Raw genomic sequence first — 134,763 nt, 5'->3', positions numbered from 1 at the left:
ATGCTAGTAAAGTAATGCTCAAAATTCTCCAAGCCAGGCTTCAGCAATACGTGAACCTCGAACTTCCTGATGTTCAAGCTGGTTTTAGAAAAGGCAGAGGAACCAGAGATCAAATTGCCAACATCCGCTGGCTCATGGAAAAAGCAAGAGAGTTCCAGAAAAACATCTATTTCTGCTTTATTGACTATGCCAAAGCCTTTGACTGTGTGGATCACAATAAACTGTGGAAAATTCTGAAAGAGATGGGAATACCAGACCACATGACCTGCCTCTTGAGAAATCTGTATGCAGGTCAGGAAGCAACAGTTAGAACTGGACATGGAACAACAGACTGGTTCCAAATAGGAAAAGGAGTACGTCAAGGCTGTATATTGTCACCCTGCTTGTTTAACTTATATGCAGAGTACATCATGAGAAACGCTGGACTGGAAGAAACACAAGCTGGAATCAAGATTGCTGGGAGAAATATCAATAACCTCAGATATACAGATGACACCACCCTTATGGCAGAAAGTGAAGAGGAGCTAAAAAGCCTCTTGATGAAAGTGAAAGAGGAGAGTGAAAAAGTTGGCTTAAAGCTCAACATTCAGAAAACGAAGATCATGGCATCCGGTCCCATCACTTCATGGGAAATAGATGGGGAAACAGTGTCAGACTTTATTTTGGGGGGGCTCCAAAATCACTGCAGATGGTGATTGCAGCCATGAAATTAAAAGACGCTTACTCCTTCGAAGAAAAGTTATGACCAACCTAGATAGCAAATTGAAAAGCAGAGACATTACTTTGCCGACTAAGCTGTGTCTAGTCAAGGCTGTGGTTTTTCCTGTGGTCATGTATGGATGTGAGAGTTGGACTGTGAAGAAGGCTGAGCGCCGAAGAATTGATGCTTTTGAACTGTGGTGTTAGAGAAGACTCTTGAGAGTCCCTTGGACTGCAAGGAGATCCAACCAGTCCATTCTGAAGGAGATCAGCCCTGGGATTTCTTTGGAAGGACTGATGCTAAAGCTGAAACTCCAGTACTTTGGCCACCTCATGCGAAGAGTTGACTCATTGGAAAAGACTTTGATGCTGGGAGGGATTGGGGGCAGGAGGAGAAGGGGACAACAGAGGATGAGATGGCTGGATGGCATCACTGACTTGATGGACGCGAGTCTGAGTGAACTCTGGGAGTTGGTGATGGTCAGGGAGGCCTGGCGGGCTGTGATTCATGGGGTCGCAAAGAGTCCGAGACGACTGAGCGACTGAACTGAGCTGAATGAGAAGCAAGGCCAAGATGCACAGTTTAGGCTTCACTGACAAGTAACAACCTCTGAAGGTTTTTAAGCAGGAGATGTCTGACATGAAAACAACAAGAGGTATCTTTACCGCCTGACTTGTACTAAAGTCATAGTGTTTCTGCTGTGTATAATATCCCCATTTCACAAACTGGGAATTTGAGGCTTAAAGAGATTAGAAATTCACCCAAGGAAACCCAAATATAGTAGATCTGAGATTGGAACCTATATCTGTCTTGTTGTAAAACCCATTTTGCCCCCCAACTTGGAAACGGTTCTAGCATGGTATCGGGAAAAAAATAGAAATTAAAGGGAAGGACTTAGTTGCTGAGCAGGGAGGAGGAGGAAGTGAGGGAAGAGTTGCCGTTCTTTGTTTTGAGTGGGCAGAGAAATCTGCCAGTTAGAGGAGGAGCTGACTGGGCAGGAGATGGGGGTCATGGGGCTGACTTGGCGGGTAGGGCATGCACTGGGAAGGGGCAGGTAGAAAAATACTGATACCCTACCTGGGAAGGGCAGAGTTCATTCTGAAAAATACGCAGGTAGAAATAACAAGTACATTGTCCAAAAGCTCCATGCATTCATTCTTGCTGTCTACAACATTAGCTAAGCCTCTACTCTGGAGATAGCAAGATAATCTGTTACAGAGCTCACAGTCTGAAGGCGAAGACACAGTGCTGAGAATATAACACTCAGGATGGGCAGCTTTGGGACATAGAGCAGGGGACCTGATCTAGTCCAGGACCAGGGAAGAATGAGGCCAGAGGTTTCAACTCAGACTCTGGTTAGCCTGAGAGGAAAAGATTGCTCCAGGAGAGGGCACAGCATGTGCAAAGCCCAGACATTAAGAAAGAACTCCAGGAGGCCATTTACACCTGGGATGAAGAAGAATGTGGCTCATGGGTGAAGCATCTGGAGAGGGGAATACCAAGACTTTCCAGCACTGCTAAAATCTAGGGACTGGAGGGACTTCCCTGGTGGTCCAAAGGTTAGAACTCGGAGCTTCCACTGCAGGGGGCACAGGTTCGATCCCTGGTCAGGGAACTAAGATCCCACTTGCCGCTTGATTCTATGGGATACTGAAGCACTGGGTGCACGTTGGTCATCTCTTCATCTTCAAAATAAATTCTCACTCTAGCTGCAGAGTGAAAAACCCAGTGAGCCCCAGTGAAAAACTTAGTGGAACTAAGTTGTTCATCACCTACAAGACAGTGTCCTAAGACCTGTGCAAGACCCTCATGGATCTGGTCCCTGCCTGCCAGCCTTACTCTTTCAGTCTCCAGCCAACATAGACTCTACCAGTATTAAACCACTGTGGTTTCCGGAAGATGCAATGATGTTTTGAGTGTCTGTATCTTTGCACTTGCAGTTTCCTCTGCTCAGTTGGTCTTTTCCCCTTTCTTCAGGCCCCCAAGTCAGTTTTAGGGTTTCTTCCTCAAAAATACTACTGGGTCACCAATCTCACTGCAGCATAATGGTCTGTTCACTTCTCCGCCCTCCCCATCCACCACCAAAGGCTCTACAAGCTCGCAAACAGGACCACACCTTCCTCTCACATTTGTATTCCCAGTCTGCAGCACAGTGCATGGAATGAATGAATGGATGGATGGAGGGATGGATGAATAAACAGCAGAGGTTGAGTGGAGATAAACATGTGGCTGCCTTTCTGGGCAATGTAATATTTGGAGTTCAGGAAGTGGGTGAGATCTCAGAAGAGACTAGAACTAGCAGAACAGAACTATATATATATATGAGCTTCTTTTAAAAAATGATAAAACAGACTCTGATTATGTCTTTGCAAAAATGTATGCCTATGGACCAGATTTGGAAGGGAACACTTTTAAATAATTTAAGTAATTATGCTGAAATGAAGCAACTGTGGATGACAAAAACAAAACAAAACTTCAACATTTGTTACACTTGTCTCTTCGATTAAAAACCCCTCTCTGCCGACAGACTCAGACATTTGAGAGAAGGCTCTCCAATATCATTCCATGCAGAGGAAAAATCTGCACCAGAGGCAGTAATAGGTAGAATATGTGTTTAATAGCAAAAAGAAATCGGAACAAGAAATCGGAACAAGAGGTGCAAGGTACACCCTGGTGTGAAAAGCTGTTGAACTGTAGCAAAACTTGCTAATTACAAATTAGCCACATCGATCGCTTTGGAATGCACAAATTAATCACCAAAACGTCCCTCTTTTCAGTTGGGGGTTGGTTTGCGGTTATTTTTTTAGTCGTCGGAAACGATGTCTCCTTTTGGTTTCTGTGAGTTGTCGTGCTGCCCCCTGCCGGTCATAAGTGGACACTGCCCTGGCACTGCCTGAACCCTGGAAGCCCATTGCAGGCACTTCCTCTGAGCCCACTTTTATGAGTTTCTCTTAGTGGGAGAGATGAAAACAACCAGTGACAACCAAAATGGGTCACTGAAATTCTGTTCCTACCTGCTCCATTTATCTTGGAAGTTCTCATCTTAGAATTTCCTCTGTTCTAGTTGTGACTGCAGAAGGCAATGGCACCCCACTCCAGTACTCTTGCCTGGAAAATCCCATGGATGGAGGAGCCTGGTAGGCTGCAGTCCATGGGGTCGCTAGGAGTCGGGCACGACTGAGCGACTTCACTTTCACTTTTCACTTTCATGCATTGGAGAAGGAAATGGCAACCCACTCCAGTGTTCTTGCCTGGAGAATCCCAGGGACGAGGGAGCCTGGTGGGCTGCTGTCCCTGGGGTCGCACAGAGTCGGACACAACTGAGGCGACTCAGCAGCAGCAGCAGCAGCAGCAGCAGTTGTGACTGCAAGGAGATCAAACCAGTCAATCCTAAAGGATATCAGTCCTGAATGTTCATTAGAAGGACTGGTGCTGAAGCTGAAGCTCCAGTACTTTGGCCACCTGATGGAAAGAGCTGACTCATTAGAAAAAGACCCTGATGCTGGGAAAGATTGAAGGCAGGGGAAGGGGGTGACAGAGGATGAGATGGTTGGATGGCATCACCGACTCAATGGACATGAGTTTGAGCAAGCTCTGGGAGATGGTGAAGGACAGGGAAGCCTGGCGTGTTGCAGTTCATGGTGTTGCAGAGAGTCGGACATGACTGAGCAACTGAACAACAACAGCTGTGAGCCAAGGCTGCATACACTCCTCTCGGCTTGGAGGGTGACCTCTGATATTGAGCCTACCACTAGGACCCCAAGTCCTGTCCCTTCCTTTCCTCAGTCTCCTGACTTTGTGTCTATCACCCTAGCTGGTTCAAACACTACCATCCTTCCTGATGGACTGACCAATCATCTTACCCCTTCCAAGTCACTATCTACACTGCAGCCAGAATGGACTCTCTGAAATACAAATTGAATCAGGTGGTCACAGGGCAGGTACTTAGTTTGCTCCAAATGGCTCTCTTGGCTGGCCCCTGCCAGCAACTCTGGCCTCAGCTCTTTCAACTTTTCTATCTTTTCTCTTCTGGATGACTTGCAGCTTCCTGAATGACCCTTCAATTCTCTTACCTCCGAGGTTTTGGCATACTGCCCCTTTGGGCTGGAATGCCTCCTCTCCCTGCCTTCCCTGCCATCACCTGCCTCTTGTCTGTCTTCCAAATCTCAGCTCAGGGCCATCTCCACCAGGGAGCCTCCTATGAAGCTCTGGTCCCTCCAGTGGGTTCTGATAGCACCCTTGCAACTCCATCACTCCTATTTTTTCATAAGACCATTTATGAGCCATCTATTGATACTTGTCCTTTTCCCCTTTAGGCCAGAGTTCCTGATGTCTGTGTGGATGAAAAACATTGTCTGCCTTACCAGTAAACAAAGGATATTGCAGCCATCAAACCAGCACAATACAGTGCCCCAAAGGGTGAGCCCTGAGGGACTCAGGATGGAGACAAAGGGGCTGCTCACTGCCAAACCCTCAGTGACTGCAGTCATCCCCAACTTCAGGCACCTTGAGGGGATTTAGGAAGGAGATAAGCAGGATACTGACCCCAGAGAACTGAGGTGCAATTCAAAGGAATGATTTCAGTGAGCCCAGATTCTTGCATCTTCCCATTCATAGAAAAGCACTAAGTTCCTTAATGGGAGATATCTGGTTTTCTTTAATTAACAGGAATCTTTTTGATGTTCTAAACACCTGGTCTTTGCTGAAAAAACTCCTGTATATCCTGGCTGCCTGCTTGCCTCTTCGGAGCTGAGTCCTGTCCTCTGCCTCTAGATCAAATAGCAAGTTTTTAAAATGGACAAAATGTTTAGTTGCTCAGTTGAATCCAACTCTTTACAATCCCATGGACTGTAGCCTGCCAGGCTCCTCTGTCCACGGAATTCTCCAGGCAAGAAGACTGGAATGGGTTGCCATTTCCTTCTCCAGGTGATCTTCCCCACCCAGGGATTGAACCCAGGTCTCCTGCATTGCAGGCAGTTTGTTTACTGTCTGAGCCACCAGGGAAGCCTTAAAATTGAGAAAAGGGCCAACAATTCTTCTCTAACATTAGCAGTGCTCACATTTTAATACACAAGAGAATTGCTCGGAGACCTGTTTAAAATGTAAGCTCCAGTGACCCAGAGATAGTCAACTCCTTAGGTCTGGGAAGGGCTCAGAAATATGCATTTTAAATAAGCAGCTGCAGGTATATTCTTAGGCTGGTCATCTGTGCAGCAGACTTTGAGAGAGAGACAATGCTTACTGAGTAATTGAGCCGTGGAGATTCTGGGATCTTCCCACCCCAGTATCCTAGATTACAGGAATCAGGATATGAGTTGCTGTGGTCAGGAGAGAACTTGGGACTCTTCCCCCAGGGCACTCCCTGGGGTCTTAAGCTGCCTGAGGCTGTGAAATGCCAGTAAAGCCCATTGGTGTGGTCAAGGTCTTGGGCGGGTAGCACTTCTTAGCACCACACTGTAAACAAATTAAAAATAAAAACCCAGATAAGCAAATGGACTCTGATCCTCAGAGCTCTCTGTAGGATGCCAGAGTCAAGTTCAAGGAGGCTGGCCCTTCTCTATCCCTTCTGTTTCAGTTTCCATGTGACTCTTTCATTAGAATACGTTCTGTTCATTAAGGACAGGAAGTCAATTCCATTTTGGCCTGAGCTAAATTGCAAGTGATGTCTCCAAAGGGTGGAAATTTCCCCACTGTTTCTACCCCTGCAAGAAAGACGTATTAGCAATTTTAATACTGGGAAGTTCCTCTGATATTGGTTTTAATTATATGTTTGAAAAATAAATATTCTAACATAGGAGACTCTTCCTCTTCTCTCTTAACTTTTCCCATCTCAAAAAATTTATTTGCCCCTCTGATGTCTTTTTGCTTTTTAATCTTTTTTTATTTTTGCAAACTAAGTTTTAATTAGACAAGTCACCTGCACTTCCTTACACCTCATTGTCCCTTTTCCCCGCTCAGTTCTTTTGCTAATCTCCTCCCCTAGACTTGCACCTTACCAGCTACAGAGAATATTCTTGTCACTGTCACCCACAATCTCCATCCATACAACAGACAAGTATTACATGAATTCATCCTCCCATGAAATGTGAAAATACTGTATTTAAGACTCTGACAGGGGGACTTCCCTGGTGGCCCAGCGACTGGGGCTCTGTACTGCCAGTCCAGAGGGCCTGGGTTCATTCCCTGGTTAGGGAACTGGATCCCACATGCCGCAACTAAAGACCCCACCTGCCACAGCTAAGATCAAAGGTCCCATGTGGCGCAGCTAGGACCTGACACAGCCAAATGAGTAAATATTTATTTTTTAAAAAATTGTAAACTTTAAAAAAAAAAAAAAAGACTAGCTGGCAGGATCTGAGCACTAATTTGAGGCCAGAAAATGTCTAAGGCTTTGTGTATGTTATTTCATTTGGTCCCCACAATAACCAGACATGGTAGATATTACGACTATGCCCATTTTATGGATGGGGAAATTAAGAGTTTCCATACGGAGGGGACAGTCAGCTGTGTCCAATATTGCTGTAGAGAATGGGCAAGGTGAAGATGGAGACTCAACCATTGAATTTGGAGAGATGGGGACTGTGGGTGACATTGACAAGAACATTTTCAGTAACTGGTGGGGTGAGAGTCTGGGGGAGGAGATTAGAGAAAGCACTGGGGGGAAAGAGGGATGATGGGGTGTAAGGAAGTGCAGGCAGCAGGTACACGTCTCTATGAGAGTTTTGCTATGTAGCAGAGCAAAGAGTAGCATCTGGGGAACCTTCTACCCTGTTGGTAGGAATGTAAATTGGTGCGGCCACTATAGAAAACAGTATGGAGGTTCCTCAAAAAACTAAAAATAGGGTTGCCATATGATCCAGCAAGCCCACTCTCGGGATTATATATCCAGAGAAAACCATAATTCAAAACGACACATGGATTCCTTTATTCATAGCAACATGATTTACAATAGACAAAGCATGGAAACAGCCTAAATGTCCATTAACAGATGAATGGATAAAGAAGAGGTGGTACGTGCGTACAATATACCATATGATATATTCAGTGGCAGGACTGACGTTAAAGCTGATGTTAGACTGACGTTGGAAGCTCCAGTTCTTCGGCCACCTGATGCGAAAAGCTGACTCATTGGAAAAGACTCTGTGGTACAAACGTACATATATGTGCACATACACGTACATGTAAGTCGCTTCTGACGCTTTGCGACGACCCCCTGGACTGTAGCCCGCCAGGCTCCTCTGTCCATGGGATTCTCCAGGCAAGAATACTGGAGTGGGTTGCCATGCCCTCCTCCAGGGCATCTTCCTGACCCAGGAAGGTCAGGAAGTGTCTTACATCTCCTGCATTGGTAGGTGGGTTCTTTACCATGAGCTACCTGGAAAGCCTATATATATATATATATACACACGCACACACACACACACACACATATAATTTAATCAATTTGCTGTATAGCAGAAATTAACAGAACATTGTAAATCAATTACACTTCAATACAATAAATTTTTAAAAAATGGAGTGGGATTTGGATGGCCAAGAAAGGGATTTTAAATATGGGACCTATGAGGGCATGTGTGCTGAAGGGAATTATCTAGTAGGGAGGGAAACTTTAGGACAGGGAGAGAGAAGGGAATTGAGGAGCAAAGTCCTTGCAATTCATCCATTTTCGTGGACAGGCAGCCGCGTAAGTGAAAACAGATGTAGGTCAGTGGGTGGCAGCGGCGGCGGGCAGAGGCTTCTCTTTTCTCAGTTAGGTGCGTGAGGTCACTACCCAAGTGCAAGAGGTTTGTTTGGATTAGAAGGTATGACACTGAACTTTTGGACTGTGGGGGTTCAAGAGAATTTAGGAAACACTGCGGGTGGTGCTAAGATCCCACTCAGATTTACAATTGTTAATGTAAAAGAGGCCACTCCACCTGGTTGCCTGTTTTAACCAGTTACATTCAGCTGCCTGGTTGCAGACACAGGGCAGGTGAAGAGCCTGATTTTGCCAGATTGGGATTTGCCAGGCCAATACCACCAAAGAGGTCGAGGGGTCAGGGTGTTGAGGGTGTATGCAAAGTACCAGATAAAGTGGGGGGCTTGCAGTCTAAGCCAGGCAAGAAAGAAAGGGGGACGGGAAGTGTGTTTGTGGGGGACAGAATTCAGTTTGGAAAGATAAGAAAGTTCTGGAGATGGATGGTGATGATGTTTGCACAAAGACATGAATGTCCTTAATGCTACTGAACTGTACATTTTAAATGGTTAAAAATGATAAATTTTATGTTATGGATATGTTACCACAATAAAATTTTTTTTAAAATGTTGAATATCCCTGGAAGTCCAGCGGTTAGGACTTGGCACTTTCACTGCCGTGGCCAGGGTTCCACTCCTGCTTGAAAAACTAAGATTCTGCAAGCTGTGTGGTGCAGCAAAAAAAAGTACTACCTTGATCAGTCAGTTCAGTTCAGTGGCTCACTTGTGTCTGATTCTTTGTGACCACATGGACTACAGCACGCCAGGCTTCCCTGTCCATTACCAGTTCCCAGAGCTTGCTCAAACTCATGTCCATCGAGTGGGTGATGCCATCCAACCATCTCATCCTCTGTCATCCCCTTCTCCTCCCACCTTCAATTTTTCCCAGCATCAGGGTCTTTTCCAATGAGTCAGTTCTTTGCATCAGGTGGCCAAAGTGCCGGAGCTTCAGCTTCAGCATCAGTCCTTTCAATGAATATTCAGGACTGATTCCTTTAGGATTGACTATCTTGATACCTAGCCCCATCCCAGATAAGTTAGAATCTCTGGGCTAGGGCCTCTAGACATGAGTATTTTAATAGACTGTGGAATTGTTGAGTTAGTTATGTTTTCGTTCACTCATTCATTCCAAAACACATTGTATACACATCATGATTGACCCTGGGGGTGCGCTGATTAATTTAAATGGATAAGGTTCCTGCTCTCATGGAGCTTACAATCCAGGAGGGGAAAGGCAGACTACCCAGTCAACAAAGAAATGTGTAACAATTTCAGAAGTGTGTTTCAACCATCCAAGTGAGCTTGAACTAGGATGATGTGTTGGAGACACACAGAAGGGCTGTGGGTATGGACAGACCTAAGATCTTCAGTCAGGGAGAAGCCTCAAGTGGCAGCAACCAATCATGGAGACACGTGACTGCATCTCACTGACGGATTGTGAGAGCTGTGTGAGAGCCGGGAGTGAAGACCAACTCCCAGAGTTCACTCAAACTCAGGTCCATCGAGTGGGTGATGCCATCCAACCGTCTCATCCTCTGTCGTCCCCTTCTCCTCCCACCTTCAATCCTTCCCAGCATCAGGGTCTTTTCCAATGAGTCAGTTCTTCGTATCAGGTGGCCAAAGTACTGGAGTTTCAGCTTCAGCATCAGTCCTTCCAATGAACACCCAGGACTGATTTCCCTTAGGGTGGTTGGATCTCTTTTCAGTCCAAGGGACTCTCAAGAGTCTTCTCCAACACCACAGTTCAAAAGCATCGGTTCTTCAGCACTCAACTTTCTTTATAGTCCAACTCTCACATCCATACATGACTACTGGAAAAACCATAGCTTTGACTAGATGGATCTTTGTTAGCAAAGTAATGTCTCTGCTTTTTAATATGCTGTCTAGGTTGGTCATAACTTTTCTTTCAAGGAGCAAGCGTCTTTTCATTTCATGGCTGCAGTCACCATCTACAGTGATTTTGGAGCCCCCCCCAAATAAAGTCTGTCACTGTTTCCACTGTTTCCCTATCTATTTGCCATGGAGTGATGGGACCAGATGCCATGATCTTAGTTTTCTGAATGTTGAGTTTTAAGCCAACTCAATGGCACCCCATTCCGGTACTCTTGCCTGGAAAATCCCATGGATGGAGGAGTCTGGTAGGCTGCAGTCCACGGGGTCGCGAAGAGTCGGACATGACTGAGCGACTTCACTTTCACTTTTCACTTTCATGCATTGGAGAAGGAAATGGCAACCCACTCCAGTGTTCTTGCCTAGAGAATCCCAGGGACGGGGGAGCCTGGTGGGCTGCCGTCTATGGGGTCGCACAGAGTCGGACACGACTGAAGCGACTCAGCAGCAGCAGCACTCTCTCCTCTTTCACTTTCTGCCATAAGGGTGGTGTCATCTGCATATCTGAGGTTATTGATATTTCTCCCAGCAATCTTGATTCCAGCTTGTGCTTCTTCCACCCCAGCGTTCCTCATGATGTACTCTGCATAGAAGTTAAATAAGCAGGGTGACAGTATACAGCCTTGACGTACTCCCTTTCCTATTTGGAACCAGTCTGTTGTTCCATGTCCAGTTCTAACTGTTGCTTCCTGACCTGCATACGGATTTCTCAGGAGGCTGGTCAGGTGGTCTGGGTAGTCCCATCTCTTTAACAGCGACTTTCACTCACCACTATATGGTGAGAGAGGTGCTTCTAGCACAGTCTTTCTCCAATAGGTGCTATCACCTGTTGGCAACAATTTCCTCCTTGAGGAAAAAAAATAGGGAAAATAGGGGCTTCCCCGGTGGTCCAGTGGCTGGAACTCTGCTCTTCCACGGCAAGGACTGCCGATTCAATCCCTGGTTGGGGGACTAAGATCCTCCATGCCACACGGCAAAGAAAAAAATTAAAAATATATTTTAAAAATGAGGAAAATAATACCTCACCAAACAGTTGTCATGAAAACGAAACAAAATAAGATAATGCGTCATCAAAGTGATGCAAAATGTTTCTGAGTCATAAACTTTTAGACACACAGCTAGTTATCCCTGTGTGCATTTTAGCGATCTCATATGGATGCACTTCCTGTCATTATAAAAAACATATCGAGCCTTATCTCTTAGCTATTTTTTCCTGAGTGGACACACCTATACTCCCAACCCTCAGATGATCTCAACACATGTTGTAGATGGTCACCATTATTTTTCCTATAAAGTCTTAAGGTCCCTCCAGAGAGAAAACGTTCACAGCCACTCTGTGACCAGGCAGATTGCACCCCTTGCGGGTGGACAAGTGTCTCATTCCAACACAAGGCGATCGCTGCCACAGCCGGGAGCTTGGGCACATTTAAACACATTCAGAGTTTTCACGTTTTACTTAAAAGAGTTGTTGTTTAGTCGCTCAGTCATGTCCAGCTCTTCTAAGATGCCATGGACTGTAGCCCGCCAATGTCCTGTGTCCATGAGATTTTCCAGGCAAGAATCCTGGAGTGGGTTGCCATTTCCTTCTCCAGGGGATCTTCCCCACCCAGGGATCGAACCTGAGTCTCCTGCATTGCAGGCGGATTCCTTACCACTGAGCCACCAGGGAAGCCCTATGTGAAAGCATTCATCATGGTTTTGATTAGCAAGTGGAATGAGTTGCTCATGGTGTCAGCCCTACTTGTCATCATCAACCACAGGGCAGTTAGTGAGGGAAAGAACCGAGAGGCTTCTGTTGCCACAAAGGCAACATTTCGAGGGTGATTCTTCCATAGGCTGGAAAATTGGGCGACTCCCCGTGGTCACCACTAGAGGTCACTCTAGGGAAGCGCTACCTTGAGGTTGCAGAACTCACCGCAAAGGAATGCTGGCGTTTGGCTCCAAAAATGGATTCGACCTCGCTTCTGTTGGGACTCGCTGCTCCCGAGTGCCAGGAAATGCCGTTTGCCAGGTCCCAACGATGAAACGTGGAGGAAATATCCAGTTGCACCCTTTGCAATGGAAACCCCAATTCCCTGGAACTCGAACAGAAATCAAGAAGGAACAAGACTACCCACCCCCTCGCTCTCCCTAACCCCTAAATCTTTAACCACACGTTTCAATTCTTTGTGGTTACCGGAGAACACAAGTCATATTTCCCGGTTTACTGAATAAACCACAACGCTGCGTTTCCCCTGCCTTCTCCTGTGAAACATGTTTCGTCTCTGCTAGCCTAATCTTTTGGTTTTATGACCAAAGTGCAGAGTGTTATGGAATTTATTCTCGCTTTCTCAAACTTTTTCAGATTCCGATAGCTCAGCAGCCAGGTTTCTGGTGTCCTCCCATCTGGCAAGGATCCTCAGTGTCTGAACATTTTGTCTTTGGAGCCTCGATGAAATAATGTGTGGAGTGTGTTTAAAGCAGAGCCTAGTCCTCAGTAAGCTCTTAAGAAAAGTGAGCTTGTGATAATTATTACTGTTATTACGGGACTTGGACTATGACATTAAGATAATTGTCAAGACTAAGGGAAATAAGACTGGTTGCAGGAACTCAATGGCATCTCAAGGCCCCTCCCAAGGTGGCCCGACAACTTACACCAGATTGTCTCTGGGAACAATCCTCCTTGGGCAGTTTGGTTATAGACGCCATTTATTGCCTGTGTTTTATATGACCATATAGCTGAGGGTTTAATTGGCAGCTAGCAGAATGTCAACCGCATTACTCCTTTAACCCTTGTTGTTGTTGTTCAGTTGCTAAGTTGCATCCGTCTCCTTGCAATCCCATGGAGTGCAGCATTCCAGGCTCCTCTGTCCTCCACTCTCTTCTGGAGTTTACTCAAATTCATGTCCATTGAGTCAGTGGTGCTAACCATCTCATCCTCTGTCACCCCCTTCTCCTTTTGCCTTCAATCTTTTCCAACATCAGAGTCTTTTCCAGTGAGTTGACTCTTTGCATTAGGTGGCCGAAGTATTGAAGCTTCAGCTTTAGCAACAGTCCTTCCAATGAATATTCAGGGTTGATTTCCTTTAGGATTGACTGGTTTGATCTCCTTGCAGTCCAAGGGATTCTCAAGAGTCTTCTCCAGCACTGCAATTCAAAAACATCAATTCTTCAGTGTTCAGCCTTCTTTATGGTCCAACTCTCACATCTGTACATGACTACTGGAAAAACTATAGCTTTGACTATACAGACCTTTGTCGGCAAAGTTGATGAACCCTTTTTGTTAATAGCAATACAGTTAGAAAGAGAACGAACTTGTCCTGAGTTCCAACTATGTTTCAGGGCTCTGTGTTAGGCACTTGGCCCAATTTATCTCATCTAACTAAACTTCAGGGTCCTCAGTCATAATAATGGAAGGATATTGTGAGAAATAGTAGGTAATGTATCTTTACTTGCTTGCTTTCCTTATTTTTAATAGATTTTTTTGATGTGGACCATTTTACAAGTCTTTATTGAATGTGCTACAACATAGTTTCTGTTTTATGTTTCGGTTTTTTTGGCTGTAAGGGGTGTGGGATCTCTCAGCACTGCCCTCCCCCCGCCCCCCCAAGCCAGGATTGAACCCACGTCCCTAGTATTGAAAGACAGAGCCTTAACCTCTGGACCACCAGCGAAGTCTCTCTTTTTTTTTTTTTAATTATCTCTATTTTTGGCTGTGCAACTTTCAGGATCTTAGTTCCCCCACCAGATTTTAACCCTGGGCCCTTAGCAGTGAAAGCCCCAAGTCTTAACCATTGGACCGCCAGGGAATTCTCAAGTCTACTTGTTTTCTCCCTAAAGCTTGTTTTATTTGAAAACAGGATAGGATGGCTTATACCTCAATTATAATGCTTTTTACTTTTCAAACTCTTCCTCTTCCTCCTCCTTTGTCTACTTCTTTTTTGTCTATCTGAGTTTTTCATGAGACTTTACCCAGTCACAAAACTCCGGGAAGTTTACTCAGGCTATCTCTGTTTTTCTGCTTCTGAGTTCCAAAATAATAAGGCAGCTTGTTTCACAGTCTTGCCAGAAACCTTTTTAGGTCTAGGAATCAAACTCCGTCCTTCAGTCTTCGACTCGGCTCAAGAAATCAAATCTCCACCCTCTCCCAAATTAACGTGAGCATTTGAGCTTTAGGAAAATTAAATCTCTGCAAGCATCATCATGAGTTCAGAGCAATATAAATACCAGGGCTGCCTACAGACCAGAAGGGAGTGTCATCTTCACTCGCTCTGAGATTTAGGAATGTCAGATGGGCAAAATCTTCTGCTTTATATAGCTGAGCTTATAGACATGCCAGCTTGAGATGAACGAGGCAAGCAGCTCCAAAGGTTTGAAGGATGCATGGGAAGAGAAGAGTGGAGTAAAAGATGCTGTCAGAGGTCTTTCTTGATATTCTGAACCGAGAAAGTTCTGGCCTGGATTGGAGGCCGAGAAAAGAGAGCCCACAGTCACAGGAGTAAATGAGGGGTTAGAAATTGAATGTAAACGGAAGATGAAAGAACTTGGATGGGCTTTCATTTAATATTTTTAAAAAATATTTATTTATTTGGCTGCGCTGGGTCTTAATTGTGGCACTTGGGATCTTCATTGCATTATGCAGGATCTTTAGTTGCAGCAGCTGCTGCTGCTGCTAAGTAGCTTCAGTTGTGTCCAACTCTGTGTGCCCCCATAGACAGCAGCCCACCAGGCTCCCCCTCCAGAAGCCTGGCAAGAACACTGGAGTGGGTTGCCATTTCCTTCTCCAATGCATGAAAGTGAAAAGTGAAAGTGAAGTCACTCAGTCTTGTCCAACTCTTCACAACCCCATGGACTGCAGCCTACCAGGCTCCTCTGTCCATGGGATTTTCCAGGCAAGAGTACTGGAGTGGGTTGCCATTGCCTTCTCCTTAGTTGCAGCAAGTGGGATCTATTTCCCTGATCAAGGATAGAACCTGGACCCCCTGCACTGGAAATGTGGAGTCTCAGCCACTGGACCACCAGGGAAGTCCCTCAGTTAGTATTAAAGGGACAAAGGCTAATGAATGTTTCAAGTACACGGAAGATGATCACCACTATTTTCCTTAATGACTGAATGCTGGATAAATTCCAGCTTGGTGAATTCAGATTAGATCCAAGTGAAAACTTTCTGACATAAAAAGTACTGGAATGTGTTACCGAGGTCACAAAATCTTTCAGTTTGGTGATTCAGTACCCTTTTGATTGACAGATTGGCGGTAAGTGGGTGACCTCTCTTGGCGCCATATTTATGCACGGTTACCGTGTTAACAGTAGGGTAACAAATAGCCCTGTTTATCTACTAAACAGGTGCGTCTTGGGACTTGAGCAGGTTTAAATTTCCCCAGTGGATCCTGGATAAATATATGTGTATTTTACAGAATAGAAACTGGACTCCAGGAGGCCAGTGGGGAGAATGCAGGAAGGGACCCTTGGCTTCTGATCATTGTCTCCTCTAACCTGTCCTCCGGCCTCTCCAGCAGCTGAAGGCAAAACTATGTGACCCAGAGTATCCCTGTCCGAGAGGAGAGCAGAGGCCCTAAACCCTCAGGGAATGTTGGCAATGCGGGCTTGGCACACGCGGAATGTGGGGAATGAGTCCACAGTCCAGAGTTCAGATCTTACAGTTTGGCTTTGCCCTGCCCTGACAGCGTCTGCCTCACATGAGGGGCTCTGCTTGGGTAGCTGTGAATCCTGCTTCTGAATCATATTGCTTTTCTGAGCCCGTGGGTCTTATTATAGCTAAGAAGACTTCAACCAGTCTGGCTCAGGCTGCAGAGAATTAAATATGCTTTCAAAATACTCCCTCCACTTGGGGTCCAACAAGAACACACAGGCAGCTGTCTTTACTACATCAATGTCTTCTGCCCTTTAAAACTCATTTCCCTCTGAAGCTGATTTAAAAAAAAAAAAAGGAAGTATAGTCGATTTACGATGTTCTGTTAGTTTCAGGTGTAGAACAAAATAATTCATTTATATATACATATTTTTTGGATTCTTTTCCCTTATATATTATTACAAGATATTGAGTACAGTTCCTTGTGCTATACAGCAGGTCCTTGTTAGTTACCTTTTTGTTTTTGGCATGTGAGATCTTAGTTCCCTGACCAGGGATCGAACCTATTTCTCATTGGAAGTGTGGAGTCTTAAGCACTGGTCTGCCAGGGAAGTTGTATTTTATTTTTAGTAGTAGGTATCTGTTAATTCCAAACTCCTAATTTATCTCTTTCCCCTTTGGCAACCATAACTTTGATTTCTAAGTCTGTGAGTCTATTTCAAACAAATTTTTTCAATATTGAAAATTTCTGGGAAGATTCTCAGGAAACTAGCATATTAGTTGGCTCACAGAGGGGAACTGTGAGATGACGGATGGGAGGAAGACCTATTTTTTATCCTTGTTTCTTTTGAATTATTCATGTGCATGAATAGGTATATCCCAAAATAAATATGATAATTTTTTAAACATAAGGTTTATAAAACTCTGTGTGGAATTTCACTTAACTCCTTTTTTATTTTCTTTTAAAAAAATTATTTATTTTTAATTGAAGGATAATTGCTTTACAATATTATGCTGGTTTCTGCCATAATGCATGGATCAGCCATAGGTATACGTACATACATCCCCTCCCTCTCACATCTCACCCCTTCCCACTCCTCTAGATTGTTCCAGAGCCCCAGGTTGAGTTTCCTGAGTCATACAGAAATTCAAAACTATAGAACACTTCACAAATTTGCGTGTCATCCTTGCACAGGGGCCGTGCTAATATTCTCTGCATCGTTCCAATTTTAGTATGTGTGCTGCCAAAGCACACCGCTTAACTCCTTTTCTTCCGAATCAGATTTTTCCCTCCGTCTTACTCAGCTCCCCATTTCACAAGGACTGCATCTGCCTTTGACTAAGCACTCACTGTGGCCTAGGCGTTGGGCTCAGCATCTTCTGTTCATTATCTCACTTTCTCATTTAACAAGCCAGGAAATCCCCTGGTGGCTCAGTAGTTGGGGTTCCTTTCTCTCACTGCCAAGGGCCCAGGTTCAATCCCTGGTGGGGGAACTAAAATCGCACAAGCTGCGTGGCATGACCAACCAACCAAACAAAAGCACAAGTCAGTGAGAAGTTTCTCTAGTTACCCAAATTCTACAGGTGAAGAAACGGAGGCTTCGAGAGAGAGGTCTCATAGCTGCTAAGTATCAGGTCTGCTATTCAAACAAGGGTTTAATTGGCCCCAGTAAGAATCTGCCTGGAATGTGGGAGACACGGGGTTCAATCCCTGGGTCAGGAAGATCCCCTGGGGAAGGGAATGGCAACCCACTCCAGGATTCTTGCCTGGAGAATCCCATGGACAGAGGAGCCTGGCGGGCTACAGTTTACGGGGTCCCAAAGAGTCGGACACAACTGAGTGGCTAACATTTTCACTTGTTTTTTAAAGAGTGCTTTATTGTTCTTCTTAAAATCTTTCTGCATTTATTTATGGCTGTGCTGGGTCTTCACTGTTGGCACAGGCTTTCTCTGGTTGCAGCAAGGGGGCTCCTCGTGGCGGTGGCTCCTGCGGCGGAGCACAGGCTCTCGTGCCCGGGCTTCAGTAGTTCCGGCTCGTGTGCTTAGCTGCCCCTTGGCGTATGGAATCTTCCGCGATCAGGGATCGAACTCACATCCGCTGCACGGGCAGGGGGATTCTTAGCCACTGGACCACCAGGGAAGCCCTGGGCCCCACTTGTCACCCTCACAGCCTGCTGCCTCCGTAGCTGAAAGAACACTTATGTGTCAGCTGCCAAACTTATTAGGAACTTTCTCACAAACTCCTTTGTCAAAAAAGCCCTTAAAAGCCACAAAAGAGATGAAACAGATTTAATGCACATTCTTCGGCCAAAGGAAAGCTGGGTTCTCAGTACATGTGTCTTTTCGTGTTGGGGGCACTGATTATTACGCAGAATGACTGACTCATGGGCTTATCAAAGTCTGAAGCCTCTGATCCCCCGCAAGCAAATCCTGAGCCAGGACCCTCTCAGTGGGACACATCTCAGGCAGCATTCAAATGGAAAAGGGGACACTTCTGGTTTGAGTTTGAAGACGCCACCAGTACGTGCACCAGCCCTATATCTGGCTGAAGCTGGAAAGCTCGCGGGCTCAGAGCAAAGCTGTGAGAATCTTAAAGGCCCCGTGAAAGAAGAAGTCCCCGCATAACTGCTAGTTTCTATGGACACAGAAGAAAAGAAGGGATTGCAATGAAAAATAGCTAAGCAGCCAGCAATTCGAGATGAGGCTGCAGAAGGCCAGGTGGACTAACAGCTGATAGTATATCACACACTCTCATGAAGCCCCTATAACCCAAAGATAGCAAAGAAGTTTTATAAAGAGCCATCAATTGTTCCAAGTTTTTGTGTTGAAATCAAGGCAAGGATCTGGTCATCACCCTTAAATAAACTTGCCTTGCTTCATGTAGCTTATTCACACCGTTAGGGAGAGGATTTATAAAATACTTTATATAGTTTTGCAGCATAAAAGCATCTTCACAGGGAATTCCCTGGTGGTCCAGTGGTTAAGACTGTGCTTGCACTGCAGATATTCAATCCTTTGGTCGGGAACTAAGATTCCGAAAGTCAGATACTGCAAGCCACGCATCTTCACGTGCTTTATCTCATCTAACCCAGGATCTTCATGTGCGTCATCTCATTTGATCAAGAGTGAGTGGGTCCTTGTCCACCTCCAGTCCAAGTAATTCTCTCTCCACCTCGACCCCCCAAGCAACCACCTTTGGTGGGCTGCCTTTGAATAACAGACCCTGGGAAACAGCAGCAAGGAAGATTCTTGGTCTGAAGGTTCTGTCCAAAGTCGAGTGTTTTGGGACATATGTTGTTGTTTAGTCACTAAGTTGTGTCCAACTCTTTTGCAACTCCATGGACTGTGGCCCACCAGGCTCCTCTGTCCATGGGATTTCCCAGGCAAGGATACTAGAGTGGGTTGCCATTTCCTTTTCCAGGGGGTCTTCCCAACTCAGGGATCGAACCCTAGTCTCCTGAGGCTCCTGCATTGGCAGGCAGATTCTTTACCACTGAGCCACCAGAGAAGCCTGTGGGACATATATTTGATTTTAAATAATGAAGGTTACAATGATTCGGTATCAGCACCAACACAACATTTAAGGGAGATTCTCCCACCTTCCTTCTCAAAGTTTGTATTCGTGATGCTCTTGAAATTAACCATTTGCAAATGGGAGCAACCCCTGGAGTGAGCCATGTGGAAGCAAAGGGGATGAAGACAGCCTGAGCCCTGGGAAGCTCACCTCCTCAGTGCTCACCCATGGCCCTGACAGATCCTAGCATGATGCTACCCTACAGATTATGCAGGACTGATTGCCACCATCCCAGTGTTGCAACCCTGGGAGTCTGACTCCCAAGTAATAATCAAGACTTCTAGACAAAATCGGAGCTAGAGATGTTCTGTGGCTAAAGGCGTCTTCCCATGAGACATGGAAGCTTCTCTTAGAGCAGTGTTGTTTTTTTTTTTAATTTATGTTTATTTTTGGCTGCACTGGGTCTTCATGGCTGCGCCCAGACTTTCTTTAGTTGCGACAAGTGGGGCTGCTCTCTAGCTGCGGTGAATGAACGGGCTTCTCGTCGCAGTGGCCTCTCTCGTTGCTGGGCACAGGTTCTAGAGTTTGGGCTCAGTAGTTTGTGGCGCACGGGCTTAGTTGTCCTGCAGCATGTGGGATCTTCCCAGACCAGAGATCAAACTGGTGTCCCCAGCATTGGCAGGCAGAGTCTTAATCACTGGACCACCCGGGAAGTCCTAGAGCAATGTTTTAAACTTTAATTTTTTTTTTTTTTACAAAAAATTTCCCCCAGGAGGGAAAAAGTAAACTAAATTTCTCCTTCATGAAGGAAATTAAATGCTAAGAAATAAGATTGTGTAGGGTAGAGTTGAGTTTTGGAAGACCACAAACTCTTACAAAATCTTGTTTTTTTCATCTTCCAAGAACTGATTTTTTTCCCCCTTTAGGAGCAATACTTCTTTCAGTGAGAATTCATTTGGTAAGGGAAATTCAAATGTTTATCTTTCAGGAACATAATTTCTCCCCCTAGACGACCTCTTAAACATCATTCTTAACTTGGGAATTAAGAGTTTTATCAAGCAATTGATATTACAATGCCAAATAGAAAAATAGAAAACTGTGTGTTTTTTCTTACTGAGTTTTTTTCTCTTTCCCCCCCAAATCAGGTAAATTTGGTCTTTATCAGTTTTTCAGTTTCTAAATCTTCAACTACACATGAATAACTTGAGCCAAATTGTTCTTCTGCAACTATGGAATAGCCTGGATTCGCCTGGCTGTTTATCGAGGATAAAGAAAACAAAGACAGCTACATATTGTACCTTCAAGTTAAGCCAGGATTTTCCCTTCCAGTCTAGAAGCTGAAAGGGCACGTTTGAATCGACTGGGATCCGGAGGGTGGGGGGGTGCAGGCCCCAGGAATCTGCTCCCCCACAACGTGTCCCCTCCCCTCGTAAACTGGGCTTAAGCTCTCAGACTGTGGGCAGCATGTATTGAATGACAAGCTTGGGACTTATTTTCAGTCCTCAACCCACAGCCCATTTATTACCTGAAGTGAAGTGAAGTTGCTCAGTCATGTCTGATTCTTTGCGACCCCATGGACTGTAGCCTACCAGGCTCCTCCGTCCATGGGATTTTCCAGGCAATAGTACTGGAGTGGATTGCCATTTCCTTCTCCAGCAGATCTTCCAGACCCAGGGATCGAACCCACATCTCCCGCATTGCAGACAGACGCTTTACCGTTGGAGCCACCAGGGAAGTCCATTTATTACGTGATCCTAAGCAAAACCACTTGGCCTGGTTGTCCTACTTTTTGGCCTTCTAGGCTACGGATATGATAAGATGTTAATCAGCTCTGTAGCCCATTTCACAGGGATGTCCTAGGTCATCAGTTAAAAAACGCTCTGTTGTTGTTGTTCTGTCGCTAAGTCATGTCCAACCCTTTGTGACCCCCTGGACTGCAGCAACCACGCTGCCTTGTCCTTCACTATCTCCCAGGAGTTTGCTCAAATTCATGTCCGTTGAGTCAGAGATGCTATCTAACCATCATATCCTCTGACGCTCTCTTCTTTTGTCTTCAATCCTTCCCAGCATCAGGATCTTTTCCAATGAATCGGCTCTTCGCATCAGGTGACCAAAGTATTAGAGCTTCAGCTTCAGCATCAGTCCTACCAATGAATATTCAGGGTTGATTTCCTTTAGGGATGGACTGCTTTGATCTCCTTGCTCTCCAAGGGACTCTCAAGAGTCTTCTCCAGCACCACAATTCAAAAACTTCAATTCTTTAGCACTCAGCCTTCTTTATGGTCCAACTCTCACCCAAAGGAAAGGTGGCAAGTGAATTCAAGGGTTTATTATCAGAACAGCAAACAGACCTGAGCTTCAGTCCAATAAAAACATTCAGGCAATACTAAAGTTCGTTTGGTTCTGAACAGCGCAGTCACCACACCCATGATAAAATCAAAACAAAACCAAGGTAACAACCTGTGACCTGCTCAGGCTTGGGGCTGTTTTCTCCTGAGCCCTGGAGTGCCTCCCCGGGGGCACCTGCTTTCTGAACTGACATTGATCATGCAGTCCTTACTGCGCCAGGGGGCCCCTGAGGCTGGCCCCCTCAGGTGGGCAAGGTGGGCTGAGGGGTGCGACACCACTGACCTGACAAAGGATTGTCCAGAGCTCAGCAGAGACACCCGAAGGGGTGGTCCCAGGTGTTTCCCGCAGGCAAATCCACCCTGCTCCTTCTTTTTTTGCTTTTAGTATTTTATTTGGTGATTTGTTTTGGCTGTACTGGGTCTTAGTGATGGTGCGTGGTATGAGGCTTCTTAGTTGTGGCATGCAGATTCCCAGTTGTGGCATGTAGGATCTAGTTCTCTGACCAGGGATCGAACTGCACTGGGAGTGAGGAGTCTTAACTACGGGACCACCAGGAAAGTCCCTGTTCTGATCTTTCTCTAAGGCTGGTGGGTCTTGAGAGTCCCATAGCTAATTTGCTTCCATCTACACATCCTGACCCTGGAAGTGGGACAAGCTCCCTGGGGAGAAATGTCCATCACGGTGAGTGGATGAGCCTTGCTCCTAAGGGGCTGACAGGTGGTTCGAGCCTGAGCTGAAGGGCTGGGAAAGACCTCAGTGGCACTTGATCCCTAAATGACTAATTTTTTGGAAAAAAAGGATATTCTGTTTTCAGATATTGACAGCACCTCCAGACACTAACCAGTCACCTCCTAAGTTTCTGCCCCTGATCCAAAAGGACCATAGATAAAAAGAGGCAGGTGGATGGGTTCAAATCCATCTCTCCTCTTAGAAAATGAAGTAGCATAAACCTTGTTCGGGAAGGAGCTTACAGAGGACTCTGAAACTGGTAATAGTTTTTCCTCTGGAGGCATTTTCTGTCATTCTCAGGCCAACCGCTTACTTCTTGGGTCACCTGGAAGTGATCAGATTGTAGGGTCAGGCAGGTGTCAATTGCGTTAAGACCCTCAAGACTGATATCATCCCCTGGTGGTCCAGTGACTAAGACTCTGTGTTCCCAATGCAGGGGGACTGGGTTTGATCCCTGGTCAGGGAACTAGATCCCACATGCTGCAACTAAGATCCAGGATGGCCAAATAAATATTTTTTAATACATATTTAAAAAGACTGATATCATTTAAGCCAAACTGACCATTTGGCTCAAGGTATTTATTCACTACAGGCTGTATAGTGAAGCGTTTAAGAGCCTGGTTTCTGTACCACATGACCCAGCAATCTCACTCATAGGTGGCTATCTACCAAAGAAATACACATCCACACAAAAACACACATCCACACAAAAACACACATCCACACAAAAACACACATCCACACGTGTTCATAGCAACACTATTCATAATAGACAAAGAGTGGAAAGAGTTCAAATGGCCACCAGCTGATGAATGGGTAAACAAAATGTGGTCTATCCATATGCTGGAAAATTACTCTATAATGAAAAGGAATGGAGTGCTGGTATATATCGCACCATGGATGAACCTCAGAAACATCGTGCTGAGTGGAATAAACCAGTCACAATAGATCGCCGACTGGGACTCCCCTGGTGGTCCAGTGGTTAAGAATCCACCTGCCAGGGGACAGGGGTTCAATCCTCGGTCTGGAAAGAGTCCACATGCTGTGGAGCAACTAAGCCCCTGTGCCTCAACTACTGAAGCCCACAAGCCCTAAAGCCTGTGCTGTAGAGAGTAGGGGCTGCTAGAGAGTAGCCCCTGGTGGCCGCTACAGGAGAAAACCTGAGCACAGCAATGAAGACCTCGTGGAACCTAAAATAGACTAAATACATTTTAAAAAGGTCCCAGGCTGTATAATTCCAATTACATGAAATGTCCAGGATAAACAAAGCCTTAAAGACAGGGAGTAGATTAGGTTTACTGAGACTGGGGGAGGAGGTTGGGGACAAATGGAATTGAGTGTTAGGGGCGATGGTGTGTCTTTTTGGGGTGCTGAAAATTTTCTCGAATTGGTGTGGTGGTGCGGCACAACTCTGAACATACTAAAAGCCACTGAATGACACTCATGAATGAGTGAATTGTGTATGACATATGAATTATATCTCAATAAAGCTGTTTGAAAAAAAAAAAAAAACTTGGCCTCTAGAGCCAGACCGCCTGGCTTGAATCCTGCTTGGTCACTTATTAGCCCTGTGATCTGGTGGTAAGCTACTTGGACCCTCTGGGCCTGACTTTTCTGACCTCTGAAATGGGAATGATAGTATTTCTATCTTCATAGGGTTATTATGAGTTATATAGAGCAGACAGTGCATAGTACATAGTAAACCCTACACAAGGGTTAACAATATTAACCTTGGGTTAACCTAAAGGTTAACTATTATGATATTATTATCAGTCACATGTTGTCTCCCAGGACATCCCCTAGCTGGTTATGAGACTCAAGTCTCTGTCAGAGAGTGCTTAGAAAGCATGAAGTCAGAAGCAGGTGCATATTCTTGTGGATACTTCATCAGACCTTGGAAAGCCCTTCATTCGCTCATTTGTCAAAGTCATGAATATTTGCCAGGCACTGTTCTAAGTGCTGGGAAAGCAGAAGTGACCAAAATAGATTCAATTTCCTGTTCCGATGAGGCTTGTAGCCTCATGGAGGAGTCAGACAACGAACAAATAAACAAGAAAATATAGAAGATAGAGATCAGTACTCAAAAAAAATTTTTAAGGACCTTCTCTGATGTTCCAGTGGTTAAGACTGCATTTCCAACGCAGGGGGTGAGGGTTGGATCCCTGGCCCAGGAACTAAGATCTCACATGCCTCAAAGCATGGCCAAAAAGTAAAAGTAAATAAATCATTTGAGAATTTTTTTTTTTTTAATCGAAAAACTAGTGGGATCTTGACTAGGGGCATGTCAGATGGGGAGTCAGAATCATCCACCCAAGCTGCTCCCAGATTCCTGACTCATATTAACAGAAACTGTCTGAGATAATAGATGCTTACTGTTTTTGAAATACCAAGTTTAGGGGAATTCCCTGGAGCTCCAGTGGTTCGGACTCTGTGTTTTCACTGCCGAGGGCCTGGGTTCAGTCCTTGGTCAGGAAACTAAAATCCCACAAGCTGCACAGCAGCGTGACAAAAAAAAAAAAAAAAAAACCCACCAAACTTGCAGGCAATTTGTTACACAGCAATAGATAAGTAATACATCATAGCGAGGACTTGACATTTCAGTCTAAGTATGATGGGAAGCCATGCAAGGATTTCAAGCAGGAAAGTGATGTGATGTGTGTCATGCTATGAAAAGATCCCTCGGGCCACTGTGCAGATTGGATTGGTGGGGTGGGGGGGCTGCTGGAGAAGATAACGGGGTCCTGATTAGGGTTGTTGCAGTAGTACAGCAGGTTTAGACAGTGGCCTGGACTGGAGTGGTAGAGCTGGAATGAGAGAAGCGGGTGAATTAGGATGGTAGTTTGGAGTTAGAGCCCGTAGAGTTTGCCGATAGTCGAATACAGAAAGTGAGGGAAGGGATGAGAGATGACAGGTTTTAGCTGGAGCAGCTGGGTATTGCTAGTGCCACTTACTGTACAGGGGATGTGTAAGAAAGGAGTGGGTAAAGGAAAGAGGCCATGAACTTGGCTTTCGATGCTTTAAATCTGAGATGCCTGTGGGGCTGCCCTGGTGGTCCCGAGGCTAGGGGTTCACCTTCCAATGTAGGGGGTGTGGGTTCAATCCCTGGTTGGAGACCTAAGATCCCACATGCCTTGCAGTCAAAAAAACAGATCGTAAACAACAGAAGCAATACTGTAACGCATTCAATTAAGACTTGGAAAATGGTCCGCATCAAAAATCTTAAAAAAAGTAATAAATTTGAGATGTCTTTTAGACATCCAAGTGGAGCTGTCAAGTAAGTGAATCTGGGGAAAAGAGGAGAGATTAAGCCTGATATAAGTGTGGGACTCACCAGCATATACATGGTATTTAGGACGGCAAAACTGAATTTGACCACGTGCTGTGACTTACGTGAGACTCGAACAGAGAAAAGAGGAGGTCCTTCCTACTCTGATATCTGGGGTGCTGATCAGAGGAGGAGCTAGTAAGGGGGATTGAGAAGGAGTAACCAGTGATGTGGGAGGTGAACCAGAGTGACCCAGAGGCCAACAGAAACATGTATTCTTCCGAGAAGGGCGGAGCGCACCAAGAGTAGCTGTTTATGTTTCAGGAAGCACGTCTGTTATCCTCCGCAGTCCTAACTGCTCACTGACAAACAGCACTCCCCTGCAGGATGTTTTACTGTTTCTGTAAAGTGCTCCATCCTGTTTGATTAACGTGCCCCGCTCTGTAGCTAAGCCAGTGTTCTCCTGCACTGGGAGGAAGCTGGTTGCCTCCTCCCGTTGGCATATCCCAGAGTAGAGGACCCCTGTGACAGCTATGTAAATGTTGTTCAGGAACAGCAGGGATTTCCTTGGTCTTTTTAGATCTAGACAACATTAACTTGAACCCTGTTCAAAAGAATTCTCTGCAGAATCTTGTGTTCTCATGAGCTTTTCTGGTTCTCAGCTGAACTGGTTTCCTTCAAGGATTCTCCCACAATTCTATTGGTGGAGTTCCGTTGTCCATACCCTGCCCCTTAATTTTCACTAAGCCAATCACTCACACAGGTATCTTTATGAGTACATCTCTCTCGAAGGATTTCACAGATGCAGGGGTTTAATTGTAGATATACCAGCAACTGTATTGTATTTATTCACTGGCCGCCTCCCACAGCTTGCTGGATCTTAGTTCCCTGATCAGGGACTGAACCTGTGCTCTTGGCAATAAGACCATGGAGTCTAACCAATGGCTCCCAGGGAATTCCTGAAACACAGGCAGTTTTAAATCCACACCAGGGTATATTTTTTCCCTAAAAGTGTTCTGCTGTTTCCACACTTCAGGTTGCAACCTCCCTTCACATTGCTCAGCCTTCCTCTCTGCTCCTTCCTTTTTTTCTCATCCAGCTCCAATTTGGGGGTTCCTTTTTTCAGGCAGAGCATTTGGGCTCATTCTCTTACTGCTTTGGTGCTTGCTGACCTAGGCCTTTTCGATCTCATCTTTCTTGAAAATATTTATCAAATATGTTCCTAGACAAAGACAGTTTCCTTCCTTTTCAGGACTTTTGGTACCACTTTAAGGACACGAAGGTACATGTAAACAGTCACCAATCTGATTATCTATGAGGGATTATAGAGCAGTAAAGTGCTGTCCATCCTCTCGCAGAGCTTAAAAGCTAGTTAATGACATGATGTTTGTACCTAAGGTGCTAAGAAACAGTGCAAGAAGGAGCCCAGAATGCCAGATGGAGAAGTGGGAGTTGGGGTTTGGAGATAAAGAGCTGACAACAGTTCCTGGGGTTGAGGCGAGGCATAAGGATGCTGGCTGCCTCGTCACTTGGCACCTGGACCAGATCCTATGGCTTCCTGTCTCCACTGGCTCCTCTTTCATCTACACATTCATCTTTCTTCCTTCCAAACCCGACTGTCTCATTTCCCTATTTATAAGCATGGGGTGGGGGAGGGAGCGTTCTCCTTTTGCTTCAGGTAATAATAACTGATGGATCCCCAGAAAAACACCTCTGACCTCCTCTAGCAGGATTCTCTGCTGCAGCCCCTCCATGAAGTGCACCAAACTCTCTGACTACAACAGGCAGAGCACGTGCGTGCTAAGTCGCTTCGGTTGACTCTTTGTGATCCTATGGACCTTAGCCCATCAGGCTCCTCTGTCCACTGAATTCTCCAGGCAAGAATGCTCCCACTCACTGATAAGCGGTGAAATGTGGCTTTCATGATGGGAGATTAAAACGGCTGCTTTGGCGGCACTCAGAAGATCTGGCTGTCAGTGAGCTGGTGTTATTTCTGGAAAGGAAACAACACAGAAGCCTCTCCTATCTGGAATCCCAAAGATCGTAAGAGGACACAATGACGGTGTTTCACCTGAGGCTACACAGGATTTCTCAACCTTGGTGCCACTGACATTTTGGACCAGAGAACTCATTGTTGTGGAGGTTGTCCTGGGCCTGTGGCTTATTCAGCAACAATTCTTTGCCTCTACATATCAGATGCCAATAGTAGTCCTCAATCTGATGACCAAAAATGTCTCCAGCTGTTGCTAAATGACCCTGGGGAAAACCTTACCCAGCTGAGAGAGGAGATTGTTTTATACATAAGAAAGTGAAAAGTGTTAGTCGCTCAGTCGTGTCTGACTCTTTGTGACCCCATGGACTGTAGCCTGCCAGGCTCCTCTGTCCATGGGATTCTCCAGGCAAGAATACTGGAGTGGGTTGACATTCCCTTTGCCAGGGGATCTTCCTGACCCAGAGACTGAACCTGTGTCCCCTGCATTGCGGGAAGATTCTTTACTGAGCCACCACCTCTCAATATCTGCATTGATATATGCATATATAAAGATATATATATATAGCTATTTATGTATATTTATCTATAGATACATATATATCCTGGACATGAATTTGAGCAAACTCTGGGAGATAGTGAAGGACAGGGAAGCCTGACATGCTGTAGTCCATGGGCTCACAAAGAGCTGGACACAATTTAGTGACTGAACACATATATCCATATATGTATATATATATTTAATATTAAATATACCTCAATAAGAATATGTGCCTATATATGTATTTCTTACTGAGGTATAATTTAAATGCATGAAAACATACAGATTTTAAGCATATAGTTTGATGAGTTTTGACAAATAGATAAACCTACGTAAGTCTCACTCTAATCAATGTATACAACACTTGCTTCATCCTTCCAAATTTTCCTCATGTCTCTTTTTAAAAACTACTCATTTGGCTGCGCCAAGTCTTAGTAGTGGCACATGAGATCTTCAGTTGCAGCATGTGGGATCTAATTGCCTGACCAGGGATTGAACACAGTCCTCTGCATTGGGAGTGCAAAGTTTTAGCCGCTGGACCATCAGAGAAGTCCCCCTCAGGCCCCTTTGATGTCAGTCTTCACCTACACCCCAATCCCCGTCTGAGTTCATATATTGGAATCATATGGTGTGTAACCTCCTCTGACTTCCTGCCTTTAGAATAATGTCCGTGAAATTCACTCATATCGTGATGTGTATCGGTGATCTGTTTATTTTATTGCTGTGGGGTGCTCCCTTGCGTGGATATACCACCACTGTTTGTCCATCCTTTTGTTGATGCACATTTGAGTTGTTTCCCATTGGAGGTTATCATGAACCAAGTCTTTATGGAGATATTCACATCATCCAGAGATTTAAATTTCAGAAAGAGTGGGAGCTCCCTGGTGGTCCAATGGTTAGGACTCAGCCCTTTGGCCAAAAAACAAAGATTTTGGAAATGGAATGTAGCCAGATGCTTGCATTTTGTTGTAAAGTTGTGCCCTTGTTTCAGGACTGCTCTTCAGGAGAGCAAATGAGTGTTGCCTCATTCTCAGCATCACTTACAACAAAGTTCCCCCAGAAGACCCTTCAAGAGAATCAAAGGGTTCGAGAGAAGGCCTTGATCAGTGAGACATGACTACCACTTTCTCCTAAAAATATCACTTACAGCTTAGAGACAAACGGCTCCTGCCAGCTGAGGGAGGAACATATGAACTGCCCACTCAAGAACCAACATCCCAGACCATTTCAGCTGCCTCACCTCCCAGTTATCCTCAGGCCCGATTCCAAATGCCAGGCCCTGTCATCAGCGCCTCTTTCACAGCCTCTGGGCCATTTCCTCCACTTCCATCCCCTCCAAACCTTCCTCCTGTGTTAGCTGAAGCCCTTGTTTTTTTTGTGAAGAAAATCTCCAACAGCCTCAGCATCTTCATCTCCGGCTCCCCCTCCTTCACCTAAGAGTGACTTTCCCATGAAGAGGCCACTTCTCCTGAAGCTCTTGAGTGGAGGGAGAATTCTCCCAAATCCAAGTTGGGAAGGGAAGCAGCAGCATAGTTTTCTAGGCTTTCATGGCTCCTTCCAGACCATTCTGCTTCTTTCATCCTGAAAACTCCCTTTTTTGAGGTGCATGCCCCATGGTGGTCCTCTGGGACCCCACCTTTCACACTTGGCTCCGAGTTCTACTATAAGCCTGAGTGGACACCCCATCCAGGAGCTTAGTTGCTAAGTTGTTGTTTTGTTAAGTTGAGAAATCCTTGACATATGACATTGTGTAAGCTTAAAGGGTGAGTTTTCCTGGTGGCTCCGTGGTGAAGAACCCATCTGCAACGCAGGAGATGTGAGTTTGACCCCTGGGTTAGGAAGATCCCCTGGGGAAGGAAATGACAACCCACTTCAGTATTCTTCCCTGGGAAATCCCATGGACAGAGGAGCCTGGCAGGCTGCAGTTCATGGGGGTGCAAGAGAGTAGGACATGGCTTAGTGACTAAACAAGTTTAAAGGGTAGCACATTTTTTTAACTTTTGACCGCACTGTGCCAGATGTGGAATCCTAGTTCCCAGGCCAGGAATTAAACTGACGCCTCCTGTGTTGGAAGCACAGAGTCTTAACCCCTGGACTACCAGGGAAGTCCAAGGGTAGAAGATGTTGATTTAATACATTTTTACATATTGCAATGATGATCACCATAGTAGTGTTAGCAAATACCTCTAACGCATCTCTTAATTATCATTTCTGTTTTTGTGTGGAGGACATTTAAGACCTAGTCTTTTAGGCAATTCCCTGGTGGTCCACTAGTTAGGACTCTGCACTCCAGGATACCACTAGCCAAACGGGTGCAGCAAAAAAAAGACTTAGTCCCCGGTGGCTCAGCTAGTAAAGAATCCGCCTGCAATGTGGGAGACCTGGGTTCGATCCCTGGGCTGGGAAGATGCCTTGGAGAAGGGAATGGCAACCCACTCTAGTATTCTGACCTGGAGAATTCCATGGACCGTATAGTCTATGGAGTCTCAAAGAGTCGGACACAACTGAGCGACTTTCACTTAGCAATTTGAAATATGTAACACAGTATTGCTGACTATGATCATGATGTGTTTTCCATCTCTAGAACTTAACTTTCTTGTAGTTGCAAGCTGGCTACTAAGTTTCCTGCCTCTTATGTGATAAGAATCCCTAACAACCAGGTTATTTCAGCCCCTGACTCCCATGCCACCCCCTGGACCTTGTCATCATTTGAATGAACAAAGAAACAAGAAAACAAATATATTCAGGAGTTGAGAAATATCAAGCCCCTGCTTATACTACAAGGCCCCACTCGTATCCACCCCACTCTGCTAACAGATTCAAGGAGTTGGTGTTGGCCATCAGATCCTGCAAGGGAATCAACTATGTTAAAACACACACACACACACACATTGTTCAGAATAACTTTTAACTAAGTTCAGAGAGTTGTAAGTGTTATCCAGAGAATTCACAGGTAGGGGCTGAATTATATTTCCAAAGTCCAGACCAACATCATCCAGAGTCCTGTTGTATATACAGTAATACTTACAGATGAGTGCGTGCGTGCACACTAAGTCGTTTCAGTCGTGTCTGACTCTCTGTGACCCCATGGACCTGTGGCCCACCAGGCTCCTCTGTCCATGGGATTCTCCAGGCAGGAATACTGGAGTGGGTTGCCAGGCGCTATTGCAAAATGCATTTAATTAGGTGTTTGCTCAAATACATGTTTTCATTGAAGCTTTCTGTGGTCTCCGCATCTCAAACAAACCCAATCCTCAGCATTCTCCATGCACCTCCCCAGCTATTTTTCTGTATATCATTTACCACCATCTGACACACTATTTTATTTACTTTTTTTTTTTTTTTAATCTGTCAGCAGATCCCCTCAGACCTCCAAACTACAGTGGGGCTCCTAGAGAGGAAGGATTTTTATCTACTTGTTCATTGCTGTATCTGCCACCCCCCCAACCCACCCCCATACACAAAGGTTTGGAATTATTTTCTAAAGTAGTACTATCATAAAAAGAGATAATCAAGAGTTGATTCTTTTATGGTTCTTTATCACCTGCTGTCAGATTGCCCAGCACAGATATTATAACAACGTTCAGTTCAGTTCAGTCGCTCAGTCGTGTCCGACTCTTTGCGACCCCATGAATCGCAGCACGCTAGGCCTCCCTGTCCATCACCATCTCCCGGAGTTCACTCAGACTCACATCCATCGAGTCAGTGATGCCATCCAGCCATCTCATCCTGGGTCGTCCCTTTCTCCTCCTGTCCCCAATTCCTCCCAGCATCAGAGTCTTTTCCAATGAGTCAACTCTTTGCATGAGGTGGCCAAAGTACTGGAGTTTCAGCTTCAGCATCATTCCTTCCAAAGAAATCCCAGGGTTGATCTCCTTCAGAATGGACTGGTTGGATCTCCTTGCAGTCCAAGGGACCCTCAAGAGTCTTCTCCAACACCACAGTTCAAAAGCATCAATTCTTCGGTGCTCAGCCTTCTTCACAGTCCAACTCTCACATCCATACATGACCACTAGAAAAACCATAGCCTTGATTAGACGGACCTTAGTCTGCAAAGTAATGTCTCTGCTTTTGAATATACTATCTAGGTTGGTCATAACTTTCCTTCCAAGGAGTAAGCGTCTTTTAATTTCATGGCTGCAGTCACCATCTGCAGTGATTTTGGAGGCCCCAAAAATAAAGTCTGACACTGTTTCCACTGTTTCCCCATTTATTTCCCATGAAGTGATGGGACCAGATGCCATGATCTTCGTTTTCTGAATGTTGAGCTTTAAGCCAACTTTTTCACTCTCCTCTTTCACTTTCATCAAGAGGCTTTTTAGATCCTCTTCACTTTCTGCCATAAGGGTGGTGTCATCTGCATATCTGAGGTTATTGATATTTCTCCCGGCAATCTTGATTCCAGCTTGTGTTTCTTCCAGTCCAGCGTTTCTCATGATGTACTCTGCATATAAGTTAAATAAGCAGGGTGACAATATACAGCCTTGACGTACTCCTTTCCCTATTTGGAACCAGTCTGTTGTTCCATGTCCAGTTCTAACTGTTGCTTCCTGACCTGCATACAGATTTCTCAAGAGGCAGGTCAGGTGGTCTGGTATTCCCATTTCTTTCCACAGTTTATTGTGATCCACACAGTCAAAGGCTTTGGCATAGTCAATAAAGCAGAAATAGATGTTTTTCTGGAACTCTCTTGCTTTTTCCATGATCCAGCGGATATTGGCAATTTGATCTCTGGTTCCTCTGCCTTTTTTAAAACCAGCTTGAACATCTGGAAGTTCACGGTTCACATATTGCTGAAGCCTGGCTTGGAGAATTTTGAGCATCACTTTACTAGCATGTGAGATGAGTGCAATTGTGCGGTAGTTTGAGCATTCTTCGGCATTGCCTTTCTTTGGGATTGGAATGAAAACTGACCTTTTCCAGTCCTGTGGCCACTGCTGAGTTTTCCAAACTTGCTGGCATATTGAGTGCAGCACTTTCACAGCATCATCTTTCAGGATTTGAAACAGCTCAACTGGAATTCCATCACCTCCACTAGCTTTGTTTGTAGTGATGCTTTCTAAGGCCCACTTGACTTCACATTCCAAGATGTCTGGCTCTAGATTAGTGATCACATCATCATGACTGAAACGTCGGGCAAGGTCGGACAGGTTGAGGCATGCCCGGGCATGTTGAGGCATGCCCCGGAAAAGTGCCGCAGACAAGTCCCGGAGGCGGGCCGACAACCAAGCCGTCCAATCAGGTGCCGACACGGAGCCCTTGGACACCAATCACCACTGAGCCCGCGCTTTCTTCCTTACATGGGAGCCCGGCCCTGGCTATAAAACCTTTCCCCACCCCTCATACCTCGCAGACTCCCTTCGCTTCCTTGCTCACCTGCCCCCAGGAGTTCTGCCCGAGAGCGACTGCCCAATAAAGGCCCTGATCAACGGTCCATAGGGGTGGCTCTTTCTTCCCGTGGCGTTTCTTACAATGATTATCTGGGTCGTGAAGATCTTTTTTGTACAGTTCTTCCGTGTATTCTTGCCACCTCTTCTTAATATCTTCTGCTTCTGTTAGGTCCAGACCATTTCTGTCCTTTATCGAGCCCATCTTTGCATGAAATGTTCCCTTGGTATCTCTAATTTTCTTGAAGAGACCTCTAGTCTTTCCCGTTCTGTTGTTTTCCTCTATTTATTTGCATTGATCGCTGAAGAAGGCCTTCTTATCTCTTCTTGCTATTCTTTGGAACTCTGCATTCAGATGCTTATATCTTTCCTTTTCTCCTTTGCTTTTCGCCTCTCTTCTTTTCACAGCTATTTGTAAGCCCTCCCCAGACAGCCACTTTGCTTTTTTGCATTTCTTTTCCATGGGGATGGTCTTGTCCCCTGTCTCCTGTACAATGTCATGAACCTCATTCCATAGTTCATCAGGCACTCTATCTATCAGATCTAGGCCCTTAAATCTATTTCTCACTTCCACTGTATAATCATAAGGGATTTGATTTAGGTCATACCTGAATGGTCTAGCGGTTTTCCCTACTTTCTTCAATTTAACTCTGAATTTGGCAATAAGGAGTTCATGATCTGAGCCACAGTCAGCTCCCAGTCTTGTTTTTGTTGACTGTATAGAGCTTCTCCATCTTTGGCTGCAAAGAATATAATCAATCTGATTTCGGTGTTGACCATCTGGTGATGTCCATGTGTAGAGTCTTCTCTTGTGTTGTTGGAAGAGGGTGTTTGCTATGACCAGTGCATTTTCTTGGCAAAACTCTATTAGTCTTTGCCCTGCTTCATTCCGCATTCCAAGGCCATGTAGATTGCAATAAAAGATTAATGTTTAAACTTACCAGTTTCACTACAGTTTCAGCATTATTAAATTTTATTATTTTATTTAACAGAACAGATGAGAAACGGCTCCTCCAGGTTTGTTTTAATTTAATGTTCTTTGGTTATTAGTGAGATTGAAACTTTCTGCCAAAGTAACAATTCCTGCAACATGGATGGACCTAGTGAAGTAAGGCAAAGACAAATACCTATGACACCGCTTATATAAGGAATCTTAAAAAAGGGTACAAACGAATTTATCTATGAAACAGAAATAGAGTTACAGATGTAGAAAACAAATTTATGGCTACCAGGGGAAAAGCGGTGGGGGAGGTGGGTGGGGGAGGGGGGGTGGGGTGGGGATGGTGGAGGGGGGGTGGGGTGGGGATGGTGGAGGTGGGGGTGGGGTGGGGATGGTGGAGGTGGGGGTGGAGGTGGGGGTGGGGTGGGGATGGTGGAGGTGGGGGTGGAGGTGGGGGTGGGGTGGGGATGGTGGAGGTGGGGGTGGAGGTGGGGGTGGGGTGGGGATGGTGGAGGTGGGGGTGGAGATGGTGGAGGTGGGGGTGGAGGTGGGGGTGGGGTGGGGATGGTGGAGGTGGGGGTGGAGGTGGGGGTGGAGGTGGGGGTGGAGGTGGGGGTGGGGTGGGGGTGGGGTGGGGGTGGTGGAGGTGGGGGTGGGGTGGGGGTGGTGGAGGTGGGGGTGGGGTGGGGGTGGTGGAGGTGGGGGTGGGGTGGTGGGGTGGGGTGGGGGTGAGTGGAGGGGGGTTTGGTGGGGGGAGGCAAACTGGGAGGTTAGGACTGACATATATACACTACTGTAGATAAAAGAGATAACTCACAAGGACCTACTCTATAGCACAGGGAACTCTGCTCAATACCCTGTAATGGCCTATATGGGAAAAGAATATAAAAAAGAGTGGGTATATGTATATGTGTAACTGATTTACTTTGCTGTACTCCTGAAACTGATACAACATTGCAAATCAACTATATTCCAATAAAAATTTTAAAAGTCCTAATATGGGAAGTGCGTTCGCGGCCCCGCGGATCTGTCTCTTGCTTCAACAGTGCTTGGACGGAACAGACCCAGGGACGCCCCTTGCTCCAGCCTCCGACCACCCTCTAACCTTTTTTCCAGTCGCAGCCTCCGGAGTTAGCCACTCAGCTGTCCGCGATCACCGGGACCAGCCACCATTTTTAAACTCATTATTACCGACCAATCACGAGCTCCCAGATTCGTCAGAATTATTCTACCGAGGGGGAGGCCGCCTTCAACCGCCTGGGTAACATGTCTGGGCCTCCTACACCTACCTCTCTCTGGGCTTCTATTTCGACCGCGACGATGTGGCCCTGGAGGGTGTGGGTCACTTTTTACCGCATTGGCCAAGGAGAAGCGCGAGGGCGTGGAGCGTCTCTTGAAACTGCAGAACCAGCGTGGCGGCTGCGCCCTCTTCCTGGACGTGCGGAAGCCATCTCAAGATGAGTGGGGTAAAACCCAGGACGCCATGGAAGCCGCCCTCCTCTTAGAGAAGAACCTGAATCAAGCCCTGTTGGATCTGCATGGCCTGCTTCTGCCCGCGGAGACCCCTACATCTGTGACTTCCTGGAGAACCACTTCCTAGATGAGGAAGTGAAACTCATCAAGAAGCTGGGAGACCACCTGACCAACCTCCGCAGGCTGGCTGGTCCCCAGGCTGGGTTGGGCGAGTATCTCTTCTAAAGGCTTACAGAAGCTTACTAGGAGCTTCTGGAGACCAGTGGCCATTGAAGAACCCACCTAACATCAGGGCTGCCTGAAGCCCCTCTCTGCAGCCACTAGACAGCTTTTTAACACCCTGGAGCCCTCTCTCAAGCCTTGGACCAAATGGAAACGATAAAGCTTTTTGCAGCATTAAAAAAAAAAAAGTCATAACATGTAGTTTCTTATGTAAACTGTCCACATCCTTTGATCATTTGGTCCATCCTTTCAAAGAGCTTGGGTGGTCTGAAACTTTGGCTGCAGCAAAAACCAATACTTAGCCATTTGCAGAATGTGGATCCTGAAACTGTGGTTTCTGGCAAGGGACTCATTCCAATCGTGGTATTTAGCTCAGACAAGTTAAATCTTAAACAATTTCACCCTGTCACCTTTAAACACCTGATTAGGCTGAAAGGATGGCACAAGATGAAGGATGCTCCCGTATAAGCTGGGAGGAGTGCGCTGCCGTGTGGCTGGGATTCGGCGTGTCACTCCTTGTTCAAAACCTTGAATCAGCCCTGCTGAGTTACTCACATTTCCTGACTCACCTCTCGTATCTCCATCTAGATGAAGCGAAGTCATAAATAAATAGAGGAATGTTTTCTGGCTTATGGTTTGTTCAGTACTTTGCTCTAAATTACCCCTTTGGAGGCAACTGGAGCTGAGCAAATACTTTGTCATAACCGACACCATATGCGAGACTTCTCTGGCAGTCCAGTGGTTAAGACTTCACCTTCCAATGCACGGGATGCAGTTCAGTCCTTCGTTGGGGAGCTAGGATCACACATGCCTTCTGGCCAAAAAAACCAAAACATGAAACAGAAGCAACTATAACAAATTCAATAAAGATTTAAAAAATATAATTGACAGTCATATGAAATCCAGGGTGTAGAAACCTTCTTTCTCCCCAGACCTTCAACTGATCACTTTTTCCTAGTCTACCTGTAAAGATCTCTTAAGTTCTCTACTTTTTGCTGCCCAGCTGCCACCACCTTAGCAAGGGGCTGCTCAGGTTAGTCCCATGCCTCCTCTCTCGGCCTCTCAAAGACACCCTTGCTTCCTTATGATCCATTCTCTACTCAGCAGCCAAACTGAGGATTTTAAAAATGCCAGGCAGATCGTGGACACTCTTTCACTTAAAACCCTCCAACCGGGACTTCCCTGGTGGCACAGTAGATAAGAATCCACCTGCCAATGCAGGGGACACAGGTTCAACTCTTCATCTGGGAAGAATCCGCACACCTCAGAGCACTAAGCCTGTGCACTACAACCACCGAGTGTGTGTTCTCGGGCCCTTGGGTCACAACTACTGAGCCCTCGCACCGAGAGCCTGTGCTCCGCAACAAGAGAAGGCACTGTAATGAGAAGTCCGCATGCCACAGTGAAGAAGTAGCCCTCGCTCACTGCAACGAGAGAAAGCCCACTAAGACTCAGCACAGCCAAAAATAAATTTTAAAATTCTAAAAATCCATAAAACACTCCAATGGCTTTTTGATCTCTCAGAATAAAGCTCAGATTTGTTGTGTGATGTTCATAAAACCTAACAGAAGAGAGAAATAAGTATGGGCAGAGGCGACTGGGGTACAATGTGGAACAGGGCAGGATGATTGTGTTACATTTGCTAACCTTCCAAATGAAACAGAGCAGGACCCTATGGTCCTTGCCCCTCATGTCCTCTGCCTGCCTTTTGTCTGCGGAACACTTTAGTCGAATAAGTTTGTCAGAGAAGTGAGAACATGTAGAAACAAAGGAAAACAGTCAGAGGAGGCCAAATAATGATAGTCTAGTCATTAAGCATAGTCAAGGACCTTTAGTTCCTGCTCGAGGGCTACAGATAATATTCTGAGCCATATCCTGAGTTGTCTTATAGATGCTGAAACCCTCACCAGGTGGAGAAGTTAACTACACGATGACCAGACTGTAACCGTGGAATAAGCTGTCACAGTTCTGAGAATTGGCTTCAAAGAAATGGAAACAAGCTGACTCTGAAACCGAAGGTTAACTGCACATAAAACAACCAAGATGACGCTGGTCAGACCACCGACGACCAATGTGAAGACGACTGTCAGAGGTGACTGTGTGGTTTCTGCATGTAGCCCCCTCCTTTAGCCTACAGAAGCTTTCGCTCCCTGCTTGTCAGGGTGGGGGAGTTAGCCTTTGGACAGACCTCTGCTCTCCCCAGACCACCTGACCTGCCTCTCGAGAAACCTGTATGTAGGTCAGGAAGTAGGACATGGAACAACAGACTGGTTCCAAATAGGAAAAGGAGTACATCAAGGCTGCATATTGTCACCCAGCTTATTTAACTTATATGCAGAGTACATCATGAGAAACGCTGGGCTAGAAGAAACACAAGCTGGAACCAAGATTGCTGGGAGAAATATCAATAACCTCAGATATGCTGATGACACCACCCTTATGGCAGAAAGCAAAGAAAAACTAAAGAGCCTCTTGATGAAAGTGAAAGAGGAGAGTGAAAAAGTTGGCTTAAAGCTCAACATTCAGAAAACGAAGATCATGACATCTGGTCCCATCACTCCATGGCAAATAGATGGGGAAACAGTGGAAAAAGTGGCTGACTTTACTTTTCTGGGCTCCAAAATCACTGCAGATGGTGACTGCAGCCATGAAATTAAAAGACGCTTACTCCTTGGAAGAAAAGTTATGACCAACCTAGACAGCATATTGAAAAGCAGAGACATTACTTTGCCAACAAAGGTCCATCTCATCAAGGCTATGGTTTTTCGAGTGGTCATGTATGGATGTGAGAGTTGGAGTATAAAGAAAGCTGAGCCCCGAAGAACTGATGCTTTTGAACTGTGGTGTTGGAGAAGACTCTTGAGAGTCCCTTGGACTGCAAGGAGATCCAACCATTCCATCCTAAAGATCAGTCCTGGGTGTTCATTGGAAGGACTGATGTTGACACTGTAACTCCAATACTTTGGCCGCCTGATGCGAAGAGCTGACTCATTTGAAAAGACTCTGATGCTGGGAAAGATTGAGGGCAGGAGGAGAAGGGGATGACAGAGGATGAGATGGCTGGATGGCATCACCAACTCGATGGACATGAGTTTGAGTGAACTCCGGGAGTTGATGATGGACAGGGAGGCCTAGCATGCTGCGGTTCATGGGGTCGCAAAGAGTTGGACACGACTGAGCGACTGAACTGAACTGAACTGCTCTCCCCACCACTTGCCCGTATCTGAAATAAGCAAATTTTCCTTTCCAGCAACCTGGCTGATTTATTGGCTTTTGAGTGGCGAGCAGCTGAACCCTACATCTTTCGGGTAACACCAATGCAGCTATATAAGCTTATGCAAGGGGGTGGGGGTGGGGGCTTCCCTGGTGGCTCAGTGGTAAAGAATCCGCCTGACAATCCAGGAGATGCAGATTCACTCTCTGGGTCAGGAAGATCCCCTGGAGAAGGAAATGGCAACTCACTCAAGTATTCTTACCGAGAAATCCCATGAACAGCAAAGCCTGGCAAGTTACAGTCCACAGGGTGGCAAAGAGTTGGACATGACTTAGTGAGTGAACAACAAAGCCTTCTGGGATGAGGTAAAAAGAAGTAAGATAACAGACAATGGACTAGGTCAGCTCAGCAAACTGGGTACCAGGCTCCAGGTAAGGTGCTGTGGAGACTGCCAGGATAACCAAGCCGCCTTCAAGGAGCCTGAAGTCCTACAAAAATTATTCTGCGCAAAGCATACTTTTGTAAAGGCAGCAATGCAATGAGGGTACAAAAGCACAATGCTATAGAGAGAGTTTCAATGACTAAAAGTCTGGGAAGGCTTTTGGGCAGGTAGTATTTGAGGTAGACTTTTAGGATGGGTGTGTATTTGAACACTGGCTTTATTGGTAGGAAGGAATCTGCAAAGCACAAGAATCCTCTTGGGCAAAGGAGCAGAGGTGGGAGAGTCCCAAAGGCATCTAGGGGATAGTGGTAAATCTGTGGCTGTAGGAATAGCTCAGCTTGTGGGAGTTAAGCCTGGAAATGTATGTCTGAGTCAATTTATGAGGGGCTTTGAACGTCAGGCAGAGAGATTTGGACTTTTTCTATTTGCAGAGATAAACTGCAGATTTTTGTTTGCAGGAAAGTGACACAATTCCATCAGTTCTATTTAAGATTCAAGTCTACCAGTTCTAGACACAGATAAAACAGTTCAAACATACAAGGGTAGGCACCGAAATGGCACCTTCTTGTCCAGCTGCAAAGAAAGAGAGATTTAAATTACACAATTAAATTCATTAATAGGGAAAGGGGGCTCTTACTTCCCAGGGCCAGCCATGACTGTCCTTCAATTTTATAAACAGACACAAAACCAAAAAACAAAACCCTAACTCTCCAGACTTAGATCTCTGGGAAAAGAGAAGTAAATACTGACACAGCTTGCTTTGTTTTCCCAAGAGAGGTCTCCCAGGCGATGTCTCTATCTAGAAAAAAAAAATTTTTTTTTCAAACTTGTTTTTCCCCTTAGAGTTCAGTTAAGCTGAGGAGAAAACTGCAGGATTGCCTTAGATTCTCCAGCTTTGATTGGAACAGTACTGGTCCCCAGGGACTCCCTCCAAGGTCTCTGAGAGTCGAGGTGTCTCTAAGGCATTTGTTCCCAGCAACAAGGAGGGTAGTTATAAGTCGGAGACACAGGCGCTCTGCTCTGCAAAGGGCTTATTTTAAAAAGAAAGGCGGGGGGCGGAAGGCCCTGTCGATCTTTCCAGGATAATTCCGTGGGAAAATGAATCGAGCTGAAAGCCGTGCCCTCGTCCCTGACTGAGACCTCTGGCTCAGAAACCGCCGGAGAACGACGCTCAAGGATGGACAGCGGTTGTGAGCTCTCCCGCCGGCAGCATTTGGCACTCAATTCCGCCAGGCTCCCAGAGGGGCGGTTGTGGCTACAGCCTCGCGCTCCACTCTGCCAATAAGAAGCTGGAAATCCTCCCCGTCTCGGATTTTGGCCAATCGGCGCCCAGGACTTTAGCGAGCGAGCTAGCGGTCTCCATTGTCGGAGAAGGAGGCAAACCCCTTTGGAGTTGCCAGTAACGGACATGGCCGCGGCCCCTGGAGGAGGGGACGTGAAGTGAGGAGGGGGCAGGGAGGGGAGAGGACGCGGGCGAGGAAGACCGGTCCCCGGGCCCCGGTAAGTACGAGAAGGCCCGTGGCCCGAAGCAAGGGGAGCACAGGGGCGTGGGGCCAGGCCTTCCGCCTCGGGATTCCTGGCCGAGGGGAGGGGAGTCTGGGGTCTGCACCCAGGGAATGGCCTCGAGGGAATCCCTTTCGGTCAAGGAGTCCAGGAACTGGCTTTTGCCTCCAGCTCTTGGCCATTTCCTTTCTCTCAGGGGCTCACACTTGCCCCTCGGCCCTGGCTTGGCCCCTTGGGGGTCCCGCGTCAAAAATCGAAGCCTCCCGCCAACAAAAGACTCCCTGCCCCGGGAGTGACCGTGCCTGGGCCCTTGCCCGGACGGCCTCCCGCGCAGGCGTCCAGTTTATTCATAGGGTCTCTGGGAGTGCCCCACCTCCGGCCCTCAGTTCGGACGGTTGTCTCCCCTGCGCGCGCTCTCAAATGCCGCCGGGGCCTTGTGCTGATCACGACCCCGGTGTCCAGGTGGACGGAACCGGAGGTTGCTTCTCCGCGCAGAGCGGCGGACGTTGCAGTTTGGAGCGTGCCCGGCCTCCCCCTCCCCGCCCCTTTCTACCTTTCCCGAAGGTTTCAAGACTCCTTGGAAGCAGCAGGAGTCACTGCCACCCTTTAAACTGCTGCCTCTGCTGTGCTCTGGCTCCTCAGCGCCTCACCGCTGAAGCCTGTATTTAGAGTCCCTCGTGTGCAGCGACGTGAGGCCCTGCCCGGTGCCAGATACGAGGGAAACCCTGCTCTTTCATTGGTGTGTAACCACCGGCTGCACTTCGGAGTGCTCATTGATATGGTCACGTGCTGCTTCATCCCACCCTCTGTGTGTGTGTGGCTCTTGGAGAGGTGGGGAAAGGTAGGGAGTGCTGTGTTGAATCCTATTTTCCTTCTTGGTGTGTGATTTTGTACACCAGGACGATGCTAGTTTTCTCATGCTTTATCCAAGACTCTTCAGTTAAGCCTGGGTACTCTTAGAAGATGAAGGCAAGAGGGAGTTTTAACGTTTTATTTTACAGATATGGGGACTAACTATTGTTGTTTTTCTTTTGCCACCCCATGGACGGTATAGACCGCCAGGCTCCTCTGTCCATGTGATTTCCCAGGCAAGAATACTGGAGTGGGTTTTCATTTCCTTCTCCAGGGCATGTTCCCCACCCAGGGATCGAACCCATGTGTCTTGGAATTGGCAGACGGATTCTTTACCAATGAGCCACCTGGGAGGCCTGGGACTAACTGTTGAGAGAAGCAAAGGGCCAGGGCCAGGGTCACCAAGGTCATCAAATCCAGATTCTTGAGCTCTTTACCCATTAGAGCATGTCCTTTCCTAGGTGTGATCCGAGAAAACCAAGTTTCCTATTTTTTCTCAGCCTCTTGTAGGGGTGGTTGTGAGCCTTAAATAAGGTGGTCTGTATGTATAGAATCCCTTGCATGGGATCTTTGTGTGTGTGTTAGTCGCTCAGTCATGTCGGACTCTTTGTGACCCCATGGGCTGTAGCCCACCAGGCTTCTCTATCCATGGGATTTTTCCAGTCTAGAGTATCAGAGTGGTTTGCCATTCCCTTCTCCAGGGGATCGTCCCACTCCAGGAATGGAACCTAGGTATCCTGCATTGCAGGCAGATTCTTTACCATCTGAGCCGCCAGGGAATCCCTTTGCATGGGGTCTAGCATTTACTTAATATATTTTGCATTTATTAATTTTAAGTAACCAACAAGTAGTTCACTGGCTGATTCATAGTTATTGTGGTCTCTCTTTGTGGGTGTAAATTAGTGATTCTCAGGGGAGGTGGGGGTGGGGCGAGTGGAGTCAGGGCAAGGTAGCACTTTCTTGGTTTCAGGGAACTCGGCAGTGTAATTAGAGGTGTTATTAAGAGAGTGTGATTGTGTATAAGAGCAGTGTGGAAACAGAAAAAAGTCAAGAAGCAGTGAAGAAGAAATATTATGGTGGTATGTCTTTATGGTGATCTGGGCAAAAGAAGAGCCAGCGTGTTCCAGCGAGGTAGTTTTAAATAAGGAAAAAGGGCACCAGGTTCATTATCTAAAAAGTTAGGTAAAAGAAAAAAAAAAAAGAAAAAGGTAAAACTGATCCATGGAATAGAAAAAAAAATCACTATGAAGATCAGAAGACACTAGAATGTAGACTGTCATTAAGTGTGAAACTGGGGCTAGATGTTCACGTAAAATCCACATACCCTGGAAGGCTTATTTCAGCCGCAACTTCCTTTCTCACTGATTTTTGTCAGAACGACAAGTAGGGAAACTGGCTAAGACCATGGAGAAGTGCCTTGCCCAGGGAGGTGGAGTACAAACCATCCCGTTGATAACCAGCTGCCAAAGAAGTGCGAGTTAACTGCCCTTGAACCGCCTCCACCCCCTCCTTGTTTGTGGTGACCCGACCGGGAGAGCCAGGGCTGGGCGGTGAGATGGGAGCAAACAGAAAGCCCTTCACATTTCTATTTTGAGAAGTTGCTAGGGAGGACCAGCTCCAAGGGTTGAGAATCAGCCTTTTGGAAAGCTTAACTCCTGCGGAACTCATGAGAAAGGCAGGTTGAAATCCTTTGGTTCCTCCCACTGGTCCTTCCCTAATGTTGAGCTTGGGAAACAATTTCTGTATAGAGAGGGAAGCATGCTATTGTAAACATGAGCTACCCAGCGGTCCGCACTGTTTTAGCACCAGGGACCGATTTCATGGAACACAGTTTTTCCGTGGATTATGGGGGGATGGTTTGGGGATGATTCAAGTGCATTATGTTTATTGTGCACTTTATTTTTATTATTATTACATCAGCTGCACCTCAGATCATTGAGCATTAGACCCTGGAGGTTGGAGACCATGACCTACAACCCAAGGCGCGACTGAACCTCACTCAACTCAAGTTTGAGTTCTGATAATAACCTTTCCCAAATCCACTCACTCCTGGTGTTTAATTGTGAATGTTCCCAGTCTTAGTTGGCACATCTCCTGCTCATCAGTGGGTGCTAATCTTTTTAATCTGATTATTGTGTCAGCATTGTTGTTTTTATTTACTCATTTATTTTGACTGCACTGGGTCTCTGTTGCTGTTTGAGGGCTTTCTCTAGTTGTGGCAAGCAGGGGCTGCTCTCTAATTGCTGTGTGAGGGCTTCTCATTGCAGTGGCTTCTCTTGTTGCAGAGTGTGGGCTCTTGAGCACTCAGGCTTCAGTAGTTGCAGTCGTTGTGACACATGGGCCTAGTTCCCCAGAGGCATGTGGAATCTTCCTGGACCAGGGATCGAACCCGTGTCCCCTGCGTTGGCAGATGGATTCTCAACCACTGGACCACCAGGGAAGTCCTGTTTTTTTGTTTTTTGTTTTAATCCATACATCATAATTTATTTCATTTTTTCCAAAAGTTGCTAAGTGCTTTTTTTCTCCAAATGAGATTTTTAATTAAAAAATTTTATTATTGGAGTATAATAGCTTTACAGTGCTGTGTAAATTTCTGCTGTGTGTCAGCCTTGTTTTCATGAGAGCATCTTTTTCTACCTAAAAGATAGGCTGCTTTAAAAACATTCTTTGAACCCCCATTTCTGAGCAGGCCCAGATTTGTTTACAGTACACAGGTGAACTAAAGGCTAAGCCGCAGCAGGAATGTTTTTCTTCCGAACGGACTGGCCAGCCAGAATGTGTGGTTTGGTGACCAGCTTAATAATAAGCTTTGCCTGCGGCTGCCGAGCCAGTAGTAAACAGGATCACATGGCATGGCAAGTAGGTTAAGGGCCAGATTAGACCTGAGCTGATGCCTGCATCCAGAGGCCTGAAGTGATGCGGAATGAGGGGTCCCCTAGGGAAGGAGACCCTTTCAGGGCTCACAGTGGCCTTTGGGAAACTAGAAATATTATAATTAAGAATATGAATACTATAGTGTGAATAGTATATGAATGGTGTGAATATGAATAGTATAATTATATAATATGAACTTAGTTTTCTTAATGTCAGTATCTTTTTTTTTTTTTAAGCCTTTATGGAATTTGACCATAAACATCCCTAAAGTCGTCATGGAATGCACTGCTTGTAAGCCAGAACCAATTTAAAAATCAGAAGTTGCTGACTTTTTAAATATATTGTGGTAAAATATACATAACACAACACTTGCCATTTTAACCAGTTCGGTGGGTTCAATACATTCATATTGTTATACAGCCATCACCACCATCTATCTCCAGAGCTGTTTTGTTTTCCCAGACGGAAACTCTGTCCCTGTTAAACACTTACCCCCACCATTGCCCGCTCCTTAGTCCCCGGAAACCACCATTCTACTCTCTGTCTGTAGGAGTTTGACTCCTCTAGGAACCTCGTGTCAGAAGAAACATACGGTATTTGCCCTTTTGTGACTGGCTTATTTCACTTTGGGCTTCCTTGGTGGCTCAGATGGTAATGAATCTGCCTGCAATGTGGGAGACCTGGTTCATTCCCTGGGTTGGGAAGATCCCTTGGAGAAGGGAATGGCAACCCACTCCAGTACTCTTGCCTGAAGAATTCCACAGCCAGAGTGGATCCTGGTGGGCTACTGTCCACAGAGTCAGAGTGGGACATGACTAAGCGACTTTCACTCTATTTCAAATAGTGTAGGCCTGTAAAGTCTTTGATGTTGCAGCACGTGTCAGAATGTTCTTCCTTTTTAAGATGGACTAATAGTCCATTGTATGCATCAGACACATTTTGTATATCCATTCATCTGTTGATGGACGCTTGGGTTGCTTCCACTTTTGCTGTTGTGAATAACGCTGCTGAGTGTACACATATCTGTTTGGATCCCTGGTATCACATCTCGTGGGTATATACCCAGAAGTGAAAGGTTGCTGTGGTTTTTTTTTTTTTAAGATACATGTGGTGCATTCACATGGTACATTCAAAAGGCACAAAAGCATATACAGTGAAAATTCTTCCTCCCACTTCTGTCATCAGTTACTCAGTTCCAATTTATTAATATCTTTTGTAGGTTGTGCTTTTGGTACTGACTCCAAGAAATCCAACCCAAAGTTAACAAAGGTTTTCCTCTTATTATTTCTTCTTTTTACTTTGCCATTTAGCTCTATGAGCCATTACTGGTTAATTCTTATATATGGTGCAAGCTATATTTACAAACTTTTGAGTTTTTTTTTTTTAATATCTGATTATTTAGTTGTTCCAGCATGATTTGTTGAAAAGACTGTGTTTTCTCCAGCAAATTGCCTTTGTACCTTTCTCAAAAATCAATCGACCATAATTGTCTGGATCTATTTCTAGACCCTATTACCAGGCCAATACCACACTGCATTGATTAGTGTAGCTTTACAGAACCTTGAACTCCAGTGGTGAAAATATTCCAGCTTTGTTCCCTTGGGGTAGTCTAATCTGATGGTCTCTTACTGTGAGTGGAGTTGAGCATCTTTTCATAGGTAGATGCTCCTGGATTTCTTGATTTCATAGTCTCTTGGAATTAGAAGAGACCATAGAAGGTCATCTCTTTCTTATTTGCTGCCTGATAGATTTATTAGCTCCATAATTTCCCACCGTTGCTTGGATCCCTCTGGTGATGGGGAGCCCATTGCCTCTCGGGTAGCCTCTTCCATTTTTTAAATGCAGTTTTAACTATGTAATGAAATTGCTCGAGAGTTCCCTGGTGGCCCAGTGGTTAGGATTCTAGGCTTTCACTGTCGTGGCCTGGATTCAGTCCCTGGTCAGGGAACTGAGAATCCCACAAGCCTTGTGGCCAAAAAACAAAAACGAAGGAAAGATATTGTCATATTGCGTCTCAGTCAGCCTCCCTGTAGCCTCCTTACCCTAGCCTGGGCCCTGTCGTTGGAGCCTCCCAGAGTAAGCCTGGCCCTTCTGTCCCCTGGCAGCCACCGTGCCCTTCTAGCCCTGCTCAGACCTGACATGTTTTTGGTATGTGTCCTAGCTAAGGGTGGTTAGCCCTTAGCTCAGCTCCTGGTTCAGCTGGTTCAGCTCCTGGTTAGCCCTGGTTCAAATCCTTCCACTATTTCTCATGTCATAGATTCTCCAGCCTGGCTGTTTCTGTTGGGAGACCTTCCACTTTTGTCAGTGTCCTTCGCAGTGTATGATGCACAAATGAACAAATTAGTTCAGGTGTGCTCTGAAATGTACAAGCAGGAGAGTTACTTTTCTCTTTTGGGGTACTTAGCATGTCTGTTGTTACTGTTGTTCCGTCTCCTAAGTCATGTCCGACTCTTTGCAACCCCATGAACTGCAGCACACCAAGCTTCCCTGTCTGTCACTAGCTCCCAGAGTTTGCTCAAACTCATGTCTATTGAGTCGGCGACACCAACCAACCATCTCATCCTCTGTTGCCTCTTTCTCCTCTTGCCCTCAGTCTTTCCCAACATCAGGGTCTTTTCCACTGAGTCGGCTCTTCTCATCGGGTGGCCAAATTATTGGAGCTTCAGCTTTATCATCAGTCCTTCCAATGAGTAGTCAGAGTTGATTTCTTTTAAGATTGACTAGTTTGATCTCCTTGCTGTCCAAGGTACTCTCAAGAGTCTTCTCCAGCACCACAGTTTGAAAGCATCAGTTCTTTGACCTAAATATGAATGAACTCTGGGTGGCCATGCCATTTATTTTGAAACCGCTTCCCAGGTGGTGCTAGTGGTAAAGAACCTGCCTGCTGGTACAGCAGGTTCAGTCCCTGTGCTGGGAAGATCCCCTGGAGGAGGGCACGGCAACCCACTCCAGTATTCTTGCCTGGAGAATCCCATCTTCCCAGGGAGAGGCCTGGCGGGCTGTGGTCCATGGGGTCACAAAGAGTCAGACGCGACTGAAACAACTTAGCATGCGAGCCATTTATAGTAGTTTTATATGGTAGTTTAAAATTTTTTTTAATTAATTTATTTTTAATTGAAGGATAATTGCTTTACAGTGTTTTCCACAGTAGTGTTTTTTAAATTTATTTTTAACTGAAGGATAATTGCTTTAGAATGTTTTATACAGTAGTTTTTGAACCTAAGGACCGGAATTAATATTGAATCTCTTACAGTTGAGTTGAATCTATTACATTTGGCCCATCATTTCTGCCTGTTGATATCTTCTTGGAGCTTGGCTTTGATCTCCTTTCCAGACTTGTGCTACCCAAGAATTTGATTAGCATGCCGTCTGTTCCCTCACCCAAGTCACTGATAAAACTACTGACTAGGATGCCACCAAGGACAGAACTCTGAGACTTGTGATTAAAAACCTCCCTCCCTCCCGCACACTTTGGACACTGCTGTTTAGCTGAAGTCCACCAAATTGTGTTTTTGATGTGTTGGGTGTGCCTAGAATGCCACCATAGCTAACAGAGAGGTGTGGACAGCCAGCTCCTCAGCTAGTCCTCAACCTGAACGTTGGGTACCCACTTAAGCTCTCCTTTTAAAAAAGAAAAAGGTTTGTTTACTTTTGGCTGCGCTGGTCTTGGCTGCTGTGTGCGGGCTTTTTGTTTTCTTCTCTAGTCGTGGTGCCTGGGCGTCTCACTACAGTGGCTTCTCCTGTTGTGGAGCACGGGCTCTGGACGCACTTAGTTGCCCTGAGACCTGCGGGATCTTCCCGGAGCAGGGATTGAACCCATGTCCCCTGCGTTGTCAGGAGGAATCTTATCCACTGGACCACCAGGAAAGCCCCCATCCCTTACTTAGCTCCTTTTGATGCTGGTTCTGAGCCTGGCAACAGGAAGCATCCACCACTTCATTTTCATCGCCTTCTTTGTTGAGACACTCATCGCAGCGAACCAGGGTGATTGTCATTTTCTTCTAACTCTTCTGCCTGTAATTTCTCTCCCTTTCTCCTCTGATCCATTCTCTACCCTCTTACAATCCCGAGACCTACTCAGAGACCTCCAGTGACTCCTCAGGGTGCCTTTGTTGCAAGAGTTTCTGATTTCCCTGTCCTGTGTGGTCCTTCCTTTATTTCTTCACTCTGACCTACTCAGGCCTTCTCCTCTAACCAAATAGGTCAGCTCACTGTCTTTCAAAAAGGCTTCGGCATTTCTTCCTCGGTGCCTTGGTTGGACTCGTGACCCTTGCTTAGGTAAGTCTTCCTCCTACACACCTGTTGGCAATTCTCATTTAGTGTTTCAAGGCCAACTTGAATTTTAGTTATCTTTTTTTCAGAATAGCCCAAACCACTGTATTTTAAATCCCTGTAGGGAAGGGACCTCATCTTACAGTTCTTTGAAAACAGGACCATTCGTTAGACTTACCAAGTATCTGCCATTGTAACACACTGTCGGCCCTGGATAAATGCTTCATTATCCTTCTCTTTTAGATCGGCCACATCTGGCATGTGCCAGGCATTTTAAAGATCGGCTATACCTCAGATTCCACTGTACATTCTGAGAATCAGCTCTATGGAAGCAAGTCTATTTTCATACAATAAAACATACCTGTTTATCAGGTTGGCAAAAAAGTAAGATGTTGCGAAAAACCCAAACAAATATTTTTGCCAACCCCTTAAGTATATAGTTCAAAGAATTTTGACAAATGTATACATCCCATAACCACCACTCACAGTCACAATATTAAACAAAAGATCTCTGTGTCGTTTGTGATCATTCCCTCTCCCTGACCCCAGGCAACTCCTGATCTGCTTGCTGCCATGATTGATTAGTTTTGCCTGTTCTGAAGTTTATGTGGGCTTCCCAGGTGGCTCAGTGGTGAAGAATTCACATGCAGTGTAGGAGAGACAGATCCAATCCCTCGGGCTAGAAGATCCCCTGGAGAAGAAAATGGCAACCCCACGGACAGAGGAGCCTTGTGGGCTACAGTCCGTAGAGTCGCAAAGAATCAGACATTACTTAATGACTAAACAACAACAATAACTTTTATGTAAATTGGATCATACAGTAGGCACTCTTTTGTGAGTGGCTTCTCTTGCTCACCAGATGTTTTTGGTATTCAGCCGCATTGTTGTGTGTATCAGTTGCATGTATGTATTTGATGCTGGGTAGAATTCCATTATGTGCGTTAACCATAACACGTTCATGCATTCACCTGTGAGTGGTAGTTGTTCATTCGCTGGGTCACGTCTGACTCTTTGCGACCCCATGGACTGCAGCACACCAGGCTTCCCTGTCCGTCACCATCTCCCGGGACCTGCTCAGACTTGTCCATGGAGTTGGTGATGCCATCCGACCATCCTGTCCTCTGTCATCCCCTAATTCTCCTGCCTCCAACCTTTCCCAGGATCAGGGTCTTTTCTAATGTGTTGGCTGGCCAAAGGTGGCCAAAGTATTAGAGCTTCAGCTTCAGTATCAATCCTTCCAGTGAATATTCAGGATTGATTTCCTTTAGGATTGACTGGTTTGACCTCCTTGCAGTCCAAGGGACTCTCAAGAATCTTCTGCAGCACCACAGTTTGAAAGCATCCATTCTTCGGTGCTCAGCCTCCTTAATGGTCCAACTCTCACATCCATACATGACCACTGGAAAAACCATAGCTTTGACTTTATGGGCCTTTGTCGGCAAAGTAATGTCTCTGCTTTTTAATATGCTGTCTAGGTTTGTCATAGCTTTTCTTCCAAGGAGCAAGCATCTTTTAATTTCATGGCTGCAGTCATCGTCAGCAGTGATTTTGGAGCCCAAGAAAATAAAGTCTTTCACTGTTTCCATTGTTTCCCCATCTATATGCCATGAAGTGATGGGACTGGATGCCATGATCTTAGTTTTTTCAATGTTGAGTGGATATTTGCACACCTGTGAGTGGACATTTTGCATTATTCCAATTTGGGGCTACTTTGAATGAAATTGCTATGAATATTTTTGAGGGTGTATATTTTGATTACTTGGTCATTTAATAAGTGTTTATAGTTGTCCCTTGAACTGCATGAGTCCATTTATATATATATTTCTTTCACTGAATACGAACCAGAATGCTACATAATCCATGGTTGGTTGAATCCATAAAGGCAGGACCGTAAATTGGAGGGCTGACTGTAAAGTTACACGTGGACTTTCCACCACACTCCGAGGATGAGGTGGTGGTGTCAGAGGTTGGTGCCTCTAACCCCCGCCTTTTTCATCAGTCACCTCTACTTTATCAGAGGCTGCCAAAATGTTTTCCTAAGTGGTTATACCATGTGATAGTCCCACCAGTAATTTTCAAGTTTGTGTCCTCACCAATAGTACGTACTGTCAGTATTTTTCATTTTAGTCATTTTTATGGATGTGTGTTGGGCTTCCCAAGTGGTGCTAGTGGTAAAGAACCTGCCTGCCAGTGCAGGAGACATCAGAGACGTGGGTTCGATCCCTGGGCCAGGACAATCCCCTGGAAGAGGGCACTGCAGTCCACTCCAGTATTCTTGCCTGGAGAACCCCATGGACGGAGGAGCCTGGCGGGCTAGTCCATAGGGTCGCAGAGTTGGACGTGAGTGAAGAGACTTAGCACACATCCACGTATGTGTGTGTGTCAATATTAATACTGTGAAATAGGTATCATCACTCCCATTCATTGAACAAGGACACTGAGGCTCAGAGAGGCAGGTGATTCGCCAAGGTCATTTGGCACTTGGCACATGATGGAGCCAGGATTTGAACCCACCGGTGTTTGGCTTTGAAGCCTGTGGGTTTTTTCACCATGGGCGGGGAGTAGACCTGGCCCTTTAAGGACACAGCTACTGGTTTCGAATTAGGCAGTTAGGGCCGGCTCTCTCCCAGAATCCCATGTATGGAGTGATGGGAACACAGAGACTCACAGAAGAATGTCGTGCTCCTGGCTGCCCTTTCGGAGCTGCTGTGGTTCCAGCTGGCCGCACAGTCGTCTCACCCTGGTAGTGTTGGCGGGGAAGTTGAGCAGAATCTCCGCCTGGCTCCTGATGCCTCTCTCTGTGTGGTGACTGCCTCTTCCAGCCCCCGCTGGGACGGCTGTCATGGGGACCTTGAGCTGTCCTTGTAAACAGGGCCTGGGTGCCCGAGTCAGAGCGGCCTCTGGGAGACGTGCACTCAGCCTCCCCGGATCCCATGTCAGCTGGCTGCCTGTGACCTCTGGGACTGTGAGAGCCCTGCTTGGCAGAGCAGAGGGACGGGCAGACTCAGCCATGCAGGCCCGTGAGGGATCAGATGGGAACGTGGGTCGGATTTAGTGCCTGCAGCGCGTGGGCCTCCTGCCTGGAGTCCTCTGGACACAGCTTTTTTTTTTTTTTAATTGTTTCTAGACAGTTCTCCTGGGCTTGTGAGCAGCTCCGCTTAACAAGGCTGTGCTGTCTGCCCCAAGAGAACTGTTAGAGAGCGGGTTACTTTGCTCTCTCCGCAGCTAATTGGCCTTCCCAGGTGGTGCTAGTGGTAAATAACCCGCCTGCCAGTACAGGAGACATAAGAGACGTGGGTTCGATCCCTGAGTGGGGAAAATCCTCTGGAGGAGGTCACGGCAACCCACTCCAGTATTCTTGCCTGGAGAATCCCATGGACAGAGGAGCCTGTCGGGCTGCAGTCCGTAGGGTCGCAGAGTTGGACACGACTGAAGCAACTTAGCCTGCACGCACGCATGCATGTACTCTTTACCCAAACACTCATCTGAAATTATAAAGTGTGAATGGGTGAGGGTCAGGGATTATATGGGGAGGGAGGAGGAGGTGAGACTAATCTTCATTTTCCACATTATTGTTGCCTTGGACCCTTCAGCCTGGGGCGCCTGCCCAGGTGAGCACTGCCCCATTGACCAGCTGCAAGAGAGGCCCGCGGCCCTGGGCGTGCACACGTTTGCATACGGTGTGTGTTTCCCACAAGGTGGAGCAAGCAAGTCTCTACCCCGATCATCTCTGCCGCTCTCTCCACCATTTGCCTGATTATTCCAGTTGTATCTAGATTCCAGTTTACCTTCACTTTTTTGGGGGAGGGGCTGCACCGTGTGACACGCAGGATTCCTAGTTCCCTGACCAGAGATCGAACCCACACCATCCGCAGTGGACACGTAAACACTGGACCACCAGGCAAGTCCCATACCTTCTCTTTTAAAGAGACGAGGAGGGGCTTCTCTGGTGGTTCAGTGGTTAAGACTCTGCACTTCCACTGCGGGAGGTGTGGGTCCCATCCTTGGTTGGGGAACTGAGATCTCGCATGCCATGCAGTGCTGCCAAAAATAAAGAGCTAATGAGCCACGGCTTTTCCTGCTCGCTGAAAGGAACAAAGCGTACATGCCTCCAAAAATGAGGGTTAAAAGAGGGGAAGCTTGCAGCCCTCCAGCATCCCTTCTGTAGCCGTCTCCCTCCTGACTTCACAAAGCTGCCAGCTGCCAGGACAGGCTGGGGCCCAGCGGTCAGGGCACCGTCTCCTCCACGTCCTGCTCGACTGTTGAGGTGATCCTCTTGTGTTTCACAGAAGCGGCCCCATGGGACCTCTTTCTTCTTTTTTTCCCCCAGATGTCACGGTGACTGTGACAGAGTCACTGGGGTTCGTACATGTTGCAGAGGAACCTTCCTTTCGGGGGTGGCCACCTTCCTCTGGGCATGCCTGCAGTACTCTGGGCCCATGGACCTGAAAGAGAAGCACGAGGTAGGCTGTGATGGTTGCCCTCCTGGGGACTGTGTGTTTCTGTTGGACTTTCTGACCTGTGTTTGCCTGGGAGGTCCTCGTGAGGGGGCTTGACACTGAAAGTGAGAGGTGGGGTGTGTGGTTCTGGGGCTCGGAGCACGTGATCTGATCCTTCGATGAGGCTATTGACGGCCGGAATGCACAGACTCCGGGAGCTGGGACTCAAGGGCAGAGGGTGGACCAGTGAACGTGGCCGCGTGGAGCCGGTTCCCGATCGGGGTTGGGTCCCAGCCAGTTTCCACTCCTCGCCCAGGGCTGTGTAATTTCACTTGTTTGCTGTCTGCCCCAACCTGCCGAGCCGTGTTGAGTATTGTCCGGCGCCCTCTCTCTGGTTAGGGAAGAGCTCCCCAGTCAGACTCCAGGCACAGCTGCTGAATCAGCTGGGGGTGAGCCCCCCGGCGGTCCAGGCGGCACGCCCCCACCCGCAGCCTGACTCGGGCACCCCCAGCCTCCACATACACCATCTTTACGCAGAGCTAGATTTGTCGTCGATCTGAGCACCCCTCTCCTGGGACGAAGATTGCCCTACATCTCTGCCTGGACGCCTGTCACACATTCCTACAGGTCCCCCTGTCTCTGACCTCCTGTCTCCACTGGGTGGGTAGGGAAAGCTACCCCAAACGCAGAGTTGACCTTTTTTTTTGTTGCTCCTGCTTAAAAGTCATTGTGTCGCCTGCCAAAATCTTTACTATGGGGTCCACAGCCCTCCACACGCCCACTTCTGCCCATTGGCCCAGCATCCCACACCTCCCCTGCCTTGGTGTTTACCACTGATAATTCTTTTTCTGGGGGGGTGGTGTGCTGTGCAGCCTCTGGGATCTTAGTTCCCTGAACAGGGATCAGATCTGTGCCCCCTGCTGTGGAAACACAGAGACCTAACCACTGGACTGCCAAGGAAGTCCCACCACTGGTAATTCTGAGTGCTTTAGAGTTTGGGTACACACTTCGTGTTTAGGCTGTTACCTAATCCCCTCCCCCTCCTTCTCCTGCCAGGCTTCTACTTTTCTTTCATTCAAGATCTGGTTTAAGCATGACCTTCTCCAGATACTTCCTCATCCCCCCAGAGTCCCTTCTTCCAGCATTCACAGCCCCTCCACCGTCGTACTTGCTATGCCGTGTTGACACCATCTGTCTGTCCCGCTTTATCTCAGCGTCCCTGGCTCCTAGCATAGAGCCTGGCATGTAGCAAGGGCTTAGTAAATGTTGATTGACTTGAACTTACGATAGTGATCTTCCTGCCAAAGAGACCTTGGGAGGTCTAGGGAAGGAGCCATGGGTCCACACACTGGAACCTGGCTGACTGAGGACATGTTCAGCTCCAGGAATCACGTGCCTCTGGATGGGTTGTGGACCAGGCTCGTGGACCTGAACTTAAGGCCTCCTGCTCACAGAGGCCTCTGGCTGCTGTGCAGGTGTCCATCCTAGCCGGGATGGGCATGCAGGCAAAGCTCCACTTGTCCCACCCCCAGCCTGGGGGCAGGGCTGCTGTGTACAGTTGCAAGGGCCGTGCACTGCTCAATTCCAGGGAGCGCCCTCCCTCCAAAGGTTATGATGTGGTGATGAGGTGGCCTGCCTGGGTGAGGTTGAATGTCCCCAAAACAGAGGACAGTATCTTTCTCTGGTTCCAGCCTGTGGCTGAAACATTCATTACTATTGAATCAGGGAAATAGATTTCTGTGGTCCAGGGGCTGGCTTCTCTCTCAAGCCCAAAGAACACTTGTGAACCCAGGCTGGATGCCTTTTGTTGGGGAGGGTTTTCCTTTATCCTCTTGTTTTTCTTTCTGGATAGATGTTCTCCTGATCTAGAAAGCACCATCACCACCATCATCAATTGTATTCATGGAATGCTCCCTGTGGGTTGGTAGAGCTCTAGGCCCCAGGGCGGGGGTGGGGGGGTGGGGGGGTGGGGGGGGTGGGGGGGTGGGGAGGGGGGGGGATGGCCTTTGGCTTACAGACTATTGGAGGAATTTAAGGGTAAGCAGCTAAGTAATAGATCTGATGACGTTTCTACCTGAGGTACCTTGTGAGTTGTATAAATGTGGGCTTCTAAAGTGGATCTCTGGGGCCTCCAGTGGGAGTGGGTGAGCTGACATGCTGGGAGTTGTTGGTGAGGTTGTCTGTCGCTGCCTGGCAACCGTTTGGCTGTTGCCGGTTGATCCTTTGCATCTCGCCCCCCTCCTCTTTGTGACCTACCTGTCCTCAGTGTCCTCGGGAGGCACCCCTCTCCCGTCTCCAGCCCGTGGTGGATGTGCCATTGGCAGTGACAGTCTGGGTCTCTCCTTCCCAGATGCAGAAGTTCCCCTTTCACTTGCTGCAGTGGACAGTGTTGGAAAGGGGGGACCAGACACTGGAAGGCTGTGCTGGGGGCTGTGGAGCACCTGGGTTGGACTCTATGGGCTGTTGCACAGGAGAGACAGTGCTTGCTTAGTTGTGGTTCCCCCAGAGCAGTGTCTTCGTAGAAAGCTAAAGGGGAGTGTGCCCTGGGAGCCGGGGCTGGGGGTCAGGAGTCTCCTGGGCACTTTGCTGAAGCTGCTGCCCGACATTGGAGTGACTGCCTCTGAAGCCGACCCCTCCTCCCCCTTCCTCCTCCGGGTGACTTCCTGCCCTTAACCTCCGGATAGCCCAGGCCCTTCCTTTCCTATCCCCGCTCAGCTCTGGGTTTGGCGGGCCTGGGGTGGGCCCCCCCACCCCACCCCACCCCACCCCACCCCACCCCACCCCCCCGCCCCAGTGAACTGTGCTAGAGAAGGGGGAGGGGAGAGGCTGGCTGCAGAGGAGATGGCGTTGTCTAGGAAGCAGGGCCCTGGAGAGGCTGTCTCAGGTCCAGCCCGCGCTCAGGTTTTGGACCTGTTAGGCCGTTTCCTCTCCGCTGAGGTGTTCCTGCCCCAGCCTCAGGGTGGCCTGGAGGGAGGCAGAGAACTCTCCTGTCCGCTCTCAGGATCTTTTGCCCCCATGTCATCCAGGGGGTCCGTTCTGACAGCTTCCTGTGTGTCAAACTCGGGGTCCTGGAGTGATGCCCAGGCCCTGAATGGGGCCCCAGGAGGTCCCCAGCCCCCCTTTTCTTGCGGGGATGAGGCCGGTGTCCTGTCCCAGCAGCACCTGGGCAGGAGTATCCGCGTGGAGTCGGTGGACGGCTGCTGGCTGAGCTCTGCACTGGCACCGATGAGTGGCTCTTGGAGGGCCCCCACCTGGTGGGAGGGAGTTTGGCCCGTTGTTGGGATCCCCAGAGGCTTCCTTTCAGGGGCTCTTCCCTCTCCCTCTCTGGTCCCCTGGTTTCTGCCCTCCTGGAAGTCAGTGCTCCGGTTTTCTCGATTGTCAGCCCTCTCCCCTCCTCTAGGATGTGCTGCTATTAATAACTCTCAAGTCCCCGCTCCCCTCCTTCCCGCAGCTCTAACAGAGGAGAGGGCTGCGGTTGGCGTGGCTCCATGCTGGAGTGTCAGGGATCCGGGGGACTCCCCCGGTAGGGCCCCTCACCTCGCCCAGTGACAGGGGCCCCAGGAAAGGGATTGGGGCGGTGAGAGGCCAGGTCCTCCTTGATGCGGGCAGCTGCCCTCGGGGCTGCGGGCCTACAGCAGCCATTTCCTGCCCAGCCTCTCCTCCGGTGGGCGCCTCCCGACCCCCAGGCTCCCCGCGGTGCCTCCCCTGCTGAACGGGCCAGCCCCTGACATCTGGCAGAGTCCCTGCCGGTCCCCCCTCTCCCTGCTCCCTCCCCCCCGCCCTCCAGCACCGGCAGCCCGGCCTCCGCCTCCGCCTCCTCCCTCCCTCGATCTGCAGCAAGACTGGGAACAGGCTGAATTAATCAGCAGATTGAAGCTCCACTCTGCTGCTGCCGCCGCTGCACCGGCTCCTCGCTCACACGCGCTCCAGCCCTCTCCCCTGTTCTCCCCTGCCCTCCCTCACCCTCTCCGTTTCCCGTCTGCTTCTCGCCCTCCCCGGGGGCGGTGTTGGCAGCCCGGTAGCTGACTCGCTTGTGGCCCAGGCGCTGCCCCATGCTCTTTAAGCGGGCAGAGCTGTGGACGGCCCCGCAGGGCAAAGGCGGCAAAGTGAGTATGCCGGCTGGGCTTGACAGCCCCGTCCCGCCCGCCCAGCTTCCCCGCTTTGTGTTGGAGGCTTTGGGTTAACGGTGGGGTCGAAGGTGGAGGCTGGACCTGCATTAGAGGGAGCGAGGACCGTGGAAGGAGCCTGGGAGTGGGAACCATGAAGCCGGGGTGTGGAGCCGCCCATCCAGCCCCTGAGTCACCCACCGTCACCCAGAGCGGGACAGGAGCCCGTGTTTCCCCGTGGGGCACCCTCTCACGGCATGCCGGGACCCGGGTCACCGTGTACACGGCTTGGATGCCAGCCCGTCCTTGGGGCCCTGAAGGAGGCGTCTCTCGCTGGACCACATGGGTCTTGAGACAGGAGCCACCAGGGCTGAGAGGGGGAAAGGGTTTCTTCCTGGATCTTGTCCGCAGGAGGTGAGGAAGAAGATGGGCGAAAGTATGAGGAAGAGGAGGAGGGGCCCCTGCTTAAGGTTTTGAGTAGCTTGTCAGTGAAGTCGATTCCGGTCTGTCTGGCCCAGCTCAGATGAGGTTCGTGGTGATGCTTGTCATATGTCCTGGAGGACAGTGGCCTAATCTCTGCTCCGGTGATTCCAACATCGTGGAGTCCAGCTTTGGGTCCCCTGCCCGCTGCACCAGCCATGAAGGCCGTGACCCAGGGGACCTGGCAGAGGGTCAGCTGGTTCTGATTAGCGGTTTTGTGCTGTGGCCAAGGCCAGTTCATCATCGGTCCACCTGAGCCTAGGGGACCTTGAGTCCACTTTTTCCCGAAACAGGTCAAACAGGAAGGAAGACGGCTGCTTTGCTGAGGGAACCTCAGAGGAGTCCTGACCGGGGGTGCTTCTGGGCCACCGGAGAAGCCTGACACGGTGGCACAGGGCAGCCCAGGTGTACTGGCTCTTGAAGCCTCATTAGACTGACCCAGATGCTTAGCTCTGGGCCCTGGGGAGCGGATTCGGTTCTGGAGCAGGTTCCTTGCGGTTCTGGTTGGACCCATCACTACCTGCTGCTCCCTGAATCCCTGGGCCTGACCCGTGTCCTCCTTTGGTGATGAGACGGAGAGGGAGTGAGGGGTGTGATGGCAGCCCTCCTGAGCCCGCCCCTGCTGGGGCCTCAGGAGTGGAGGCCTGGAGGCCGAGCAGCTCAAAGAGTGGGACATGGTTGCTTCTGCCCAGAAAACCTCAGTGTCGGGGAAGAAGCAGGGCCGCCCCTCCGCTCTGGCGTGCCTCCTGGAGGTGCCTGGGGGCAGGGAGGAGGAGCCTCTGAGCACCCCCCCCCGCCCCCCCCTGGACAGGCTCTCCGCTTGGCCTTGGTGGACAGAGAGGAGGAGACCTTGGATAGAGTGCGTGTGGCCTGGGTTCTTACCTCTCACACCAGCCCCAGCCTTGCACCAAACCCGCTGTGGGTGCCCAGCCTCACTCAGTGCTTTTGAGAAGGGCCGCCGTGAGCCTTTTCTTTGACCAATTTCCTCCGCTTCATTTCTCACACCTCGTGGGTGGAAAGCCTCGGGAAAAGCAGAGAAGCAGTGGTTTTCCCCACGCCCGGGCTCTCCTGCTGGAGAGGGGGTTGTCATCATGCCTCGGATGCAGCCACAACAGTTGGATCTGCGGGCCACGGAGGGCCGACTGGAGGGCGGTGTCGGGCCCTGGGGCCTCTGTGCGGGCAGGCGCTTTCCTCAGGAGGCATATAATTACAGTGGCTCATTTTCCCCCTGCTGTGTTGCCTTTAATCGCCAGTCTGGAGTGGGTGCTCCAGACCAGACACAACATGCGGGGGGCTGACTCATGGGGGCTCCGTGCTCACCTGCCACTGCCCGGGGAGCTTCTGCCACCCTCTGGCCCCTCCTCCTACCCCTGGAGGGGAGCAGATTGCAGGTTCCAAGAACCTGGAGCAGAGAAGGAGCTAAACGATCGCTGGGTCGGGGGCTCAGGGGGTTTGGGGTGCCTGAAATAAGACAGCGGGTACAGACCAGCCACAGGGCAGGCGGAGGGCAGTTGCCGAGTGTCCACAGTCTAAAGGTCCGGCCAGAGGAAGGCAGCACCCCGGCTGCTCCCTTAGCCTTCCTGAGCCTGGCACCCGTTCCGGCCCAAGCAGCTCTCCAGGTGACTCCACAGCCCCATGAGCTTTGTCAGCCCTTGCTTTCTCCTGCCCTTTGGCGCACAGCCTGTCCACCTCTGCCAGCCAGCCCTCCCCTGCCCGCAAGAGGTGTACTCACTTTAGTTTCTGGAGACCTGGCCCAGGCAAGTCCACCCTGGGAACTCGCACTCCCTGCTGGGGAAGGGAGTTCAGAGGGTTGAGCCCAGAGGAGGACGGGGCAGGGGAATGACAGGCGGGCCTCCCAGACTCTCTTCTTCCAGGGTTTTCCGGGGATGAGAGGGGCAGCCATCCCCCTCTGGGGCCAGCCCCTTAGCCCTGGACAGGCCCCTGGTCACCCTTTGCTTTTTTCTCTCTCCTTCTTGCCCCTGGAGGCTTTCTTCCCTCCAGCCAGGAGTCTAGGCAGAGGTGCTGGCCTTACCTGGCACTCCTTTGTTCTGGACCATGGGCTCTCGGCCCGGATCCCTGCCAGAGGGAGGTGTTTACCCTTTAGGGGGTGCCAGCTCCCTGCCTGGAGGCCCATTTCTTCCTGAGCTGAAATAACCAGTTCTTCCCTCTTGGAAGAGGCAGGTCTCATCTCATAATCCCCCAGAGCCTCTGTGGAGAGCAGGATGCGGGGGGGTTCAAGCGAAGGAGCTGGGAGGTCTTTGGGTGGTACCCGCTCTGGGGCCCGTTCTCACCCCTCAGGCTGAGAGAGAGCTGGCGACAGGCCCGCGGTGCCCGGTCTGCAGCCAGGGGATGCCACCCCAGGCCATCAACCCCTAGTGGTAGAGATGTGTATCTGGTGAGGGGCTAGGCTGCCATGGCGTGGAGGGAATATGGAGACCCGCAGGGAGGAGGAAATCCAGGAACGTTAGTGGACAAAGTCAGGGCAGGACCCCGAGGGTAGGAGCAGAGAGGCAGGGCTGTGAACCCAGGCAGCCCCACTGGCTTAGTGACGCTTGGCCGGGACCCATTGGATAAACCCAGACCCTTTCTTGGCGCCCCAGGGCTAGGCTTCCCCTCTCCTTGCTCAGAACTTTCCCTGGTGAAAGCCCTCATTGGTGCTCTTCAGGTTGCCCTGGGAAAGACTCACTGCTCCCCCAGGCCCTGTCTTTCCTGGGGGCCTTCTTTTCCCCTGGACCCCCAGCTGGGGATCTGTGCCTCAGATCCACCCAGGGTGGGCCTCACCTCCAGAAGTGTTGATGGGTAGGTCTGGCATGGGGGACCTGGACCTGCACATTTGTAAAAGCTCCAGGCAGTTCTGCCATAGGTCCTGGGTTGGGCTTCCCAGGTGGTACTAGTGGTAAAGAACCCGCCTGCCAACGCAGGAGACGCAAGAGATGCGGGTTCTATCCCTGCTCCGGGAAGATCCCCAGGAATAGGAAATGGTAACCCACTCCAGTGTTCTTGCCTGGAGAATCCCATGGACGGAGGAGCCCGGCGGGCTGCAGTCCCTCGGGTCACAGAGTCAGACACAGCTGAGTGGCTGAACACTTGACAACGCTGATTAAGGTGTCCTTGATACCAGTGAAGCTACATGCACGTTCGTTCACTCATTCACTCACCAAGTATTCATTGAGCTGCTGCCCTGTGCTGGTGGGAGAGCACAGACATGGAAGAATTCACCACCTGCTTTCAAGGAACTGGCTGGCTGGCTGGTGGGGGAGCCAGACAAGTAAGCCTATGCTGCCGGTGCCCTGCGGTGCTGCCTGTGAGCCAGGTCACCCTGCGGTGCCGTTGGAATACAAGCCTCCCCCAGTATGTGCAGCCCTGGGTTTTGGGAAAATTTCCCAGAGTGGGTGGTGGTTGAGCCGAGTCTCAGAGAAGTAAGAGTTGTCTGGGGCAGGGAGTGTGTTCTTGGCTAGGAAAATACAGGAAGATGCTGGCACATGAGCTCACGGAGCTGGGTGTGTGGCAGGAACAGCAGGAGAGGAGGCTGGAGAAGATCCCAGACCATGCTCAGGAGTCTGGGCTGGATTTTAAAGGGAAACAGGGTCAGTTGATCAGATGCGCGTTCCCTGGCTGGGATGGAAGGTAGGGACTGGGAGGTGGGAAGGGGAGGCAAGGGTTGAGGGGAGGGGCTGAAATGCCTGGGTGAGGGTAACTTGCAGGAGGGCTACTGGCCCTGGTGGGGAGAGCTGGGCGGTAGTTTCGGGGTTTTGCACGTGTCGACTCACAGATACCTATGAAAGAGCTGTGGATCAGTCAGAAACGGGTCAGAATTTAGGACGGTGGTCAGGCTAGCGGTCAGATTTAGGCGTTGGAAGCTTATTGCTGGCAGGCGAATCCCTGTGGCTGATGTTGCCCTGGAAACGTTCACAGTGTTGTGGACATGTCATAGGAGGGACTGCGGGGTAGGCGGACAGGACAGAGGAGGCGAGAAGCCCAGGAGAGGGGGTCTCGCTGGCAGAGGTCCGTGCCTCGTTCCACCCACCCTCAGCGAGTGGGAGCGCGGGGCATGGTCAGTACAGGCCCTTTCCTGGAAGCAGCCTGGGAGCAACCTTGCTCTGAGCCTGCATTCTTCTCGCCGTCAGTGTTACAGTAGCTTCCCTTTAATGAACTGACGGTAACAGAAGTTGGTGGGGTTTTTCTTCTTCATGGTTTTACTAAGGAGAACTTTAAGCTAGTACCTCTAGGTTAGTTCTCTTCTCCCCCCTTAGAAAGCGAAAGTTGCTCTTTGCGACCCCACGAACTGTTCAGTCCATGGAATTCTCCAGTTGAGAATACCAGAGTGGGTAGCCTTTCCCTTCTCCAGGGGGTCTTCCCGACCCAGGGATCGAACCCAGGTCTCCTGCATTGCAGGCGGATTCTTTACCGGCTGAGCCACCAGGGAAGCCCCTCACGCTTAAACAATCCACATTTTCCAGCCGGAGAACTGGGAAAGATGGCCACAGTGCAGTAAGGGGAGCTGGGCGGTGAGCACGGCCCAAGTGGTACTGGGGTGCTGATGGCGGTGGGTTGGGAGTTGAGTGAAAGGAGAGTTAGAAGATGCTGAGCCTAGAAAGGTGTGTTTCTGGCCTTGTTTTATTTTACTTTTTGACTGTGCCAGGTGGCCTGCGGGATCTTAGTTCCCTGACCAGGGGTCAAACCTGTGCCATCTGCATTGGGAGCGTGGTGTCCTAACCTCTGGACCATCAGGGAAGTCCCTCTAGTTTTGTGTTAAACTGGGCTTTTGAATGATCAGGGGACTGTGTACCTGTACATCTTTTAGCTCGGTGGGGAACATGCTCATGACCCCTACCGCTTGCCAGGGGCTAGTGAAGGGGAGGGAGGGCGAGGCCTTGGGAGGAGGGATGAAGGTTCTGGGGAGGCGGGAGGGGAGGGGGCCTGGGCCTCCCGTGGGATGCCGAGCGCCACCCCCTCTCCCCTCTAGGGCGAGCCGCCCTTGGCCCTGGGCCTGTCCACCTGGAAGGCCCTCAGCATTCTGAAGGAACAGCTGGAGGCAGTGCTGGACAGACACCTGAAGGAGCGGAAGAAATGTCTCACGTGGAAGGTGACGCGTCCTCCTGGGAGCCCAGAGCCTAGCTGGTGTCCTGGTCCATGCACTGGTGGGAAAAGAATTTCCAGACATGAGGCAGAATGAGAGGAGAAGAAAGTTTTCTAGAGTGGGAGACGCTGTTAGCATAGCAGGCCGGCTCGAGGGAGAGCCGAACCCTTTCAGAGGCTGGCAGCCAATTTTTATAGCCTCAAGACAGAGAAAATTCCTACTGGAATGATGGCATTAGGTGATGGGATGCCATAGGGCTGATAATAGGGTGGGTATTTGACCTAATATGGAGTCAGGGGACTGGCCAGTTTAGATCCGGAGGCTCATGGCAACAGTTGCTATGGGGCTTGGTCAGTTCCAGAGATTTTCATCCTGTGACCCTGGTCCAGGGCTCCACACCCGTGGCCGTGGTATAGGGCTCCACAGTTTGGGATGGCGGAAAAGCTTGAGAGGCCCATTCTCAGGGCCGGGACTCACCTTGTCCTCCTGGGCAGCATGACCCAACCGAGGCATCCCTAAAAATCAGAAAGGAGTCAGGGTTCCTTTCAGAGTGATGTCCTGACCCCCAGCTGGGACTGAAGCAAGGTGATGGAGGCAGCCACAGGGGGCGGGATAGGCTGGGCTGGGGAGGAAGGCAGTCAGATCCTAGCAGGTCAGAGGGTCCCGGCCCCTTCCTGCCCCCTCACTTGTCCCCCGGCTCCTCCCCCAGGAGATGTGGAGAAGCAGCTTCTTGCACCACGGGAACCGCTGCTCCTGTTTCCACTGGCCGGGTGCCTCGCTCATGCTCCTGGCCGTGCTCTTGCTGCTCGCTTGCTGCGGGGGCCAGCCGGCCGGCAGGTACACAGCCCACAGCCCTGGTGGGGGTGGGGGTGGGGGGGTTCTTCCTGTCTCTCGCAGCACAGCATCTGGGCTTGTCTGTCTCCTGTCCCCCGTACCCACCTGGGGAGACAGGGAACTGCCCCCCGCAGTCAGAGCCTGGGTCAAGTGGGAATCTGCTCGCCAGCTGCTGTCAGAAGCAGAAGGGAGTGGGGAGGGCAGCATGGGGCCCTGGGTTGGCTGGGCTGCAGAGCACCCCCACCCCGTGCCGGCCAGGACCCCCAGGACACCCTCCCCTCTCACTGCCAGCCGCGGGGTGGAGCTGGGGAACGCCTGCGCGCTCTTCCTCCTGCTGCTCCTCAACCTCATCCTCACTGGGCGGCAAGACCGGCTGAAGCGTCGGGAGGTAGAACGGAGACTACGGGGCGTCATTGGCCAAATCCAAGGTGAGGCCGGGCTGGGCGCAGACCTGCAGAGGGGCCAGTGTTGGAATGAGGGGCGCGGGTTGATGCAGGACTTCCGGGGAAGCGAGGAGAACAGACCCGGATCCCGAGGTGCGTGTTGGATCTGGCTGGTGTGTGTGGAGCTCCGGGTGAGGCTGTGTCCCACTTTCCACCTTCATCAGATGCCCTCAGGGATGGCAAGGAGGTCAAGTGGCCAGATGCCATGTACCCAGACCTTCACATGCCGTTCGCACCATCCTGGTCTCTGCACTGGGCCTATAGAGATGGACATCTTGTCAACCTGCCGGTTAGCCTGCTGGTGGAAGGAGACATCATAGCTCTGAGGCCGGGCCAGGAATCCTTTGCTTCCCTGCGGGGCATCAAGGTAGCTGGGGGCTCCTCTCCTTCCCTGGAAATTCTGTGGGAACATCCACCAGCAGTGGGGGGAGGGTCCTGGGGCTTAATCCTGACGCTTGCTGCCCAGCTCGCGGGTTTCCTGGCAAGCGCTCTAGGAAAAAACAGAGAAAGCCTGGAACATCTTTCTCTTCGTCATGTTCTTCCTTCTCTGTGATCCTCAAGTTGCTAGGAAACCCGTCCCCCAGGCTCTTCCCACCCTACCCCAGGTGACTCCTTGCTCACTGATGGTTCTTAACCTGGTGAGAGGTCTCTGCATCGCTGGAATAGTCGAGGAAGAGTGGCTTCCCCGGGACCCATTGATTACCCTCCCCCTGCTCCCCCATCTGCGGCAGGACGACGAGCACATCGTCTTGGAGCCGGGAGACCTGTTCCCCCCTTTCTCGCCGCCCCCGTCCCCCCGGGGAGAAGTGAAGAAAGGGCCGCAGAACCCCCAGCAGCACCGGCTCTTCCGTGTCCTTGAGACCCCCGTGATCGACAACATCAGGTGGGGGCGCTGCGCTGTCCCCCAACCTCTCCCCCCAGAGCCTCCCCACTGTGAGCCGTGAGCCAGCTATGGCGACAGGAAGGAGCTTGGTTCGTACCTGGGCCCCTTAGAGCAAGCATCTGCAGGGCCTTCACTTTAGCTTCTTGTGAGGATTCTTTTTTTTTTCCAGTTTGTTTGGCTATGTCAGGTCTTAGTTGTGGCTTGCAGGCCCAGTAGGTGCGACACGTGGGTTTAGTTTCTCCACGGCATGTGGGATCTTAGTTCCCCGTCCAGGGATCGAACCCACGTCCTCTGCACTGCAGGGTGGATTGTTAAGGAAGTCCCTTTCGTGAGAATTCTTCAACTGGATGATTGACCCCCTCTCAGTCTGGACTCTGAAGGGACAGCTTCAGAGGTGGCCATGGGCCACAGTGGCCAGGAGGCCATTCTCCCAGGGCCAGGGCCTGGGAGGGGAGCAGGGAGCTGCAGGACCCAAGGCTCGCCCGAGTGTAGGACCATCTCTTTCTGCAGGTGGTGCCTGGACATGGCCCTGTCCCGCCCGGTGACCGCTCTGGACAACGAGAGGTTCACGGTGCAGTCGGTGATGCTGCGCTACGCGGTGCCCGTGGTCCTGGTGTGTGCGGCCGGGCCATGGCAGAGGCAGCAGGGGGCCGGGGGCTGGGGGACCCTGGGAGCCAGACTCAGGCAAGCCTGTGAGCAAAGACAGGAGGGTCCAGGCGTGAGCTGGCTAGTGCCGGGGGTGGGGGAGTGTGAGTGGGCAGAAAGTGGGGTGCCTTAGAGCCTGGGTCCCCCCTGGGGTGAGGCATTAAGGCAGCATCTCTTCTGTCCCCAACAGGCCAGCTTCCTCATCACCAATGCCCTGCGCTTCATGCTGAATGCCCCGGGTGTCACCACCTGGCAATATACCCTCCTCCAGCTGCAGGTAAGACCACCCTCTCCTCTCTTTCCACAGAGACTGGGTCCCCTCGAGGTGCCTTGACTGCCCCTCCCACCCCCAGCCCAGGGGTCTCCCAGACTTCCGCTTCGGAGCGCCTGCTTTCCTTTCCCCCTTCCCACCCGCTGCCCCGAGCGGTCCCTGTTACTCAGGGGAGGGCCCCAGGAGCCTCATTGGGGCTCGCTCTTTCCCAGGTGAATGGCGTCCTGCCCATCCTCCCCCTGCTCTTCCCGGTCCTCTGGGTCCTGGCAACCGCCTGTGGAGAAGCCCGCGTCCTGGCCCAGATGAGCAAGGCCTCCCCCAGCTCCCTGGTCAGTTGTTCCGGGGCCTCAGGGAGGGGGTGTGGGACAGTGCAGAAAGAGCCAAAGACAGGAACAGAAAGGCAGAGTGGGCTGTGCCCCCAGCAAAGAGGGTGGAAGTGCGGCTGCCCCACCTCCCGCCCTGAGCCCAGCACACGGCCCGCCCTGGGCAGCTCTCTGAGGGCTCTGCCTCTCTAGCCAGCAGGATCTCCAGACCAGGCCCCGGGGACGGCCAGGCCTCCATCCACCCTTGCTCTCAGCAGACAGGGGTTCCGGGGCTGCCTGGTGTCCTTCACCAAGAGGTGCGAGACCCCCACCCGCCGGCTCCGAGGCCTGCAGGATGGTGGCAGTTTCCTCTCCAAGTCTCACTCCCTCTTCTCTGTGCAGCTGGCCAAGTTCTCAGAGGATACTCTCAGCAGCTATACGGAAGCCGTGTCCCCTCAGGTACCCTCGTCCGGATGGATGCTGGCCCTGTACCCCCAGCCCAGCTCCCCCAGGCCCCTTCTGGAGCCCCTGGGTACCCCTGCATTATGGCCTTGAGCCTCCCTCTCAGAGCCCCTCTAGCCTCCCCGTCCCATATGGGTAATGTGTCACTGCTGGGGGGCACACACTCCCCCCAGACCATTTCCTCTCGGTCCCCAAGGCCATCTCCAGGGAAATGTGGCCGAGCGCCTTGTCTCTGCCCCCAGGAGATGCTGCGCTGCATTTGGGGCCACTTCCTGCGGGTGATCCAGGGGACGTCGCCCACACTGAGCCACAGCTCCAGCCTGCTGCACAGCCTGGGCTCCGTCACGGTGAGGGCAGCCCCGCGGGAGGACCCCGCCTCGGCAGGCGGCCCTCCGGAGTGCCCTGGCAGCCTGGGGAACGCTACCTCCCTTCCCGGTCGCCATCTCCCCCTGCAGGTCCTGTGCTGTGTGGACAAACAGGGGATCCTGTCGTGGCCCAACCCTAGCCCGGAGACCGTGCTGTTCTTCAGCGGGAAGGTGGAGCCCCCGCACAGCAGCCACGAGGACCTCACGGACGACCTGTCCACCCGCTCCTTCTGCCATCCCGAGGTGGAGGAGGAGGTGCGGCCTGGGCCGGGCTGGCAGCCTCTGGGGGGACAAGGCGAGGCGGGAGGAGAAGGAGGGCTCAGGCCTCAGTAGCTGCTGTCGAGACGGACCCCTGGGGGCCGTGACGGGCCCCCGGGGGCCCATAACGGCCCAGCCTCCTAGCCCGAGGCGACATCAGGAGTGGGGTCCAAGGCCTGTGCTCATTGTTCTCCTCAGCCCCACGAACGCGATGCCCTCCTGGCCGGCTCCCTGAACGTCCCCCTGCACCTTTCCAATGAGCAGGAGCGCAGCGGCAACTGGCCAGGCGACGGTCCCAAGGCGCCCGAGCCCCACCCTCACCACTGGGCACACAGCCGCAGCAAACACCTGTCTGGCTCCAGCGTGAGCTTCAGCAGGGACACTGAAGGCGGCGAAAATGACGACCCCGGCAAGGTGAGAGGGGACTGGGGAGTGGCCACCTCATCGGTCGTGGGGCACCCTGGCCTCTTCTGCTGGGGCCGCTATAGAGGTGCCGCCCAGCCTGGTGCAGGTGGAGCCCGGGGCTCAGACATCCTGGTCCCTGTTCTCAGCTCCGGAGGCCTCGTGCCTGGTTCTCCCGCAGAGTAGGCCCCTCCCCCTTTTCCGGCTTTGGTCAATGGTGGTAATTGGTTGGGGCAAGACCCTGCTGATCGCAGCCTTCAAGAGACAGAGAGCCAATAGCTCCCTCTAAAGGTATTTCCCCTGGCTGAGCGAGGCTTGGCCGTTTCTTGCCCAGTCTCGACAGCCTCCTCTGAGCTGGTGACAGTGTTGCTGGGCACGGATTCTAGAAGCCCCCGGAGCCAGGAAGGGTGCAGAGGGGTGTGGGGAGGGCCGGGACAGCGTAAGCTGGAGCGTGCCCTGCCGGGAGGGGGTACCTTCTCTCGGGGGCACTGCCTGCACCACCCCCCCAACTTCAGTCTAAGCTCCCCCCCTTCCCCTTCTCCTGTCCTCCAGACCCAGCACAGGCCGGAGGGGGAGCCCTACGAAGCCGAGGACTTCGTGTGTGACTACCACCTGGAGATGCTCAGCCTGTCCCAGGACCAGCAGAACCCCTCCTGCATCCAGTTCGATGACTCCAACTGGCAGCTGCACCTCACCTCGCTCAAGCCGCTGGGCCTCAATGTGCTGCTGAACCTGTGCGACGCCAGCGTCACTGAGCGGCTCTGCCGGTTCTCAGACCACCTGTGCAACGTCGCCCTGCAGGAGAGCCGCAGCGCCGTGCTGCCCGTGCGCGTGCCCTGGGGCCTCTGTGAGCTCGCCCGCCTCATCGGTATGCAGCCTGGTGACTCTTCCCAGGAGCTGGGCCACAGGGGCCAGGTGTGGCCTCAGCCCCTTTATCTGTTCATCTATGTATTCATTTATCTACCCATCTATGCATTTATTTATTTGTGGCTGTGCCATGTGGCTTGTGGCATTTTAGTTCCTCAACCAGGGATTGAACCTGTGCCCTCAGCAATGAGACCCCAGAGTCTAAGCACTGGACCACCAGGGAATTCCCTGATCAGTGCCTTTAACCAGGCACCACCGCTTGACGGTGCTCCCTTATCCGGGAAGATAACTGCCCGTGGGGTGGACGGACGAAGGGAAGCAGCCTGGCCTGACTGGGGTTCTCTCCCCGCCAGGAAGGGAGGGAGGTGTGTGGGGTGGGGATCCCCCCGAGATGCCCCAGCTTCAAACACACCAGGGCCAGGTGTGGCCTCAGTCAGGAGCACCAGCATCCCTTCGAGCTTCCGATCAGCCCTTTTAACTGCATGTTATCTGTTTATTCATCCATTCACCCATCCCGCAGGCTTCACTCCCGGGGCCAAGGAGCTCTTCACGCAGGGGAACCACCTCGCACTCTACCGTCTCCCCAGTACTGAGACCATGAAGGAGACCTCGCTGGGGAGGCTGTCCTGCGTCACCAAGCGGCGGCCCCCGCTCAGCCACATGATCAGCCTCTTCATCAAGGACACCACCACCAGTGAGCCTCCCTGGAGTGTGGGGGGGGTGGGGCTCTTTTCAGGGTGTCTTCTCTCTAGGGAGCATTAGCTCCTCCCCGAGACCTCACACGTGGCAGAGATGGGCTTTGGGGACAGGGGCTAGGACGGTGGATGCCGCGGGTCGTGGGGCTGTCTGGAGGACCAGCGGCCTTGTGTCCATGTTACGCACTCAGTGGCCTGGGCGATAGGTTTGTTGCCATGATGCCTGGAGGATTCCCACGGCCCATCCCTCACCCAGGGGCTCCTTTTAGCATCCTTCTCAGGGCTGGAGATACGTCCTCAGAGGTCAGCGGGAGGGGCGGTGGCTTGGGGCACTCAGGGCTTGGTCCTCCACTACCCTCAGGCACAGAGCAGATGCTGTCCCACGGCACGGCCGATGTGGTCTTGGAGGCCTGCACAGACTTCTGGGACGGAGCTGACATCTACCCTCTTTCGGGTTCCGACAGGTAGGTGAGGAGGCACATGGCCAGTGGTGAGAACCATCGGCTCTGGCTGGGTACCCAGAGGTCGGGACACCCTGGGACCACTCGCTTCACTTCCGTCCTCTTCCCCGGCAGAAAGAAAGTGCTGGATTTCTACCAGCGAGCCTGTCTGTCTGGTTACTGCTCTGCCTTCGCCTACAAGCCCATGAGCTGTGCCCTGTCCTCCCAGCTCAACGGCAAGTGCATCGAGCTGGTGCAGGCGCCCGGCCAGAACAGCATCTTCACCACGTGCGAGCTGCCCAGCACCATTCCCATCAAGCTGAGCGCCCGCCGCGGCAGCTGGAGCTCAGACGGTACCGTGGGCCCCGTCCCCAGGGGCCAGGGGCCGGGAGAGCTTGCGGGGGCCTGGAGGAGAGCCTAGCAGTGGGGACAGCAGGCAGCGCTGGACCTGGAACACCTTGGTGGCTCCGTCTGGTGATGTGGGCAGGTTCCTCAGCGTCAGCTGTGCCCTGCTCATGGTTCGTGGTGCTGCTCCAGACGTAGAAAAGCGCTTTCTCTGAGGTTAGAAAGCAGTAGTGTGTGTGCAGCCTCAGCCTGATTGGAATCGGACAGAAGACCTGGTCACAAACACTGCTGTAACAGAGAGATTCAGAGCTCCACGCACCCCTCCCCACTCTGTCAGACACACAGCCTTCAGGGGTCTTGTGACCCAAGAGCCCGTGAACTGAAGCCAAGGCTGAGGGTGGGGCCCGCCTCCTGGCCTGGGACCAGGGATGGTCACCTGACTGATGAGTACCTTTCCTTGTCTCTCCCCCACCATCCCCGTCTGCCCCCGTGTCTGTCGGCTCCTTTCCTGTCTTGGTTGTACATGTGTGTGGTCCCCTGGGGCCTGTGTGCTCATTGATCTGGGCGTGGCGCCCACGTGTGTGGCCCCGGGCTGCCTCCTGGAACCCGCCGGCTCCTGGGTGTCCTGGCCGGGCTCTGTGCCTGGTGCCTCCTGAAGAAGGGATCGGGGAGGTGCTGGAGAAGGAAGACTGCATGCAGGCCCTGAGCGGCCAGATCTTCATGGGCATGGTGTCCTCCCAGTACCAGGCCCGCCTGGACATTGTGCGCCTCATCGACGGGCTCGTCAACGCCTGCATCCGCTTCGTCTACTTCTCATTGGAGGATGAGCTCAAAAGCAAGGTTGGGGAGCCCCTGACCCCTCTGCTCCCGCTGCCCCTTTCCCCACGGCCTCTGGGGCCCCTCTGGTCATCGCTGTCTGCCTGGTGCAGGTGTTTGCGGAGAAGATGGGCCTGGAGACGGGCTGGAATTGCCACATCTCCCTCACGCCCAACGGTGACATGCCTGGCTCCGAGATCCCCCCCTCCAGCCCCAGCCACGCTGGCTCCCTGCATGACGACCTGAACCAGGGTGAGGGCAGAGGTTTGCTGTGGGCACGAGGTGGGTGTGGGCCGTCCCCCCCTTCCTTGGAGCTACAGCTAGAAAGAACCTCCCGGGATCCCTCCTAGGAAGCTGGCTCTGATCCCTTGCAGTAGCTACAGTCTGCAGGGTCGGGGGAGAGGAGAACTCGAGAAGGAAGTTTTGTGCCATCTTCAGGGCTAGGAAAGGCCCCCAGAAGGCTGGCCCCAAGGTGAGGGACAGGCTTTTGTCCCCGCAGCGTCCCGAGACGACGCGGAAGGACTCCTTCTAATGGAGGAGGAGGGTCACTCGGACCTCATTAGCTTCCAGCCCACGGACAGCGACCTCCCCAGCTTCCTGGAAGACTGCAATCGGGTACTACTGTGTCCCTGGAGCTTTGGGGTTGGCAACGGGGCTGGTCTAGGGCAGGGGAGCCAGCAAGGGAGGAGGAGCCTTGAGGCCACGCGCATCTCTGCTCCTTGCAGGCCAAGCTGCCCCGGGGCATCCACCAGGTGCGGCCCCACCTGCAGAACATCGACAACGTGCCCCTGCTGGTGCCCCTCTTCACCGACTGCACCCCCGAGAGTGAGTGCTGTGACTGGGCGCTCGTCCAGCCCGGCCCCGGGTGGAGCACTGCCAGCCCCTGGCACCCCACGGGCTCCGGAGGGGTGTTGGTTTCCCATGTAGGGAGCAGAGGAAGCTGGGCTGGGAGGAGCCGGGGAGTCTCGTGGGCAGGAGCCCAGCATAGCCCATTCTAGGGACTCAGAAGTGACAGTATTTGTATGTTTATGACGTTGGGGGTAGGATGGCTCCAAAGAGGGGCCTGATTTCTGTCGTCTCCTGCCCTGGCCTGTGGGTCTCTGCCCAGTGCCCCAGGTGGGGCTCCAACGGCCTGACCCTTGTGCCCCCGACTCTGCCCCCTCAGCCATGTGTGAGATGATCAAGATCATGCAGGAGTACGGGGAGGTGACCTGCTGCCTGGGCAGCTCCGCCAACCTGCGGAACAGCTGCCTCTTCCTCCAGAGCGACGTCAGGTCAGCGTGACAGCCCAGAGCCAGGACTCCCCATGACCGGCCTGGGCCTGGCGGGGAGAGGAGGAAGCAGGGGGCTGGCTCTGTCCCCTGGGAGATGGATGGGGTCTTGGCCGACCCCAGTTGATGGGCACGCTTTCCCCTTCCCATGCTGAGCAGCATCGCCCTGGACCCCCTGTACCCATCCCGCTGCTCCTGGGAGACCTTCGGCTACGCCACCAGCACCAGCATGGCCCAGGCCTCGGATGGCCTTTCCCCTCTGCAGCTCTCAGGGCAGCTCAACAGCCTGCCCTGCTCGCTGACCTTCCGCCAGGAGGAAACCATCAGCATCATCCGGCTCATCGAGCAGGTGGGGGCTCACGCGTGCCCGGGGGCAGAGGTCAGAGCCTGCTAGGGTGGGGAGTCGCTGTGCAGGACCTGCCTGGGCTCCCGGGGGCGCTTCACCTCTGGGCGCAGCTCTCCCAGGAGGTTTAGTTTGCCTCAGCCGCTCGCTAACGTGACCATCTGCCACATCTGGCTGAAGCGTGTCAGCTGCAGGGTCTGAGCGCAGCCACCCCCCGCCCTTCCCACTGCCTAGGCCCGGCACGCCACCTACGGCATCCGCAAGTGCTTCCTCTTCCTGCTGCAGTGCCAGCTGACGCTTGTGGTCATCCAGGTGAGGTGGGGCCGGCACGGGCATCGGCACCCTCCCACCCTTGGCTCCTGTGCCCCGGGGCCAGTTGAGAGGCTGGGAGGAGGCAGCACAACCTGGGAGCCCCCCAGAGCCTCTGAGAACCCCCGCTGGCAGAATCATGTCCCGTCCAGCCCTCTGAGTGCAGGGCGAGGCAGCCCCGGGGCTGCATCTGACTCTGCTGGAATCTAATTGGACTTCCCGGCTCTTCCTGGCCTAGTTCCTCTCTTGCCTCGTCCAGCTGCCGCCAATCCTGAGCACCACCGACATCCTGTGGCTGTCCTGTTTTTGCTACCCTCTGCTCAGGTGAGAGGCCGGGCCGCCGCCGATGTCCAGGGCCAGGATGTCCCCGAGTGTCCCCAGGAGCCCAGGTTCAGGAAGCCATGCTAGTGCCCCCCATCTTGGGGGCCCCCTTCCTTGTCAAAGCCTGTCTGCCCAGCACAGTTGCCCTCACTCTTGGGACTCCTGAAAAGCTTCTCCTAGGGAAGAATTGCGGGACATGGGGACTTCCCTGAAGGTCCAGTGGCTAAGACTCCATGCTCCCAGTGCAGGGGGTCCAGGTTCAAATTCTGGTTGAGGAACTGGATCAACCGGTGCAGCCAAATAAATAAATAGAAGTAAATATTTTTTAAAAGGAAAAGCATAATTAAAAAAAAAAGAGAATTGGGGGCACAGGGTCATAGTCCCTATCCTTCACCGTGTCCCTGTTTTTTAGCATCTCTCTGCTGGGGAAGCCCCCACATAGCTCCATCATGTCTATGGCAACGGGGAAGAACCTTCAGTCCATTCCTAAGAAGGTAAGCGACACGGAGCCCATGGGCCTGGGCTTTTCCCAAGGAAGGTGAGTGTGGAGGGGGCTGAGCCCTGGGGGAGCGAGGGGGGATTCCATCAGACCAAAGGGGCGGGTGATACAGAGTGGGGAAAGCTCCTTGCTCCTATCCCCCCCCGGGCCTGCCCACTTCCCGAGGACCCTGTGAACCCACGCACCCGAGTGATGGGTCTCGGCTTCCCGCAGACCCAGCACTACTTCCTGCTGTGCTTCTTGCTGAAGTTCAGCCTCACCATCAGCTCGTGCCTCATCTGCTTTGCCTTCACACTGCAGAGCTTTTGCGACAGGTCCCGGGCCCGCAACCTCACCAACTGCTCCTCCATCATGCTGCCCAGGTGGGTCCCCCCCCGAACCCCCACCCCCGGGGCCACCTCCTCGGGGCCCCAAGGAGGCTGAGCCCACATGTTGCCTTGGCAGCCACGCCGACGCAGCCCCAGCCTGGTTTAATGACTTCGCCAACGGGCTGCTGTCGGCTCAGAAACTCGCCGCTGCCCTGATTGTCCTACACACTGGTGAGGGGCGCCCTGGAGCCGGGTGGGGGGCAGGGGGTACTCCCCGGGGACAGGGCCTCTGGCCGTGGGAGGTCTGACACGCGCCACGACCCTGTTTTCCCCAGTCTTCATCTCCATCACCCACGTGCACCGCACCAAGCCCCTGTGGAGGAAGAGCCCCCTGACGAACCTGTGGTGGGCTGTGACCGTGCCCGTGGTGTGAGTCTCTGGGGTGGAGGGCGGGAGCCGGGGAGGGGCTGTGATGCGAGGTGGGCTTTGGGCCAGGGGCTGAACGGCACCCTCCGGGCACGCCTCCTGCTAAGAAGGGCAGGGAAGGAAGCAGGGGGTCCCGACTGACGCGGGGCTGCTGCCTCCCGCAGGTTGCTGGGGCAGGTGGCCCAGACGGCAGTGGACCTGCAGCTGTGGACACACAGGGACAGCCGTGTCCACTTCGGCCTGGAGGACGTGCCTCTGCTGACGTGGCTCCTGGGCTGCCTGTCCCTGGTCCTCGTGGTGGTCACCAATGAGGTCGTGAAGCTGCACGAGATCCGGTGAGCCACCAGCAGGGCGTGTCCCCTCTGGGCTCAGGCATGTTCCCTAGTCACCTCCTGCCTCACCCTGCTACAGCCTTCCTGCTGCACGCACCCTATCCTCTGCGTCCTGTCCATCCCTGGCCTCGGCCTCTGCGCTAACCTGGTCTTCAATCTCCACCCCACCAGGGTCCGCGTCCGCTACCAGAAGCGACAGAAGCTGCAGTTTGAAACTAAGCTGGGCATGAACTCTCCTTTCTGAGCCGCTGGCCATGGCGGCCATAGTTGCCATGGTCTCCGGGGCTGAAGCCGCACCCATTTCTGCATCTGCGGAGTTGATATCGTGAACGTTTCAGGGTTCGCTCTTGCGCCGCGTGGCCCTGGAGGCCCAGCTCCCGGTGTCAGACCCGGCTGTGGTCCCCGTCCCGGGGCTTCCTGCAGAGATGGAGAGCTGCAGCCTCCGTCCAGGACCGTCCGGCTCTTCCTCGCCATGGGGAGACCCCTGGGCTCTTGAATGTATGACCTCGTGTGCTTAGCAGAGGGGCCCTCGGCCCCCTCCACCTGTGGGCTGCCCCGCTCCAGGGCCCCCTGACCAAGCGCCGCCTGGCCTTTGGGCAGAGCCGTGGACCATGGGGCCTCTGGTGGGAGGGCAGTTCTGGGATGTGCCGGCGGTCCTCCAGGGCGCCGCTGGAGGCTGGGGCGGCAGGGCGCCCTCCCCGGGCCCTCTTCATCCTGTCTTCCTGGGGCAGAGCCCGCTCCTCCTCTGTGGGGGCCTCACGCTGGGGCCCAAAGACAGAGCCAAGCCCCCACGTGGCTCGAGAACATCCTCCTGGGCCGCCCTTGGGCAGACCATGGAGCCAGTCCTGGAGGCATGGCCCGGGACCTCCTTCCAGCCTCAGCCCCAATTACCCTGTGAGAATGTTTTTACTGGTGTATATTTTTTACTGGAAATGAGCCTTTTGGGAATGAATACAGACTGGTTTGTATTAAAACTTAAAAACTCCTGAAGCAAAACCTGTGGCTGGTCCCTGAGGCAGCCACGAAGGGGCCCACCCAAGGGTCGGGCCAGTGAGGGATCCCCTGCCCGAAGGTGAGTTGGGGGGGGCCCAGGCCTTCTCCCCACCCTCCACATTGCGGGGGGCCACTCAGGTCGGGCTCAGGCGCGACCCCTGGGCTCAGAGGTTTACGGCGCACATCCAAACACACACAGCACGGTCTTGTGGAATGACACTTTTATTGGTGTTAGTTGGGGGAAGAGGTTAAATGCTTACAGAGCTGGGGCCTGGGCCAGGCATGTCAGGCTTGCATCCCCAGGCGGGCAGTGGGTGCTCTCCCTGTGGTCCGAAGCCCCTCCCCCACTGTGTCCTCACAGGCAGTTATAGATAGAATAAATTCCATTTAAAATATATGCATTTCTCTCTGCTTAAAAAACAACATTTACAGTTGGAAACGTTTGGACTCTGGGGATCTGTTCGAGGGACCTGTTAATCCCACCAGCCCCGCCGCAGACAGCTTTGCCTCGCTGAGGGCAGGCAGGGGCGGGGCCTGAGGCTGGCTAGGTGCCGCTGATGGTGAGAGCAGGCCCCTGGCCCTTGACACGTCCTGTGTGCACCTGCGGGGGCCGGGCCAGATGCCCTGCCGCCTCCAGCCTCTCAGGGTTCCAGGACCGCATGGTGGGTGGCCAGGGGACCTTGGCACAGGCACTTGAGACACTGGGGAGGTGGTGGGGTAGAAAGAAGGCACCCCAGAAGCCTGGCCACCATTCTTCCAGGACAGGAAGCTCTTACCAGGGTCCCTGTCCGAGAAGCAAGGTCCTCCCCTCAGATTACACGCTTGGGGTGGGGTTGGGGGGCTTTGCTGAGACGTCAGGTTCTGAAAAGTCCCCTCCGCTCTGCACGGGGCTGCTGTGGGGACGGCCGCAGGCTGGGGGTGGCAGGAGGGACCCCGCTTGGGCGGTGGGGGTGTCTTCTGCGCTGGGGGGGGGGAGGGCGGTGGGCACTGTGGGAGGTGGCGCTAGGCACTGCCGAAGGCTGCTGGCAGGTCCGGCTCAGTCCAGCATAGCATCCAGCTGGTCAGCCAGGGCATCGAACATGGTGCTGATGTCATCTAGGATGTGCTTGGTGGAGGCGCCGGGGGTGCTGTGGCAGGGAAGGGCCAGGTCAGACGAGCCAGCGGTCTGCACCCTGCTGGCCCTGGGCACAGGGCCTGGCTGGGGCGAGCACTGGGCGTGCATCTTGTCCCGTTTCTCACAACTTCCCAAGGTCACGGGAGTCACGGACCCTTCCTCCCACAGAGGCACTGGGGTTCACAGAAGTGACGTCCAAGCTCGCATGCCTCTTAAGTGCCACTTGCCTGCAGGCCAGATCTGGGTGACCCCTCCCCGTGGGGACCCCCCCCCCAGCCTGAGGGTCTGATTGCCATGACATTGATGTCCCCTCCCCATCATGCCCAGACCCTGGGGGAAGGACTCGGGGGGTGGGAGGAGCTGCTCTTAAGTTTCCCGTTCTCCCAGCACCCTCACCCCTCTCGCTCCTCAGCGCCAATGCTCTTCTCCGCGGCTCGCAGTGCAGCTGCCAGGGACGAGCTGGTCTGCTCCAGTCTCTGCTGGGCCCGGCCTGGGCCTGCGGGCCCCGTGCTCTCCGGCCTTGGAGGGGGCACCGGGCGGGGGCCGAGCCGGGGAGCCAGCTTAGGGCCAGAAAATGCCAGCTGGGTGCAGGCCACCGACACAGGCTTGGGGGCTGTTCCTGCAGAGACAAAGAGATTGGCTTGTGACTCAGCTGAGCCGGACACAGGCCCTGCCCACACCACCCTCTCCCTGCAAGCCCCGGCTTCATACCTGCTCCAGGCACCTTGATGAGGGCAGCGGGGGCAGCCGGGGGCTCCGTCTCCCCGGGCCGCTGACTATTTTCCAGGGTGGGCCCGAGGGGCTGGGCCGGGAGGCTGGGGGAGAGAGGGGCTGGAGCTCCAGGGGTGGGAAGGCTGCTTGGGTCAGGCCGGGGAGGGCTGGGAGAGGCCGCGGAGGACTCGCTGGGGGTCTGCGAGGGCTGGGGGGCAGGGGCGTTGGGCGTGGCACCCGCCACTCCGAAGGCCAGGAGTGCTGTCTGCAGTGGCCCCCTCTCCCGGCACTTGGGCCTCCGTTTAACAGTGTCTGACTCTGTGAGGTTGAAGTCGAGGCCGGCAGGCACCAGCGTCTCCCGGGGTGGGGGTCCTGCTGGCTTGGGCCGCTGTTTGATGGTCAGGTTCCCCTCCTCCGCAAAGGGGAGCCCTTCCCCTGAGCTGCCCCTAGACGGGGGTGTCCCCTCCGGCCCGGGGTCCTCCTCCTCCGTGTCCGATGCGGCACCGGCCGGGGTAGGCAGGCCGGGGGGCTCCGAGGGGCCTGTGGGTTCACTCAGTGTTCGCCTCCGGGGCCCCGAGGCCCCCTCCTTGGGCCCCGGGCTTCCATCCGGTGGTGGGGGCTCCGGGGCAGAGCCAGAGACGGAGCTGAGGCGCTTGGGGGGTGGGGGCGGGGGGCCTTTGCGGCGAGCCCGGAGGGCAAAGGACTGGCTGCGGGGAGCCCCCCGCATTGGGGTCGGGCTGGGGCTGGTCCGGGCGAGGGTGCTGCGTCCTGGTCGCCGAGTGAGGGTGGCGTAGCTGCCCAGGGCACTATCCACTGGCCCTTCGGCCTCCCCGTCGGCCTCCCCCTCAGCCGGGCCGGGGCGGCTCAGGCTGTGGGACCGGCGCTTGGGCCGCGGGGGGTCTGGAGGAGTGGCCGGGGGGCCAGCCAAGTAGGAGAAGGCCCGGGGAGCACCCGGAGGCGGCCCAGGGGCTGGGCTGGAGGGTGAGGCCTGGGGGTACATGAAGACGTAAGGCAGGGGCCCTTGGCTGGGAAGTGGGGAACAGAGTTTTGGGGGCCGCTCTGTGCCCTCTGGAAGATTCCTCTCCTGTGGGGTGTTGGGGTCCCCGCCACTGGGCTGGGGGGCAGGCTGTTCCTGCGAGTGGCCGGACCCCCGTGAGCGGGCCCCAATGCTCTCCTGGCTTGGGGAGCGGGCAGGGGGCAGGGGGAGTGGCTCAGGGCTGCCCCCTGCCATGGCCGCCTGGAGCTCCGGGCTTAGCTCGCTGCCCTGGAAGGTGAGGAGGCGTGGGCTGGCCGCAGGGGGCCCGTCCCCGTTCTCCAGCCCCTCGATGGCCATCAGTTCCGGGCCCCTGGCCAGCCGGCGGCCACCTTCCCCTGGGGACTCCCCCTGCAGTAGGCCCCGCCGGAGCTCAGCCAGCCGCTTCACCCCCAGCATGAGCTTCTTCTGATGACCTGAGAGCAGGAGGATAGAGGCGGCAGGGTGAGCTGGGGCTGGAGAGGGTACCCCTCATCCCTCCTGAGCCTGAAACATCTTGGGGGCCCTCGGAGGCACATGGAGGCCCAGCCAGAAGGCCCAGGGCAGTCCTCACCGAGCTTGTTGACGCCGATCTCCTGCAGCTCCTCCCAGGTGAGGTCAGCCACCAGCCCCATGGAGTCGTAGCCACTGCTCACCAGCTGCTTGTGGTACTGAGGCAGCCCCAGGGCGCACAGCCACTCTAGCAGGTCCGCCTGCAAGAGCCGCACTGTTGGCCCCCAAGCCAGGAGGGCTCAGCCGGCGGTGGGAGCCCGTGCCTGCCGCCCACTCACCGGGATGTAGTTGGGCAACCACTCCGCGATGCTCAGCTGGGCGATTTCCGAGGCGATCTTCTTCCTGTGCCCAGGCTTGGTCACCCCGATGGCCGTCAGGTCCTGCCACACAAAGTCGTGCCGTCAGGCCACCTCCCCTGGCCACGGGTTCCTGCCCTGCCCTCCCGCTGTGGCACCAACCTCGGGCGTCATGCGGCTGATAGTTGGCACGTCGTAGCCGGCCTGCAGAAAGTGGGCAGTGTAGCCCTCCAGCTGGAACTCGCTCAGCCAGTTATGAATGGCCTGAGCATCCTGCAAGTTGGGGGGAGGGGGTGCCATTAATGGCGCTGAGCCTGCTGGGGGAGGGGGCTGAGTGCCAAGGCCACAGTCCTGCCACTGACCCCAGCCCCCGCCCAGGGGCCTGGTCCGAACAGGAACTCAAGTCCACCCTGAGGCCCATCCTGCCCCCTCCTCTGGGCCCATAGCCACCTCCCCGGTGGAGGTCACACCTTCCCCTCCAGCAGCTGCTCAGGCCTCACGTCCTGGGTGAAGTGCTGCTCCCCCGAGCGACAGTTGGCCAGAGGGCGGTGGTTCGGGTTGTCTTTGAGGACGGAGAGAAATGCATTCAGGATGGCAGGATGCAGGGGTGCCAGGTCCTCAGCACCCCCACCTGCATCTCTCCTGGCCCACCCAGGCCCCCACCTCCCTTCCTACCTGCTAGGGACGCGGGCTGTAGTCCTGGAGGCACCTGGTCGTCTCCAGCAGAGGGCAGCGGCTGGAGATAGGAAGGCGATGTCTCTTGTTTGGGGAACTGGCAGTGGGAGGCAGGGGAAGGGGAGGAGAAGGGGTTCAGCCCTGGTCCCAAGAGCCCCCCACCCCCCACCCACCTGGGCGTTCTCGATAAGGAGGCCGGTGCTGTGGCCGTTGGTGCCCTCGGAGCTCTGCCCGCTGCCGGCACTGCGGATGCTGCCCACGCTGCCCTCACTGCCCACGCTGTTCCTGTCACCTGCTGCGGGGGCAGGAGCCAAGCGGTCAGAACCCCGGTGGGCCCCACCCACAGCTGGCTGGCTGGCCAGAGCCAGACGCTCACGCCGGTGCCCAGCATCGCCATACCCGCTCCCGGAGAGGACATACCTGGGCTGTCTGGGCTGAGGCCCACCCGGGGCAGCTGGCCATAGGTGAGGGGGTGCAGGGGCTCCTCGGCAGGGGGCTGCGGTGTCCTGGAGAAGCCTGGGCGCAGGGGGGTGGGCACAGAGGGTAGGCGGGGTGCCAAGACACCCACCCGCTTGCTGACCACCTCGACGATGCCCGGGGGAAAGTAGCCCACACGGTCGGTGCCCCTCTGGCTCTCGTGGATGTGGCCCTTCCAGCGGCCGTCTGGGTGCTGCTCAAGCACCTGTGGCAGATGGGCAGGGGGGCATGGTCACTTCCTGCGCCAAGTGGCCAGCCTGCAGCCATGGTCCAGCTCCTCCCCTCCCCACAGGGAGCACCCCCTGATGCTCAAGTGGGCCTATAGTCCTGCCCCTGCCAGCATCCAGCCCAACCCCCGGGTTGCCTCCAGGGCAAACAAAGAGTCTGGAGTCAGCCTGGGTTCAGACCCCAGCTCCACTGCAGGCTAGCTTGTGACTCTGGACAAATCACTTTAATTCTTTTAAGCCTCAATTCTGTCAGCTCTAAAAAAGAAAGTGATAAGAACACCTACCTTACTTAGATGGGAAAGAATTCAATGAGATCGTGCAAATAAAGACCTTAACACAGAGCCTGATCCACAGCAAGTGCCCAAGTGACAGCAACCAATTGTGTTCTCAGAGGAACGCCTGCTTCGGGTCCTCACCGTGATGACGTCCCCTGCCCGGATGTTGAGGGCAGTGGGGTCGTGGAGGTTCCAGAAATCCTTGAGCGCCCGCACCTTCAGGATCCCTGAGGCCTCTGAGACAAGGAAGAGGACAGGTGTCATTTGAGGGTTCCCAGGGCATTTTCCCACCTCTCCAGTCCCCTTTCTGACCCTCCCCCAGGTCCCTGCCCCTTCATCCCCACAGCATCCCCCCGGCCAGCCCCAGGAATGTGATATCCGCTCCTCTTCCACTCCCGGGGACCCTCTGGAGTGGCTCTGAAGCCCCTGGGCTGGGTCTTCTCCCCACCACGCGCACCCCGCAGGAGCTGCTTAATCTCCCGGCTGGCCTGGGAGGTGGTGAACTGGTTCACGATGTCCAGCGCCGTCTGGTTATACGTGTTCCGAATGTTCACATCCACCCCTCCCTAGGCACACAGAGCGGGGTCAGCCTGTGCTGAGCACCGGGTTGGCCGCTTCTCCCAATTCCCACAGCTACCCAGGAAGTAGCTACTGTTTTCGTATTTTACACAAGGAAATGGAAGCTCAAATTTGTTCTGGGATGAGCTCAACACTCAGCCAGTGAAAGGAAGAACTGGGGCTCGAACCACATCTATCTGCTTTCCAACCACTTGGGCCCCAACCCATGCAGGACACTCCTTCTCTTGCCTCCCCAGCCAATCTTGGATCCAGCACCCGGCGGGGACCTGTATACACATGTGGGGTAACCAGGGGTCGACACCCACCTCCAGGAGCAGCCGCACCACCTCAGTCTTGCCGTACAGCGCGGCCTCGTGGAGCGCCGTGCCTGTTTTGGTCTGGCGGTTGATCTCAATCCCGGCTCTCAGGAGCTGCCTGCAGATGGGAGGGCGAGTGACTGGCGTCAGAGGCAGCGGGTACAGAAGGAGAAGCTGATCGCTGGGGGTTGGGAGAGCGATCCAGAGCAAGGGTGAAGGGGGTAGTGGGGCAGGGCATTGAGGGGACGTTAACAGTCCCATAGGAAGAGGAGGAGGAAGCTGGGGGAGCCCTGGTGGGTACCTGATGACCTCTCTGTGGCCATTCTTGGCAGCCAAGTGCAGGGGCGTGGTGTAGTTGGGGTCACACGGGTCCTTGGCCTCCCCCTCCAGCAGGGCCACGCATAAGTGGCTGTTCAATAACAGCTGGGCCACCTGCGGCAACCGGCACTTGGGTAGGGCCTCCCCCTGGAGACCCCACGCACGCCCAGAACCCAGTACCCCAAGGGCAGCAGGCCTCACCTTGAGCCGTCCAAACTCACAGGCCAGGTCCAAGGGTGTCTTCTTGGCCTTGTTGACCAGGCAGGGGTTGGACTGATGCTGGAGGAGCATTTCTGACTGGGGTGGGGGGAGCCGGGTGAGGGTCTCGTCTGGCCGGGCCCCCTGTGCCGGCCCGTGCCCCCAGCCCCAGCGCCCCGTAGGCTGGCAGGCTCACGCACCACTTCGTAGTGTCCATACTGTGCAGCCAGGTGCAGTGGGATCTGCCCGTCCAGCGAGGCGGCGTTCACAGCTGCAGAGGCGCGCAGCAGCAGCCTCACGGGCTCCAGGCGGCCCTGCCAGGCCGCGTAGTGCAGTGGGCGCATGCCTGCAGGAGGGGACAGGTTTCTGAAGGAGGTCCTGGGACAGCCTGGGGTCAGGGGAAAGAACTAAGCCCGGCTGGAGGGGAGAAGACCCAGAAGAAGCTGGATGTGGCCAGGAAGAGGCTGGGCTGAAGCCAGAAGGCCACTGTGCCCACCACAGAGGATCTGGTGACCTTGTAACCTCAACTTCCCCAGCTGGATAATGGGCTCTCAGTACCACCCACGACCCCAGTAGGCTGTGAAGACTGACGAGGTCCAGCATCTGCAAGCTCCGAGAAGCCACGCCCACATCCCTTGGCACTGCCGTGATGTGGCAGGGGCATGCTGACCCCAGGGTCTGGGGATGGGCGTGCCTGGGTTCTCACCATTGCTGTCCTTGATATCCACGGTGGCCTGAGCCTCCAGCAGCAGGGCGATGAGCTCCAGGCTGCCCCCCAGGGCGGCATGGTGGAGAGCCGAAAAGCTGGCGTGGTAGGACACAGGTCAGGGGTGTCAGGCAGCAGTCTCCACCCCCGAAATCCTGGTCTTCCAGGGCAGACTCATCCTGGGGGCTGGCGTGGCTGAGTTACTTGCCCACTGTGGCTGCCCCCCCGCACCGCCCCCACCTCGACACACACACACCCTGCCAGCCGTGCCGTGGGAGCGCAGAGCTGCTGGGCTGCGGCATGAAAGGGCTTAGTGTCTGGGCTGAGAGGCCTGTTTGTCTGGCCTCCCCTTCAGCGGGCCCAGGGGAGGGGGCTGTGGGAGCAGGAGCCCCAGGGCTCCTACCCTCCAGGGAGAAAATGGGGCCCAGCAGGAATCGGACCCAAGGAGGCCCCTCAGTGAGGCCCCCTCCCCGCACTCAGGGACAGCCCCACGGGCAGGCATGCAGGCAGATGGGCCAGAGCGCTCAGCAAACACACTTCCAGGGCCGGGTTTGAGAGGGAAAGGGACTCCAGGCCCCTGATCCTTCCCCGCCCTTCCCCCACCACGCGGTTTTCAAGAGGGGTTGAGGGGGCTCTCACTCACCCATCAGCATCCTGGTAGTTGACATTGAGCCGCTTTGTGGAGCCGAGGAGCTCTGGGGGTTAGAGCAGAGGTGTCAGGGCACCCCTACCCACCCCTGACCCAGGGTCCCTCCAGCCCACTGCTCGGCTCCCGCTGACCTCTCGGAGTGCAGAAAAGCACCTGTCCCATGGCCCGCCAAGCTGTCTGGTCCCTGTGGCCCTTCACCCTGGCCCATCAGCTGGAGGGCACCGACTGCAGGGAGCTGCTGCAGTGGCCTGGCTTCCCCGGGTCCCTAACCCCACTTGTTTATAGTCGAAGGGGGTGGAGATGGGGGGCCCCCCCAGCCTGCTGTGCCCTCAAAGGACAGGCCCACGAGTGCATGGTTAGCATTCCTGCCTGAATGGGCCGAGGAGCCAGTCTCATTGTTCCACAGGGCTGAGGGGGCTGAGAAAGAAGAGAGAGGAGCCTGAAGCTTGAGGGTGAGAGGGTGGATGCCAGGGCTGGACCCAAGGGCCACGTGCCCGGCCCAGGGGGCATCCTTGAGTGGAGCTAGAGGGGAAGGTGGCATCATGCAGACCCACACCATGTCCCGGCTCTGCCAGGCACTCGCTGTGTGATCTGCAGAAAGTCACTTAACCTCTTCGGTTCAGGGTTCTCATCTGTAAAACGGGCGGATCATAGAAGCCACGCACGAGGGTTGTGAGTACAACGCCTGACCCTCGTGAAAGACGGGAGCTATCAGCATTTAGCGCTCCTTACACGTTAGCCCGTACTCCCGAGATGTGGTGTCTCCAGTGAAAGCTGGTACCATTCCCCCCACTGGCCCCTGTCAGAGGAGGAACTGCAGACTCTGCACCCCACGAGCTCCTGGCAGACAGCTCCATGCCCCGGGGCAGGGGTAGGACACCGGATCAGTCCCCTCTCGGGGACAGGGTTCGTGCAGGCGTGCTCCACGTGTGAGCCAGGGCGCGGGAGGAGGGGGGCAGCGGTCCTCAGGGAGAGGAGAGCGCTGTCACAGGTGGTCCCTGCCTCCTGCTGGAACCCACCCCTGCCGGGAAGGAGGAGGAGGAGGAGGCCCGGCTCAACCCAGCCAGGCACGGTGCCAAGCATGCTGGTCCAGGCCTGCCCCCCAGGCCCCGGTGGGCCCCTGAATACCCCAGCAAGACAGGGCCTCATTCCAATAGGGAGGGACCAAGCGTGCAGTGAGGAGGCGCACAGGACAGGGAGAGGGGGGACAGCTACGTTCAGGGCTGAGCCGAATGGCGCTGCACCGAAAAGGTAAGAGCCGAAGCCTGACGAAGCCGCGAGGTGGCGGAGGCTGCTCCCAGCCATCCTGCAGCCCCCTTGGAAAGTCCTCGTCACACAGAACCGCTCAGCGCAGTGGAGAGAACAGAGGCCCGAGGAGCAGGAAGCGCATGGTTCAAATTCTTCTCCCTCTGCCCAGCTGTGTGACCTTGGCCAGCCCTGGGACCTCTCTGAGCCTCGCTGAGGGCAAGGAGGTCAATACAGAGAAGTCCCTCCACCTGCTGCCTGCCTGGATGGTCCCGGGTGGCCGAGAGGCAGCCCCTCCGGGGAGTGGCAGGACAACGTGACGGGAACAAGGGCAGGGCCAGCCTGGGTGACTCTGTTTTTTTTTTTTTCCAGAACAATGGCCGGAAAGGCGGTGGGGGAGAGGCTCCGAGTGACTGGGCTGGGGACCTTGGCGGGGAGGGTGGAGGGTCCTAGGTTCCTGGCAGCAGCTCCAGGCACTTCCCCTGCGCCACCACCTTCTTCCCAGGCCTGGGCTCTGGGAGTGGAAGGGTCGCGCTCCTGATTTAGGCTCGGGTGGAGGATGTGAGCTCAGCGGGCCACCCCCAGCCCGCTCCATTTCCTCTGGTTGGAGAAGGGGACAGCTGAGAGCAGGGAGGAGGGAGGAAGGGTGGAGGCCAGGCCCGGGCATCGGTCGCCCTCTCCTCCCAGGCACCTGCTCCCTGAGGACCCAGGTGGGCAGGGAGGGCCGGCCCCCCAGTGACCTGGTACCCAACGGAGGAGGCTCAGGGCGCACCCCTCTTTGGACAGCCAGGAAGCTCGAGCCACCGCCCAGAGGGGAAACAGGGAGCCCTTGACGCCTCCCTTCCGGCAGTTCCCTTCACCCTTCTGGGTATGGAGCAGGAGCCCGCAGCCCCTCCCTTCTGAGAGCTGCTTCAGAATCACCTGAAGAACTCTATGATTCTGCAAAGTCCCGGGCTGTCTGTGATGATTCTGTAATTCTGGGGGAGACCAGGGAGTCGGCACTTTCAGAACAATCCCTGGGTGATTCTGACGGACAGCTGAGTGCGGGAGCACAGGGAGGAGGGATCGGGCTTGCGGTGTGATCTGCCACGCCACTGCTGTGCGACCTTGGGCAAATCACTAACCCTCTCTGAGTGTCAGTTTCCTTATCTATAAGTGGATATAGAAGTACCTGTCTCACAGGGAATAGAGGCAACTACAGTATGGCCCCATGGACAGTAGCCTCCCAGGCTCCTCTGTCTGTGGGATTCTCCAGGCAAGAATACTGGAGTGGGTTGCCGTTTGCTTCTCCAGGGGATCTTCCGGACCCAGCGATCAAACCCACATCTCCAGTCTTACAGGCAGAAACTTTACCAACTGAGCCACAAGGGAAGAACCCTAGGGTCTGCAAAGGTCACTTTGGGATCTCCTTTTTGTCACCAGTTTTCCCAGTCCTCTGAGAGGAGGAGACAGGGAGTCCCAGAGAGACAGGGAGTCCCAGGACCCTATGACTCTATGCCTGTGCATAGCCTCTATCCCTATGACTCTATGTCTGTGGGGGAATGGTCATCTTCCCCCACAGACATTCCCCCCTGAGCACCGGGGGCCTTCCCAAAGCCTAGGACCCCAGCTGCAAAGTTCCCGCTACCAGCTTCCAGCCACTTGCCTCCCTAAGGGCCTCATTTTGAGGCCCCAGGGCTACGAGGCCAAGGCCCCACTGGGCAGATCGCCAAAAACAACACCGAGGTGTGGGGAAGAGGGGAGTGGCTCCCACTCTTGGGTCTCTAGGGCCCTCCTTGGCACCTTCCCCTTATTGGGCTCACCCTGCACCCACTTCCCCAGGGCGCAGAGAACACCCTCTCCAACTCCATCTCCCGACAACCTGGATGTCCTGCCCTGGTGTGGAAGCGGGGGCACTCACACATGTGCACAACTCCCAGGCCCTTAAAATCCTTTTTCTGGGCACCCATACTCCCAGGTGTGGGTGGGGATAATTAGACATCTTCGGGTAGCCCGGGAGACTCCTTCCTGTGCAAGGGCCAAGCTGTGTCTTGGGGCTAGAGCCCCAGCACTTGGGGAGGATCCTCTCTCCCCTCCTGTCCCTGCTGGTCAAGGAACTCAGGGGACAAGTCCAGTGTCCTCCTGGGACAGTCCAGGGAGCTTGCCCTGAAGCCCAGAGGTCTACTCTTCTTGGTGCGGGGGGCGGGGGGGGGGCGGGGGGGGGCGGGGGGGGCGGGGGGGGGGCGGGGGGGGCGGGGCGGGGATCTCATTGCAGAGTTACTCAGAAGCTGGAAGTCAGGTGTAGCCACCTGTACACGGAGCTCTCACATCCCCATCGACTAGAGACCCCAGGCTGCAGAGAGACCTCTCTCTCTCAGGAAATTAACTTTGGACACACACCCTCCAGTAGGCTTCAGTAACCGGTTAGATAATATGAACTTTGTTTTAAGCAGAAAGTGAAAGTTGCTCAGTCATAACCGACTCTTTGCGACCCTATGGACTATATAGTCCATGGAATTTTCCAGGCCAGAATACTGGAGTGGGAAGCCTTCCCCTTCTCCAGGGGATCTTCCCAACCCAGGGATCCAAACCCAGGTCTCCCGCATTGCAGGTGGATTCTTTACCAGCTGAGCCACCAGGGAAGCCCAAGAATACTGGAATGGGTAGCTTATCCCTTCTCCAGAAGATCTTTCCGACCCAGGAATCGAACCGGGGTCTCCTGCATCGCAGGCAGATTCTTTACCAGCTGAGCTACCAGGAAAACCCCTCTTTTGGGCAGAATTCCCTGTAAAAAAAGCTATCTTACACTCAAAGGAGCCCACAATAAACGTGTCCCACTGTTGTGATTAAATAATAATAAAAAAGCTACCTTACAAATGTTGTCATCAAATTGATAAAAACACAGAGATGCTCTGGTTGGACTGAGGGGTCAGGGGTGGAGCGCTACCTATTCAGTCTTTCCCAACCCACTCCCAGAAACCCTTTGGCTCCAAAGAACACGCTGGAAAAAACACCTGCTGAAGGCAACTCCACAAGGGCAGGAATTTGGGTTGGTTTTGTTCACTGCTAGAGCTCAGAGCATAGAACAGAGCCTGGCACACAGTAGGCACTCCCCCCAAACTAGAATGAATGTACTTCAATCCTTTTACTTTATAGGTGAGGAAACTGAGGCCCAGAGAGGTTAAGAGATTTGCTTAAGTGCAAGGGGGACCCAACTTCCTCTCTGATGTTCCCACATTGAGGCACTCCCACCCCAAGTTCCCAGATCAGAGTGCCCACTCCCCCCAGGCCTCTCTCTACGGCCTGGCACTCAGAGGAGGGTCTCAGGTAGACAGTCACCCCACCAAGTACTCACTTGTCTTTGTGGCCTTGACCTTAGCCACCAGTTTCTGCACACCAGTCACATCTCCATTCTTGACAGCGAGGATCAGGTCCTGTTCTCGACCCATCCTTCCTGGTCCCTGGGCTGGACTCTGGGCTCAGGGGTCCGGGGCAGAGACAGGGAAACTGGTCTAAGCCGAGATGTCAGGGTGCCATCCCAAAGGGCCGGGCATCTGGTGGGGGGAGAGTGTGTCTGGCGTCCCAGGCAGTGGGCTTCTTGGTAGGCGTTGACGGGTACTCCTTCAAGGTGCTTCGTGAGCTGCCGCCACAAGCAGGAAAGCTGATCTCTGAGGGGGTGGAGGCTGTGTGGAAATCTGGACGGATATCAGCTTGCAGCTTCCGACAGCCCAGGGATGGGCCGGGACTGGGGGCTCCAATCTTCCCAACGCGGCTCAGGAGCACCGGTGCTCACCCAGAGAGAAGCCAGCATTCCCTCATGCCTTGGGCAGCAGGGGCGGCCAGGTCTCGGGGGTCTGGAAAAGGTGTGATCCGCTGAGGGTCTGCTGAAGGCTGGGTCGGAGTCTGTAAGGGTCCCAGAAGCAGGGCTCAGAGAAAGAACAGGACAGAGCTTCCAGGGAGCCCCCAAGTTACCCTGGCTGCCCTTCTAAGTCAAGGGAGAGGCTGAGCCACTCTAAGTGGGAGGGAGCTGCCATGCATGAGAGGAGTATAGGGAGGGGGGAGGGGGTGCTCTGGGAGGGGGAGGCTGAGTCACCGAGGCCCCAGGGCACCTGGCAGTACCTCAACCCTGGGCAGGAGGGGCCCTGGCAGCACGACACACGGGGGCAGGTCGGGCCAGCAGCCTGTTCTCCACAGCCTGAGGCTCTGACACCCACAGACAAGTGGTGGGCCAGAAGGTGGGGCCTGGGAGGGTCAGGCACAGGAGGACTGGCAGGGATCACCCCTCCCCATCTAGGCTCTGCCCTGATCACCGGAAGCCCTAGCCCCAGGGCTCTTTATGAATTCAGAAGGTGGAGTGGGGAGCTATGGCCCCCCCGTCTCTGGCGGAGGGTCTGCCTGCAGGACAGTGAGGCTTTACAGCACCTGTTGCTGACCCATCCTCACCCTAGTGCGGGATGCAGAAGCAGCCGGGCAGAGAACAGAGATGAGAACTGGGGTACTGCTGCTAAATGGGGCTGTCCGCCCTCCCAAGCCTGAATCTAAGTCCCAGAGCCCCGACTTCACTTTAGAAAAGCTTACGTCAGTTTCTCAGTGGCCGAGAATTTGTTGCCCGAGTCCCGTGGCATGAGACTCGCGGCAGGCCTGGGGCCCTAGCTGGGGTCCTCTTACTCCCCAGAAGTCCCAAGCCCAAACCAGATGGCACTCCAGCTCAAAGCCCGCGGCCCCACATTGGGGGAGGGCGCCCCTGGCAGTGCATGGGGTCGGGCTGGCTCCCCCGCCCCCCGGAATGCCAGTCCAGCGCCGCGCAACCCCCCAACCCAGCCCAGCCCAGGCCGACCGGGGAACAAAGCGGCGAGAAGGACCGGAGGGCCAAGCGCCCGGAGGGATTGATGCGGGGAGACGGTGTACTGGCGCGAGGAGGACAGAAGGACCCGACGGATGAAGACGCCCGCGGATCTCGCAAGAAAAGTTACTTTGTGCCCGCCCTCAAGGGTGCTGACCCCCAGATCAGGCCCCGCAGTCTCACCTTTCCCAGCCGCCCCGCCGGGGGTCCGGCCGGTCCTGCTCGGTCCCTGGCCCCCTGGACGGTGGCTCCCACTGCCCCCCCCCCTTTTTCTCCTCCTTTTCCAAGGCCGGCTCGGCGCCTCCCGCAGGAAATCCCGCCCCTCCCCCCTCCCCCCCACCGGATCGGGAGCGGAGGGACTGTCCCGGCCGCGCAGCTGGGCTGTCAGTCAGAGCCTGCGGCCCCGCCCCGGTCCGCGCGGGGCCCCGCCCCGATCCGCGCGAGGTCCCGCCCCACCTCCCCGGGCCCGAGCGTCTGCGCATGCGTCCAGGTGAAGCGGTGCGGGCGGGGACGGGGGGCGGGGACTAGAGAGCGAGCCTCGGCGTCCTGACTGGAGCCCGGGCGCGCGACCTGAGGCTCTGGAGTTCAGACGGACGGGAGAGACACCCTGTGTATGACGGGGTGCGAGAGAGGACGCGATGTGATGGGAACTGGGAATCGAGACCCAGGAATCCCACTTGGGGAGCCCCCCCCTTTCTTCTTCCTCGCCCCTCGTCCTTCCCGGGACTCCCGCAGCGACCTCCGCCCGCGACCCGAAGTCACAGGCCGACGGCCCCTGGTCGGAGCGATGGTGCCACCTAGCGGGCCGTGTGGGGACGGCCCGAGGCGGCGGCGGCGGAGACCCCAGGCTCCGGGAGGCGCTAACGACCGGCTGGGGTGGCGCTTCAGCACCGCCGTGGGTCGGACAGCGCCTCCCGCCGCCCCCCCCAGTCCTGGAAGCCCGGCTTCCGAGCCCCCAGGCAGGGACCCAACAGAAGGACCTGAAGGAACTGCGGGCCCCCCTAAGCCTGCACCTGGCGGCCCGTGGTGGCCCTCAGTGTGCGAAGCCGAATTGGGGAACCCAGCGTTCTCCCTTCTCTAACCCCTCCTTCCTCCCGGTCCAGCCTGGGTGGTGCGGACTAGGCAGTCCGGGGTTGCGGAGGGGAGGGTCACGCTTATAACTCTTCATACGACGCTTTCAAACGCGAGCCTCCTCGAGAACTACTAGAGAGGAGCCCCAGAGGCAGGCGGGGGATAGGAGAAGGGGAGCTCCTACAAATCCAAAACTAGCAAGCTCTCCGCCCCCTAGTAATCGCGGCGCATATTTGTCGTCGGGCGCTAGGACCCAGGACACCCAGGAAGGTGGGAAGCAGGTGGGTGGACCGGAGACCCGGGGAGCGGCGGTGGAACACGCGCGCGCTAGGGCCGCGCGGACTCCCGGAGGTGGGCGGGGCTGGGGGGGCTGGGGCAGGGCGGTGCGCGCGCAGCGTCGGCCAGCCCCACCCGATGGATCCCGAGCCCGAGTCGGCCTCCGTGGAGGTTCCGGCCGGGCGCGTGCTCAGGTGCGACGTGGCCGGGCCTGGGGGTGGAGGGTGGGGGGTGGGGGGCAGGAGCCGTGGCCGTGGGGTAGCCGCGGGAGAGAGCCCGGGGCACCCGAGCCGGGGATCCCCAGCCTGGGCTGAGCGGCCCCGATTGCGCGGCGCTAACGCCGCGGCCCTTTCGCCTCCAGTGCCCCGGAGCTCTTCGCCGCACGTTCCCGGTCCCAGAAGCTGCCCCAGCGCTCGCATGGCCCCAAGGACTTCCTCCCTGACGGCTCGGAGGCCCAGGCCGAGCGGCTGCGCTTGTGCCGCCAGGAGCTCTGGCAGCTGCTGGCCGAGGAGCGCGTGGAGCGCCTGTGAGAGGGGCGGGCCGGGGCGGGGGCGGAGCCGGGGCGGGCTGGGCTGCTGGACCCCGTAAGTCTGATCCGGTGGGTTTGAGACGGACCCCTCTCCCTGCTCCTCGCCAGGGGCAGTTTGGTGGCCGCCGAGTGGAAACCAGAAGAAGGCTTCGTGGAGTTGAAGTCTCCTGCGGTGAGCGGCGGGGCTCAGGGACCGGGGACCCGCCTCCTCTGCCTTCCCGGGCTCCTTCGTGACATTGCTCTGGGTCCCCCGCAGGGTAAATTCTGGCAGACCATGGGCTTCTCAGAGCAGGGCCGGCAGCGGCTTCATCCAGAAGAGGCCTTGTATCTCCTGGAGTGTGTGAGTGGGGCCCCTGGGAGAGTGGAGAGGGGATTGTGACCAAGGAACCGGAAGGGCGTTTCTACTCAGGGAAAAGGTATCTACAACCGAGTATTCGGGTGGGGGCGGGGGCTTGTAATCTGCTTTCTGGAGCAGTTGACAAGAATGTCACGCAGGGAGCAGGCTTTCCAGTCTGTTAGTGACGCTGCCTCCCTCTCCCCGCTCCCCTTCCTGGCCGGCCTGATTCTTGCCGTGATGGGTGTGGGGTGTAGCACGCAGATAGCAGAGTGGGGAAGTTGCTCCCTTGGCCGTGCCACCACAGGGAGGGTTCACAAGCCGAGCTGTGGGCTGCACTTTCAGGGCTCCATCCAGCTCTTCCACCAAGACCTTCCGCTGTCTATCCAAGAGGCCTACCAGCTGCTGCTGACCGAGGACACAGTGACTTTCCTGCAGTACCAGGTATCAGCCACCCTTTATAAGAACCTACAAGAGCTTCCCTGGCGGCTCAGTGGTAAAGAACCCACCTGCCAATGCAGGAGACTCTGAATCAACCGGGTAGATCCCCTGGAGAAGGAAACTGCAACCCACTCCTGTATTCTTGCCTGGGAAATCCCATGGACAGAAGGAGCCTGGCGGGCTACAGTCCATGGGGTCACAAAAGAATCAGACACAACTTAGTGACTAAACAACAACAAGGTGCTGGACACAGAGCCACGTGCTGAGGCTCCAAGACTGACAAGGGCTTATGTTCTAGGGGTGGCACTTGGGTAATATATAGGTAAGAAAGCAAATGGATGGTTGACTTCAGAGTTAAGTGCCAGGAAAAACACAGAGGAGGAGGGGCACAAGGCTAGAGACATAAATGTGGAGATCTTGATGGCATGGATATTTCAGGCTCCACCAGGCTGTAGGGAGGTGTGGCCAGAGTAGAGGCCTGTGTCTGAAATCTGGGGCACTCTAATATGAGGAGGTCAGGGGGAAGATAACGGATGTGAGGAGTGTCCAGCAGCGGAGAAGACCAGGAGAGGGGGCATCAGAGAGACCACAAGGTCTTTTCAGGAGGAAGTGCTTGGCTGCGTTGAATGCTACTGAGAGATCAAGCAAGCTGGGGCATACCTGCGTACATTGCTCATATACGGATGCAGGGCCACACGGAGGAACATGTGGTTCATCCAAAACCCACCCATCTCTGGAAGTGTTGTGGGGCAGCAGGATGTCCATCTCCTTCTGTTTGTCTTGTCTGTATTGTAGTCAGGAGCTTCACTTGTGACAGCTTTTGTCAAAATATTTTGGTTTATAGTTTTTTCCCTGGTCCATCAGCTATCAGCTTTTTGGGATTTGCATTTAAATCAAGAAACTGCTGTCATTTGTGCCCAGGGTAAGGCCAGTGAGAGACAGGAACTCAGAGACTTGAGACCTCAGTGTGGGGAGGGTGTTTATTAGAGAGTATGGTCCTGCCGGTACCAGGGTTTGGAATCTGGGGGTGTGGTGAATGGCTTCTGTCTGGAAAACAGTTTGTTTTCATAAGTGGATTTCTGACTTCTGGTTTATCTTTTTGAGGTCTTCAGCCACCTGAAGAGACTCGGCTATGTGGTTCGACGATTCCAACCAAGGTAAATCCCTGTCTTATTTCCCTCGAATTTATCCTAGTCCCCAGCGACTAAACACAACATTGACTCCTTATTCTGTGCTGGCTGCTGAGGAATAGCAGAGAACAAAAGCACTACCCCACAGAACTTGTGTTTAGGGGAGCTTACACAAAACACCATCACTTTGCAAAATCAGTGATCTTGGAAACCTCCTATAAGCCAAACAGGGAAAACATGGTCACACAGATTAGAGTTTATCCCTTAGATCAGCACTATCTGACAGGACTTTCTGTAGTGACAAAAATATTCATTGTCTGTGTTGTCCAGTATATGTGGCTTGTGTGGAATTTTTAATTTTAATAGATTTAAATTTAACTTAAATAGCCCCTTGTATCTAGGGCTACTATAATGGACAGTACAGCCTCACAGCCATAAGAAAAAATCATGGCGGGGAAGAATGCTGTAATAAAGGGCCATAATACACTGCTGAGTATAAAAAGGACCAAACAGCAGTATGTTAGTAGAGTGTCATTTTTGACAGAGAAAGATATGGAGAAAGACAGTCAATATGTGTGTTTGTAGGAAACAAAATGTTACCTTGGTATCCATTGGGTTTTATTTTCATTTTTATTTATTTTCCAAGTTTTCCAGTTCTCCTGACTTTTCTCACCAGTGTTATTTATTGCTGGCTCTGCAGGAGCCCTGATGTCAGGGAACCTCTGTTCAAAGGTACCACTGATGAGACCCAGAGGCCTGGACAAAGATGCGCAGGGAGGCCCCTGTGTCTGCCCCTGTTACTCTGTGTGGGGTCTGCCTGGGGCTCCCACCCTTGGTTACGGTTCTAGCCCTGGCCCGCTGACTTAGTCTGGGCCAGTCCCTCACACATTCCAAGGGGAGCACCAGACTGAGGAGGTGGATCAGTTGCCCACCTCCTACCCCATTCTCACCCACAGCTCCGTCCTGTCCCCGTACGAGCGGCAGCTGAACTTGGACAGCGGTGCCCAGTGCCTGGAGGGCAAGAGGAAGAGGAGAAGCTCCAGCTCTCAGTAATGCTCCCCACGTGGCCACCCCACAGGGAGAGTTCTGTGGAAGTGCTGGTGTTCGGGACCTTGGAGAATGCCTGGGCTTAAGAGTTGGGCTGGGGCGGCTTCTGCAGGGGTGGCTCCTGCAGGGGCTCAGGGAGGCAGTATGGCTTGTGGGGGTCATGTGCACCTCAGCAGTCAGGAGCAGATGGACTGCGTTTCCTCCCCACGTCCCTCAGGTCTATTAATAAGAAGCCCAAGGCCCTGCAGAACCCCCTGCAGGGGATGGATGGAACACCTGAGAGCCCAGCAGCTTGCAGCCCACCTCCCCAGAACCAGAATAGCTGCCTCCCAGAGGAGAAACCCCAGGAGTCAAGCCCCGTAAAGAGCCCTGAGGGCCCCCTTCAGCTGCTGGGGTCCCTGGAACCCTGCCCTGGTCTGGGCAAGGAGAGGGCGCAATGCAGCCCAGAGAATGGCAAAATAGAAGACGGGGTTATGGGGGCTTGTAAGCCCCGCTGGAACTTTGAGCAGATCTCCTTCCCCAACATGGCTGCAGACAGCCGCCATACCCTCCTGCTTGCCCCAGCCCCTGAGCTGCTCCCGGCCAACGTGGCTGGACGGGAGACAGACACCGAGTCCTGGTGCCAGAGGCTCAACCAGCGGAAGGAGAAGCTCTCTCGGCGGGAACGGGAGCGGCAGGCAGAGGCCCAGCACTTCCGCGAGGATGTGAATGCCGACCCCCAGGTGCAGCGCTGCTCCAGCTGGCGGGAGTACAAGCAGCTGCTGCAGAGGCGGCACCTGCAGAAGACCCAGAGCCGCCCCCCACACCTGTGGGACCAGCCTGTCACCCCCTTGCTGAGTCCCGGTCGGGCCGACTCCCCAGGTACCATATCACCTTGCCATAGGCCACGGGCAGCTGAGGAATCACACGCCTTTAAAAGTGGCGTGCAGACTGCAGCTGATGGAGGCTTAAGGAAGATGGAGGAGAGAGCGGTGGGTGGAGTGGAACCCACAGGGATCTTCCACTGCGGGAAGCAGCGAAGAGGCTCGTGGGAAGGTTTAGTAGCAGCCTGGTCAGTGCCCGAGGAGAGGCGAGGAGGAATGTAAACTACAACCGCACCCTTAAAATCATAACGAGATGCATGTGGATGGCTGTGGTCTCCTGCTCTTCCACCTCTGTTAGAGGGGAACAAGGGGGCAATATGTTGACCAAATGAAAGGATCTCCTATATACCCTACATGTTAAGAGTAGAGAATAAGGCAAGAACAGTGCTAATGAATTCAGGACTACAATCCTTATGGGAATGTGGTGCATTGTAAGGAACAAGAATGGGGTTGCCAGAGCAGTTAAATTTGAATTTCAGATAACTTTTTTTTTTAGTATAAGTATGTTTCAGATATTGCATGAGACGTGTGTTGGTCGCCCGGTTGTGTCCAACTCTTTGCGACCCCATGACTGGAGCTCGCCAGACTCCTCTGTCCATGGAATTCTCCAGGCAAGAATACTGGAGTGGGTTGCTATTTCCTTCTCCATGCATGAGACATACCTGTACTTAAAAAAAAAAAAAAAAACCTGCTAAATCTGGCAACCCCAAACAAGATGGCAGATTGAGAGATGTCAGGGGGTCTGGATGGTTGACTCTCCTCATGAGTGCCTTGTTTTCACCGTCCTTGTAGCCACGGTCCTTCAGCAGATCTCTGTGCTGCAGACGACACACCTTGCTGATGGAGGTGCCCGGTGAGTCTCCAGGTAGTGCCCACCTCTATAGTACTTGGGGCACCAGCAGGAGTTGGCAGCTGGGATTTGACTCCTGAGGTTGGGCATGAGCTGGGGGATCATTTCAGGGGCCCCTACCCTGGTAATAATACTCATGTGTGTCTGCAGGAGTAAGAGCCAAGTAGATTGATGATTTATCCCACTGGTTCTGAGATAGGGTCACTGCCCCTCCTTAGTCTCCCTGGAGGAGGCTGCTCCCTCAAACTGGGGGAGGAAAAAGGTGGTATGGAAAGAAAAGGTGCGAGAGGAGTGCCCCTGTCTCCTAAGGTTTCTCATTCTGTCCTCAGGCTGCTGGAGAAGCCCGGGGGCTTGGAGATCAGCTTTGATGTCTACCAGGCTGACGCCGTGGCCACCTTCCGAAAGAATAACCCTGGCAAGCCCTATGTCCGGCTGTGCATTAGCGGGTATGAGACCAGTGAGCACAGCTGCGAGTCCTCTTGTAAACCACGTGGACGTCCCCTCCGTGCCCCGCGCCCCCCCCCCCCCCCCCCCCCGCTAATCTGTCAGTCCCTGAGAAGAACCAGTGGTCCAGAGAGGTCACACAGCCAGTTAGTGCTACAGGAACCCAAGCTTTCTCATCCTCAGCTCTCACTCCTGTCCTTTTCTAGTAGCTTTTCTTCTGGGCTACTTCAGTACCAGGCTCAGCCAGCAGAAGGATGTGAACGAGGGGTTTCCGGGCTAAAAGAGAGGCAAGACCCTCACTATTCCCAGGCTCCTTACCCTACCAGGGGCCTGGGTGTTACTTGAAGAATCAGCCATGTGGTTTTCAGACAGGAGAGCCCGGGGCCAGGCTTCTCGTCCCCCCAACTCCTGTCATACATCGGCCTTCCCTGGGAGCTTAGGAGGGTTGGCTTCCCAAACTCATGGGTGGGCTCTGCCAGGTCTCAGTCTAACCTTGATTCTTGCAGATCTGATGAGCTGGTCCCAGACCTCTGCACCCTCAAGCGGTTGTCCTACCAGAGTGGGGATGTCCCTCTGATTTTTGCCCTGGTGGATCATGGAGACATCTCCTTCTACAGCTTCAGGGACTTCACGCTGCCCAGGGATCTGGAACACTGACCACCCAGCTGGGGTCTGCCCTGGGGGACCTGGACTGTCCACTCTCAGGGACCATCGCAGTTGCCTCCTACACCCAGACTCTGACCTGTAGCTTCAAAGGCTAGTCTGGGCCTTGGCCTTGGGTGTCTGATGCTCACAGGAGAGCAAAGCCTTGCCCCGCTACCTGGCCTTTGCAGTGCTTCCAAGCCCCAGGTCTGAGACTGCTGCCTTGCAGTAATCCCCTTGGAATTCAGGACTAGATTCCAAGAGGCCAGTGAGGTGGGGCAGAAGAGAAGACTCTGTGCCTTTAAATGAGAGGGTGCCTGCTTCATGCGATAAAGCCAAAGCCATTAAAAAAAAAAAAAAAATATATATATATATATATCCTTTTACTGCTGTGGCTGGATTTACTAGAAGAGTCCTCCCTACCCCACCATCCTTCGGAATTGGCCCCCAGGCCCTCCCCACCCACAGCGCTGCTTTCTCTGGTGCAACAGCTAGAAGCAGCCCGTGGGAGGGCAGAAATGCGACCCCAAGCCTTTCTCCGGGAAGTCACTGACCTCTAGTTAGTTTGGCTTTCAGAAAGGTAGTCCGAGGTGGGAGGTTGGCACTCCACCGGGTCCTTCCCAGAACACAGCCGGCTCCGGGTAGAGGGGCGATGGAGAGGCGCCACGTCGGCGTGGCTCGAACGCTAGTCGTTTCAAACTGTGGGGTGGAGCGTGCCTCCGCCCCCCGTTCTTCCCTCTCGTCGTTCCAATTGCCCTCCCTCGTGCTAAAAACTCTGCTGCTGCCGCTGTCGGAGGCAGGGCTCGGAGGAGGGTTCAGGCTTGGGGCCGCCCGGAGAGGAGGTGCTTCGGCGACGACCCTGTTCCCAAAGCACCTAGCTCTCGGGTCTCGAAACTTGGCCCTGTGTCCGCCGGTCCTCCTCCCTGATAGGGTTGGACACTTTCAGGAAGAACAGGCAGGGCTTTGCCCCTCCCTCCGGGGCAGCCCGGGGCCGGGTCGTGGGAGAGACCACTCCCCTCTGCAGCCGGACCTGGGAGGTAGCCCGGGGCAGGCGCGCGTTCCGGGAACTATTTCCTCCTCCGGGAGGCGGCGGGACACTGGGCGCGGCGCGGGAGTCCTGCGGCCCAAGGTGAGCGCAGGTGAGGCTGGGGGCGGGCTGGCAGTGCCTCGTGCATATTCACGCGGGCCGGGGCCCCGCCCCCGGGCGGGACGGAGCCGTGGATTGGCCTGAGCGCAGTCCCGCCTCCCCGAGGGCGCCGGCGCGGCTCCCCCGCCTCGACGGCCGCGAACTGCTAGGGGCGGGGCCAGGGGCGGGGGCGGGGGCAGGGTCGGGGGCGGGGCCGCTGGGCCCGGCGCTCAGGGCCGGCTCTCCCTTTATGTAAATAGCGGCGGCCCCGCCCCCTGCTCGCCGCGCCGGAGGTGAGCAGGAAGGAGACGGCCGCCCAGCAGCCTGCGGGCCTGCGGCGGAGCGAGCGGAGCGGGTGGCCGGGGCCGAAGGAGGATTCGGAGGCCTCGGGCGGGGGCCGGTCTGGGGTTCCAGGTGAGGTGCGGGCCGGGGCCCACCTGGCCGAGGCCGCCCCCTCGGGGCGCCCGCCGGCCGGAGCGGGAAGGCAGGGGAGGGCCGGGACCCCTGGCCTCCCCGGGCGGGGAGGGCTGCGCGCGGGTCCGCTCCGCCTCGCCCCGGATCCCGTCGCTCCGCTCGTCTGGGAGACAGACACCTGTAGAAAGTGCGGCTGGGAACTTTTCCGTGCCCGATCCGCCCGCGATCACAGACAGAACTTGGGTTTCGGGCTTGCACAGTCGTGTTGGCTTGGTAGAGCGGGGAACAGGTGCTCGGCCCGGCAGAGTGCGAGGGTCACCGCGGGCGGAGACGGAGCCCCCGAGCCCCGGGCCCCACGTGTAAGGCGCCTGGCCGGAGAGGCTGGCGACGCGCGCCCCCGGCGGCCCTCTCTCCGCCCGAGGGGGCCGGAGCGCGTTACGTCGGCGGCTTAGCCCCTGCCCCTGCCATCTGGGCCCTCTGCCTACCGGCCCTTTGTGCCTCCTAATCCCCGGACGCAGGAAGCCCGCGGGAGGGACTTGGGTCTTGGGGCCTTTCTCTGCCCCAGGCAGCTTTGGATCCCTTTGGGGGACGTGATGGAGACCCAGCCTCTTTTCCACGGCCACGGGGGTGGGGTTACGCTGCGGGACGCTGGGACTTGGCGAGAAGTGAGAAATTCTGTGTGTCAAAGAAAGTGCAGTTTGCTCTTGGTTTTCTCAGGTCTGGACGGTTCCCAGGCACCCTGAACTTGGGCTGCGGGTAGAACTGACGATTACCAGGAGAGCTATGGTAGTGGCCCCCTGAGGCTCTCACCTGAGACAGGTGAGCTTTGCGTGAGGTGGGCGGGGCGTAGACTCAGCGCCCTTCCCTTGGGGATCCTTGTGCCAGATGCAGGGCATCTTAACCTAGGCTCTAGGCACCCTTCCCGGAGCTTCCAACTCAGAGTCTTTTCAATCTGGGGAGGGGATTCTGAGCAGAGAGGGGAAGAAGGAAGGGTTGTGTGTCACGGAGACAGGAAACCCCAGGTGGGAGGCTCAGAGCAGCATTACTGAAGAGCCCTGGCCAGCTCAGCGGGGAGCCAAGAGCAGAAGTGGCTTCTGAGGAAGACCGTCTGGGTTTTGTGAGCTGAAGCATGGGAATGGTCCTGGAAGAGATGGGCCAGCTTCTTTATGTTATGCACAGGGCATTCGGATTTGGTTTTCTTCAACCATCTGCCCACAGTGCTCACTTTCGTCAGTGAGGACTCAGACCAAACTCTGGGTGCTTCGAGTGCCTGCTGCTCTTCTCTAAAGTTAAATGGGGCCAGTCTCGGTGGGAGCCCCTAGGCAGTTATTTCCAAGGTCTGGGTCATCCTGCATCCCTAATCTTCTCTGAGTCAAAGAAGCATCCCCTTTAGCAGCAGACTAATATAATTTTATTAACTTAGTAACTTAGTCCTTTGTTATTGTTTAGTCGCTAAGTCCTGTTGGATTCTTTCCCCACCCCATGGACAGTAACCCGCCAGACTCCTCTGTCCATGGGATTTCCCAGGCAAAAATACAGGAGTGCGTTGCCGTTTCCTTCTCCAGGAGATCTTCTGGACCCTGGGATCGAACCCATGTGTTCTGCATTGGCTGGTGGATTCTTTATCGCTGAGCCACAAGGGAAACCAGCTTCTTAGTAGCATTTTAAAAGTGTCTTAATCCCAGATAACCCATAATAGGGTCAAAAATTTAAAAGGTAATAGGCGCTCCCAAGAGGGAAAAAACTTCCCTCTTGCTTCGTAGTCTTGCCTCAGGTGTAGTGCTTGCTTTTTTTTTCTTTTTTGGTTGTGCTAGGTCTTCTCTGCTGCACGGGCTCTTCTCTAGTCATGGCGAGTGGAGGCTACTCTCTAACTGTGGTGTGCAGACTTCTTGTTGCAGTGACTTTTTGTTGTGGAGCACAGGCTCTACGGTGCACAGGCTTCAGTAGTTGCAGTACGTGGGCTCAGTAATTGTGGCTCCTGAGGTCAAGAGCACACGCTCAATAGTTGTGGCAAATGGGCTTAGTTGCCGTGCATCATGTGGGATCTTCCCAGACCAGGGATTGAACCTGTGTCTCCGTCAGGTGGATTCTTTACCACTGAACAACCAGGAAGCCCTCAGTAAGGCTTTTAGTGTCTTTCCAGACTCAGGTATAGTTTTGAATTGTGCCATGCTGATTTTTCACTACATGACCTTGACTCTGTTACTTAACCGTGCCGAACCTCGGTGAGCCTTGTTTTTACAGATGTTGACAAGAGGATGAAAAATATCATAAACACCTGGTCCTGGCCGGCGCCAGGTGAGGGCGGGCTGCTTAGCCTCCCCACGAAGCATAAAAGCCATGCGGTCACTTGCAGCAAGCCTTAGGGCAAATGCCGGGGCCTTTTGAACCCAGACGGGTCTTGAGGGCAGTTGGTTTCTCTGTCCAGAAATCCCGAGTTTTGAAAACCTCTGGAGAATGAGAACTTTGAGAATGAGGCTGTTGCTTCTTGGAGGGCTGAGGTCTCTCCTAACTTTCCCTTCGGTTCCAGTGGCCCTCGGTATTTCTGCTGCTGCTTAGAAAAGCTGGGAGTGAGGCCTGGTGGCCAGACCCCAGCTGGGGCAGCCTTTCCTGGGGGGAGTGTGTGTGTGTGTACAATCTAATCTCCTCTGCTTTGTACTCGGGGGAGGGCTTGACTGTTACACATTCTGCACCCTGGTGGGGGGGGGAGGCGGGGTCAGTGAGTAGGGGAAGCGCGTTCCTGGGCTGCTCTGTTGCCATTAAGGAGATTTTTCTCTGAACTCCGTCATGAGTTCTGTCAACCTCATTCAGGGAAGATATATCTCCTGCCAGGACTTCCTGGCCCCGGGACCCTCCCTCCCATAGAGAAGGTGGTGCATGGAGCTGGGAAGGGTGGGATCCTCTGCCATCAGCCTGCGCCCTGCCGTCTACCCCACTGGAGACACTGAGCATCCCTGGCGGGAGTCAGGGGCAATGTGGCGTCTGTAGAAGGGTCCTCCCAGACATGTCAGCCGCAGCTTTTGAGACACCCGAATCAGGGGCCCAGCGAAGGCCCAGGACACCCATGGCCTCTGCCCCTGGGTTGGCTGCTTTGAGCGGCACTGGCTGCCTGGACCCACTTATCCTGAGTACTCAGCCCGGAGAGGCCTTCTTATCTCACTCGGGCGATAGCACTATCAGGGCTCCTCCTGGCTCGAGGCACGGCAGGTCTCTGGCAACGTTGTTTCCCCTGGCTCTGGAGTCCTTTGCAGGAAGAAGTGGGGTGTGGGACAGAAGATGGGGTCCCCATGGGACCACCGGTACTGTTTGCCCTCCTCCAGCCCCAGCTCCCCAGGGTTCCCTGGGAAAGCCTCCCCTCCCTGTGGGCTGTCCCCGTGGGCCTTTGTCCACCTCCCTTGGGGGTGGCCTTCTCTCCCCTACCCCGCCTCTCAGAGGAAACTGGTCCTCAGAGGAGTCACCCCATTCCTTCCCCTCCCCAGGAGCCACAGTGAATTCTTGAACTAGGAGAGGCTCCTCTGGGCGTGGGGACAGGGAAGCAGCTAGGCACCTGACTCTACCCTTCAGGAATCCAGCAGAGACTGGAGACTTTTCTCGAGACACCTGACTCAGTGTTCCCAGCGTTTGATGAGAGGGACATCTGGGCGCAGGACTGTTTGATTCTAGTAAATAATGTTATTGGTGGCTCTCCTTGCCAAGGAGCCGGGTCTCCTGAAATTCGGGCTAAGACGGGGGCCATGAGGGTATCCACGGCCCCATGTCAGGTGTAGTGTGCGCATGGCCCCGGCCTTGGCCAGAGACGTGAGAACAGGAAGTTCCCCTGGGGCCCCAGCCCAGTGCTCTTTGGGATCAGTGGCTCCTACCTGGAGAACATGTTTGCCTACTTGATCCTCATTCAGTCCCAGCTGTTCATTTATTCAACAGGTATTTGTTAGTGTCTCTGTACGTGCGGTGTGGTTTAGACACCAGGCATAATCCTTGCACCAAGCAAAGATCTCGGCTGTCACAGGACTCTTGTTCTAAAGGATGGGAATCTTGAGTAGCCAGGAATAAGTGTAGGTAATAAATAATCTGCTAAAAGGCAATATGAGCTATAGAATAAAAACTGAGGTGGGGGATTGAGACCCCTTGGGAGGGAGGGAGGTTGCAACTTTAGAAAGGGGTCAGGGTGGGCTTCATGGAAAAGGTCACACATGAGCACAGGCTTACAGAAGATGCCTTGCCTTGCTCAGTCGTGTCTGACTCTTTGGGACCCTATGGACTGTAGTCCGCCAGGCTCCTCTGTCCAAGGGGATTCTCCAGGCAAGAATACTGGAGTGGGTTACCATGCACTCCTCCAGGGGAATCTTGCTGACCCAGGGGTGGAACCGCATCCCCTGTGTTGCAGGTAGATTCTTTACCAGTGAGCTCCCTGGGAAGCCCTACAGGAAGTGAGGGAGTTATTTAAATAAAATTCGGTGCCTCTCATGTGTCAGGGAGGTTCCCTGGTGGCTCAGAGGTTAAAGCGTCTGCCTACAATGTGGGAGACCTGGGTTCGATCCCTGGGTCGGGAAGATCCCCTGGAGAAGGAAATGGCAACCCACTCCAGTATTCTTGCCTGGAGAATCCCATGGACGGAGGAGCCTGGTGGGCTACAGTCCATGGGGTCGCAAAGAGTTGGACACGACTGAGCAACTTCACTTTCACTTTCACGTGTCAGGGCCCTAAGCACTGGAGATACGACCATGGAAGGTGAGGCATGTCTGTCCTGGGGCTGACATATCCTGAAAGCTCCATGGGTTGGCCTTTCAAGTTTTAGGCAAGTCGGAGGTCATGTTATGGAGCTTGATGGGATGAACCAGGCAGCTTACCCACCCCCACCCCAGGCAAGTCGTCGTCTGTCTTCTCCCCAGAATGGCTTTGCTTTTCCCTGAAGTTGGCCAGTCCCAGTCTGTCACTTGGAGGGAGGCTGGGGTTAGATTGCAGGTGAGAACTGAATGGGGATGTGGAGAGACGCGGGCATTCTGACTTCCCACCCCCGCACCCTGCAGGAGGGCCCGCCCAGGGCTGGAGGACTGGCCTGTGGCTCCATGGGATGGACAGTGTGGCAGGAGGGGTGGTGACTGACCTGGAGTCAGCCAGGGAGGGCGAGGGCTCTTGGGGAGCCCCTTTGTCCTGGGAGCGAGGCTTGAACTGAGCGGACGCTGTGCAGTCTGGTTGGAGTTCAGCTTGGGACTTGGACTCCTCTCAGGCTTGCTAGCGCTCAGAATTAGCTGTTTCATAAGTAGTTGGGAGATGAGAGGATGCTCGTCGAGTGCTTCAAGCAGCATCTGGCCACAGTTCCCTCTCCGTCACTTTTATTGCCCAACAGCAGCAGTGACGGCAGTACTGTGGCTGCCGCCTCCTGTGTTTAGTCCCACCTCCACAGAGGTGCCCTGTGAGCCAAGGTTTGGTTGCTAAGCTGCTGGCCAGGGGCTGCCTGGTGCCTCTGGGGGATTGGGTTTCCCTGGACAACTCAGGCACCAGCAGAGCAGCCGTGGGCATCTGAGTTGGCACGGGCAGATACCGGAGGGGTCAGCAGCTGGCCCGGGCGCTTAGAGCCCTGCCTTACCATTCCCCCGGGGTGGGAGGTGCAGGGGCGTGCTCACACCCTGCAGACGGAGGCCAAAGCTGTGCGCGGGCCTCACACAGGATGTCGGGGAAGGGAGGGCGGTTTCAGCAGTAGCAGGCTGTGGGGACCTGGCTTGAGCCGGGGCTGTGCCCCACGCCAGACGTGCTCCCAGCGATTGTGAACAGTGGACACGTGCTCCCGCGGCTCCAGGAGCCTTCTTTCCCGTGGGCCCCAGGTGTCCAGAGCGCTGCTTCCAGATGTAGCCTCTCCCAGCAGCCCAGGCCATGGAGGGACCTTCTAGGGGGGGCTGGCCCATCGCACACCTCCAGGACAGGCTGGCACAGCTTGGTCAAGCCTTTGTTTCCTGGGGATAAATGAGCCCAGGTGCCCCAAACCATGCCAGCGTGGGACGAGCCATCTGTTATGAGAACCAACCCCCTTCTTCCTCCCTGTGACACTATCAGAAGTGCTGCTTAGGGCAGGGAGCCGAGACAAGCCCACCCCCATGTGTGTATTTCTTCTCTGCCTTCAGCAGGTGTGTGTGGGTCCCCTACCCATGCAGGGTCTGAGCAGAGGATGGGAAGGGAAGACCAGGTGGGATTTTACTAGCCTGAGGCCAAGTAGGTGGGCTTCCCAGGTGGCTAGTGGTAAAAACACACACACACACACACACACCTGCCAATGCAGGAGAGGCAGGTTCGATCCCTGGATCGGGATGACCCCCTGGAGAAGGAAATGTAACTTACTCCAGTACTCTTGCCTGGATAATTCCATGGACAGAGGAGACTGGCGGGCCACGGTCCCTGGGGTTGCAAAAGAGACGCCACTTAGAGACTAATCAACAAACATCTGGCCAAGTAGGCAGCTCTCCTATTTTTTTTTTTCCCAGGGTGGGCATCGGGGTGAGGGGAGACCAATTTTAAGCCAGAAGTAGTGTTGGACGATTGGAGCAGTGAAAGGGAGGGGCTGGCCAGGCCAGTGGCCCACGGGGGCCTCTCAGGCCAGCTCCAGGCACGAAGCACAGACCTGCGGGGCAGAGCAAGTACAAATGAGCCCCAGGTCGGCAAGCCTCGTGGCCCGGCAGACCCTAAGCCCTAAGTGGCCACCCCCGAGGGACCAGAGAGCTGGGCAGAGCAGGGAGGGTGGCCCACAGGTAGATCTGGTGACAGACAGAGGTTGTGGTGGGCAGGATTGGAGACTGAGAGCCATACGCATCAGAGCTGCTTCTACCACGAGGGGTGTGGGAGAAGAAGTCGAGGCCCGTAAATGCTAAGGTGCCCCCCACATCTGATGCCAAGAAGGTGTTAGTCACTCAGTCATGTCCGACTCTTTGCAGCCCATGGACTGTAGCCCACCAGGCTCCTCTTGGGAGCCTTCAGAAAGTTCTATTTGGCAGTCTTTAGACAGTTCAGGGGATGGAGAAGGTGTTTCTTCTCAGGAAGCCGCCCCCCTCTCCCAACCCTACCCCGCTAGGAGTCATGCTCTAGCCAGGTAGCTCCCCTAGTGCAGGAAACCAGGACCCTCAGAGCTCTTCCATCCCCAGTGAGTTGGTAAAGAATCTGCCTGCAGTGCAGGAGACCTGGGTTCAATCCCTGGGTCGGGAAGATCCCCTGGAGAAGGACATGGCAACCTACTCCAGTATTCTTCCTTGGAGAGTTGCATGGACAGGGGAGCATGACAGGCTACAGTCCATGGGTTGCAAAGAGTCGGACACGACTGAGTGACTTTCTTCTTGGCATCAGACGTGGCAAGGGGCTCCTTAGCTTGGAGGAGCCCTGACTTCCTCTCCCACCTCCCTCGTGGTAGAAGCAACATTGATGTCTGCAGCACCCGAGAGCTCGCCAGTCCCCTCCCAGGCCTTCCTGTTGAAGCTCACGGCCTGGGCCCCTGAAGCCTGAGGTCACACAGCTGGTTCCACCCACCTGTCTGCTCCCTGCCTCTGCTCTCAATTCGAGGTCCACAGTGGCAGGGGAGTGGGGGGCGGCAGGAGCGATCGTCCCCCAACAGGACTGAGTGCCTGCTGTGAGCACAGGGTTGTCCTCACACCTGACCGTTGCCTGGGCCCCCCTCCGTGTGATCTTATCGCCCTTCCTGGGAGGCAGATAATCAGAAAGGAGGAAAAACATCGCTGGTAATCCCATAACCCCTCCAGTGTGTTGTCAACTTATGTAAATATTTTTAATAGATTCTTCCCGACTCCTGGTTACATTGGACACATGTTTCCACAGCCATCATCTCCTGCCCTTTTCGTGACCGTCTGCCTCCCGTCGTGGGGCTGAGCACCCCTCACCCGTCCCCTGCTTTTGGCCATTTAGATGGCCTCTGATTTTTCCTAGTAGCTTAATGACCAGCATGACAAGGTTGGGGAGGGCATCCGTGGAGCTCAATGGGTGCCTGAGTCCACGGTGGTTTTAGACATTGTTTTAGCCTGAGGTGCGGTCCAGCGCTGAGGGAGCACAGTGAGTGACCAGGGTCAAGATGGGTTCAAATACAGATGCTTTTGGAAGGTGATTTAAAAAAAAAAGTTTTTATTTTATATTGGGGTACAGCTGATTAACAACATTGTGATAGTTTCAGGTGAACAGCGAAGGGGCTCAGTTGTACAGGTACATGTAGCCATTTTCCCCCAAACTCCCCTCCCATCCAGGCTGCCCCATAACATTGAGGAGAGTTCCCTGTGCTGTACGGAAGGTGATTTTTTTAAATATGCTGCCTGAGGGCCAAGAAGGTTATTTCAGAGAGAATCATGAAGACAAAACATGGAAACCAGAGTGAATGGGACTCGTGTGGGGGGCCTAGCAGATGCTCAGAGGGCCAAGCAGAGGGGGACACAGTTGGGGAGGGGAGGGCAGACCCCGTCAGGCCCCTGCCCAGGACTGTCAGGGGGTTCCCAGTGGGGACAAACTGAAGCTCTTCACTGTGGCCCACCAGGACCCCCTTCCGACCCATGGCATCCCTCCTGTTGCCTGCGCCCGGCCCCACCAGGCACATGCAAGCTTGTTCTGGCCACCTGACACGCCCTGCCCCGAATCCTCCCATGGCATACTGCTTCCCCCCATCCAGGACAGGGTGGAGGTATTGTCACCTCCATTCATTCATTCAGCGAGCTCCATGGGGGAGGAGACGAGGGTGGGAGGCACTAGAGTGTCTGGAGGTCTGGAGGAAAATTGTCCCAAGCAGAAGGAATGGCAGATGCAGAGACCCAGACCCAGGAAGGTCCTGCTGACCACCCTCGTCCCTCCATTGAAGCGTCTTCCCCTATTTTCCTGGAGGCTCTGATCTCTACCTGAAACCAGCCCACCGACTGATTTCGTGTACCTGTGAGTCACCACACCCCCCTGCCAGGGTGCAAGCTTGGCGACCTAGAGGATCTCGTCTGGCTGTCAGAGGATCTTGTACGTGCAGTCCTAGGACGGAGTTTGCCCCGTGCCAGGCCCTGGAGTTTGATAACTCTCATTGCAGACCAGCGTTCTCGGCCTCCAGGAACTGCCTGAGGGCCACCCAGCTGTGAGCCCTAGCTCTGCGTCCCCAGCCCTGGGCTTTTTCCCTGACGTCTTTTTCTCCCGCTCAGGACTGGGTTGAGTCGATAGCATCTGTTCCACCCCCGGAAGCTCCAGGCAGGCCCAGGTTCCTGAAGCTTCTCCGCAGAGAACCTGCTTGTCTGGGGTGAGTGGAGCCGAGGCTTTGCCTGGAGCTGAGTCCAGCCCGTCCCAGAGCTGTCCTCCTTCGAGATGGGAAGGCTCTTTTCAGGCCTCATCGTGGGCGGTGCTTCTGTATTGGGAGCTCCTCTGAAGGGTGGGCTGGAGTGAGCAGCACATGAGTGTGTACCCACCGAGGTCCTGACTCCGTCCCTGCAGGCCACGGGTGTCCCAGCCCGCGGGGGAGTGAGTGGCAGGGGCAGGCAAGGCCACCCAGCCCTGCCCAGCCACAGCATGCCGGTGGCCACGCCGCTGCCTGGTTGGCCCCGAGCTGAAGGCATGTGGGAGTATATCTACGTGCATCTGTGCCTTTGAACCCGGGGCTATAACCAGGCATCCGCTGTCCTGTCGTATGCCTCCTTGGCTGCCTCCCAGAGCCCCAAGAGTTGGGAATCCACCACTCCTGGGGGCAATCTGCATTCTGTCCATCCCTTCTCAGCGATGTGACGAGTTGCCCAGCCTCTGTGGTCTTCCTTTCCTTGTCTGCCAAGTGGGGATATTCCACTCACCTTCCAAGGAGGCTTCTGGAAGGTGAACACCCAGAATGAGGTTCGGGTACACCTTGTTCTAACTCACAAGTGTGTTTCAGTGCTGCTAGGCAACAGGGCCCCCAAGGGGCAGCTGGGTAGATGGAGCGTCCGTCCTCCCTTCCCAGGTGGGGCTGCCCCCGGCCCCCCGACGTGCACATCTTCCCCGGGGCTGTGCAGTGTCATCCTTGCGCCTGTGTGGGTCCTCGGTACAGATGGCCCTGTGCCCGCTTGACCCCAGGCCCTACAAGGGTCTCCGGGGCAGAGTCCAGGGCAGCCTCGCCCTGGAGTCTGCGGGCCCCTCTTCTCCTCCGGGGCGACCCTCCTGGCTTTCTCTGACTTCTGACCCAGTGGCCAAGGCTGGGGGAGGGGGAGTGGCACCACCAGGAGCCTGGGGCAGCTGGCTGATGAGCTGGTGCACCCTCCCCCACGGCTGGAATGCCTGGCCACCAGCTCAGCTGTTTGTCCAGGAGGTCGCTGCAGCCCAGCACTCGGTCCGTTCTCACTCCCAGAAGCCTGGGGGACTTTCCCATGTTTGTTCCCCAAACCTGCTGCAGGGCCTCGGGTCAAGCAGGCACCTAGGAGTTTCCCGACTGCCTGCTGGTCCTTGGAGGAGTGGGGCCTTCTCTGGCTCCCCCCAAATGGGAAGCCATTTCCAGGGTGAGCCTGAGCCCCTGTGTTTCCAAGGACAGGCCCTGGCGTCCTGTGGTCAGTGGGAGGTTGTGCTCTTGGAAGCAGGAAGCTGGAGCCCATGTGATCCCACTCTCTTCCCTAAGGATGAGCCAGAAATAGTTCCCCTTGGACTGGGGAATGCGTTCTATGGTGGGCGGGCAGTTTGGGGGCTTTGAGCTGGTTTCTTTATTGGGAGCAGGTTTTTTCTCCTGATTAGCCTCCCCTTGGGCCCGTGGGAAAACCAGCGCACCCCATCAGAGCCCAAGGGCGCTGGACCTGGGAGAGCCAGAGATGAGACAGGGAGGTGGGGCGGAAGCCTGGGGCTGCGCAGGCCCCGGCAGCTGTGGGGGTGGACCCAGCTCCTGCGTGGGTCCCCGGTGTAGGGTGGGATGGTGGGAGCAGCCTCAGCCCAGAGCCCCCGGACAGCCTTCCCTGAAGTCGGAAGGACGAGTCTGCAGGAGTGCTGACCCGCCACGGGAGTTCCCCTGGGCCTTTCCCCTCTCCCATCTGGGTTCTGATCTGTGAGCCCAGGTGGACCGCCTTTGCATTCCCACTTCCGCCCGGTTCTGAAGACAGAGGCTTGTGAAATTTCCCTTTCTGGGTAGCCAGAGTTTTATGGTTCTCCAGAAAACAGGTTAACTATTAAGCTTAATTAACCTCAGGGCCTCTGGCCCTTCTTGTTGCTATAAAGCCGGGCTAAATGGCTTCCTCCCCCAGCTTCTCCCATTGGCTTAACAAGGCCCGCAGGTGGCTGGGAGCAAGCGTCAGAGCGTTAACTGGCTGTGGGCCTCCGGGTACAGGGCTCCCTCCCTCCGGTCTCCTGTTAGGGAGGCGCACTCCAGGGATGGGCCATGGGGAAGCCCAGGGTGGAGTGAAGCCGGCCTGGCCCAGGGCTCAGCCACCTGTAGGCTCGGGGAGAGAGGCTGCCCGCACTGGGCGCTGGGCCCAGCTCTGGGGCCTCCCTCGCCAGGCCATCAGCTCTTCCCCGCTTTCCCCAGGGGGCCGCACACAACAAGATGAGGAGGTTCCTGAGGCCAGGACACGACCCTGCGAGGGAGAGACTCAAGAGGGACCTCTTCCAGTTTAACAAGGTAAGGGGGGTGGTGGGCTGGCTGGGTGTGGATGGTGGGCATGGAGGTACCCCTCCCGCAGGAACGTCCCCGGTGGCCCAGTGGTTAGGACTCCATGCTCTCACTGCCAAGGGTGCGGGTTTGATCCCTGGTTGGGGAACTAAGTGCCACGCAGCCAAACAAACGAACAGAAGGTGTCGCCCTCCCCCCAGGCGGGGGTTGGCACTGGGGTCGCCTTTACCTGGACTACAGTGCTTACTTGGCGCCACCCACCGTGCCCCCTGGGACCTAGGTTTTGGAAATGGGGTCTGGGTGGCAGCTTTCCTGGGCAAGGAGAGCAGGATGCCCAGCAGTGGGCTCTCCTTGCCCCTCATCTCTCTCTGACCTCGGTAAGTTCCTCCATCTCTCCCAGCCTCAGTTTCCCCACCTGTAACGTGGGGATAAAACCATGCACCCCGCCTACCTCCCCCAGGCTTATGGGGGAGGCTTAGGGCTAGGGAGGATGAGATGTCAGTGAGTCCTGCAGAGTGTAGTCCTGTTCCCATGATGCCAGCTTCCTTGGAGCCCTGGGGCCACAGGCTACAGCTGTCCCCTCCCTCCTCAAATCATTCCCCAAAGAAAACACGGCGTTCCCTACAGGGGGGACGCATGGTTCCTTCTGGCAGGTTCTGTGCCTGGGCGGGTGGGGAGAGGCACCTGTGAGAAGGTGCGGGTTGGCATTTGACTGCCCCCACCCCCCAGAGTGAGTGTCCTTTTCCCAAGATCACAGGGCTTCCGCGAAGCCTGGCCCTGGGAAGGCTGGAGCCAGGCTGTAAAGGGGAAGGAGCACAGCACGGTTTATTAGCTCCAAGGCCACCTGGCAATCTGAAGCCAGTCCGGGGTAATTAGCCCCTCTCACCTCTGCTTTGATCTAGGCCCCGGCCTCCCCTCCAGAAGGTGGACGGCGGGAAGGGGAGCAGCAGAGTGCTCCTCTCCTCAGAGGGGCACCTAGGGTCCCTCCAGGCCACGCTGACGGGTGGGCTTCCAATCCAGCTTAGCCTCTTAGAAGAGGGGAGAGCCAGTGCCGATCACACACTGCGTAGGCCCGTCATGTGGACCACGTGGAATTAGATCATTTAAGGGCTGGGCACAGTGGCCCTGGAGTGCCAGCTGCTGTTTCCTGGGGCTGCGTGCCTCCCAGGGAGAGAGAGCTCCCAGGGGTGTGTTTAAGGCTGGTCAGGGTCCCAGCGCACTCTGTCGTTTTCCTCTAATTTTCTTGACCTGTGGCTCTGAGGGTACCCGCCTCTGGGATCAGGGCTTCCCCGAAGAAACACCTCCTCCCACTGAGGTAAGGAAGCCATGGGTGGGGCTTTTAGGCCTTGGGATGGGTGTGTGTGTGTGTGTGTGTGTGTGTGCGCGCGCACACGCAGGTGTTATGAACGGGAGAGCTGCCATTCTCATTCCCAAGGGAGCAGCTCATGGGTGTTGAGTGCGGGTCTCAGAACCTCAGCACCCACCACGGGGCCTGGGTGTGACTGCTGTTGCCTTCCATTGTCCCTGATGACGCTGGGATCTTACACCCCAAAAAGGTGGCTGATTCCAGTGCAAACCGGATAGACAGGCTCAGCGAAGAGGGATGAACCCCCGCCTCAAGTTCCAACTGTGGAGCAATAGGGTGGAGCTGGGGTGGGGCCAAGGTAGAGGAATCGGCCCCCCACCGTGCCCCCAAACTCAGCTGCCCCACCCCCAGGCCTGGCTGGGGAGAGGGAGGGGAGCTCCTGGAATTCCTTCTTCCTTCCATTCACTTCTGAGAAACATGCTTTGAGTACCTACTGTATACACAGCCCAGGGCTGGGGCTTTGAGAATCTCAGATAAGACCTTTGCCCTCCAGGATGTTTATAATCTGGTGTAAGCAAGAGGGCTGATGGTCTGAAGTGGGGGAAGTCTTGGGAGATCATTGGGGAAGGTGAGGGCCTTAGGCTCATCTAGGCTCTGGGTGAGCGGTGGAGCCTGGAGGGTCGGGATTGGAGGGTGAGGTCAGATCCTCGGTGATTGGGGAGCCCAAGCCCCACCCCCAGCCGTGAGGTCCAGGGAGGCTGGAACCTCGGAGTCTGGATCTGCTACACCAGAGCCTGGTGGGTTTTGAGCAGGGGTGTGAGCGATCTCATTTATGACTTAGGTAAGGTGCTTCTGGGACTTTTTTCAACCTTTCAGTCTGAAGCAGGTAAGCTCAAAGCCCTTAAGAGATGTTGCATTGACTGGGTGGGGCCCAGCAGTGGCAGTGGGGTGCTGGGCTTGGCACTGTTGACATTTGGGGCCTTCAGGAGCAGCAGCATGCCCGGCCCTGCCTCCCCAAGACATGACAACCAGAAACGTCTCCAGACATGGTGCCTTACTGCCTGGGTTCGTTCACCGGCCAGGTGACCTTGGACAAGTTCTTGTTGTTCAGTTGCTCAGTCATGTCTGATTCTTTGCAACTTTGTGGACTGCAGCATGCTAGGCTTCCCTGTCCTTCACCATCTCCTGGAGTTTGCTCAAACCCCTGTCCATCGAGTTGGTAATGCCATCCAGCCATCTCATCCTCTGTCGCCCCCTTGGACAAGTTCCTCATCCGTAAATGGAGAGGCTGGTAGAAACTAGCCCCTGGTGTTGGTGTGCGGATTAAATGAGTTAGTGTGTAAGTCGAGGGGCCTAAGTGGCTAGTGGTTCCAGTATTAGCACAGCTGTGAATGTTATCTGGCTCGACGTTGAACTTGGACGGTCTTGGCACCCTCCAGCAGAGGTGTGTGACCAGGTCCCAGCAGACAGTGGGATGCACAGAGCTGGAGCTCAGAGCCTCACATCTGGGGAAGCAGTCAGTGTCCGCCCTGGAAGGGCTGGTCTGCAGGGCACCGAGCTGGGAAGTGGGACTTGGCACCATCATTGGCCAGTCCCAAGTGGCTTGCAGATGCCCACTTCTAAACCAGCGCTGGGTCTCTCCCTCCATCACCTTCTGGTGAAACTCTTTGACACTCGCTGCAAGGGAGGTGCCTCAGAGAGAGCGGCACGTCCTGTGTCTTTGGGAAGGAGCACTGTCTGTGGACAGATGCTCGGAAGCCCCTGCTGGGGGCTGATTGTCTGAAGGGCAGCTCCGGTTCACCGGGGACTCTGGGCCAGGCAGCGAAGGGCTCTGGAGCCAGGTGGTCTGGGTCTAGATGCCAGCTCACTGAGTGACTGCAGAAACGTCACTCTCTCTGCTCCTCAGGTTCCTCATCTGTAAAGTGGGTATTACAGTAACCCCTCCACCCCGGTGGTAAGCTGAGTAAGTTAAATTGCTTTGAATGGCGCCCACAAATGGCTGGTGCCCTACAGGGTCAGCCTCGTCTTCGCCTCCTCCTGACGACTCAGGTGGTAGTGTTCCCGCTTCTGCAGGTGAAACTGAGGGCTCCATGCTTGCACGGCCTGAGCACCTGGAGGGCACCGACTTGGAACACAGCACCCAGTTCCATCTGTCCACAGCCAAGGCCTCAGGGTGCTGGCCCTGACTCTTACCGTGCCGCATGCTGGGTCCTTGGTCTGGTCGGGAGGACAGAGGAGTCGGCTGGCCATGCTAGCAGGGCCGCCGGGGACCACATGTAGGAACTGTGGGACCCACAGGAGGGAGGAAGGGACCCCGAGGGCACGTCGGTCAGGTTAAGTAAAATCTCTTCCTTGAAAAATCCCTCGAGGCCCGGCCTCCCTGGTGAGACCTGCCAGCCAGCTGATAAGGGTGCCTGGGCCCTTCCTGCCTGGGACCACCCTCCCCCACCCCAGGCCCTGAACAAACAGCGTGTTCCTGACCAGCTGCCCCTGTCCAGGGCGGTCTGGTCCTGGCTTTTGCATGGCTGGGCCCCTGGTGTCAGGTGACAGGCTCCCAGGGAGGGCCAGGTTGCTGCCAGCACCAGGAATCTGGGCTGACCACACCCAGTCTGGGCCAGTGCCTCCCTGTCCCCTACTCCGTCCCCCAGCACACCCCCAGGCACCCCTGGGCAGCCTTCCTCCCCACCTCCGGCAAGTGATAGGGGCTCCTCAGCCCTCGATCTTGGACGGGATCCCCCTTTTCTGGGCGCAGGGGGGACCTCTGTTCTCTCCCTCCCTCTGCTGTCCTCCTTCTGGGGAACCTGATTGAGACAGACGGGCTTTCTCTCTGCACCGGGCTAATGTTGCAGTCTGGCGGCTCCTACAAATCTCTCCTTTCCCAACTCCCTGTCAAAAGGGTTCATTGTTCTCCCTTCTCTTGGCAGAGGTCACCTGAGCCAGGTAGCAGGGCGGGGACAGTGCCAGGTAGGCTGGATGCTGGGCCTGGGAGGTAGGGGAGGACAGCCCACAGCTGCCAGGCTCTGATCAGCCTCTGCTTTGAACCGGAGCTGGAGGCGGCTGGGAGGGCCGGGCCTGCGTCCTGGGCGGAGGGCTGATGGGGGTTGCTCTGTGCCTTAGAAGTCCACACAGGGGCCCCCCCAACCCTGGGGCTGAGCCCCTCCCGTACCCGGGGGCTACTTCCTTTAAGGGAGGTCTGATATCTGCCGTGCTCTGGGGTCCTGGAACTGTGCCTAAACCCTCCGCCAGCCTGGGGGAACGCTGCCAACCTGGGCCTGGTGCTCCAGGCAGGGGAACCGAGTCTTCAAAGGCCGAGAGGAGTTGGAGAGAGGAGCAACTGAGCGTGGGGGGCACCCAGAGCGCAGGCCACAGTGCCTTGTGGAAGCCTCTGCTTCTCCCAGCGTCTCCGGCCCTGGGGGTCCACCTCCTGCCTGTTCCCCTCCAGGCTTTCACTGACCTCTCTTCTCTCCCCATATCCAAACCCCAGCAAGACCACCGAGGCCCCTCATAACTGGCCTGGGGTCCCCACGGCTCCTTGTTCTGCTGGGTCCCCAAGCGCGTATTCCTCATGTCGCTTTGCCTCAGTCAGGGGTTTGTGGGTCTTATTTGCCTGTGGAAGCAGGGCCACTGTGCCCACTCCCGGACCTGGGGAAGCCCCCGTCTCCACACTAATTACACTCGAATCCACTCTCTTGGCCCCAGCCAGTTAGTTGTTGTTCAGTGTGACTCTATGACCCCATGAACTGCAGCACGCCAGGCTTCCCTGTCCTTCACTATCTCCCAGAGTTCGCTCAAACTCACGTCCATCGCGTCAGTGATGCCATCCAACCATCTCATCCTCTGTCGTCCCCTTTTCTTCCTGCCTTCAGTCTTTCCCAGCATCAGGGTCTTTTCCAATGAGTTGGCTCTTCACATCAGGTGGCCAAAGTATTGAAGCTTCAGCATCGGGTTTCCTTTAGGATTGACTGAGCCAGTTAGGGTCACCATTAAATTCTCTCCCATTTTGTTTTGTTTCAGCCACATTGTGAGGCACGTGGGGTCTTGTTTCCCCAACCAGAGATCAAACCCACACCTGCATTGGAAGCATGGGGTATTAACCACTGGACCACCAGGGAATTCCTCCATTAATTTGTTTTTAAGGGAGCTTTGGTCCCTCCCAAGTTGTCAACTTGGAGAAGACACCTTGAGGGATATGAGGGAATGAGAGAGAATCTTTGAAGGAGGCAGGGGCCTTAAGGAGCAGGCCTTTGCCCTGTGAGGCCAGCTGAGCCCTGAGGCTCATCTTGTCCAAGCTAAAGGCAGCCCTGCTCAATGCAGTCTTTAGGATCGTCCTGGGGACCACACGTGAAATGAGGCAACGTAGCTCGCCCAGCTCCAAACACCTTTTAAGTGGTAACTGAGGATTCTAAGTTTCGTGGGCCTGACTCAGTTCCTGTTCTTTCTAAACCAGCCTATGAGAAAGAATGTGGTTTGGGAGGGAAGGGTGGCATAGTGTCCTCAGGACTCGAAAGGAAATGAGCTATGAGTACAAGTGATTGAACCATAGACCTGACCTTTATCTCCCGCTGCTGTTGAAGGAAAGAGTGACCTGCACCAGGAGTGACTCGGGTGAGATATTAGGAGAACGTGTGGCCTGAGCCCCTGACGGAAAGCTGTTTTCTCTTTGGCTTGACTTTCCTGCCAGTGTTCCGAGGCAGACGTGTCTAAGGCAGCACCCTAATCCGATGGGAATATGAGACGTATGCAATTTAAAATGTTGTCGGAGCCACATTACAGTTTTTAAACAAGTGAGTTTAATTTTGATGAGGTATTCTGTTCAACCCAATATATCCAAAATGTTATTGTTTCAACATGTAGTCAACAGATATTAGATTTTCTTAATTTTTTTTTTTTTAATAAAAAGGATTATTCTATACTTACTGCACATCTCAATTCGGCCATTACGTTTTCTTTTGGAACACGTGATCTATGTTTAGCAGTTGGAAGATTTACAGTTGAAAAAGGAAATTCAACGCTCTGGCCTGCCTGACTCCAGCCCCTGTTGCTCTGGAACCCAAGAACATAACCTGGAAAGTTTTCTAATTACTGAATTGTGAGGGCCCATACTTGAATTTAAGTTAAATACAATTAGAAGTTCAGTTTCTTAGTGGCAGTAGCCACATTGCGAGGGCGCAGGATCTACTCATGGTTTATGGGTATTTTACAGGGCGTCAGGGCTTGGGCCCCCCACCAGGCTCCTGCTGGGTGCTTCCTCCAGAGTCCTCCAAATTCCAGAGGCTTTGGCCTTGAGCTGCTTCTGCTGGTGATGATGGGAAAATGCTGTCAGCCCAGGGAGGCCCCAGCAACCTGGGGCCGGCCGGGGGGAGCTCCTGGGGCAGCTTGTCCCACACACCGCATCACCCTCCTTTTCCTGGGAAATGTTTACATTCCAGATACCCTGCTATCTCCCCAAGGCTTTTCCAGGCTCTGCATTTTTTGCATAGCTGAACAAGAACCTGGACTGGAGCGGGTGGGGGTTCCTGCCGGCCCACTGCTGCCCCCTTCTAGGTACAGCCACTTAGAGGGCAGACTGTGTCCCTGGCAGAGAACAGGGCCTGAGGGGGCCCACACCTATGCATCCCAGAATAGCCACTCTTTGGAGCTCTCGCCCCCTGGTCGACCCCAGCACAGGGCCTCCTTCCTGGATCCACTGGCCAGGGCGGGCAGGCAGGCAGCAGTTGGGTTTGCTAAGCTATCGCCCCAGCTGTCACCAGGACTTATCTCTCTCTGCTCCTTGGAGGCCAAGTGAAGCCCAGAGCAGAGCCTTGGGCCTACAGAGAGCTGCCTCACAGGGGAAGCCTTTTTCTGCAGGACAGTCTCCATGGTTTAAAAGAAAAAATATCTTCCAAGTAGGTGGCTGACATCCTGTGTCCCACTCTGACCTAGCTCTATAGGTTCAGTATCCCCTGGAGTGGGGACTAGGGGTTGAGGCTTGCCAACTGAGAAACAGGTGAAAACCCTCCTGAAGATGGTTTGTCAATCTCCGTCTCTAGTGCTTACATCCATACATTTTTAACCTGTAATTCCACCCCTGGACATCTGCCTAAGGAAATACTTAGTTATAGGCAGAGATAGGAGAGCAAGAATAGTCATCAGTGTAACCGCCAGTTGCAAAACCTCGGGTAACAAAGTAAATACTCAATAATAGAGGCCTAGTGAGTTAGGGTGCCTCCCCCTGAAGACTCTTCTTCAGCCATTTAAAAGTCATTTTAGGAGTTCCCTGGTGGTCTAATGGTTGAGACTTGGCACTGTCATGGCCTGGGTTCAATCCCTGATTGAGAAACTAAGATCCTACAAGCTGTGAAGTGCAGCAAAAATTTAAATAAAATAATAATTTTTTAAAAAGTCACTTGGGTGCTTTGAACAGCCTGGGCTGGCTTTAGGTAGGAAGACCGAACATAGAGCTATATGTGTATATATCCATGTGGTGTGGTCCAACCTAAGTCTCTGCTTTTTTTGTTTGTTTTTTTAATTTATACTTTATATTTTTATTAAAAAAATTTAAAACTTATGTGTATATATATGTATTCTCTAACCAGGGACCAAACCTGTACCCGCTGCAGTGGAAGTACAGCGTCTTAACCACTGGATCTCCAGGGAAATCCCAAAATTAAAAAAAAAATTGTTTAGAACGGTTACTTCCATTTACAGTTATTGCAAAGTATTCAAGTTGCTCAGTTGTGTCCTACTCTTCAGCAGATCTTCCTGACCCAGGAATCAAACCAGGGTCTCCTGCATTATAGGCAGATTCTTTACCAACTGAGCTATCGGGGAAACCACAGTTATTACAAAGGGTTGGCTCTATTCCCTACATTGTATGGGACGTCCTTGAGCCTGTCTTAGACTCAGTCATTTGTACCTCGCACTCCCCACCTCTGTATGCCCTTCCTGACCCCTTCCCACTGGTAACCTCTAGTTCGTTCTCTACATCTGTGAGTCTGCTTCTTTTGGTTATGTTCACTAGTGGTTGTGTTTTGTTAGATTCCACATATAAGTGAAAACATCGAGTGTGTGTCTTCCTCTGAAGTCGCTATCTGCAAGTATACAACCACACACACCTACAGTGGGACACACGGCCTTGCTAGCAAGGGTTACTCTGGTCGTAAGAGTGTGGGTGACTTTTGTTTTCTTTCTCAAGTTCCTTTGTATGTTCCAGGTTTTCTACCACATGTATTATTTCTAGAAAGAGAAATGAGCAAAGAAGCACTCCAGAAGCTTCCTCCGTGGGAAGATGGTGGAAGAGAGCTTACAGTGGCAGGGGTTCAGCGCTGGAGGAGCCTTGGGTCGCCCAGAGTCAGGAAGGGCGGCTGTGGGTTCTGTCGGACCCCACACGCCCACCTGGAGCTGTGATGCAGCCGGGCTTCCAAACGGCCTGGTGCCTCCCCTGTGCCAGCCCCGCAGACTTGCCCTGCACCCCGGCAGGAGGGCTGGGTAGGCTCCCCACAGGGTAGGCAGTGGAGTAACCGTGTCAGAGTTCCTGGAGAGCAGGGGGCCCCCGAGGCGTCTGGGGAGAATGAGCTCCCAGGGAGGTCCACGTGGCCAAGGACCAGGTCAGGAATGGGCAGAGGGTGTGGCCCAGGTGGGTCCAGCTAGGGACTGGGACGCGACTGAATTCCTCCTTCCAGCTACCGGTGGCTCTGTCCTGCAGCTCCACCCTCCGGTGCTGACCCCTGCCCCCAGCTGTGGAGGGGCAGAGGGAACGTGTCTGCAGGCCCGTGCTCGCCTGGTTCTCATTGCAGACAGTGGAGCATGGCTTCCCCCACCAGCCCAGCGCTCTCGGCTACAGCCCCTCCCTGCGCATCCTGGCCATCGGCACCCGCTCCGGAGCTGTCAAGCTGTATCCTTTCTGTCCTCCTGGCTCCCACCCAGGGAGGCCCTGGAAGGGCTGGGGGCCTTGGCATTGCTGAGATTCGAGAAAAGACTCCTCCACTGTCCATATAAAAACAAGTTGCGGATGACCCCTCTCATTCCAGGGACGTTCCAAGTACCCTCTTAGGAGTCAGCCCTGAATGCAGCGAGTGCAGGGTGGGGATGGGCTGAGCAGTGGTGCTGTGGTTGTTTCTCTTTCCCCACCCCCACCCCGGAAGAATTAGTCGACTGGCCCCAGGGCTCTGTCCAAACTAGAGACAGGGTGGCCTTGAGTCAGAGGAGCTGTCCTAAGGCAGCTGCTCTTCTAGTTTCTACCCCTGGTCATGTGCACTCCCTCATACACATATAGACACACACACAGGTTGGCAGAGACAGTCTACATAGACACACACATGCACGCACACAGGTTGGTTGTCCTTACAGTCTTTCCCTGGCCTGAGGGTCAACATGGTCCCGTGGGTCTATTTCAGAAGCCAGGACGGAGGATCACTGCTCAGGTCATCTGGCCTGGGCTGGGCTACAAGTCTGTGAGTCCCACCCCTGGATCTGACCTGAGCCCCCAGGGTGGGACCCAGGGGGACTGGGAGGTGGGGGTAGGGGTCACACGGGGAGAGCCCAGCTGGCACTTCCTTCGGCAAAGCAGTAACTCCCTCCTGCTCCTCTGCTGCCGGATGGGGGCGGGGAGCTAGGCAGGGGGTGGTGTACGCACAGGGGTGCAGAGGCCAGGTCCCACAGGGCTCAGCCCTCCCTCAGCTGGTTAATCATTGCCGGCCCACGGCCATATCCTTGTTACAGCTCTCAATGCTAAGACTCGCACTCCCCGGTTGCCGTGGGTGGGCCCACAGGTGCCTGCTGTGTGTCTCCTCACCAGTGCCACCATGTGGTGGCTGATGGTCTCCTACAGCTCAGGTTTTGGGGTTCAGGGAGGCTGGGGCTGCAGTGGGCAGGCTGACAGTTGCCAAAATGAGGCTTCACCCTTCTAAGAAGTCAGCCCCGCCGGCCTGCCTGCGGCAGCCCTCCCTAATTGGCTGACTTCCCCCTCGGGGGTCAGGTTGCTGGACCTTGTCCTCGCCAGCCTACTTCTGCCTCCTCCCCACCTGACCCCCGCCACACAGAGGGGTCCCGCTGCCTGGGGGAGGGAGCCCCTCTCTGCTGAGTACTTGCACTCCGAGGGCAGGCCGGGGGGTGGGGGCGGGGGGGGGGGTCCTGCCTTCTGGAGCTGTTTCCTGAGCCCTCTCCTCCTAGCTATGGTGCCCCAGGGGTGGAGTTCATGGGCCTGCACCACGAGAACAATGCTGTGGTGCAGATCCACTTCCTGCCTGGCCAGGTGAGCCCACCCCACGCCCTTCTTAGTGGGTTTGGTGCTAATGAGAGGACCCGGGACAAACTTGCCTTTCCCCAGCCGCAGTTCATGATCCGCATCTCTGCAATGACACCCTGGGCAGCCCCGGTGTGTTGAGGCCACGGGAACACTGCCCCGCCCTGGTTAACGAGACCGGCCACTCCCGCCCCGTTCCCTCCCCAGTGCCAGCTGGTCACCCTGCTGGATGACAACAGCCTGCACCTGTGGAGCCTGAAAGTCAAAGGTGGGGTGTCGGAGCTGCAGGAAGATGAGACGTTCACGCTACGTGGCCCCCCAGGGTGAGAACTCAGTCTTGTCGCCCCCAGCCAGGAAGCAGGCTGGGCTGCGGGCTGCCTCCCCCCATCCTGAGCCCCAGCTCTCTGCCATCAGTCTGCAGCCTTGGCAGAAAACAGTAAATATGTTTATGCGGTCTGAATCGCTGTGGACGCCATTAAAGGGCACCCCAGGCCTGGGTGTCCCTGGCGCCACTGAGGGAATCGCGGGATTCCGCCCCCCCGCCCCCGCCGTGGGTCCCCCTTTGCCTGGGCAGCAGCCGGCTCACAGGCCGTCCTTCCCATCTGCAGGGCTGCCCCCAGCGCCACGCAGATCACTGTGGTCCTGCCACACTCCTCCCGCCAGCTGCTCTACCTGGGCACCGAGAGCGGCAACGTGTTCGCAGTGCAACTGCCGGCCTTTCACGCGCTGGAGGACCAGGCCATCAGCTCAGATGCCGTGCTGCAGCGGTGAGCCCCGGGCCCCTCATGCCCTCGAGGTGGACGCGGCCCACTCCCTTCCACACCAGTGATGCCTCAGGAGCTTATCATTTCTCTCCTGGAAAGTCTGTGGGGACAGGAGGGCAGACTCTGAGCACCCCCCAACCTGTCCCCCAAACTGAGAATCTCGCCCTCCAAAATATTAGCACCCCAGCACCAAAAGGGGTCTTGGGAGTACTTGTCATCCCATTTAAAGGGGAGAAAAAGGAGGCTCATAAAGACCGTGCAACAATGTCGCTCTCAGCCCGGTGTCCCTGGCACCGGTACCACCCCTTTCAAAGCCCGGGGGCTCCGCCACAGGGCAGACAAGGCCCAGACCTCCCTGGTCGAATGGGCAGCTTCTGCTGATGCTCACATTTTGGAGTCTTGGCTACTTGTTTGCTCGCAGGCAGGCTCCATGGCCCCAGACACCCGACGGCCACAACGTGTAGGGTTCTTGGGATCGTTTCAGAATCTTTGCTCCTGGACGGTGGTGTCTGAAGTAGAGAGGAGTTCAGATCAGGTCTGGGGGTGGGGAGGGCGTGCCAGGTCCCCAAAGGGAGGCAGCGGAAGAGTCCAGCAGGAGCCCGTGGAGACCGCAGGGCCGGGATGTGCAGCCCCTTCAGGCTCGAGCTTCCTCAGGGCTCCGGCCCAGGCTTGGGGCTGGGTCCCTCTGAGTGCTGGGCGGGGTAGAGTCACACTGGGCAGTGTGACCATGGTTGGAGCAGTACTGTTTGCAGGGGGCCGGGCATGGCTGGTGCTCAACAGGGCCGCCTGGCCTGCAGGCAGGACAGCGGAAGGACCTGCTCATTGTGGCCGAGCCAGCACCCACCTCACCCACACCGGTGGGCATTTAGTCGGTCAGGGAGGAGCCCTTGCTGGGCTTTCCTAGCCTGAGTGCCCTGGGAATCCCTCCTATGAGTTTAAATCCTTGTTTTAAATGTACCAAGTTAGGTTTGGGTTTGAGCATAGAAGCGCCCTCAGGATTCAGGCTGTTTCCATTTCATCCTTGGTGTTGGCTCTTGGTCCCGTGCCTGCTGCCTCATAGGCTTCTGTTGGCTGCAACACCTCCAGACTTCACATCAGCATTCCAGGCCCAGAAAAGGAGGAGGGGCTCAAGGCCACAAGAACTGATAACAGAGTTTTGTTTTGTGGGGCTTAAAAACTATTTTTATGGAATGCCACTGCCTTACAGAAATGCACTAAATTTGAATGTACATTTTAACAGATTCTTGTTAAGCGAGTGTCCATGCAGCCAACTCTGGGCAAAGAGAGAACTTTGCCAGCCCCGCCCCTACCAACCCAGGATCCCCCTCCTGCCCCTCTCAGTCACAACTCCCTCCCTCCCCCAGAGGTAACCATCACATGGACTTTCCTAGAAACCACATCCTGGCCTTTCCTGGTGGTTGTACCCCCTGTGTCTGCATCCTTGGGGGGTTTTCTCCATCTCTATGCATTCCTTCTCTCTCCCCTTGACGACTGCATCTTAGCAGTCTTTCCATGCTTGACACATTCAGCGCCCACTGCTTTGCGGGTGCTGTGTATGTAGTTAATGGGTGGCCAACACTCTCAGCCATGCTGCGTTGGTGGCTGGTGACCTGGCTCACAGTGTCCCTTTGCCCAGGTTGCCAGAGGAGGCACGCCACCGACGGGTGTTTGAGATGGTGGAGGCTCTGCAGGAGCATCCCTGGGACCCCAACCAGATCCTTATTGGCTACAGCCGGGGTCTCGTCGTCATCTGGGACTTGCAGGGCAGCCGCGTGCTCTGTCATTTCCTCAGCAGCCAGGTAGGGGTGTCACCCGCTGCTCCCCGGCGCCCACCTGACACATCCAGCCCCTGTCTGAGGCAGGGGGGCACAGGCAATGGGACCACCCCCCAGCCCCAGCCCACGCACGCTGTTTCTTCTTTCCCACCCTGAAGCAACTGGAAAACGTCTTCTGGCAGCGGGACAGCCGTCTGATCGTCACCTGCCATTCTGACGGCAGCTACTGCCAATGGCGCATGGTCAGCGACAGCCCGCAGCCGGAGCCCCTGCGCAGCTGTGTGCCTTACGGTCAGTGCTCTGCCCGCCGCCGGGGCCACCCGCCAGTGAGCGGGGCAGTGTCCTCTCCAGTCCCCAGCCAATCTCCTGGTTTCCAGGTGTAGGTACCCAACTCAGAGGAGCAAAGCTGGGGCCCAGAGAGGGTGGAGAGGGTGAAGGCAGTGATGACAGCCACACGGCGGGTTTTCTGACGCCCACTGTGTGGCTTTCTCTGGGCACTGCTCCGGGCAAGACTCCTAAGCCTAGATGCGCTCTGTGAGCGCGCAGGGGTCTGTGCTGCGGCCCACGGGCCTCTGAAAGCAGGAGGAGCATTCAAGCTCGTTCCTTCTCTTTTAGGTCCTTTTCCTTGCAAAGCTATTACCAAAATCTTCTGGCTGACCACCAAGCAGGGGTAGGTATCAGTGCCCTGTCCTATTCCCTTTCTAGAGTCTTCCTAGAGAGCTAAAAAGGCTGGTCAGGCCTCTTCCTGGGGAAGATGGTACATAAAGGATGCCTTTGGGTCCCACATCTGGGTCTCCAGGCAACAGAGAGGTGGACATTCATATCTATCTCTGGCAAATTCCTGAAAAAAATATTCCCTTTCTTTCCCTTTCACCCTCTGGAGAGAGAATTCAGATCAGCAGGTTCCAAACTCTGTCTTACCAAACAGAATCATACAGGGAAACTTGACACAGAAGCAGAAAAGGGTGATGGGGTCTGATTGAAGTGGGTGTGGTGGCAGAGACTCAGCCCATAGCCTGCGTGCCCTGCTGCTCACCCCCACGTTCTCCCGGCCTATTGAGTTGGGACAAGCAGGGGTCCACCCCAGCCCCTCCTGGGAACCTTGAGTGCACACTCGCCCCGAGACTGGCCGCCCTCCCAGGCCCTGCCCTGGAGGCCAGTCACAGGACTGTCCCTGGGCCGGCTCAGCCACGAGGTGAGCCCCAGCCCACCCCTGCTCTTCTGTGCCTACCAGGTTGCCCTTCACCATCTTCCAGGGCGGCATGCCACGGGCCAGCTACGGGGACCGCCACTGCATCTCGGTGGTCCACAACGGCCAGCAGACAGCCTTCGACTTCACCTCCCGCGTCATTGACTTCACTGTCCTCGTCGAGGTGGACCCTGCGGCCGGTAGGCAGGCGGGAGTGGGTGTGGAGGGCGGGAGTGGGTCTGGAGGGCAGGCCCCCCCATAAACAAAGACGGGGGGTCCTGCAGGTGATCCCAGCACTGCTGCCCTTGCATCCCTCAGCCCCACCGGGGGCTGCTCCCTTTCCTTCCCTGCTGGCCTGGGGGTTGTCCTTGCTGGCCACACCTCCTGCCCACCCTAAAGCTCTCCTTGCCCTTCAGTGGCTCACCTGGGACTTAGCCCAGAGCAGGCCAGATCTGCACTATTGGGTTTAACACTCACTTGGACATAGTGAAGCCCTCCTTGTGGGGTGGAGCCATTCGAGCTGGCCTCCTGGAGCTCAGCCAGGCCAACAGAGCGCTGAGTCAGCTTCCTAAATTGGGTGACAAGCAAGACCAGAAAGGGCCGGTGTCGACATCTGGAGAGGAGGCCTGGCGGGAGATCTCCTGATGACTCCTCCCCGAATGGCTGTGACCCGACAGGCCCAAGGCCTCTGGGTGAGGGGGGCTGTGGGACGGCTCTGGTCGCCCTGGGCTGTGCTCTCCAGGCCTCGCGGGCAGCCCTTGGAGGGAGACTGTGAACCTGCTTTTCCTCTTTTTCTCAGCCCCTTCCATCCTCATATCTGACAGCGTGCTGGCAGCCAGGGCCAGTTTGGGGTCAGTTCTTTCAGATTTCCTATACTGGTGATCTGTGAACAAAACCAGTTTTCCTTCTTCCTTCCCAATCTGCATAGCTTTTATTTCCTTTTCTTGTCCTACTGCGTTAGCTAGTGCTTGAATAGGAGTGGTGAGAGGGGGCTTCCTTGCCTTGTTCCTGATGTCAGTGGGAAAGCTTCAAGTTTCTCACCATCAATCATTACATCAGCTGTAGGGTTTTTCCTAGATATTCTTCCTCAAGTTGAGGAAGTCCCCTCTATTCTCTTTACTGAGAGGTTTTTTGTGTTTTTTTTTTTTTTTTTTTATCATAAATGGGTATTGGGTTTTGTCAAACACTTTCTCTGCACCCAGTGTTATACTCATGTGATTTTCCTTTTTTAGCCTGTTGACACAATACATTACATTAATTGATTTTCAAATACTGATATACCTGGGGTACCTTACATACCTGGGATGAATCCCACTTAGTCATGGCATATAGTTCTTTATGCATTGTTGGATTTGGAGCCTGTTTTTAATAATTTATTATTTTTAAATATTTATTTAAATGTATGTATTTTTCTGTGCCCAGTCTTAGTTGTGGCATGCAGGATCCTTAGATGCGACATTCAGGATTTAGTTCAATCCCTGGCCAGGGACTGAACCCAGGCTCCCTGTCTTGGGAGCATGGAGTCTTAGCCACTGGACCACCAAGGAAGTCCCTGAGCCTGTTTGTAAAATGCAGATTCCCTGGCTACAGCCCCTGAGCCTCAGATTCCACAGGACCGGGTCAGGCCGGACACAGTGCTTCCTTGTGGCTCCTGCAGCCCCTAACCCTTGGCCTGTACCCACAGCCTTCGATGATCCCTATGCCCTGGTGGTGCTGGCCGAGGAGGAGCTGGTGGTGATTGACCTGCAGACGGCTGGTTGGCCGCCAGTCCAGCCTCCCTACCTGGCCTCCCTGCACTGCTCTGCCATCACCTGCTCCCACCACGTCTCCAACATCCCACTGAAGCTGTGGGAACGCATCATAGCCGCTGGCAGCCGGCAGAGCACACACTTCTCCACCATGGTAGGTGCGGCCCGGCCCGGCCCCGCCCAGGGAAGGCTCCGCCCCCAGGGCCAGCCCCGCCTCACCGCAGGCTCCGCCCCGCCCGTGAACTTCATCATCTCCTCCAGGAGTGGCCCATTGACGGCGGCACCAGCCTGGCCCCAGCCCCGCCGCAGAGGGACCTGCTGCTCACAGGGTAGGTGACGTGGATGGCACTCTCCTCCTGCCAGGTGGGACGTGCGGGGTGGGAGCAGAGCCCAGAGGGCTGCATGCCGGCCTGGCATCCCTCTGACGGGAGGCAGGCCGGTTCCGCCCACAGGCATGAGGATGGCACGGTGCGGTTCTGGGACGCCTCGGGTGTCTGCCTGCGGCTGCTCTACAAACTCAGCACCGTGCGGGTGTTCCTCACTGACACAGACCCCAACGAGAGCCTCAGTGCCCAGGGCGAGGAAGAGTGGCCGCCCCTCCGCAAGGTGAGGCCCAGAGCTTGGGCACCAGGGAGGATGGGGGCGGGTCAGGCCCATAGCTGAAGGCCACTCACGGGCCTCCTCTCCCTCGGCAGGTGGGCTCCTTTGACCCCTATAGTGACGATCCTCGGCTGGGCATCCAGAAGATTTTCCTCTGCAAATACAGCGGCTACCTGGCTGTGGCCGGCACAGCAGGGCAGGTAGCATTCCGGGCTAGGCGTGGGGAGGAGTGGTCAGAGGACCCAGGGCAGCGTCCAAGGCCAGGAGCTTCCTTCTCAGCATTGTGTGGGGAGGTTGTGGGCAGCAGGGCCAGGAGCCTGGGCTTCCCAGGTGACTCGGTGGTAAAAAAAAAAAAAAACCGCCTGTCCATGCAGGAGGCATGAGACCAGGTTTGATCCCTGGGTTGGGAAGATCCCCTGGAGGGAGGTCATGGCAACCCACGCCAGTATTCTTGCCTGGAGAATCCCCATGGACAAAGGAGCTTGGCGGGCTGCAGTCCATGGGGTCTAAAGAGTCAGACACAACTGAAGTGACTTAGCATGCACACGCTGGGCCAGGAGCTAGTCTCCTGAGTGCCCACTGATGGTGTCGCCAGGAGCGTCACCTGCCTTGACTCCTCCCAGTGAATAGGAGTTCCCAGGTCCCATTATAAGGACGCCTTTGGGATGGCGACTTCTCCTCCAGAAGCCAGAATTAAGGGCCAGAAGTTGGGCACTTGTGACCCTAGGCCTTGGCGTGTGTCTTGGGTCCCCTGCCATCGGGTTCCCCGGGCCCAGCCGTCCCCTGGAGCCGGGGTGGGTCAGCCCATCTGCCGTCCGCCCAGGTGCTCGTGCTGGAGCTGAACGACGAGGAGGCAGAGCACGCGGTGGAGCAGGTGGAGGCCGACCTGCTGCGGGACCAGGAGGGCTACCGCTGGAAGGGCCACGAGCGCCTGTGTGCCCGCCCAGGGCCCGTGCGCTTTGAGCCTGGCTTCCAGCCCTTCGTGCTGGTGCAGTGCCAGCCCCCGGCTGTGGTCACCTCCTTGGCCCTGCACTCTGAGTGGCGGCTCGTGGCCTTTGGCACAAGCCATGGCTTTGGCCTCTTTGACCACCAGCAGCGGCGGCAGGTCTTTGTCAAGTGAGCAGCCCACCCACCCAGGGCGGCGGGGGCCCGGGTCTGGGATCAGCGCCTGAATCGGCAGGGTGTCCCTCAGAGCGTGACGGCCCCGTGTCCCCCCTCCCCGGCCCCCAGGTGCACGCTGCACCCCAGTGACCAGCTCGCCCTGGAGGGCCCGCTGTCCCGTGTGAAGTCCCTGAAGAAGTCCCTGCGTCAGTCCTTCCGTCGGATCCGCCGCAGCCGGGCATCCAGCAGGAAGCGGCGGCCCGCCGGCCCTCCGGGAGAGGTACGGCCAGGGCAGGCCGTGCCTGCTTCGGCCGCAAGCTCCCCAGCCCGACCCCGTGACCTCGGAGCTATCGCTCTGCCTCTGTGTGCCTCTCTGTCCCCAAGTGTGGATGGAAGTCTCTGTAACACCTCAGGGTCACGTCCTCGGTCCATGAGACCAGGCGAATGGCGGGGGGCCAGGCGGTGCGGTGGCCAGTCCTCCCTGGAAGGGAAGCGTGGAGCAATCCGATGCCCCCCGGGGAAGGCCTGTGCCCACCCTCAGGCCACGTCCACCCGCTGCAGGTGCAGGAGGGGAGCAGCAGGGCAGAGCGGACCGGCCTGCAGAGCATGGAGCTGGCGCCCGTGCAGCGCAAGATCGAGGCACGGTCAGCAGAGGACTCCTTCACAGGCTTCGTCCGGACCCTCTACTTCGCTGACACCTACCTGAGGGACAGTGAGTGGCCGGTCTGAGATGGGGGGGCCCGGGCAAGCGTCTTCGTGCTTGAGGGTGTGTTGGAAGCTGCTGGCTGATTTGCCCTTAAGAGGGTTGCCCCTTCGTGAGCTCGGGCAGAGCCGGAGCCCCCATGCCTTCCTCTTTCTCTGTGCGAACTAGGTCTCTGAGTATGGTCGCCCTAGCTCCATACCCAGGCCCCACTGTGCTCTAGAAGCGTGACCTTGGATGTGTCACTTAGCCTTTCTGGGTCTTGCTTCTCCCCCTATAAAATGGGGCGTAGCTTCCTCCTAGAATGGTTGCATGTGTTGGGACATGCCACATACCTGCTGGTACCCAGGAGGCCCTCTGGAAGCTGACTGTGTCTCTTTTCCTGCCAGGGTAAGGGTGGGCTGAGGGCTCTTTGCTGCTATATCTCGAGGGCTGAGCTGTCCTGGGCTTGGGATCATCTTCACGGGGCCCTTGGTTGTCAGGGAGCGTTGCAGGCCCTTCCTGTCTATACCAGGACATAGGTAGGGCCCACAGCAGCTCCATTTCACAGAGGAGAAAAGGCTTGTGAAGTTTGCTGGCTTGAACTTGGAGTCACACGGGTAGTGAGCCAGGTCTCCTGGCTTCCCTTGAGCCCCAGAGTCAGGGGTTAAATGTAAACCTCAGCCTGCTGGCAGGTTCCCGCCACTGCCCCTCGCTGTGGGCTGGCACCAATGGCGGTACTGTCTACGCCTTTGCCCTGCGCGTGCCCCCTGCCGAGCGGAGAATGGATGAGCCAGTGCGGGCGGAGCAGGGTGAGTGCTGGGCAGGGCGAAGGGACTTGTCTGCCTAGGCTGGGGGCAGGGTGGCATCTCCAACCTCACCTCCATCCCCACCGCCTATCTCCATCCCGCAGCCAAGGAGATCCAGCTAATGCACCGAGCGCCTGTGGTGGGCATCCTGGTGCTGGATGGACGCAGCGTGCCCCTTCCCGAGCCCCTGGAAGTGGCCCACGATCTGTCAAAGAGCCCAGACATGCAGGGGAGCCACCAGCTGCTCGTCGTGTCGGAGGAGCAGTTCAAGGTGCTTTTCGGGAGGAGGCGGGGCCCCCAGGGATCCCTCCACAACGGACAGCTGCTGGGACTCCTTTAAAGTTGTGTATGTAGTTGTGTGAGGGCTGCAGAGGCACCAGAGAGAAGTGGGGTCTTGGTGGAGTCCGCAGGGTCAGTGGTAGGAACACTGAAGCAGGACTCGTGTCTGTGGAAGGGAGAGAAGATGCAGACAGGGAACTAAGAGACCCTGGCATCCTCACAGTCCAAGCGCAGTAACCACACGTCTGAGTGCCGAGGGCAGGAGCACTGGGGTGAGCAGGCCTCGCCAGGAAGCTGGGCAGGTGGCAAAGGGCCAGGCCCAGCAGAGGCACCGGGCAGGGACGCGAGAAGTCCTTGCTTGGCCAGATGAAGCAGTGCTAACTGGTCCGGCCACCGGTGTGACTGGCTGCCCTGCGCCCTAGGTGTTCACGCTGCCCAAGGTCAGTGCCCGGCTGAAGCTGAAGCTCACGGCCCTGGAGGGCTCGCGGGTGCGGCGGGTCAGCGCGGCCCGCTTCGGCAGCTGTCGGGCCGAGGACTACGGGGAGCATCACTTGGCCGTCCTCACCAACCTGGGCGATGTCCAGGTGGTCTCACTGCCCCTGCTCAAGCCCCAGGTGCGGTACAGCTGCATTCGCCGGGAGGATGTCAGCGGCATCGCATCATGCGTCTTCACCAAATACGGCCAAGGTGTGCGGGGGGCGGCCGGGCCAGGTTTGGGGCTCCCACTGCGTCGCGGGGGCTGCTGGGAAGGACAGCCTGGGGTATTTCAGCCAAAGCCAGGCTCCTTAGGCAGAGAACTGTTGGAGGCTCTGGTCCCTCGTGACCCCAAAGGTGGGGATCGGGGGTGGGTCGTGCAGGGCCAACTCGGGCTGCCCTCACCTGCCAGCCTTTTCCACCCCAACCCCAGGTTTCTACCTGATCTCACCCTCCGAGTTTGAGCGCTTCTCTCTTTCCACCAAGTGGCTAGTTGAGCCCCGATGTCTGGTGGATTCAGCAGAATCAAAGAACCGCAGCCACCCGCGCAATGGATCAGGCCCCGAGAAGTCTTTGGGCCGAGCCAGGTGGGTGGGAGGGCAGATGGCCTTTGCTCCAGCCACTCCTTGCCCCACCTTCCCTGGGGTGCCAGCTTTGGGGCTGCTCAGAGTCCCTTTCCCCCGAAACTCAGCCAGCCACCCCACCCACCCTTTCCCAGCCGGAGTGGGGAGCCTCGTGCCCCTGATCCTTACAGTCTCTTCCCCATAGGAACTCGGGGAGCCAGAGTGGTGGAGAAGGTAAGACAGGTCTCTCTGGGGCCGGGGGCGTGTGGGCGCAGAGGTGTGGCGAGGGCAGCTGGGGAGGGTTGGGGAGCCCAGGTGGTCAGGCAGCATGTGGGCTGGGGGTCACACAGTTCCTCTTGCGGTCCTGGGCTCCGGCTCCAGCACCCCCGCCCCCACAGAGAGGGGGCCGGGGCAGCAGAGGGCCGACGGCTCACGTGGCCTGGCCCCTGCCTTTCAGAGCGGAGGTCGGGCCCTGTGATGGAGCACGCTCTGCTCAATGACGAGAGTGAGTCGGGGCAGGAGTTGTGGGGCTGGCAGGAGGGATGTTCGGGGTAGGGGTGGGGGTGGGGGGGTACTTGGAAGGCCAGGGTGGAAACACGGGCTGGTTTCCTGAAGGCAGGCGGGTTCACCGGGTCAGCAGAAGGGGGAGCGAGGCGGGCGTCTGGCCCCGCCTACACCGGCCTCACCAGGCCTCTGCTCTCCACCTCTGCCCTGCAGGGGTTCTGAAGGAGATCCAGAGCACGCTGGAGGGAGGCCGAGGGTGAGTGACTGTCCGGCTCACCGGGGCGGGCCCCAGGTGCCAGGAGAGCTGTGGGCATGAGGGTCCTCGTCTGGAGTCCCGTGGACGGTGACAGCCCCGACTTTGCCCACACAGGAGCTGTGGCGATTGGCGTTCTCAGAGAGTGGCTGTGGGATACAGCCTCAGCAACGGGGGAGGTAGGGGCTCTGGGCGCTGCTCGGGGCTTGCGGGGGTGGGAGGAGGAGGAGGCCCCGTCCCCGCTCTCCTGGACCCTTAGGCTCATCCCAGCCCTGCACGTGCCCTGCTGGCGGAAAGCCTCTGTGTCTGGGCTCACGCTCTGGTGCTCTGTCTCCTGCAGCGGAGTGAACGGGACGCGTGTGCCGCCTGCACAGTGATCACACTACTGAGGGCTCCTCCGCGGGCCCCCGCCTACTGGAGAAGCCCGGCACGGGGCCGTGCAGGGGCTGGGGGCACCCCAGGGTCCAGCCTGCTGCTGCTCCTGGTCTCAGGAGAGTGGGGACCCCCACAGCCCAGGGCTGTCCCTCCCTGGGGCCTGACTTTCCTGGTCCCTTCGTCAAAGTTGCACAGTTTTGAAGCCCCCCTTCCCCCCCCCCCTTTTGTAGTGGGTTGGGTTTTAAATTATAAATGTTAATTGCCTCCGGATGAAAAAGTTTTTAATAAACACCTTATTACCTCTTCACTGGACTGGTCCAAAGATTTTAATTTTTTTTAGCTTGTACAGAGATTTTTCCATGTAAATAGAAACGATGGTTAGCTGGTTCCTTGCCTTTACCCCCTGGGGTCCATCCCCTGGACCAGGCTGGTGCTCAGGAGGATCTGTTGGTTCTTTTAAGCTATTTGGAATCAGACACATGAACTCTGCGTGGTTGTGTCTGAACACCACATGCCTTCTCTCTTTGGGAATAAATGATGACAAGTTAACCGAATTGAGTCTGTCTGTCTGCATCCCTGGGTGGGGGGCCGTAGGAGGGCCCTGGCCACCCCTGGCTGGCCTTTCCCTGCTGTCAGGAGGGGAGGATGCTCACAGGATGTTGACTTGATGGCTTCTCCTGGACTTCGAGGAAGGACTCTGGGGTGCCACCGAGGTGGGGTCAGTGCCTGGAGGTTAAGGTCTCAACAAGCCAGGGACTTGATTCTTCTTGGCCTACATCTTTACCTACCCAGTATCTTGTTTTTAAATTATTTTTGGCTGTGCTGGGTGTTGGTTGAGGCGCACAGGCTCTTGTCGCCGTGCACGGGCTTTCTCTAGTTGCAGAGCGAAGGCTTGTTGTGGTGGCCTCTCGTTGCAGAGCACAGACTCTAGAGCGTGGCTCAGTGGTTGGCGCACAGGCTTAGTTGCCGGACCAGGGATCGAACCCGTGTCTTCCTGCACTGGCAGGCAGATTCTTAACCACTGGACCACCATGAAGTTCCCCACCCGTCTTCATTGAGCGCCTACTCTATGCTTGGTGCTTGAGGTTCAGAGGTGGCCAAGACAAGGTGGCCCCTGCCCTTGTGGGGCTCACGGTCCCTACAAGTGCAGGAAGTGTTAAGATGAGGGAAATCTGGGGGCCTGGGAGAAATGTGCCTGGGGAGGTGACATTAAGCTGTGACTAGAGGACCTCCCTGGTTAAGGGAGGTTTGAGCTTCCAATGCAAGGGACACAGATTTGATCCCTGGTTGAGGAACTAAGATCCCACATTTTGTGGAGTAGCCAAAAAAGGCATACGCTGGGACAGGAGAGGTGACCAGGAGTTGGCTGGGGGGCAGGGAGGCACAGCAGCATGCAAGGACATGGTCTTCTCGCAGTGGAACGAGTGAAGAGCCAAGGGTGGTTGGCAGGAAGTGAGTGAAAATGCCGGGGCCAGTCAGGGAGCCCTGGGAGCCTCGTGGGGGCAAGGGCACTGCCCTGGGTCACAGGAGACCCCCTGGCCTGAGCTGGAAGAGGGCCTGTTGGAAGGACACCGATGAGCATGGGGAGCAGAGGAGGAGCTGAGTTCGAGGTCTCAGGACAGACACCCCGGGGGAGCATCCTCTGTACCTGCCCTCCAGCATGTCCCGCTAAAGACACACTCTGAATTTGGGAACAGGGACCACTCAAGCTCCCTTGTTTCTCCTTGGAGGAATAGTAGGGGCTTACCCAGATGGAAGAATTGATGCTTTTGAACTGTGGTGTTGGAGAAGACCCTTGAGAGTCCCTTGGACTGCAAAGAGATCCAACCAGTCAATCCTAAAGGAAATCAACCCTGAATATTCATTGGAAAGGCTGA

At 54.6% G+C, this 134,763-nt stretch overlaps 4 protein-coding genes and 1 non-coding gene across 11 annotated transcripts; 3 read left to right on the top strand and 2 right to left on the bottom strand.

Moving 5' to 3' along the window:
* Positions 1-17,046: 17,046 nt before the first annotated feature.
* On the bottom strand, positions 17,047-17,149 carry LOC128065803 (U6 spliceosomal RNA). Its single transcript, XR_008201172.1, has one exon. It is a non-coding gene; the product is annotated as a U6 spliceosomal RNA (small nuclear RNA).
* A 24,210-nt stretch (positions 17,150-41,359) lies between these two features.
* TMEM94 (transmembrane protein 94) lies at positions 41,360-76,357 on the top strand. 5 transcript variants are annotated; one of them, XM_052658538.1, is made up of 32 exons: positions 41,360-41,462; positions 53,794-53,926; positions 63,455-63,574; positions 64,278-64,405; positions 64,694-64,830; positions 65,010-65,212; positions 65,577-65,728; positions 66,239-66,341; positions 66,564-66,650; positions 66,857-66,973; positions 67,349-67,405; positions 67,651-67,755; positions 67,864-68,028; positions 68,296-68,445; positions 68,986-69,301; positions 69,821-69,994; positions 70,357-70,459; positions 70,571-70,788; positions 71,439-71,620; positions 71,710-71,848; positions 72,096-72,211; positions 72,322-72,421; positions 72,762-72,870; positions 73,027-73,216; positions 73,445-73,522; positions 73,758-73,843; positions 74,253-74,334; positions 74,553-74,701; positions 74,784-74,878; positions 74,983-75,076; positions 75,238-75,408; positions 75,577-76,357. In XM_052658538.1, the coding sequence occupies exons 2-32, from the start codon at positions 53,903-53,905 to the stop codon at positions 75,647-75,649; spliced, it is 4,023 nt and encodes a 1,340-aa protein (XP_052514498.1). In that variant the 5' UTR covers positions 41,360-41,462; positions 53,794-53,902; the 3' UTR covers positions 75,650-76,357. The 5 variants fall into 5 exon arrangements, with proteins under 5 accessions (XP_052514498.1, XP_052514497.1, XP_052514499.1 ...); XM_052658537.1 differs by having other exon boundaries at positions 68,230-68,445; positions 71,442-71,620; XM_052658539.1 differs by having other exon boundaries at positions 68,230-68,445; positions 74,640-74,701.
* A 251-nt stretch (positions 76,358-76,608) lies between these two features.
* Positions 76,609-90,799, bottom strand: CASKIN2 (CASK interacting protein 2). 2 transcript variants are annotated; one of them, XM_052658540.1, is made up of 20 exons: positions 90,695-90,799; positions 89,024-89,571; positions 84,439-84,490; positions 83,796-83,893; positions 83,290-83,435; positions 83,093-83,188; positions 82,875-83,005; positions 82,583-82,691; positions 82,156-82,264; positions 81,840-81,934; positions 81,140-81,401; positions 80,893-81,014; positions 80,720-80,780; positions 80,515-80,606; positions 80,207-80,317; positions 80,027-80,128; positions 79,810-79,948; positions 78,224-79,672; positions 77,909-78,131; positions 76,609-77,525 (listed from the first exon to the last, which is right to left on the bottom strand). In XM_052658540.1, the coding sequence occupies exons 2-20, from the start codon at positions 89,115-89,117 to the stop codon at positions 77,435-77,437; spliced, it is 3,582 nt and encodes a 1,193-aa protein (XP_052514500.1). In that variant the 5' UTR covers positions 89,118-89,571; positions 90,695-90,799; the 3' UTR covers positions 76,609-77,434. The 2 variants fall into 2 exon arrangements, with proteins under 2 accessions (XP_052514500.1, XP_052514501.1); XM_052658541.1 differs by having other exon boundaries at positions 89,024-89,522; positions 90,695-90,757.
* A 1,195-nt stretch (positions 90,800-91,994) lies between these two features.
* Positions 91,995-98,471, top strand: TSEN54 (tRNA splicing endonuclease subunit 54). 2 transcript variants are annotated; one of them, XR_008201028.1, is made up of 11 exons: positions 91,995-92,052; positions 92,220-92,384; positions 92,496-92,559; positions 92,644-92,727; positions 93,067-93,165; positions 94,267-94,319; positions 95,249-95,341; positions 95,557-96,200; positions 96,995-97,067; positions 97,382-97,498; positions 98,003-98,016. XR_008201028.1 is itself a non-coding variant. In XM_052658097.1 (11 exons), the coding sequence occupies exons 1-11, from the start codon at positions 91,997-91,999 to the stop codon at positions 98,151-98,153; spliced, it is 1,587 nt and encodes a 528-aa protein (XP_052514057.1). In that variant the 5' UTR covers positions 91,995-91,996; the 3' UTR covers positions 98,154-98,471. The 2 variants fall into 2 exon arrangements, 1 of the variants encoding a protein (XP_052514057.1); XM_052658097.1 differs by having other exon boundaries at positions 96,995-97,055; positions 98,003-98,471.
* Positions 98,472-99,625: 1,154 nt separating this feature from the next.
* On the top strand, positions 99,626-132,972 carry LLGL2 (LLGL scribble cell polarity complex component 2). Its single transcript, XM_052658165.1, has 26 exons — positions 99,626-99,678; positions 111,161-111,253; positions 120,326-120,423; positions 121,701-121,782; positions 121,981-122,096; positions 122,382-122,540; positions 124,174-124,336; positions 124,471-124,603; positions 124,928-124,982; positions 125,547-125,701; positions 127,186-127,403; positions 127,511-127,578; positions 127,702-127,855; positions 127,945-128,049; positions 128,673-128,965; positions 129,080-129,230; positions 129,512-129,662; positions 130,325-130,441; positions 130,543-130,709; positions 131,140-131,404; positions 131,625-131,778; positions 131,960-131,988; positions 132,212-132,259; positions 132,472-132,514; positions 132,629-132,690; positions 132,852-132,972. Exons 2-26 carry the CDS (start codon positions 111,179-111,181, stop codon positions 132,857-132,859), a joined length of 3,069 nt encoding a protein of 1,022 aa, XP_052514125.1. The 5' UTR covers positions 99,626-99,678; positions 111,161-111,178; the 3' UTR covers positions 132,860-132,972.
* Positions 132,973-134,763: the final 1,791 nt, after the last annotated feature.

The sequence above is a fragment of the Budorcas taxicolor genome, chromosome 19 (genome assembly GCF_023091745.1).
Source record: "Budorcas taxicolor isolate Tak-1 chromosome 19, Takin1.1, whole genome shotgun sequence".
Classification (NCBI taxonomy): Eukaryota; Metazoa; Chordata; class Mammalia; order Artiodactyla; family Bovidae; genus Budorcas; species Budorcas taxicolor.
This window is presented reverse-complemented; position numbering and strand designations above follow the sequence as displayed.

Bases quoted from the DNA above. Each gene is read 5' to 3' on its own strand.
- TSEN54 (XM_052658097.1), top strand. From the start codon at position 91,997: ATGGATCCCGAGCCCGAGTCGGCCTCCGTGGAGGTTCCGGCCGGGCGC. The intron at 92,385-92,495 runs GTGAGAGGGGCG...GCTCCTCGCCAG, and splicing joins GAGGAGCGCGTGGAGCGCCT to GGGCAGTTTGGTGGCCGCCG. The intron at 97,499-98,002 runs GTATGAGACCAG...TGATTCTTGCAG, and splicing joins GTCCGGCTGTGCATTAGCGG to ATCTGATGAGCTGGTCCCAG.
- LLGL2 (XM_052658165.1), top strand. From the start codon at position 111,179: ATGAGGAGGTTCCTGAGGCCAGGACACGACCCTGCGAGGGAGAGACTC. The intron at 128,966-129,079 runs GTGAGCAGCCCA...CCCGGCCCCCAG, and splicing joins CGGCGGCAGGTCTTTGTCAA to GTGCACGCTGCACCCCAGTG. The intron at 132,260-132,471 runs GTGAGTCGGGGC...TCTGCCCTGCAG, and splicing joins CGCTCTGCTCAATGACGAGA to GGGTTCTGAAGGAGATCCAG.
- CASKIN2 (XM_052658540.1), bottom strand. From the start codon at position 89,117: ATGGGTCGAGAACAGGACCTGATCCTCGCTGTCAAGAATGGAGATGTG. The intron at 82,692-82,874 runs GTACCCACCAGG...TCCCATCTGCAG, and splicing joins GGCCACAGAGAGGTCATCAG to GCAGCTCCTGAGAGCCGGGA. The intron at 80,318-80,514 runs GTGTGACCTCCA...CCCAACTTGCAG, and splicing joins AGCAGCTGCTGGAGGGGAAG to GATGCTCAGGCCATTCATAA.
- TMEM94 (XM_052658535.1), top strand. From the start codon at position 53,903: ATGGACCTGAAAGAGAAGCACGAG. The intron at 63,575-64,277 runs GTGACGCGTCCT...CTCCTCCCCCAG, and splicing joins AGAAATGTCTCACGTGGAAG to GAGATGTGGAGAAGCAGCTT. The intron at 74,335-74,552 runs GTAAGCGACACG...GGCTTCCCGCAG, and splicing joins TTCAGTCCATTCCTAAGAAG to ACCCAGCACTACTTCCTGCT.